The 144,179-nt window shown below is 40.2% G+C and overlaps 2 protein-coding genes across 2 annotated transcripts in view; both read right to left on the bottom strand.

The window, feature by feature from the left end:
* Nucleotides 1–12,243, bottom strand: part of LOC120533304 (zinc finger protein 502-like) — a 20,427-nt gene extending 8,184 nt beyond the window's left edge. The window contains exons 1-2 of the mRNA XM_039760133.1: nt 12,113–12,243; nt 8,676–9,151 (exon numbers count right to left, since the gene is read on the bottom strand). Of these exons, the coding sequence (XP_039616067.1) occupies nt 8,676–9,114 (439 nt within the window). The 5' untranslated portion in view covers nt 9,115–9,151; nt 12,113–12,243. The remainder of the gene's footprint in view (nt 1–8,675; nt 9,152–12,112) is intronic.
* A 26,644-nt stretch (nt 12,244–38,887) lies between these two features.
* On the bottom strand, nt 38,888–125,190 carry LOC120534664 (zinc finger protein 850-like). The gene is made up of 8 exons (XM_039762255.1): nt 124,921–125,190; nt 118,560–118,936; nt 110,237–111,225; nt 81,126–81,552; nt 77,278–77,974; nt 58,904–58,959; nt 53,311–53,676; nt 38,888–41,004 (listed from the first exon to the last, which is right to left on the bottom strand). The coding sequence occupies exons 2-8, from the start codon at nt 118,897–118,899 to the stop codon at nt 39,944–39,946; spliced, it is 3,936 nt and encodes a 1,311-aa protein (XP_039618189.1). The 5' UTR covers nt 118,900–118,936; nt 124,921–125,190; the 3' UTR covers nt 38,888–39,943.
* Nucleotides 125,191–144,179: the final 18,989 nt, after the last annotated feature.

Genomic DNA, 144,179 nt, shown 5'->3' with positions numbered 1-144,179 from the left:
GTCCATGAGGACCTGGAGAAAGCATATGACAGGGTGTCTTGAGAGGAGTTGTGGTATTGTATGAAGAAGTCGGAGTGGCAGAGAAGTATGTAAGTGTTGTACAAAATATGTACAAGGGAAGTGTGACCGTGGTGAGGTCTGCAGTAGGAGTGACGGATGCATTCGATGGTGAGGTGGGATTACATCAGGGATCAGCTCTGAGCCCTTTCTTATTTGCAATGGTGATGGACAGGTTGACAGAGGAGATTAGACAGCAGTCCCCTTGGAGGTCAGTGGAATGGCGAGGATGCAGGGAGCAGAGTTTGCAAAATTGGGTGAGTTTAAATACTTGGGATCAACAATACAGAGTAACAGGGTTTGTGGAAAAGAGGTGAAAAAGAGTGTAGACAGGGGTGAATGGGTGGAGAAGAGTATCACAAGTAATTTGTGACAGACAGGTATCAGCAAGAGTGAAAGGGAAGGTCTACAGGACGGTAGTGAGACCAGCTATGTTATGTGGGTTGGAGACGGTGGCACTGACCAGAAAGCAGGAGACAGAGCTGGAGGTGGAAGAGTTAAAGATGCTAAGATTTGCATTGGGCGTGACGAGGATGAACAGGATTAGAAATTAGGACATTAGAGGATCAGCTCAAGTTGGACGGTTGGGAGACAAAGTCAGAGAGGTGAGATTGCATTGGTTTGGACATGTGCAGAGGAGAGATGCTGAGTATGTTAGGAACAAGATGTTAAAGATAGAGCTGCCAGGCAAGAGGAAAAGAGGAAGGCCTAAGAGGTTTATGGATGTGGCGAGAGAGGACATGTAGGTGATGGGTGTAACAGAACAAGATGCAGAGGACAGGAAGATATGGAAAAAGATGATCCGCTGTGGCAACCCCTAACAGGAGCAGTCGAAATAAGAATTATCATTGTTTATGTTAATATTGTTGCTTATTTTCAGTTGCTGAGCCCTTGGTTTCAACACTTCCTCACACCTGAAAATTCTGCCAGAAGAAAGTCGTCAAGCACCTGTAGCACTTCTGGGTGTCATATAAAAGGAGCCAGCGGCCACTGCTCTGAGAGCCACAGTCGGGTGGAAGAGGATGAAGCATGCTAGGAGGAGTGGAGGCAAAGAGAGAGAAAAAAGAGAAGGAAAAAGAAGGGAATTGTGATTTTGTGCTGTGCTGGAACTGTGCTGTACAGGTGTGAAACTGGGCAAAGAGTTTCCCATTTGGAAAAAATAAAATAAAGAAAGAAAGAAAGAAAGAAAGAAAGAAAGAAAGAAAGAAAGAAAGAAAGAAAGAAAGAAAGAAAGGTGTGTGTGCGCTGAACTTGTGTCCTGTCTCTGTCAAGTTTGGTTGGTGGGAGCGCCCTCTGTAGGCCACAGGTTTCTATGTGTTTATATTGGTTCTGCCATGTTTCTTGTGTTTTGTGGGTAGTTTCACAAGTGGTAGGGCCACCTGTCAATCTCTGTTAAGGGACTGTTCCCAACCCTACAAATGCTAGTTGGTAGTTGCAGTTCCTCTGTGGTATATTGGTTGCACTGGGTGTTAGTGAATGTTCTTGTGCTTTTACTTACTGACTCTTGCTTACTCTTTGAGCTTTCTTTTATTTCAAAAATTGCTCTGTATAATAACTGCTTTATTTATAAAGATTCCTCCTTTGTCCTTTTTGTCTGCTAGCAAAGGGTTTACAGTCATCCCTTCTTTAGTTGGGAATTTGGAATATATTTTAACTTTGATTTAGAAATGCATTTTGGGTCTGTTCTAGGCCAAAGCCAGCCAGTCTTGGCTGATCTCAGTCTGCCTTTGTATGCCCTTTCTGGGCAGGTCGGTGAAAATTCTGGCCGGTTTTCCTCACCATTTTGGTGGACTCACACCACTCTGGCCATTTAGAGTGAGTGGTTCACTACATCTTAGGCCTCAACTTAATTTAGTATCTTTAGTCAGACATGAAGTGTGGGTCTATATTGTTCAATTTTGGAGAGTTTGGGGATGTTATTTATAAAAGTTCTTCTGCCCATCAATTCAAGCACTGTATGTTCACCATGGAGATGATGACATAATATAATATTTAACTCTTGTTTATTATTAACTATAGTGTGTGTATATATGGTGTATATATGGTCCACAGGGGGACTCCAATTAAGCTGCAGAAACATCTCAAGGATGATCAGGGGAAACAGGATGCACCTGAGCTCAATTTCGAGCTTCATGGCAAAGGCTGTGAATACTTATGTACATGTGTTTCTCAGTTTTTTATTTTTAATAAATTTGCAAAAACCTCAAGTAAACTTTTTTCACGTTGTCATTATGGGGTATTGTGTGTAGAATTCTGCGGAAAAAAATTAATTTAATCCATTTTGGAATAAGGCTGTAACATAACAAAATGTGGAAAAACCGATGCGCTGCGAATACTTTCCGGATGCACTATATATTTAATAAAATAAAATCATATGGCCATGGTCCTCTCACCTCTCATTTGTGTGAATGCTATTGTCAGACAGAAACAAATAGATATACCTATAGATAGATAAATACTTTATTAATTGTAGCATCCAAGAAAAATTAATTGCAAAAATGATGCTCGATTAAATATTTTATCACCAAAAGATACTAAACGGTTTTATTTTAAATTGTTGTTACGTGAATTTAAAGGAGCAACTTTGATGTTCTAACTATAGATGCAACTACGTACAGTACTTTTCAAGAAGTGGCACAAGCAGCTGGATTATGTAAATCGGATGATTATATGTTCGAAATGATGTCTGCTGCAGCTTCTGTAATGATGCCTGACAAATTAAGACACTTCTTCATGTACTTAACTCTTTTAGGGCTGATGTTGACTTTTGTCAACAGCTGGGGTTGAGGTTAAATGTTGGCTTTAGTTGACATCCAGGGGCAGAGGGTAATAATCAGCTGGAAACGTCGACAAAACTCACCCTCACGTTACGAGTAGACCCCTTTTGCTAGGAGGGCTGGTAGACTTCATTGACTTGACATCGAATCCCTTTGTGTGTGTGTGTGAGGAGTGTAGAGTAAACAACATCTAGAATGGCATTGACGTCGGGCAAAAGAGCAAAGCGAATATGCAAAGCAAAATACTCTGTGGGCATTATTAATTTTTTTGCTTTTTGCATATTATTGCTGAATCAGACTGTGACTTACCAAACTCCGATTTTGATGCAAGTGATCTGGAAATCAAAAATGAAAGGCAGGTAGTTGTTTCTTTTCCAGACAGTGCCATTCAGAATATAAATGGTTAGACAAACAGGTATGCCGTAAGTATGTAAGCAGTGTGACAGCCAATCTTAGAAAGCTGATCTTTAATTTTTAAATGCATTTAGTGTTTGCTTTGTATACTTTTTAGAAAACTGAAAATCAAAAAAATAATTAGCCCTGAAAGAGTTAATTATGACAGGTTAAGTTGATCCTTTAAAATTATGGGAAGTGTTCAAATGACCATTATCCGAAAAGTCTATTGAACAAACATCTATTTTGATCATCAAAGAACTGATAGAAGCAGAAGATTTTGGAATTCTAGAAGAAATAGACAAATCTGAGGTAAAGAAAGAGATAACAGCAGACGAAGATTTAACTGTGGAAGGTCATGGCAAATTATATTGGGAAATGTACTCAGAATTAAATGATGATCAAATGACACAATTCAAAAATGTATTCTCTTTAAAATTTGTCAGCAGTTATTCTTCATAGATGGACCTGGTGGCACAGGTAAAACATTTTTGTATAAGTGCTTAGCCCATTATTGCAAACACTTATGCAAAAACATTGCATCAATAGCGTAGACAGGTATAGCAGCAGTTCTTCTTCCATACGGTACCACGGCTCACAAAACTTTTAACTTACCTTTAATTATCATGGACAAAAATGTTACATTGAAATGGAAAAAGAAGATGAAACAAGAAATGCAAAAGACCGAAATATTTATTTGGGATGAAGCATCAATGATCCCGCAAAGAGTATTACATGTAACTGACAAAACATTGCAGGACGTTTTTCACTCCAAACAACCGTTTGCGGGTAAAACTTTTATACTGGGAGGAGAATTTCGTCAAGTTCTACCAGTAGTCAAGAAAGGAGACCAAATGCAGATTTACGATGCATGCCTAAAGAGTGAGCCTTTATGGTCTTTGTTCCAACAATACAAATTACAAAACAATATGCGAGCAGATCAAGATTTGGTTGATTTCACTATCTGGCTACTAGACATTGGCAACTTTAAAATTCAAAATCTCCCAATAAAAGAAGACTTATTATCTCCAAATCTTATTGAAGAACTTTATCCCGAAGGGTTATCAACAGAAGAAATGAGTACATGAGCAAACCTAGCAGTGAGAAAGGATGAAGTCAAACGAAATAACGCAAAAATTGTCAATCGGCTAAAGGGCAAATTGGTTAAATGCCTATCAATAGACTATGCTGAAACAGTTGGTGGTGATGGTACGGAAGATGAGAACATCAGCTTACAATATCCCGTAGAATACTGTATTTACAAGAGTTAACACTGCCCGGTCTTTCACTGGCTAAATTACTGTTGAAAGAAGGATGTATCGTAATTTAATTGCGTAATTTATGTATGAGTGATGGGCTATGCAATGGGACAAAATTATTCATACTGAAAATTGGTCGAACAATTTTAACATGTAAAATTTTAACAGGCGACAAAAAAGGTAATGTGGTACATACAGTGGTGTGAAAAACTATTTGCCCCCTTCCTGATTTCTTATTCTTTTGCATGTTTGTCACACAAAATGTTTCTGATCATCAAACACATTTAACCATTAGTCAAATATAACACAAGTAAACACAAAATGCAGTTTTAAATGATGGTTTTTATTATTTAGGGAGAAAAAAAATCCAAACCTACATGGCCCTGTGTGAAAAAGTAATTGCCCCCTTGTTAAAAAATAACCTAACTGTGGTGTATCACACCTGAGTTCAATTTCCGTAGCCCCAGGCCTGATTACTGCCACACCTGTTTCAATCAAAAAATCACTCAAATAGGAGCTGCCTGACACAGAGAAGTAGACCAAAAGCACCTCAAAAGCTAGACATCATGCCAAGATCCAAAGAAATTCAGGAACAAATGAGAACAGAAGTAATTGAGATCTATCAGTCTGGTAAAGGTTATAAAGCCATTTCTAAAGCTTTGGGACTCCAGCGAACCACAATGAGAGCCATTATCCACAAATGGCAAAAACATGGTGTGACGATGTGGGTTCTGGCTCCACGCTCCCATGGCTGTTTGGGAACCCTTGAACCCGACACCGTCGATAATGTAACCGAGTGAGCTAGTCAATGGAGGCAAATTACTGAGCAAGGGGAAGGTAGAAAGTGTAACAGTGTTTTTATTAAAAAACAATCAACAAAAACAAGTGTTCAAATAAATAGTGCAGATCTTCAATAAATAAATAAATAATCCATTAAATGAACACGTGGAGGTTAAAAAATCATTAAATAGAAAAAACAATCCTTTAAAACGTGAGGTTAAATCTTCTTATGGAAGCAGTCTTTAAAACAATAACAAATCTGGTGCTCTTCTGTTAGCGTCTCACCTGCTAATCCCGTTTGGGCATCGCAGCAGGCAAGACGCTCTCTGCAGCTGCCCTCCTGAAACACACGCACGAGACTGGATACCTCCCGATCCCTGGCTTCGGTCTGGCACTCATCCCAGTCCCCGAGACTTGAATTCCCACAACGGCCAGGTCGCTCACGTTGGGGATTCCCACCACCAAGTCTCCCGACTTCCGCTGCCTTTCCATGGCCTTCATGCGGCCAGTCGCCTTCCCTGGTCACTCCGCTACCTGATCGCCAGCGGAGCGACATCAACACCAACACGTGGGTGTCGGCCTAACACCCAGCTTCCATGCAGCTGTCCACGAGCGCTCGATCGCGCTCACCACACTCACGCACCGCCCGCTTGCTCTTCGCGGCTCTCTCTCTCTCACCGACCTGCTTCCTCTCCTGCTCCCAGTAACCTCCGTCCTCTCCTTTCCTTCTTTCTCTCTCCATTTCTTTTTCCCCCCGAACGTTTCTTTCTTCCTCTTAAAACCGACTCGCGCTTCTTTTTAAAATGACGAGGGCCACAGCAGCTGCAGCATTAGCCACGGGACAATCATGAATGTGGGCAGTTCCTCACCTGTGCACTAGGTGAGAAACGCCCACACCCTACGGATCGCCCCGCGGCTCACTATGGCCCAACGTCCCTCGCTAAGCCGCGAGCACAATGATTATTTATTTAAAAATGGCCTTTACTCAACGAGCTGTGGACCCATATCACCACACATGGAACAGTGGTGAACCTTCCCAGGAGTGGCCGCCCGACCAAAATTACCCCAAGAGCGCAGAGACGACTCATCCGAGAGGTCACAAAAGACCCCAGGACAACGTCTAAAGAACTGCAGGCCTCACTTGCCTCAATTAAGGTCAGTGTTCACGACTCCACCATAAGAAAGAGACTGGGCAAAACGGCCTGCATGGCAGATTTCAAGACGCAAAACCACCGTTAAGCAAAAAGAACATTAGGGCTCATCTCAATTTTGCTAAGAAACATCTCAATGATTGCCAAGACTTTTGGGAAAATATCTTGTGGACTGATGAGACAAAAGTTGAACTTTTTGGAAGGCAAATGTCCCGTTACATCTGGCGTAAAAGGAACACAGCATTTCAGAAAAGAACATCATACCAACAGTAAAATATGGTGGTGGTAGTGTGATAGTCTGGGGTTGTTTTGCTGCTTCAGGACCTGGAAGGCTTGCTGTGATAGATGTAACCATGAATTCTACTGTCTACCAAAAAATCCTGAAGGAGAATGTCCGGCCATCTGTTCGTCAACTCAAGCTGAAGCGATCTTGGGTGCTGCAACAGGACAATGACCCAAAACACACCAGCAAATCCACCTCTGAATGGCTGAAGAAAAACAAAATGAAGACTTTGGAGTGGCCTAGTCAAAGTCCTGACCTGAATCCAATTGAGATGCTATGGCATGACCTTAAAAATGCGGTTCATGCTAGAAAACCCTCAAATAAAGCTGAATTACAACAATTCTGCAAAGATGAGTGGGCCAGAATTCCTCCAGAGCGCTGTAAAAGACTCATTGCAAGTTATCGCAAACGCTTGATTGCAGTTATTGCTGCTAAGGGTGGCCCAACCAGTTATTAGGTTCAGGGGGCAATTACTTTTTCACACAGGGCCATGTAGGTTTGGATTTTTTTTCTCCCTAAATAATAAAAACATCATTTAAAAACTACATTTTGTGTTTACTTGTGTTATATTTGACTAATGGTTAAATGTGTTTGATGATCAGAAACATTTTGTGTGACAAACATGCAAAAGAATAAGAAATCAGGAAGGGGGGAAATAGTTTTTCACACCACTGTATTCCATGGATAACACTAGATACCAAAGGAGATCTTGATATGACATTTGTATTAAAACGTTTACAGTTTCCCATTAGAATAGCTTTTTCAAAGACAATTAACAAATCACAGGGACAAATATTCCAAAAAGTCGGCTTGTTTATTAGAGAGAAAGAAATGATCTTCACTCACGGACAGTTACCATGTTGCACTGTCATGATGTAAGTCCAAACACGGAATCAAATTTCAATGCGATATTCAAGAAGTTATTTCCAAATATTTTTTTACTGAAGTTTTTAATTTCAAAACCAAACAGAATAAAAACATATAACTCAACAAATACCTCTAACGCAACATGAAACATAATTTTCTTTCAATTTATTATGTTTTACTATTTTTTACTATGGTTAATTACTCGCTGTAATGTAAAATAGTTCTATTATGTATACGTAACAGTTCCCATGAAAATAACAATTTGTTTAAATTGTACATCCACTCACCCATATGTGAAATGGTGGGCATCGGGGGTTGTTCCTATACAATGATAAGATGCTTTGCCAAAGTCTTATAATCTATCCAGACTTTTTGGTACCTTGCCATCTTTAGGAAACATTAGGTGTTAGATGGATTATGCTATTCTCTTGATTTTGTTTGATACATGTTTTGTGGTTTACAGATATGTTGTGAAAATTATCTTAGACGTAATATGCTAAAACTCTCCCATATGTATTCAACATTTGTCATAACGAACAGAGCTGTTCATACACATGCGGTCTCAGATCTGTTGTAATAAATGATGTTCATTCAAATCATTGCAGTGGTAAACCCAGCTGTTCTTTGAAAGGAAAATTTTCCATCATTGTTTCTCTCTTCTCACTGTATTTGTGGTCTGTTTATGTGCCTTTCACATGAAATAGCAAAAAAGGGCTAGAATGTTCCAGAAAGACTTAGCTTTGACAATAATGAATGCAGATAGCCTTGGAACTGTACTGTATAAACCCGAGCCTAACCTAACATGTCTAGAATTACCCTGGTTGTAGTTATGTTATTCACCCCTGCTGCTCAAAATAAAATCCTGGCTGTGCAACATGCAGAACAGAAAAGTGAAGCCATAGATTCTCCCCAAGAATGCTGACAATTTAAACAAATCAAAATGAATAAGCGAAAACTGTCACAAATGTTTATAGTCTATTGTTATTATTAATAGTAATCTGCTTAATAAAGAAAAAGAACAAAAAAAACAGTTTATCCACTTTTCACCATAAACACTACATTTCAAACACCACTAACCCAAAAACTGACATTTTTATTTTATACTTACTTTCTCCGTACTGATGTGCAGGTGTTGGTTGACTTTCCAGGGATATCCTTGGCATTTCTTCATCATTTTTTATGTTAGTTAAAGATTCACACTTCACATTAACAGAAGGCTCCAAAGATGAGCTCGGAGAAGAGGCTGCTCCCTTTACCTCTCCATCTTGATTCCCATACTGAAAGATAGTTGCGGAGTAAAGGTCCTCTTCCTTGACATTGTCTTTACTTTTATGTTTCTGTATGTCCATATCAATAGACTTCTCCTCAGGCTCTTCTTTAATGACTATTGACATCAGTTCAGAGTCCTCATCCTCATCCTTAACATGAGGACTCTCCTGTTTAATGCAGACAGATACCCAGTCACAGTCTTCCTCCTTCTTAATATCTGCTGTCCTTTCCTCCATGGTATTCATGTCAGCCTGACTTACCTCCTCTGTTACAGCCATTTGTGTGTTACAGAAAATAGCTGGTTTGTCCTTCTGCCTGCAATTAAACAAAAAATAATAATTAGCGACACAGGAACATGTGAAAACATTCAAATTTCCTAAACTCTTCCTCCATTCATTTTCATCATTAGTGTGCACAACAATCATTCACTTTCTTTATTTCAGAGTTGAAGAAGACACTCTTGCTGTTAAAAACCGAGTATTGCATGCCCTTGTAAGATTTTACAATATTTTTTTTTCTTCATATGCTCTCAAAAAACATACAAATTATTAGGTTACACTTTCCTGTAACACTCCCCATAACTGCATTCTCAAAGGTACTGCAGGCTTAAATCACCCAAAAGGATCTGTTGAAAGTCATTTCTTGATTGTCTGTCAACACACCTCACCTATTTGATGCCCCTGTTTCTAAGTTAAATTGATGAACAGGTCTTCTTCCAATTAAATCTCTCAGTTGTTTGGATTCCACCCTTTCAGACAAGTGTATCATGTGCCTTACTACGAATCAGAAGATACTGAAGCAGAAGCTGACTGTCCCTCGCTTTAAGAATACTAAGGAGTGTGACAGAGGAAGAAACATCTACTAGACACAATGTTTGCGGAACAGTAGCCTGAAAAGTATTATTGATTATTATTTTGGAGGACAGTGACAGCAGTAGAGGTGAATCTGATACTGGGTCATTCAATTCCAGGACTAAGGATGTCCTCGATAATGTACTAGATATGCTGTTAGACTAGCATTTTTCTGACCGTGATACAAGAGCCACGATATATATATATATATATATATATATATATATATATATATATATATTTTTTTAACATAGTACAGTTGTCTCTTCCTCCACCCCATGTTGCTTTCTCTAAGAAAATAATAACAAAAGAGGGCATTTGCTTTTTTGTATGGTATGAGTGGGTTTTTGTTTCTCCTTTTTTTATTGTAACAGCAAGGGGGACGGGGGAAATGGGGGTACGTAATTTGTTTTCACCTAGTACATGCGAGTTATTTGTTTTTCTCATTGTTTGAGAGAGGCAAGGTTCTGTTTTGCTTGCAAGTAATTAGCTTTTCAAAGTGGCATAAATCTGGATTTTTTGGCGTAAACTTTGCTTTGTATTGTTTTTTATAATCATATATATTTCCTCCGGGCACTCCGGTTTCCTCCCACAATCCAAAGACATGCAGGTTAGGTGGATTGGCGATTCTAAATTGGCCCTAGTGTGTGCTTGGTGTGTTTGTGTGTGTCCTGCGGTGGGTTGGCACCCTGCCCAGGATTGGTTCCTGCCTTGTGCCCTGTGTTGGCTGGGATTGGCTCCAGCAGACCCCCGTGACCCTGTGTTCGGATTCAGCGGGTTAGAAAATGGATGGATGGATGGATATATATTTCCTAACTATTTTTAAATTTGGATTTTTCAGAGCCAAAATATGTTTATAATTTTTTTTTTGCTGTTCTTGATCAAGTCTAATGTGAATTGTTTACTTTTCCTTCCTGAACTTTTATAATCACATGGGAAATTATAAATTATGCTCAACATGTGGTTTATATTTTACAAAAATACATTATACAATACAGTATAATCCCTTCACCAGATGTATATTTTCTGAAAAAACAGGGTCATGTCTTCACCTAGATGTACAGCATCTTCATGTTATGGTGATTTATTTGAAAGGTCAGTTTTGTTAATTTTAGTTTATGGCGTAAGGCTGGGGCCCTTGCCCGGCCGGGACACCTCTCTACTGGAAGGACTGGGGAAAGAACTTATCTAGGACATTATCTCCCCCGGAACACTGCAGGGCAGCTACCCTGGTTTGCAACGGGGCCAGGGGTTTGGAGCATGGAAGCTCAAACCTTCTTTATTTATTTATTTGAAATTTTGTTTAATAGAGTTTTTTCATTATATTAGGGCAGTCAGCACCGAAAGCTACCTGGCAGACCGGCGTGTTAAATACAGGAGGTACTACAGACTTACTTTGATTTTAGTGCCACTCAAAGATAACTTATCTGATATGACATTGAATTGATCTTCTTACAGAAACATGAAATAAAAAAGAGAGACAGCGTATTTTAACCTTTGCAACCTTTCTCTACCATTGCATAAGCCCCCCAACCCCATGTCAGGATGTGTAACTCAAGAAAACGAACGCCTTTGCTACGTATTGCCATGTGGCGTATCGCTGTGAACGGCGTAATAAAAAATTTTAAACCTTTAAATGAAAAATTTCTTTCTTCAGATTTTTATAAGGATTAAATATAAATACGGTACTGAGTGTGTAATAAATTATTTAGGTGTACAATTAATTTATGTGTATTATTCTTGTATAATGTTAAAAAAAAAAAGTGACATGAAAATACCTCTCTGACCAAAGTACTGCCTGAGGCGCCGGCTTTGGATGCGTTAAACAGGCCACATTAATCGCATGGAGTTTCATTATTCAGAGTTCATGGCCACAACAGTGAGATGTTTATAGCTAACTGTAAATAGTTCCTGTGCAGTTTTCTTCTTTGTTGTTTTATATATGTGGTATTTTTTAATTGCACTGTTAAAAGAAAACTGTTCTTGCAATCACTTCTTTGTCTTGCTATATCTTCCTTCCGATCCTGTTACGAGGAGGTCGCTGCAATATATATAACGCACAGTATAAATAGAATACTTCTAAATATATATTGTATGTAACGGTGTATTTTATTGTCAAGTGTTCCAAGGAGGCATGCCAGAAAGAATGTAATTGTACTGAGTACACCTAATAATACACTTGATTTTGTAATTAATTAATCGCACCGGATAAAGCGCGTTGTAAACGTGCTTTCTGAGAAAGGCGCTAGATAAAATTTTTAAATAATGCCGAGATATGTGGATTCAAAGCTTTCTGCGTGTAGAAACATAACGTAGAAATAAAAGGCATTTGTAGTAGCTGCAAATACACGATTAAATGTAGCCTTGTCTGATCGGAGGGTATGGAAAACCAAAAAGTCATAAACGCAACACGGAATTTACTTACCCTTCTTTTTGTTAGTGATGTACTTCTCTTTAAAATCATTCACACTCCTCAGTCAGTCAACTTAAACAACACCATGCATTGTCATTCCGATCCAAATCGGGTAGTGACAGGCAAGCAAGACCTTCCATCGTCGCTCTGAATGACGTCACAATTTTTTTTTGACAAGGCGCTGTGCGCGCTCCTCGTGTGCTTGATATCATTTATGGGCGCGAGCCCGTTCCCAGTTTGCGCATTAGATAATTTTGAAGTTCATGTTGAATGCTCTGTACTTAAAGACCAGAAAATCGTTTAAATTAATTAGGGCTAGTACAGTAGATCAACCGAAAATGAATACTGTTTATTTGATCTGAAATAAAACTACTGCAAGATGATGTTAAACATACATTGAAATTATTCATTGAAACTATTCTGTTTCTCTTCGCGGTACTCAAATGTGGCACTTGGTGCCACGGAACCACCTGCCAAGTTGTTTTGCTCGCCTAAGGTAATGTCATCTCTGGCGGCACTTCTTGTGTGATTTTGGGCAATACAAAAATAAATTGTATTGTATTGTATTATTACTGAAAAATTAAGAAAATTATATCTTACGTCAATCAAAGGATATAAACAAATGGTCAAATCAGACAACTGGCAATTAAAATGATAAAGATATAGCATAAGATAAATGTAAAGAATATGTTATATATTGCTCCATCTATGTTTTAAAGTGTGTATAGAAAATAAACGTCATTATATATGTAAACATTTTTTTCTCTTTTCCGTGATATATTAACTGCACTTTGTGTGAGTGTGTGTGTGTGTGCGTGGTTGTAATGCAATTTAAAAGATATGTGAACTTGTACAGCTCACTCTTTTGGAGTGATTAACATGAATCTCTTTGAATATCATGTATAATATGATTTATCTCAATTTCTCATTGAACAGAAATTAGAAATACAGTATATGAATATTCAGTTGTGTTTCTGACTTACCATATTTAAGTATGTGAGGCTGAGATATGTTTTAATTCTGTCCTTTAGTGGTTATACTGTATGAAAAAATATCATGCTAACAGATATTTAGTTTGTGATTTTTTATGGCATAATTCATCAGACATTTTATGATTATTGGTGCTGGTAGCCTAATAGATTGTGAAACACAACATCTCTCTTGCACATAAGGTTTATTGGAAACCAACACTCATGTGGATCAAACCCTCTCCAGCAACAGTGATTTCACAGTTCCAACCTGTTTCCTGCCATATCTACTACCTAATCATTGATGGCACTGGCATTGACTCACACCACTCACCTCAGATCAGAGGCTGCATCCAGCACAGCACCAACTGTGTCAGTTCTTGGAATCACACTGTGAAAGGGTCCTTACACTTACAATGCAGCCTCAAAGACACAGTGCTAACAAAATAACCACAACAACAACATAAAGCACTCCCAACAAAATAATAAGTATATATTTAGCTTGTATTAAAGTATCTTTTAGCATACAAATCCACAAACAGGCTCTGTTATGAGATCCAAGATGAAAGTCGACATGAATACAGCGATAAGCTGAGGTGCTCTCAGTTCTTCTCCAGATGTTGTAGGATATTTTAGTAGGGCAACGTTTCTCAACCTTTAAGTAAATTGAGACCCAAGTTTTCATAACAGTTTTAATCGTGCCCCCCAATGTTTTTTTTTTAAAAAAGCCCACTAATATCAATTTCTTATTTTTTAATTAATGATATATCATAGATGCATATTTTATTATACCTACTTAACTTTTATCAACATTTATCTAACTCTGTATTTATTTTTCTAGTATCAGAATGTAGTTTAAGTTAATTTGGTCTGGTTTCAATAGATGTATTTTTCATATTTTTGATTCTTGTTTTCTTTTTTTCACATCCACGTGCCCCCCATTTTGTGGCCCGCCCTACATGTTGAGAACCACTGTAGTAGGGAGGAGAGGTTTAAAGTGTGGAGGGTTGCGGAGGTACACAATTCAAAAATGTCTGGGCTGAGCAGGTCTATAGCTGTGGTGCTCCAGTATGCTATCACTTTTTGTAGCTTTAGGATAAAATTGTTTTAATACAATAAACTAGTCCATTTCTAACTAGAAGTTTAGTACTTCCATTTATTGTTGTTTCTGTAAAACAAAATTTTCTCAGCCTATACGTAGATCTGAAAAAGTATATGAAAAAGTAATATTGCATAGACAGAAAATTTGTAAGAAAAATATTATTAAAATGAATATGTATATATATATATATATATATATATATATGACTTGCTGACCAACCACAAGCGTTACCTGTAGGTAACCACATATATATATATATATATGTGTATGTACAGTATATACAGTGCATCCGGAAAGTATTCACAGCGCATCACTTTTTCCACATTTTGTTATGTTACAGCCTTATTCCAAAATGAATTAAATTAATTTTTTTCCTCAGAATTCTACACACAACACCCCATAATGACAATGTGAAAAAAGATTACTTGAGGTTTTTGCAAATTTATTAAAAATAAAAAAACTGAGAAAGCACATGTACATAAGTATTTACAGCCTTTGCTCAATACTTTGTCGATGCACCTTTGGTAGCAATTCCAGCCTCAAGTCTTTTTGAATATGATGCCACAAGCTTGCCACTCCTATCCTTGCCCAGTTTCGCCCATTCCTCTTTGCAGCACCTCTCAAGCTCCATCAGGTTGGATGGGATGCGTCAGTGCACAGCCATTTTAAGATCTCTCCAGAGATGTTTAATCAAATTTAAGTCGGGGCTCTGGCTGGGCCACTCAAGGACATTCACGGAGTTGTCCTGAAGCCACTCCTTTGATATCTTGGCTGTGTGCTTAGGGTCGTTGTCCTGCTGAAAGATGAACCGTCGTCCCAGTCTGAGGTCAAGAGCGCTCTGGAGCAGGTTTTCATCCAGGATGTCTCCGTACATTGCTGCAGTCATCTTTCCCTTTATCCTGACTAGTCTCCCAGTTCCTGCCACTGAAAAACATCCCCACAGCATGATGCTGCCACCACCATGCTTCACTGTAGGGATGGTATTGGCCTGGTAATGAGCAGTGCCTGGTTTCCTCCAAACGTGATGCCTGGTATTCACATCAAAGAGTTCAATCTTTGTCTCATCTGACCAGAGAATTTTGTTTCTCATGGTCTGAGAGTCCTTCAGGTGCCTTTTGGCAAACTCCAGGCGGACTGCCATGTGTCTTTTACTAAGGAGTGGCTTCCGTCTGGCCACTCTACCATACAGGCCTGATTGGTGGATTGCTGCAGAGACGGTTGTCCTTCTGGAAGGTTCTCCTCTCTCCACAGAGGACCTCTCAGGATCGCTCAGTTTAGATGGCCGGCCAGCTCTAGGAAGAGTCCTGGTGGTTTCAAACTTCTTCCACTTACGGATAATGGAGGCCACTGTGCTCACTGGGACCTTCAATGCAGCAGAAATTTTTCTGTAACCTTTCCCAGATTTGTGCCTTGAGACAATTCCTTTGACTTCATGCTTGGTTTGTGCTCTGACATGAACTGTCAACTGTGGGAACTTATATAGGTGTGTGCCTTTCCAAATCATTTCCAATCAACTGAATTTACCACAGGTGGCCTCCAATTAAGCTGCAGAAACATCTCAAGGATAATCAGGGGAAACAGGATGCACCTGAGCTCAATTTTGAGCTTCATGGCAAAGGCTGTGAATATTTATTTCCATGTGCTTTCTCAGTTTTTTTATTTTTAATAAATTTGCAAAAACCTCAAGTAAACTTTTTTCACGTTGTCATTATGGGGTGTTGTGTGTAGAATTTTGAGGAAAAAAATGAATTTGATCCATTTTGGAATAAGGCTGTAACATAACAAAATGTGGAAAAAGTGATGCGCTGTGAATACTTTCTGGATGCACTGTATATATATATATATATATATATATATATATATATATATATATATATATATATATATATATACATATATACAAACCGGATTCCAAAAAATTTGGGACACTATACACATCGTGAATAAAAACTGAATGCAATGATGTGGAGGTGCCAGCTTCTAATATTTTATTCAGAATAGAACATAAATCACGGAACAAAAGTTTAAACTGAGAAAATGTATCATTTTAAGGGAAAAATATGTTGATTCAGAATTTCATGGTGTCAACAAATCCCAAAAAAGTTGGGACAAGGCCATTTTCACCACTGTGTGGCATCTCCCCTTCTTCTTACAACACTCAACAGACGTCTGGGGACCGAAGAGACCAGTTTCTCAAGTTTAGAAATAGGAATGCTCTCCCATTCTTGTCTAATACAGGCCTCTAACTGTTCAATCGTCTTGGGCCTTCTTTGTCGCACCTTCCTCTTTATGATGCGCCAAATGTTCTCTATAGGTGAAAGATCTGGACTGCAGACTGGCCATTTCAGTACACGGATCCTTCTCCTACGCAGCCATGATGTTGTGATTGATGCAGAATGTGGTCTGGCATTATCTTGTTGAAAAATGCAGGGTCTTCCCTGAAAAAGATGACGTCTGGATGGGAGCACATGTTGTTCTAGAACCTGAATATATTTTTCTGCATTGATGGTGCCTTTCCAGACATACAAGCTGCCCATGCCACACGCACTCATGCAACCCCATACCATCAGAGATGCAGGCTTCTGAACTGAGCATTGATAACAACTTGGGTTGTCCTTGTCCTCTTTGGTCCAGATGACATGGCGTCCCAGATTTCCAAAAAGAACTTCGAATCGTGACTCGTCTGACCACAGAACAGTCTTCCATTTTGCCACACTCCATTTTAAATGATCCCTGGCCCAGTGACAACGCCTGAGCTTGTGGATCTTGCTTAGAAATGGCTTCTTCTTTGCACTGTAGAGTTTCAGCTGGCAACGGCGGATGGCACGGTGGATTGTGTTCACTGACAATGGTTTCTGGAAGTATTCCTGAGCCCATTCTGTGATTTCCTTTACAGTAGCATTCCTGTTTGTGGTGCAGTGCCGTTTAAGGGCCGGAGATCACGGGCATCCAGTATGGTTTTACGGCCTTGACCCTTACGCACAGAGATTGTTCCAGATTCTCTGAATCTTCGGATGATGTTATGCACAGTTGATGATGATAGATGCAAAGTCTTTGCAATTTTTCGCTGGGTAACACCTTTCTGATATTGCTCCACTATCTTTCTGCGCAACATTGTGGGAATTGGTGATCCTCTACCCATCTTGGCTTCTGAGAGACACTGCCACTCTGAGAAGCTCTTTTTATACCCAATCATGTTGCCAATTGACCTAATTAGTGTTTATTGGTCTTCAAGCTCTTCGTTATGCTCAAATTTACTTTTTCCAGCCTCTTATTGCTACTTGTCCCAACTTTTTTGGGAAATTTTGAATCAACATATTTTTCCTTTAAAATGATACATTTACTCGGATTAAACATTTGATCTGTCATCTACTGTACGTTCTATTACAAATAAAATATGGACATTTGCCATCTCCACATCATTGCATTCAGTTTTTATTCACAATTTGTATAGTGTCCCAACTTTTTTGGAATCCGGTTTGTATATATATGCACCATTTCTCCCAGAAAATTGTTGCAATTACAAATGTTTTGGTATATTCATTTTTATTTCCTTTATGTGCATTGGAACAACACAAAAAAAACAGAGAAAAAAAGCCAAATCTGACATCATTTCACACAAAACTCAAAAACCGGGCTGGACAAAATTATTGGCACCCTCAACTTAATATTTGGTTGCACACCCTTTGGAAAAAATAACTGTAATCAAGCGCTTCCTATAACCATCAACAAGCTTGTTACACCTCTTAACTGGAATTTCCGACCACTCTTCTTTTGCAAACTGCTCAAGGTCTCTCAGATTTTAAGGGTGCCTTCTCCCAACAGCAATTTTGAGATCTCTCCATAAGTGTTCAGATTTCGATACGGACTCATTGCTGGCCGCTTTAGAACTCTCCAGCGCTTTGTCTTCAACCATTTCTGGGTGCTTTTAGAGGTATGTTTGGGGTCATTCTCCTGCTGGAACACCCATGACCTCTGACGCAGACCCAGCTTTCTAACACTGGGCCCTACATTGCGCGCCAATATCTTTTGGTAGTCTTCAGATTCCATGATGCCTTGCACACAGTCAAGGCATCCAGTGCCAGAGGCAGGAAAACATCCCCAAAACATCTTAGAACCTCCACCATGTTTGACTGTAGGTACTGTGTTCTTTTCTTTGTAGGCCTCATTCCATTTTCTGTAAATAGTAGAATGATGAGCTTTACCAAAAAGTTCTACCTTGGTCTCTTCTGTCCACAAGACGTTCGCCCAGAAGGATTTTGGCATCCTCAAGTACATTTTGGCAGACTCCAGTCTGGCTTTTTTATGTTTCTGTGTCAGCAGTGGGGTCCTCCTGGCTCTCCTGCCGTAGCGTTTCATTTCATTCAGATGTCGACGGATAGTTCGAGCTGACACTGTTGCACCCTGAGTCTGCAGAACAGCTTGAATATGTTTTGAAGTTGATTGGGGGTGTTTATCCACCATTGAACTATCATTTGTTGCAGTCTTTTATCAATTTTTCTTTTCCATCCACGTCCAGGTAGATTAGCTGCAGTGCCATGTGTTGTGAACTTCTTGATTATGTTGAGCACAGTGGACAAAGGAACATGAAGATCTCTGGAGATGGACTTGTAGCCTTGAGATTGTTGATATTTTTCCACAATTTGTGTTCTCAAGTCCTCAGACAATTCTCTGCTCTTCTCTCTGTTCTCCATGCTTAGTGTGGCACACTCAGACACACAACAGAAAGGCTGAGTTAACTTTTCTCCATTTTAACTGGCTTCAGGTGTGATTGCTATATTGCCAGCACCTGTTTCTTGCCACAGGTGACTTCAAACGAGCATCATATGCTTGAAATAAAACGATTTACCCACAATTTGGAAAAGGGGCCAATAATTTTGTCCAGCCCATTTTTGGAGTTTTGTGTGAAATGATGTCAGATTTGGCTTTTTTTCTCTGTTTTTTTGTGTTGTTCCAACAACAACAACATTTATTTATATAGCACATATTCATACAAAAAAATGTAGCTCAAAGTGCTTTACAAAATGAAGAATAGAAAATAAAAGACACAGTAAAAAATAAAATAAGTCAACATTAATTAACATAGAATAAGTAAGGTCCGATGGCCAGGGTGGACAGAAAAAACAAAACAAAAAAAAAAACAGACGGCTGGAGAAAAAAAAAATAAAATCTGTAGGGATTCCAGACCACGAGACCGCCCGGTCCCCTCTGGGCATTCTACCTAACATAAATGAAACAGTCCTCTTTGTATTTAGGGTTCTCACGGAAGGATTTGATGATGATGGTCACGTAGACTTCTGGCTTTCAGTCCATCACTGTTGGAGCATCATGATGCTTTGTGTAGGTGGTGGTGGCGTAGGCCGCCACCACGAAGAAACTGGAAAAAGAAACAGAAGAGAGAGTAGGGGTTAGTACAGGTTTTAGAGCCACTATGAATAGTTATGATAAATTGAACATGCAGAGTATCCGGATTAAGTTAAAGTGAAGTTAGGAGAAGGCCATGTTAAAGGAATGTGTTTTCAGCAGTGTTTTAAACTGCTCCACTGTATCAGCCTGGCGAATTCCTATTGGCAGGCTATTCCAGATTTTGGGTGCATAACAGCAGAAGGCCGCCTCACCACTTCTTTTAAGTTTAGCTTTTGGAATTCTAAGGAGACACTCATTTGAGGATCTAAGGTTACGATTTGGAATATAGGGTGTCAGACATTCCGATATATAAGATGGAGCAAGATTATTTAAGGCTTTATAAACCATAAGCAGAATTTTAAAGTCAATCCTGAATGACACAGGTAACCAGTGTAGTGACATCAAAACTGGAGAAATGTGTTCGGATTTTCTTTTCCCAGTTAGGATTCTAGCAGCTGCATTCTGCACTCGTTGCAAGTGATTTATGTCTTTTTTGGGCAGTCCTGAGAGGAGTGCGTTACAGTAATCTAGTCGACTGAAAACAAAAGCGTGAATTAATTTCTCAGCATCTTTCAATGATATAAGAGGTCTAACTTTTGCTATGTTTCTTAAGTGAAAAAATGCTACCCTAGTGGTCTGATGAATATGCGATTTAAAATTCAGGTTACAGTCAACAGTTACCCCTAAGTTTTTTACTTCTGTCTTAATTTTTAATCCTAATGCATCAAGTTTATTACTGATAACCTCATTGAATCCATTCTTGCCAATCACTAAAATTTCAGTTTTCTCTTTATTTAACTTGAGAAAGTTACTATTCATCCATTCAGAAATACCAGTAAGACATTGTGTTAGTGAATCGAGAGAGTCAGTGTCGTCAGGCGGTATTGATAAGTACAGCTGAGTGTCATCAGCATAGCTGTGGTAGCTCACGTTGTAACCTGAGATAATCTGACCTAACGGAAGCATGTAGATTGAGAAGAGCAACGGACCCAGGATAGAGCCTTGTGGAACACCATATCGGATATCATGTGTTTTTGAGTTATAATTACCACAACTCACAAAGAATTTTCTCCCTGCCAGGTAGGATTCAAACCAATTTAAGACCCTGCCAGAGAGGCCCACCCATTGACTAAGGCGATTTCTAAGAATATTATGATCAATGGTGTCAAATGCAGCACTCAGATCTAAGAGGATGAGAACAGATAAATGGCCTCTGTCTGCATTTACCCGCAAGTCATTTACTACTTTAACAAGTGCAGTTTCTGTGCTGTGATTTGTTCTAAAACCCGACTGAAATTTATCAAGAATAGCAGGTTTATTGAGGTGGTCATTTAACTGCAAAATGACTGCCTTCTCTAGAATTTTACTTACAAAGGGCAGGTTAGATATGGGTCTAAAATTTTCAAAAGCAGAGGGGTCAAGATTGTTTTTCTTAAGCAGGGGTTTAACTACAGCAGTCTTAAGACAGTCAGGGAAGACCCCCGTATTTAATGACGAATTTACTATGTCAAGAATATTATCAATTAGTATGCCTGGTATTTCCTTGAAAAACCTTGTTGGTATCGGGTCAAGGACGCAGGTGGAGGATTTCATTTGAGAGATTATTCTATGTAAATCAGGTAAATCTATCCTGGTGAAAGGACATTACTTTGTTTATAAAGGAGTACTGGGGCTTAGGAGGTTCCGCAGTGTTGGGGAGATATACTATGTTATTTCTAATATTATTAATTTTTTGATTGAAAAATACAGCAATGTTCTCACAGGTTTCACTGGAGGTATTCTGGGTGCATTCCTTTGTGTTACATGGGTTTAACAGACGATCAATTGTAGAAAATACGACTCTGGGATTACTAGCATTGTTATAATAGCATTGCTCCAATGCACATAAAGGAAATTTTGAGTGTGGCATGGTTGTTGGTGCCAGACGGGCCGGTTTGAGTATTTCACAATTTGCTCAGTTACTGGGATTTTCATGCACAACCATTTCTAGGGTTTACAAAGAATGGTGTGAAGAGGGAAAAACATCCAGTATGCGGCAGTCCTGTGGACGAAAATGCCTTGTTGATGCTAGAGGTCAGAGGAGAATGGGCTGACTGATTCAAGCTGATGGAAGAGCAACTTTGACTGAAATAACCACTCGTTACAACCGAGGTATGCAGCAAAGCATTTGTGAAGCCACAACATGCACAACCTTAAGGTGGATGGGCTACAACAGCAGAAGACCCCACCGGGTACCACTCATCTCCACTACAAATAGGAAAAAGAGGATACAATTTGCACAAGCTCACCAAAATTGGACAGTTGAAGACTGGAAAAATGTTGCCTGGTCAGATGAGTCTCGATTTCTGTTGAGACATTCAAATGGTAGAGTCAGAATATGGCGTAAACAGAATGAGAACATGGATCCATCATGCCTTGTTACCACTGTGCAGGCTGGTGGTGGTGGTGTAATGGTGTGGGGGATGTTTTCTTGGCACACTTTAGGCCCCTTAGTGCCAATTGGGCATCGTTTAAATGCCACAGGCTACCTGAGCATTGTTTCTGACCATGTTTATCCCTTCATGACCACCATGTACCCATCCTCTGATGGCTACTTCCAGCAGGATAATGCACCATGTCACAAAGCTCGAATCATTTCAAATTGGTTTCGTGAACATGACAATGAGTTCACTGTACTAAAATGGCCCCCACAGTCACCAGATCTCAACCCAATAGAGCATCTTTGGGATGTGGTGGAACGGGAGCTTCGTGCCCTGGATGTGCATCCCACAAATCTCCATCAACTGCAAGATGCTATCCTATTAATATGGGCCAACATTTCTAAAGAATGCTTTCAGCACCTTGTTGAATCAATGCCACGTAGAATTAAGGCAGTTCTGAAGGCGAAAGGGGGTCAAACACCGTATTAGTATGGTGTTCCTAATAATCCTTTAGGTGAGTGTATATGTAGTGAATAAGGCGCTATATAGGCACCCGACCCAGCACAGATTCACACTGAGGCACGTGTGCAAATATCAAGACTTTATTTTTCTCTTCAGCCGTGGGGCACGTCTTCCCCGTGTCCCACAGACCCAACACAGTCCAAAAAGCACTTACAGTAACCAAAAACCCTTCTTCAGGCACCACCACTCCTCCCCGGCAACCTCATCCTTTTCCTCCCGATTCTGGCCCTTGAGTAGTGGCTGCAGACTCTTTTTGTAGCCCTCCCGGAAGTGCTCCAGGTGATAATTGGCCTAATTAGGCTGCACTTCGGGTGTAGCTGCATTCCAGCCCACAGAGGCTTGTTAAGCCTTGCAGCTCCTCCGGTTGGTGGCCACAGAGCGCAACAGGTCTAAGTCCTGTCTAATATACCTGTCTAATATACAGGTACTTACTCTGTTGCCTTCACTCCTCGCAAGCTTTGTCCTCCACCTCCAGGCTCTGGCTCATTGCTGTGAGGCTGGTAAGTCCAACCCGGAAATGCTTCTGTTCTTCCGCCCACATGGTCTGTAAGCACTTCCGGGTTAGGCGGAAACCCCTTGTCACATGTCTCCTCCATTTTAACAGCACCCCCTGGCGGCACCCATGGTACCCAACAGGGCTGAGATAAAGAACTCCAAGTCCCATAGTGTCCTGTGGGAATTCGGGGGCATTGCTGCAATCCAGTGGAGCTGCCATCTAGTGTTTTGAGGGAAGCAGTGCCCTAACGAGGCTGCCTTCCCCCATCCTTCCACTTCTTGGGCTGCTGGCTGTCTCTTACTATATATATATTGTGATATATGGCCGGGTATTCATCCTGGCCAATACCCCCACGCCGCCAGGTGGAGCCCTCCCAGTAGCATGGAGGTGCCCCGAATGTCAGCAGGGAATTATGGATATTGGAGTTTTCCTCTACAGCCCTGCTAGAAGGCACTGCAGGGAGGAACAGCGACTATTTGCCCTACACACCGGAAGTACGTCCAAGTCACATGGACAAGAGGAATGTGCTTCCGGGTTGAAGAAGAAGGAATTTTTATCTGACCCGGAAGTGTTCCTAGTCACGTGGACAGAGAGAACAAAACACTTCCGGGTCAAGGACTATAAAGGATTGTAGGAAATCCTCAGACGACGAGCTGAGCTGGGTGGAAGGATGGGAATGCGTCTGGGAAAGGAGGATTGGCTTATTGATTGTATTGTGTTTATTTATGAGTATTGTGGAGAGGAGGGTGCTTTGTGCACTGTTGATTAATAAAAAGTCATTATTTTAGAGTTTTATCTGGTGTCTAACATATTGTCCGAGGGTTCAAGAGGATGAGAGCACCCTCTATCTGTCACTATATATATATATATATATATATATATATATATATATATATATATATATTTATGTGTGTGTGTACGTGTGGAAGTGTGTGTCTGTCCGTCCCAGAAGTGAAAGATGGAGTCGGGGTAAGGGCTCCACCTCCAAGGATACACAAGCGAGGCCAGCACGTCGACAAAACAAAACCTCCAAAGAAACAGATACCCGCTTAGCAGCTAATACAGAAGCGAGGCAAGCACATTGGCAAAACGGTATCCCTTTTACTTTTTCTCCCACCACTAATACACAAGCGAGGCCAACATGTCAGCAAAATGAAACCTCCGAAGAAAGACAGTTGTTTAGCCACTAATGCACAAATGATGCAAGCACGCTGTCAACAGAAAACCTCCCAGGAGAGAGATGCCCAGAGTAGTTCCTTCCAATTACCTGACACCTCTACACTTAATTTTTTTTCTGACGATTTCAATAGTTTCTAGGACCCCATGCTTTTTGCAGCATGGGCTTACACACTATATATATATATATATATATATATATATATATATATATATATATATATATATATATATATATATTGTCACGCACGCAGTAGTAGGAGGTCATGGATTGATTCGATAGCACCTGGGAAACCACTCGCCAGGGAATGGTGGGGTATTAACTTTCTCCCTCTGCTTCCTCATAGAAAGAAAGACCTTCCTGCACCATAGGCCTGGATTGACGCAGTGCGATACTTCCGCCCTTCCTCCGCCATCTTGCCCTGACGCCATCCTTCCCATCCTCCCTTGCGGTCCTTCCCGACATTCCTCCACTTCCGCTCCTCCCCAATAAAATGGCGCGACGCCAGGAGTCGGCGTCGCGCATATGAACTGTTTTGTTTTAATTTTGACCTGTTTTTGTGTGTTTACAATATACGGGCCGGAAAACCCCAACCCTTGCTACTGTCTCCTCGGTCCTTTACAAGTGGCGAGTCGGCAGGATAGAGATCCCGGAATGACGGAGGGACAGGACCTGAACACCGTGCTGCAGGGAATGAACGCCCAGCTCCAGGCCCTGCAGCAAGCGCAAGCCGCTACCACCGGGAGCTGGAGGCCACGAGGCCAGGTTAGTGGAAGCCCAACGGGCGAGACCAGACCCGCCCAGGCAGCCGCCTCCTATGGTACCGATGGGCCCTTCGAGGACGCCGATGCCTACCTGGGCATGTTTGAGAGGACGGCCACCCGGAACGAGTGGCAGCGGTCCAGTGGGCGCCCATCTTGGCGCCATACCTGAAGGACCAGCGCTGGGCCTATTATGACCTCCCTGAGGAGGAGGCCGCTAATTACGACCTCCTCAAGCCCGAAATACTGGCCCGCTACGGCATTAGCCCGGCCAGCAGGCGGCGAATGGCGGAACTGGGTCTTTGACCCGAAAAGCCCGCCGCGCCCAGGCGCTCGAAGTTCTGGGGCAAGATGGGCCGCTGGCTACGGCCAGAGAGCCCGACGGGCGGAAAGTGGTCGAGCGGGTGGCCTGTGAAGGCCTGGTCAATGCGATGCCCAGTTCCCTCGCCCAGCAGGTCCGGGACACGCCTATCAGAACATGTCGGGCCTCCTCGACGCCCTGGAGCGCCAGTTGGCGGTCCTCCGACTTGGGGGTCAGAAAAGCCTGCTCGCGGGAACCGCAGGGACGGGCGGCCACCCCGAAGCCCCTCGACGCTGCAGAAGCGCCAGCCAGAGCCAGAGAGAGGCCGGGTCCGCCGCTGTTTCAAGTGTGGCGAGACCGCCACCTGCTGCCAAACTGCCCCATCACATCGCCCGGAGCCTATGGACTGCAGCTGGACATCATCGGAGAGGTATTGTACCCGCCGCATCCCTTGGCGAGTCGAATACGGGAGTGGTGTTGCTAAATGGGCACGCCGTGGTGGCTTTGTTTGATTCCGCAGCAACATTACCATTGTTGCTCGCCGTTTGTCTTACCGCAACAGTGGTTAAAACAGCATTTGTTGGTTACCTGTGTGCATGGGGGACTAGGTCATATCGTTCCGCCACTGCTATGTTACCTGGAAGGGGAACCAATCCAAATGACGGTCGCTGTGTTACCTGACCCCCTTCCCAGTGATTCTGGGACAAGACTGGTCTAAAAGAATCAGCGGTAAGCCATTCGCGCCCCGGGCCTCGTTGGATCTTGTCATGAGGGGAAAAGGCACCCTCCCGGCCTCCACGCCGTGCACAAGGGCAGGCCCTATGGGCGCTGGTGTCTCGGGGACCTTCGTGGCTACGGACCTTGACCCGAAGATTCCGCCGGAGAAGGGACTAGCCAGGAACTCTTCCCGGCCCAGGCCCCAAGACCCCTCGGCGCCTGGACCATCAATTTCGGTCCACGCCGCCTCCTTTAAGAGGGAGCAGTGGAATGATGACTCCCGCGCTTTGCCCGAATGCGCATCGTTCTGCCTAACAGCTCAACAGCGGACGGATCCACACGCGGGAACCCTTCTTTGTCCTTGAGAATGATCTGTTGTACCGAGTGGCTACCCATGAGGGCGAGGTGCGGAAGTTGTTGCTAATTCAGCGTACCTTCCGGCGGGAGATATGCGAAGTTGGCACATGCTCACCTCCTAGGCCCACCTCGGGCCGAAAAACACTGGAGAGGATTAAGCCCGCTTTTACTGGCCTGGGATCAATGAGGAGGTCCGGCGGTTCTGTCAATCCTGTCCGAGTGCCAGACCCGCCAGATTCCTAGGAGGGACCGTGCTCCTCTAGTCCCTATTCCCTCGTGGACATCCCCTTTGAAAGGATAGGGGTCGATTTGGTGGGACCCTGGAGCCCTCAACCCGTGGCCACAAGTATATCCTAGTCATGGTGGACTATGCCACCCGGTACCCAGAGGCGGTTCCCCTGCGCCCGCTAATACTAAAAGCATCGCGACGGAACTGGTTAATTTGTTTTCACGCGTGGGCATACCCAAGGAGGTCCTCACGGACCAGGGTACGCCCTTCACTTCGGATACGTTCAAGGAGGTAGCCAAATTACTGCAGATAAAGCACCTGAAAGCGTCAGTCTATCACCCGCAAACTGACGGGTTGGTGAACGATTTAATCAGACGCTTAAGCAGATGCTCCGCAAGGTAGTCAGCGCGACGGCAGGAACTGGGACCAGCTCCTCCCGCCGTGCTTTTGCCTACCGGGAGGTACCCCAGGCCTCTACAGGCTTCTCCCCTTTGAATTACTATACGGGCGACAACCCCGGGAATCCTCGACATCCTAAAAGAAGGCTGGGAGGCCGAGGCTCTTCCCTCCTCTAACATTTTGAGTACGTAGCGCAACTGCGCCGACCGACTCACAAAGATCAGGCCCCTCCTAAAAGAGCACGTGACTCGGCGCAAGCAGCGCAGGCCCGGTGTTACAACCGCAACTCCGTCCTCAGGGAGTTCCGCCGGGGACCGAAGTTATGGTGCTCGCCCCGACCTCCCACTCGAAGCTGCTCGCCACTGGCAAGGGCCTTACGAGGTTAAGGAGAGAAAGGACTCGCCGACTATTTGGTGAAACAGCCCAATCGTCGACCGAAAGTGAGAGGATCTATCATGTCAACCTGTTAAAGCCCTGAGAGATAGAGAGGAGCTCCCAGCTCCGTAGGTCACTCTCCCTTTCGCAAGCACAACTGCCCTTAACCTCGGCGAAGAGCTGACCCCAAGCAGCGGCAGGAGTTAGCCCAAACACTCCGAGCCATCCCGAGGTAGTGAGCGAGTCACCCGGCCGGACCGCTGATTGAGCACGATATAGTCACGGAGCCCGGGTAATCGTCCGGAGAGGCCCTACCGACTCCCGGAGGCAAAACGCGCAGAGGTCGAACTGGAGGTGAAACGTATGTTGGACATGGACATAATTGAAGAGAGCCATAGTCCCTGGTCCAGCCCTATTGTCCTCGTCTCCAAGCCAGACGGCTCCTGGAGGTTCTGTAATGACTTTAGACGCCTGAATCAGATCTCCAAGTTCGATGCCTACCCCATGCCCCGCATTGACGACCTCCTTGAGCGGCTGGGTACGGCTCGATATCTGACTACCCTTGACATGACAAAAGGGTATTGGCAAATTCCTTTAACGGCATCCGCAAAGGAGAAAACGGCCTTTAGCACCCCTAGCGGGCACTGGCAGTACAAGGTCCTCCCATTTGGGCTGCACGGGCCCGGCGACCTTCCAACGCCTGGTAGATAGAGTGCTGAAGCCCCACCAGTCCTATAGCGCCGCTTACCTGGATGACGTTGTCATCTATTCCGCACCTGGGAGGAGCATCTACTGCAGGTCGCAGCTGTCCTCCGAACACTGGCTAAAGCCGCCTCCGCATAAACCCCGGAAGTGTTTTTGGATTAAAGGAGGCCAAATATTTAGGCTACCTCGTGGGACAAGGACAGGTGCGGCCACAGAGCTCCAAAGTTAAAGACATCTTAGAATGGCCCCGTCCGAGTACCAAGAAACAGGTGCAGGCTTTCTTGGGGCTTGCGAGTTACTACCGCCGGTTTGTTCCCGTTTCTCGAAGAGCAGCACCCTTGACTGACCTGACAAAAAGGGCGCTCCCTATACGTGGTGTGGACCGACAAAGCAGAACAGCGCTCAGTGACCTAAAGAAGGCCCTAACGCCGGCACCTGTGTTACGGACGCCCGATTTTGGGCTCCGTTTATTCTCCAGACCGACGCCGGACACAGGCCTGGGTGCCGTGCTGAGCCAAAGCGCCGATGGTGTCGAGCACCCTGTGATGTACCTTAGCCGGAAACTGATGGACCGGGAGACCCGCACGCTGCAGTGGAGAGGGAGGCCTTGGCCATTAAGTGGGCAGTGACCCACCTCCGGTACTACCTGCTGGGTCGCGAATTCGCTCTGGTGACTGATCACGCTGCACTTCAGTGGATGTCCCTACACAAAGAGTCGAATCGCGGGTCACCAGGTGGTTCCTGGACTTACAGCCGTATAAGTTCACTGTCACTTATCGGCGGGCACCCTTCAGGCCAATGCCGATGCCCTCTCGTATTCACGACCTCTCGGTTAGGTCCGCCCGACCTGACGGTCCTGGGCTAAGGGGGATCGGTCACGCACGCGCAGTAGGAGGCGCGGATTGATTCGATAGCACCTGGGAAACCACTCGCCAGGGAATGGTGGGGTATTAACTTTCTCCCTCTGCTTCCTCATAGAAAGAAAGACCTTCCTGCACCATAGGCCTGGATTGACCGCAGTGCGATACTTCCGCCCTTCCTCCGCCATCTTGCCCTGACGTCATCCTTCCCATCCTCCCTTGCGGTCCTTCCCGACATTCCTCCACTTCCGGCTCCTCCCCAATAAAATGGCGCGGACGCCAGGAGTCGCGCGCATATGAACTGTTTTGTTTTAATTTTGACCTGTTTTTGTGTGTTTACAATATACGGGGCGGAAAACCCCAACCCTTGCTACTGTCTCCTCGGTCCTTTACAATATATATATATATATATATATATATATATATATATATATTTTTTTTTTTATTGCCACACACATGTGCATGGGAGGAAGCTAGAAGGACCAAAAGAAGGTAATTGTATGTCAAGCCAGGGGGTGGCAGGGTGCAATAACTATTTTTCTTTTATCCCTGTTGACCAAACACAAGAAATTCTGCCTAGGACCGCTGACATCACTTCTGGTTTCTGGGCCTGCTGACATCACTTGACCTGCCTTAAAACCAGGCCAATTTCCTTCTGTGAATCAGTTCTGTTTTGGACTCAATCTGTACACTACTGTACTTCCAATTTTCACTTTTGCAGCCTTTATTCAAGTATACAGGTGGCTACCGCATACCTTTTTTACATGTTAAGGCATATTATTTCACATTGCCATAGTTGGCAGGATGTTTGCCTCCTTTTGGAACCAGAAGCAGAACCAGTAGGAAGCCTTGACACTCAACAGACAAGACCTTCAATCCTTAAGGGACCAGGTGGGAGAGTACCGTTCCTGAGTTGTGGGTTGGAGAAAGGTGCTGTGGGTAAGGGGAACCCAGGGCAAGCTCTGACACAGGGGTTGGATCTAGACCAACGGGCATATGGAAAAATGCCCAACAGACCCAAGCCTGGCTTGGAGGTGAACACAACAGGGACATATTTTGGGCTCTGGAGAAAAGGGATCACTCAAACTGAACCCCAAAAAGGTAAACTCCTTTGATAAAGGAGAGGGTGCCCCGGGTCAGTAGGCGAGGAGAACATACCAATGGGAATTTAACTCAGACTTTCCAGCTTCTCCCGAGGCATTCAGCTTGTGGGCAAAAATCGGGTGCTGGCTACGGCCACATCAAAATAATGCCCAACAGGTGATGGAGCAGATAGTCTGTGCTGTGTTGCTCCACGCCCTCCCTGATGATCTCACCCAGCTGGCCTGGGGATGACCAAATAAGAATATGGTCTCTTTAATAGAGACCATAGAATGACTGCAAGTGGAAACCTATTTGGGAGAAACAGAACAGGACCCGACGTACCTGCGTCCCTACACCTGAGCCCCACTGATACCCTGCAGAGTAATCTCCAGGGACTCCTGAAACGCAGCAGCAGCTTCCTCTGGGTGACAAGGAGGTTTGCAGGGAGACACAAATGAAGGGGTGGTTTGCACTAGCTAATCCTCTGGCCTTCCCACATACAGGAGTGGTAATAGTAAATGGACACAAAGTACCTGCACTTATGGATTCCAGCTGTAACATTTCCATTGTTGCTCGCCGCTTGGCGTTACCACAACAATGGCTTAAGATTAAGACTGATCTAACCTATGTACATGGGGAAGTCCATCAGTATAAGTCCTTCTCAAGCTATATCAGCTACAAGGGGACTATAAAAAAACAATGGTAGCGGTTCTAAAAATACCTTAACTTCGGGCCTAATTTGACCGCCACTCACCAAAGATGAAAGTTAAAATCAGTTATCCTGTCTGTTCCAGAGGAAGTGAGTGAGTGAGAAATCCGGACGAACCTCACTGATTGTTCATAACATAGTGACAGAACCTGGGCTGATAGTCCGAGAATGCCCATTCCGGCTTCCTGAAGCAAAAAGAGCAGAAGTGGAGCTGGAGATCAAGCGGATGCTGGAACTAAGTGTGATAGAGGAGAGTCATAGTCCCTGGTCCAGGCCTATTATCTTGGTCACAAAATCTGACAGGAGTTGAAGGTTTTGCAATGACTTCCGTCAGCTTAATCAAGTCTCCCATTTCATCGCATATCTGATGCTGCGAGTGGACAACCTCCTCGAGCAGCTAGGACAAGCCAAATTCCTGACCATACTCAGTATGACAACGGACTCTGCAAAGACTAAGCACCCCTAGTGGGCAGGGCCGGATTAAGGTGGGTGCTATTGATGCTGCAGAATTAGGCCCATTCCTGAAATAGGCACAGATGAAAACAGACGAGAATTTTCCGGAAGCTGAACAGTTTTCCTTTGCTATATTAACCTCAAAATAGTCCTTAGAATGGAATTTGGAGCCCGACTTTCGGACGCCTAGACATAGCGTTACTTATTATACAGTTACTATTGTTCTTTGCGCTGTGACGTAACTATAACGTTGTTGTGTTTTTTGTTAACCGAAGATTTCAAGTTAATGCTATCAATTTTACGTTAAACAGTTTACTTAGTAATTTAGCTACATTTTTTGCAATATCTTGGGGATTCTTTCCACTTTATTATTGTTCGGTAAGTGCCACGTAGTTAATTTTTCACCTTGAAAGTTAGTTGTACAGTAAAAATCGATGGCTATTTAAATGGTTATCTGTAAAGGTAAAAGTAAAATGTGGGCCCGGCATGGATGTTTAGAATTTTTAAAATCCTCGACAGGATTCTGGTCTATTATGAAATTTAAATCGTGGACAAATTTTTACCCTTAAGAGCCTGAACTGAGTCACTTTGACCCGATATCTCTACAAATTATATTTTTCTTACTCTGTTTCATAAGAGAATTGCGAAATTTTGTGTATTTCATTGTTAGGTTTTCTGCATTAAGTGCACTTTTCAGACAATTGCTATTGAATGTTGATGTTACATAGTTTGATGTAATCTCGAGTTGTTACGATACTACGTCGTTATTATTACTCATGTTCAATAAAGGCTGGCTGGTTGCGTCACAAGCAATTAAGGCTCCTTGGTCAGTCTGAGTGCGCATGTACGGTGAGTGCCAAATGCACATGCACCAATGCCGAGAAAAAATAGGCCTTTTCTGCGTTACAGCATCAGGCCCAATTTTGTCTTAAACCAGCCCTGCTAGTGGGCACTGGTAGTATTGTGTCCTTCCATTTGGGTTACATGGGGCACCCGCGGCTTTTTCCTGCGTCTGGTGGATAAAGTGTTCTGTCCTCATAACTCATATACTGCTGCTTACCTGGATGATGTAATCATCCATTCCAGCACTTGGAAGGAACACCTTCAACAGGTACAAGAAGTATTGCAGACATTGGGGAGGCGGTCTTCGAATTAAACTGAAGAAGTGTTTCTTTGGATAATTGAGACCAAATATTTAGGCAACATTGTGGGCCAGAGTATAGTACGACCACAGTGTTCTAAATTTGATGCCATATTGAAATGACCCTGTCTGAAAACCAAGAGGCAGGTCCATGCCTTTCTCAGATTAGCGGGCTACTATCGCTGGTTTGTATCTCGATTCTCAGAGAGCGGCACCTTTAACTAATCTAACAAAGAAGGGGAGTCTGAATCATGTGGTTTGTGATGCTAACACAGAAGCTGCATTTGGTTACTTGTAACAGGCCCTTGCGTCACCAACAATCTTGAAAGCTGCTAGCTTTTCTTTGCCTTTCATCTTCCAGGTGGAAGCTTCAGACACAGGTCTTAGAGCCATGCTGAATGAAAGCGTTGATAGTGTTGAACATCCCGTCATGTTCCTGAGTTGGAAACTGCTGAACTGGAAATCAGGTATGCGGCCATGGAGCGGGAGGCCTTGTCGATTAAATGGGTGATCACTCAGCTGAGGTACTACTTCTTGGGCCGCGAGTTCACCCTGGTAATGGACCATGCACCGTTGCAGTGGATGGCCTTACACAAGGAGTTGAACCTGCAAGTCACAAGGTGGTTTTTGGACCTGCAGCCATACAAGTTTTTGGTCATTTACTGTCGGCGTGCCCTGCAGGCCAATGCTGATGCCCTCTCTCGGATTCACAGCCTCTCGGTCAGGAACGCCCAGTGGGTCTGGGCTGACAGGGGGACAGTGTCACGCACATGCGCATGGGAGGCAGCTAGAAGGACCAAAAGAAGGTAATTCCACACCAGGCCAGAGGGTGGCAGAGTGCAATAACCCTTTCTCTTAAATCCCTGGAGACCAAACACAAATTCTGCCTAAGACCACTGACATCACTTCTGGTTTCCGGGCCTGCTGACGTCACTTGCAGTTCCGGGCCTGCTGACGTCACTTCCCTTGACCCGCCTTAATACTCAGCCAACTTCCTTCTGTGAATCAGTTCTGTTTTGGACTGAATCTGTACACTACTGTACTTCCAATTTTCACTTTTGCAGCCTTTATTCAAGTATACAGGTGGCTACCCCAAACCTTTTTTTACATATTAAGGCATATTATTTCACATTGCCATAGTTGGCAGGATGTTTACCTGTATCTATAAACCTGTATGTCTGTATATACAGTGCCTACTGATGTAACACCCCAACTTTGTGATTCAATCCTTCCCAAAACTCATCAGTGCCCACCTACTATGACTGCTGAGTTTAATCAGCGGAGAAGTGCTAATAAATGTCAAGTGCCTTTGGAGGTCTCTCTCTCATTTACACAGTCACACATACATCAGATTTCAGCAGGATGATGACCCAAAGCATACAGCCAGCACGACACTGGAGTGGGAAGAGTCTCAGATTGTTCTGGAGTGGTCCAGGCAAAGCCCAGACTTAAAACACCATAGAACATCTGTGGAGAGTCGTGAGGATAGCAGTTTACAGACACTTCCTATCCAATCTAACAGAGCTTGAGAGGATCCACCACAAAGAATGTGATAAACATATCCAGATGTCAAAAGCTTATAGAGATTTACCTCAGAAGACTCAATCCCGTAATTGCTGCCAAGTACTGTACTGAAGTAAGGGTCTGAATACTTAGGTGAATGAGAGATTTCAGTTTTTGACTTTTAGTAAATATGCAAACCTTTTAGAACACGTTTTCTGAAATGCTTTGCCTTTATGAGCATAAAGTGATGGGCAAAAGTTTGAAATAAATCTGTATAAAATTAAGTCTACCACCCAATGCAGTATGCAGAAAGGGAACGTGTCTGTATAACTTTCTGAATCCACTGCGTTTTTTCATTATGTCCTGCAACATTCTTGTAGATCTGTATATCTTTGTTGTTTCTTATCAAAGTTCAAAACTCTGGAATTGTAAGCCATGTTAATTAACAGACATGGCAGGTTCCACTGTGAAATGTATTTCTGTTTTAAATAAGAAAATCAGGGGATGTATATATATATATATATATATATATATATATATATACAGTATAGTAGCAGATGACTGGGGACCTTGCCCCAACAGGACACCTGACGACAGGAAGGACCAGGAGAGGGGCAATATCTCCCCCAGGGTTCAAGAGGGCAGTCCCCCAGATTGCATTGTGGCCACGGATTGAGAGCTTGGAAGCTCAACCTAGTTGGGGTCTGTGGCCACTGTGAGGGGGCGCCTGGATGACCCTGGAGCCCTGGACCCAGGGATGTGAGACGGAAGTGCTGCAGGAAGTTCATCAGGACACATCTGGAGCACATCTGGGGGCAACATAAAAGGGGCCACCTCATTCCATTCGAGACAGAGCTTGCGGAAGAGGAGTGGAGGTGGCAGGAAAGAGGATTGTAAGCATTACTGAGGTGCTTTGTGCTGTAAAAGAAGCAGGAAAATAAACGTGTGTGCTTTTGGACTTCTGTGTGTCCTGTGTCTGTCAGTGATCTGGGTTGATCTTCCACAATATACAGTATGTAATGCAATTTTCTCAGATTCACTTAATGAAGTTCAAAGTCACTTGGAGATAAAGCCAAGACAGTAAACAGCCATAGACAGGGTGCCAGTTCAACATCAGCCCCACTTATGTGCCCGCCTACACTCACGATGGCAATGTAGGAAGAAAACTGGAGTACCTGGAAGAAAAGCTAAGCAAACAGGGAGAATGTGCAAACTCCACAAAGACAATGCCAGCATTATAAACTTGAATGTTCCCAAGAAAAAAGTTCCAAAAATACGCACAAGAGGGAAAAAAACACCAAAACCTGACTCGTAATAAGAGAAAACACAGGATCTTTATAAATAAGGTGATTTATTTTTGCAAAAAAGAATAGTCTAAAGAAATGTAAGCCCTACAAAGCACACAAGGGAAAAAAAACGAATTGCGCAAAATGACAAGACAATCCAGGCGAACAATCCAAATTCACGAGGCAAAGTCATAAAACAGAACATAGGTTCAAAATACCCAGTATGCCTAAAAGCACAGAAAAAGCACAGTAATAACTCGACAAATTCCAAACACATTTGAATGAACTACAATGGACTGTGGGTGGCTCCTGCCTTTGTACAGCCTCTATTGTCGTGGGGACACCCATTTGGTCTGTTCTAGCCTGTGTGAGTGAGTCACTACAAAGAGTACTACAGGAGCGGTGGGTGGGCTGTGCAGGCACCACTTATAGTCACTGCTTAAAGAAGAAGTTTGGTAATTTTAAAGTTATTTCTTCACAAACATGATGTATATGAATTTGCCACATGATAGATAGATAGATAGATAGATAGATAGATAGATAGATAGATAGATAGATAAGATTAAATATAAAAACACACACAAACTGACAAAATGATTTGAACACACACAAGAATGAATAAAAAGAAATATAAAAATGGAGCTTTATGGAGCAGCATATTTCCATTTGTATTAATTGTCTTAACCAGTTGTAGTTTTTTAGCTTCTTTCTTGATGGTTGAATACTTTCTGTAGGTGTTGGGTCATTAGGGTCTATTAGGTAAGCCTGAAATAACAGCTGACTGAATGTCTGAGGGTTACGTTGATTTTTCAAGTGCAGATGTTAAACCCATGACTGAGGTTATTAAGGAGAGTGTTTTGTGAGTTGAATGCTATATACTGTAAGTGCCATGCATATCCTGCCCAGGAGGCGAAAATGGATGGACCAAGCAGGCATGTGTGCTGGGAGTAGTTTGTTCTCCCACTCAGCAGGTGTCAGTGCTCCTCAGATCTGAATCCAATTAGGATGCCCTTAAGGCATGCTGGTAATTGGAGTTCAGAAATGCAGCCCTGTCTGGGTCTTTGGGTGCCCCCAGAGGGCGTTGTCGTGGGGGTAGGGTGGATTTGGGAACAGCCCTAGCTTCTGCACGGAATGTGCATCCTACTGAAAACAGTTCCTGGGCTCAATTCAAAAGCTGACAGGCCTTGCCTTAAGGAACCAGAGGTGGGAAGTGGTGGGTGACACTCACTTGGAGGAAGGAGGGAGGGAGGGAGGAAGAAATTGATTATTTATTGTATTTGAGATTGATCTTTTGTCTAATAATTATTGGAAATGTGTTGTTGACAAATACATTCTTTTATTTGAACCTGGAATCATGTTGGGTGATACTGTGGTTGAGAATTGGGGGTCTGTGGCTCTCTGTTGTGGTTACAATACAAAAAACAATGATGATAACAAGTCTAACAGGAATATTCCTCTTATTTTTACAAGTCCATGTTTGTCTCCAAGCTGAGGTACAATGTGGCGTGTAACACATAAAGTATACTGTCAGCTGTTGATTTTTGTGTTTTACTTCAGACAGTTGTGTATGGAACTTTTACCAGAGTCACCAGACTTCAAAAGATTAAAAAGGCCATGCAAACAGTTCTCTAAGATAATAAAGTTAGAACATCAATATGCACAACATTTTGGAAAAAGGAAAACTGAATTTGTATGGGATTCCTGTCACAACCAGCTCTATACCTGTTGTTATTTATTTTTTTAAATAGTTGATTCACGTCACACTTTTTGCAGCAGTCCGTAATTACTTTATTTAACAATGGCTGGTCTTTTGTGCTTTATGGCCATCTTTTATTTCTACCTTCTGATCTGTTTCCATTATGTTATTTGATTCATGGGATTATAAATTCTACTGGTTTCTAATGCTTTGAAGAGCTTATAAATCATTTGGGGAAAGAGTACAGCTGGGAGAAAATATGGTAATTATTGAATATATTAAACTACGGAATAGTGATACTTGTGCGGTGAACTTTTTTTTTTCTTTTTGATTTTTTTGCTCACTTCCGCTTGCACTATAAAGTTTTCATCCTGCCTGCAGTAACAAAATGACGTCTCCCTTCCTGAAGTATTAAGGCAGGTTGTAGAAGATTCACAGAATTTCCGCTGGGATAAGTAAATGTCAGCCCAGCCCTGTGAAAGATCAGTAAAATACTTTGTAAGAAAAGGTTAACATACAGTCAAAAATACAATCCAAATATTTATTTATTATCTATTATTTTTGTGTTTATTGCAAATATCAGCTTAGTTTGTTCTTTTACAGTACTGCACTGTCAGTTTACTGCATGCAAACATTTAACCTATCAGAGCAATGACACTGCAGCCAATTTCTTCACATATCAACAGCAATTTACACTTACTGCCATATGACTGATTTTACTTTTTATTTTAATGAAGTTAAAATTGTGATTTTGAGAGCCTTTTCAGAGTTACTGGCACTTTGTTTTAGCTGCCTTTGGCAAACTAAACTTCTTGCTAACTCAGCCACAGCTTCCGGCATGTCCTGCTATCCTTTTGCCTGAAGTGTCGACAGAATCGGCCCGTTATAGAGAGCTGTACTTTAAAAGTAATTTCATTTTAAGCATCATGTGTTGGGAAAAATCTAAAAGTGTATGCCTCTATTTGGTATATTCCTCGTTATTTTAAGTACACAATGGGGGTCTGAAAATTGAAAGGACACCTTATGAGAAGGATTTACGAGTCATAGTGGACTCTAAGCTATCAACTTCCAGACAGTGTTGAGAATGTCAGGTTATATAGCGCCTTGATGTGTGGAGTACAAGTCACAGGAGGTTTTGCTCAACCTTTATAACACACTGGTGAGGCCTCATCTGGAGTCCTGTGTGTAGTTTTGGTCTCTGGGCTACAAAAAGGACATAGCAGCGCTAGAAAATGTCCAGAGAAGATCAACTAGGCTGATTCCAGGGAAGAGTTATAAGGAAAGAATAAAAGAGCTGAGCTTTTACAATTTAAGCAAATGGAGATTAAGAGAGACATGAATGAAATGTTTAAAATTATGAAAGGAATTAGTCCAGTGGATAGAGACGGTGACCTTAAAATTAGTTCAGCAAGAACCTGCAGACACAGCAGAAAACGTAAGGGTAAATTTCAATATAAACATTAAGATGTTTCTCTTTACACTGCAAACATTAGAAACATGGAATAAGCGATCAGTAGACAGTAGGACTTTAGAGACTTTCAAAACCTGACTTAATGTTATTTTAGAAGAATTCAGTGGATAGGACTGGCAAGCTTTGTTGGGCTGAATGGCCTGTTCTCGTTCAGATTGTTCTAATGTTCTGATAACCTATATGCCACATGTTGTAAATAATTAGATGTGTGTTCCATGAAATGGCAGATCTGTACAGTACTTCAGTCCAAATGTAAATACAGCCAAGAACTGGCTGACAGAAATGCTAGTGAAACAAATGTACGACCAAAAAAGTGAAGGGAAAATACGTCATATGGGTCATGTTGGCTAACCAGCTAGCAAAATGAGGAGCAAACATGAAAGTGCTATACATTAACTAATTAACAGATATGTTCATTCACATTCTGCCTTATTGGCATGATCAGCCAGCCAGAAAAACAAAGTGGTAACAAAGCACCACAACTTAAAAAGATATACAGTATCTATAATAGAGCAGAATGGTGGCACAATGGTATCTCATGGCGGCTCACAGTAAGGAGACCAGAGTTCGTGTCCCAAGTCCTCCCTGCATGGAGTCTGCATGTTCACCCCACGTTTGTGTGGGCTTCAAAATATTATTCAAACTTAAAATTGATCATCCAAAAATGATTTACTGATATTAATAATACAGGAAAAAAGATATTGTGATAACGTTTTTGGCCACATGACGCAGCCCTGATGGTGAGGCAATTTATGGGATGTTGCTATTTTTTTTTGGTGATTTAGTCTGCTGTGATGTTGAAGGTAGCAATGTCATTCCTGTGGTGAGCCACTACAGCATTATCTGCAGAGGTTTCATTAACAAATTTAACACTCCGCCATATCCTGGTATGGTGGGGTGTTCGATTTAGTTACTTTTTTCCTTTTAGAGTTTGGGTGACTTTCTGCTGATGTTCATATTGAATTTTCTATTTCTTGTCGATCCTCTTCCATCGGGTGCTGTCATTTCTCGTGGCTTTAAGAAGGACATTTGTCATTGCCTTCAACTTGATGAACTTCCGTTCTTTCCATTTTTAACTTCTCTAAAACTTCTCTCTTTGTTGTGTGCATACCATTATTTGAGAATCAGTTCCTTCTGGAAATTCTTTTCCGGAATGAATTCATTCCTACCTGGGTGTTTATATCCTAGTTGCTATTCTTTGTGGGTATTCTAATTACACTTTACTATTTGCTTTCTCTCTTTTTAATTATTCTAATTTGAGGTCTTCGGTTTACACCAGTTATTTAAGTTAGATGCAGGGATTACTTTTCTGGATTCCAATTCTGGGCAAAACCCTTTACTCAGAAATTCTGGATTTGTGGCATAAAAGTAACAGTGCATAATTACCTCTTTATTTTTAACAGACTACTATTGTAGTTAATTTCTTGCTCAAGTTGTGTTTGTTCAGTGCGGTGAGGCAGCAACACTCACCACCTCAGCTGTCACAACATTGGAGGCAGCCTCTTCATCTGAAGATGTTGCTCTATCACTGTATCATCACCTACTCTAATGTCGAGGCAGAGGAGGAGCATCTTTTTATTCTCAGCATGAATTACCTTTTTGTCTCCTTTAAACACTACAAGAGAAGCTTCACCTTGGTGAGACTTGATTTAGATGTTGGATAATAATGCCACTGATGTAGAAGGCACTCATCAAGTCTTAAACAGTTAGGAAGGTTGTATTTCACTCTTTCCTCCACTTAGGACTTCCTTTTTCTCTCTTGTGTGAACCATGGTGTGTCTCTTAAGACTATAAACATACGCAAAACATCTACCACATTCAGAACAGCAATATGGTTTCTCTCCAGTGTGAATTTTTTTGTGGCTCTTAAGATTGCTCATTGTCAAAAATTTTTTACCACATTCAGAACAGCAATAAGGCTTCTCTCCAATGTGAATTTTTTTGTGGCTCTGAAGACTGCTCTTTTGTGAAAACTCTTTGCCACATTCAGAGCAACAATACGGCTTCTCTCCCGTATGAATTCTTTTGTGCTTTTGAAGATGGCTACTTTCTGAAAAGCATTTACCACATTCTGAGCAGCAATAGGGCTTCTCTCCAGTATGAATTTTTCTGTGGCTCCGAAAGCCACTCCTATGTGAAAACTGTTTCCCACATTCAGAACAGCCAAATGGCTTCTCTCCAGTATGAGTTCTTTTGTGTCTCTGAAGCAGGCTCCTTCGCATAAAACATTTACCACATTCAGAACAGTGGTAGGGCTTCACTCCCAAGTGAATTTTTTTGTGGTTCTGAAGACTGCTCCTTTTTAAAAAATTCTTGCCACATTCGGAACAGCAATACTGTTTCTCTCCCATGTGAATTTTTTTGTGCCTCTGAAGATGGCTACTTTGTGAAAACTGTTTGCCACATTCAGAACAACAATATGGCTTTTCTCCTGTATGAATTTTTTTGTGGCTCTGTAGACTAGTGTTTTTTGAAAAGCCTTTGCCACATTCCAAACAGCAGTATGGCTTCTCTCCCGTGTGAATTCTTTTGTGGCTCTGAAGAGTACTCATGTAACGGAATTGTTTGCCACATTCAGAACAGCTATATGGCTTTTCTCCAGTGTGAATTCTAGTGTGTTTCTGAAGAGTACTCTTGTCGCAGAATTCTTTGCCACATTCCAGACAACAAAATGGCCTCTCTCCTGTGTGAATTTTTTCGTGGCTCTGAAGGTGGCTTATTTTCAAAAAAAGCTTGCCACATTGAGAACAGCAGTGAAGTTTCTCTCCTGTATGAAGTTTAAAAGGAAAAATAAAAGGTTATTTTCAATCTTCACATTACATCACAATAATAAATAAATGCCGCTTGAAACTATCAACAACCTTGTTGCATGTAGAAAAACACTCAAATTGCTCATTTTAAATTTTGATTTACAACTACTCATCAAATGAGCAAAATCATTGGAGCCAAGAAGTGAAAATAGTAAACTAAACAGATTGCATGTGATAGACCTAGTTGAAAAGTTACTGGTCACATTTTGCTAACTAAATTATAATACTGCATTATAATTTTGACATCATACCCTTAAAATATTTGAAATTTTATATTGTTCTTAATTTATTCAATTAGATGGGATTGGATCGAGGCCTTGTCGTGGCTGAAGGGCTTGCGCGGTCTAGTGATCCTCTGAGCTATGTTGTCGGGAGCTACATGCTCCTGGTAGGGCTTCCCAAGGCAAACAGGTCTGAGATTAAGATCCAGACTAACTTGATCATGAGACCCCATATGGTGTTAAACAAGGATTGGTGTTTCCCTTGTCCAGGAAAGGGTACCCGGGGCCCCACCCTGGAACCAGGCCTGGGGGAGGGGTTTGTTGGTGAGCACCTGGTGGCTGGACCTTCAACCACGGAGCCCAGCTGGGCTCAGCCCGGAGGAGCAACGTGGTTCCGCTTTCTTGTGGACCCACCACCTGCAAGAAAGGCCATAGGGGTTGGGTGCAATGCAATACGGGTGGTAGCCGAAGGCAGGAACTCTGGCGTTCTGACCCTCGGTTGCCGAAACTGGCTTATGGGACATGGAATGTTACCTCTCTGGCGGGGAAGGAGCCTGAACTGGTGCGAGAGGTTGAGAGGTACCGGCTAGATATAGTTGGGCTTAGGAACCATTCCTCTTGAGAGAGCCTGGACTTTGTTCCACTCTGGAGTTTCTGTGGGTGAGAGGCGTCGGGCGGGGGTGGGCTTGCTTATGGCCCCCCTGGCTCGAGGCCTGCACGTTGGGGTTCTCCCCATTGGACGAGAAGGTTGTTTCCCTACGTCTTCGAGTTGAGGAAAGGACTCCAACTGTTGTTTGCGCTTATGCGCTGAACAGCAGTTTGGAGTACCCAGCCTTCTTGGAGTCCCTGGAAGAGGCGCTCCAAGGCACAGCTCCTGGGGACTCTATTGCCCTGCTGGGAGACTTAAACGCTCACGTCGGCAACGACAGTGAAACCTGGAGAGGTGTGATTGGGAGGAATGGCCACCCTGATCTAAAATTGAGTGGTGTTCAGTTGTTGGACTTCTGTGCTGGCCATGGATTGTCCATAATGAACACCGTGTTCGAGCATAAGGGTGTCCATAAGTGCACTTGGCGCCAGGATGTCCAAGGTCGCAGCTCGATGATTGACTTTGCAATCGTGCCATCGGATCTGCGACCTAATGTCTTGGACACTCGGGTGAAAAGAGGGGCCGAGCTGGCAGAGGCAAAAACTCGGGCATGGGAGGAGTTTGAGGAAGCCATGGAATACGACTTTCAGTCGGCACCGAGAAGGTTCTGGCAAACCATCAGGCGCCTCAGGAGGGGAAAGCGGTGCTCCACTAATCCACTGCGTACAGCAAGGATGGGGCCCTGCTGACTTCAACTGCAGACATTATTGACCGGGCACAGGAATACTTCGAGGATCTTCTCAATCCCACCAGTATGTCTTCCTTTGAAGAAGCAGAGCTGGAGGACTCCAGGGTGAGCCCGTCCATAACAGGAGCCGAGGTCGCCGTGATAGTTAAAAATCTCCGAGGAGGCAGGACCCCTGGGGAGGACGGGGTTCACCATAGGTTCCTCAAGGCTCTGGATGTTGTGGGGCTGTTTTGGTTGACGCGTCTCTGCAACATCGCATGGACATCGGGGGCAGTGCCTCTGGATTGGCAAACCGGGGTGGTGGTCCCCCTTTTTAAGAAGGGTGACTGGAGGAAGTGCTCCAACTACTGGGGGATCACACTCCTCTGTCTCCCCGGTAAGGTCTATTCAGGTGTGCTGGAGGAGAGAGTTCAGTCGATTGTCAAATCTCAGATTCAAGACGAACAATGCAGATTCCGTCCCGGCCGTGGAACAATGGACCAGCTCTACACCCTGGCCAGGATCCTGAAGGGGGTATGGGAGTTTGCCCAACCAGTCCACTTGTGTTTTGTGGATTTCGAGAAGGCATTCGACCGTGTCCCTCAAAGCATCCTGTGGAGTGTGCTCCAAGAGTATGGGGTACAAAGCTCGTTGTTACGAGCCATTCAGTCCCTGTACAGGAGGAGCAGGAGCTTGGTCTGCATTGCTGGTAATAAGACAGACTTGTTTCCTGTTGAGGTTGGACTCCGCCAGGGCTGCCCTTTGTCACCGATTCTGTTCACAAGTTATATGGACAGAATATCTAGGCGCAGCCAAGGAGCAGAGGGGGTCTGGTCTGGTGACCTCAGGATCTCGTCTCTGCTATTTGCGGATGATGTGGTTCTGTTGGCTTCATCGGACAGTGACCTCCAGCTCTCACTATATTGGTTCGCAGCTGAGTGTGAAGCGGAGGGGATGAGAGTCAGCACCTCTAAATCCGAGGCTCTCAGCTGGAAAAGGGTGGAATGCTCTCTCCGGGTTGGGAACACATTACTGTCTCATGTGGAGGAGTCCATGTATCTTGGGGTCTTGTTCACGAGTAAGGGAAGAATGGAGCGGGAGGTTGACAGACGGATTGGTGCTGCATCCGCAGTAATGCGGGCTCTGCACCGGTCCGTCGTGGTGAAGAGAAAGCTGAGCCAAAAGGTGAGGCTGTTGATTTACCAGTCGATCTACGTTCCTACCCTCACCTATGGCCACGAGCTTAGGGTAGTGACCGAAAGCGCAAGATCGCGGATACAAGGGGCTGAAATGAGTTTTCTCCGCAGGGTGGCTGGACTTTCCCTTAAAGATAGGATGAGGAGTTCAGTTATCTGGGAGTAGAGTCGCTGCTCCTCCGCATTAAGAGGAGTCAGTTGAGGTGGTTCAGGCATTTGGTTAGGATGCCCCCTGGACGCCTTCTGGGGGGGTGTTCCAGGCATGCCCCAGTGGGAGAAGGCCATGGGACAGACCCAGGATAGGCTGGAGGGATTATATCTCCCGGGTGGCCTGGGAACACCTCGGGGTTCTCCCAGAGGAGCTGGAAGAGGTGGCCAGGGAGAGGGAGGTCTGGGCTTCCCTGCTTAGGCTGCTGCCCCCACAACCCGACCTCGGGTAAGCGGTGGATATTGGATGGATGGATAATTGGTAAAAAGTGATAACCTTCCATTTTCATTCTAAGAGACAATCCTAGAAAGTTAGTATTAAATTCCTATAAGTATTTGCTAAACTAGAATAATGTTAATTTTACAAAAACTACAGATCTTATAGAGGATAAAACAGAACCTTTTATGGAACATTCTTAAGACTCTGATATAATTCAGATGTAACAAAGAAATAAGCTCAGCTAGAAAGACAGATTGTTTACAAATGAAAAAGGTATACAGTGTCAAAGCATGCATGTCAGAGGGTCACCCATAGTGCCGCTAACTGTCTTATCATCTTCTTCCTCCACAATTCAGAAAACACACTCAGTGAAAGTAACTGACTCCACCCTCTTCTTGTTCCTGGACCATAAAAGCATGACTGTCCAGAAGGAGGCATCACTTCTTACCCCAAAAACCAGAGCAAAGGAGCTCCTCAATCACCTAATGATAGATGAAACAGTCATATTTGTTCTAGTCATGTTATTTTGGTGGCAACGATTTTGTTTCATTTTCACACCATTAAGCATTGGGTTTTGTCTGAACCTTTAAGTAAACGGGGATGACCAGGTTGGCACTCCAAAATGTGTTTTCTGTTGAGCCACTCATTCCCTTGGATGACCACAAGAGGCATATCATTTTCAGACTTTGCTACAATGTGTTTAAAATAAGATACAGTACAAAAGTCTTAGGCACTTGTGAAAAATGTCTTAAAGCGGAAATGCTTTCAAAGCTAATGCCAGTACAGTAAACAGAAAAAAATAACACCAAATTTATTGATTTCACTTAACACATTTTGCCTTGAAAACAGCAGCAATTCTCTTTGGTCCACTGTAGTACAGTTTCTGAAGGTACTCATCTGCTCAGCTATTCCAAGCCTCTTGGAGGACTTGCCACAGTTTCACTGCAGTCTTTGGCTGCTTACTGTATTATCTTCTGTCTTGGACAGTCATCCTAGACTGACTCGATAATATTGAGATTAGGCCTCTGTGGTCAGCCATAACCATCTGTTGTGGGATTCCCTTTTCCTCTTTTAGTTTTGGTACTGCATGATGGATAAGGATCTGCCTGTACTTCTCAGCAGTGGCAGGGAAATCAATTTTGATGAAATTATCAACCCTGTTTGTGGAAATGCATCCCAAAATCCACAGGGAACCTCCACTATGCTTCATCATTGCCTGCAAACATCCATAAACGTACCATCCCCCAGCTGTTCAGTGAATACAATTTCAAATTTTTCACTCCAGCCCATATGCCCCGGTTCATTTTCTAAATTGTAAAATAAAAACAGACCAAAGTAAAACACACATATTAAATATTACAAGTCATATTTAGCATACTGTAAAAGCTTAATTTTCCAACATTACACATGTGGCATACTTTAACCTTTACGGTAGCTGCATAATTTTGGAAACATCACATCTTTTCAGCTACAACATAACCTCACCAAATTGTACAACAGAGAATTTAGACTCTGGTGCTACTAGTTAGAACTATTCATCTTAAAGGATTAAGATATTGAATTACTAATTTAATACCATAATACTGCATCTACTAGGTCATGTGTTACATTGAATGGTAGTGATATGAGAATTTGAACCTGGACTGAATAATATTTACAGTAATCCTGCATTCCACTTCACAGTCATTTTGATTTGATTCAATACAATGTGGGATAAGGGTTTAATGTACAGTAAAATTCACTGGTAAGACCTAATCTGGAGTATTGTACTGTGGTGACCAAAATGCACACAAGAAAAACACAGTATCACTGGAAGCAATGCCAAGGGGAGCAACCAAGTGCATCCCATAACTTAAGGACATATCATACTCTGTCAGACTAAGACAACTTAACTTGTTTAGTTTTGAGCAGATTATCCTGTGTGGGGACCTAATCCAGATATTTAAAATCCTGAAAGGCATTGATAAAGAACATCTAGCAAGATTCTTTCAGCTTAAAGGTAAATCATGTACTTGAGGACATCAATGGAAATTAAGGGGAAGCGCATTTAAAATTGAAGCCAGGAAGAACTTCTTTAGAGACTCTGGAACAAACTACCAAGACATGAACTTCATGCAGAAACCTTTATAAGCTTTAAGAAGAATCGGGATGAGATATTAGGACAGCTTAACTGTTAGCTAAACAGGCATAATGGACAGAGTGATCACCTCAAATTTCTAATATCCCTTAAGATTCTAAAAGGATAGAAAATTTAACATAGCATGTCCATGTAACTTTCATGAAGTTTTAAAAAAATCTTTTTTTTCCTGTGTTGTGTCCCATTAAATTTAGGGAAAGCATTGCGTCATATCATTAATTACCAGGAGACCACGGTTAATAAGCAATCAGTTACTCACCAAACTACAGCAGAACTAGCTGAGTGTTACTTTGACTTAATCCTAAACACCTTTATTTGTTCACTACAACAGCACTCAGATACAGTATGAGGATCATCCCTGGCTGTTCCACTGACAGACTAAAGAGATCGTTCCTCCCCCACACTATGCGACTCTTCAATTCCACCCGGGGGAGTAAATGCGAACATTAATTTTATTTTAATTCTTTTCATTTTTATTACTATTTAATTTAATATTGTTTCTTTGTATCAGTATACTGCTGCTGGATTATGTGAATTTCCCCTTGGGATTAATAAAGTATCTATCTATCTATCTATCTATCTATCTACTCCGTACTGCTGTAGTCTGCTCTTGATATGGTGCTAGTATGATACTATCTCACGTACACAGCCACTGACCTTCAGAATCCGACAACTGTGCTCAAAAAATATTTGAAAACAACAAAAACATTTTAAGAAAAATTCTCACACAAAGGACTTTGCAAAAAGTAAAGGAAAGAACTACAATCACAAAGAAAATAAATTAATAAAAAATAAGTGGGCAATAAAAAACGAAAATGGAAAACGGAATTAAGACTTAAATTACAGGTACTGATACTCAGATTTTAAGTTTCTAGTAATTATAATATTTACCATTCATTTGTATGCTTTATATTTTTTTTTTTACTAAATTATATATTAATACTTACTTCTGGAAAACTCTCTTTGCAATTTAAGACAGGGTCCTCCACCACTGAATGAGGGCAGTGGCTATTCAATTCAGAAGCACAGAATTATTCCAGTTTATATTGTATGCTGTTTTTCGGTAGTATTAATATTTTAGTAACAAATACATGCATTTTGTATATTTTAAGCATATGAATGGATAACAAACATCTGGATTATGCAACACAAGTTACATGAGAATTTTCTTTCTTTTCTCAATGGAGATTTTTCCACATCATTTGCCATTGTTCAACAATGGTCACTATTTCGTCCCATTCAGTTAAAATCTTTGTCATGTACTCTCTCCACGAAAACAGGAATACATTTTTTTTCTTGCCCACCATTACAAACTAGAGTAACATTTTAATTTAGGTACCACAAAAATGCATCCATTACTCATTTACTCTTCTGTAAAACGACCTTAACAAAGGCTTCTTTAAGTCTTCATAATACTTACAAAATATCAGTAGGTTGTTAATTCAGGGCTATGCAGTGTGGTATATTGACGTGACAGTAAAATGACGTGTTAACATGAAGGGTTTACAGGCCTTATACTAAATATGTAATATCAAGAGAAATGTGTCTCAGCTAAGCCACCACAGACCACTCCAAAGTGAAGTGCTGTTAGTCGGTCACATTGCAGAGATGAAAAAATACTTTACTGATGCTTTATAAGTGTTATGAAGACACAGAGAAGTGTTTGTTAACGTCTTGTTACATAGTAGTAAATGAGAAATAGGCACACTTTTGCAGTACCTAAACTAAACCGTTACACAAATGACATGAGATAAAATATAACAAAATGTTTTTGCATGAAGTATTCTTTTAAGAATGAGAGATTCAACATTAGCAAACGAGAAGAGAGAACAGAAAAAAATCTGGGTCTCATGCCGCGTTTGCTTGATGACATGAATTAGTTTGAAGTTGTACTTTTATCGGTTCAAGAGAGGTGAACATCTGCTATGAAATCACATTTAGCGTATTGACATCTAACAGACATTCCAATATTCACAACTAATGATTAAAGTATTTGTAGTCTGCTAAAAATACATATTAGTCTGAATTTTCCATTTCATTATGACATTTATTTTTGGTCATACCGTCTACTCCCACTTCCACACTCACAGAATGCATTCCCACACTGAGGCTTTCAGTCTAAGTTATACTTACCACATGAAGACTGCTCCACAAAGTGCCCACAAAGTGGGCAACCAAAACACATCTATTGTATACTTCTTGTGGCCCGTTTGATCAGCGCATCAATATTCTCACTGTCAATAAGTGACAAAGTCTGGTCAATGTCGCATAGCTAACAATGTCACAGCAGAGGACGAGAGACTCTGCTATTACGGACTTTAAGAAGAAGAAAAGGGGAAGGTGGTGAGTCAGACCCATTGACCAAAAGCAGTGAAGGAAGGGAAGAGTATAATATTCTCATGATTGGAGGATCTACAAGATAAGCTGATGCATTTCAGATGTTTTTGCATGTCTTTATTGCACTTTGATGGTCTGTTAAATCATATTCAGCCCTTCGTTCATCATTCTGACACCCACGTAACCAGCCTCACAATTTTGAATACTCAGCCTCCACATCCACTGCACTGCATAGATAGAAAATTTGCATCTCCAAATCTGATGTCATTTTTGTTGCCTCCCAGTGCAGATGCATCAATTATAAACTAGACTTTAGAGAGAGTAATCAACCAAACTGAGCCCAAAAAGCAGTCAACACAGCCCAAAGAATTTTGTTAAGAACTACTACATGTCTAGTAAACAGCTCTAATAAACAGTAGTGAGTTTTCAGAGAGTACACAAATTAAAACTATGAGTAATGAAAGTCTTCATTAAATTAAAACTTAAATAATATATTGTACTCAGGGTTCGCCCCTGCTCGCTTCGCTTGGATGCCACCAATATTATAAACCAACAGTTAAAAAAGGTGACCGCTAATTAAGATTGGGTCACAAGATAATGGTGCAGCAGATGGGCAGACACTACTCATGTCCATTAGGCAATTATTTATACTTAGCAAGCACAGGAAAATATTGATAGTATTTACAAGCCAGAGGTTTAAGAATGTGACAGGTAACTAAAAGGTGGTCTGATGGCAACATGTCTCTTAGGCTAAGATAATGGTGGCATATAATAGATTACACATGGCAGTTGTACCCATTAGAAAATTATCAATGCCCATTAAGAATTAGAAATTATTGGTGATGTAAGCAGGCACAGAGGAATGTAGAGGTTTGGGTACCAGGAATCAGATCATGATGAAAAACATGCAGAGTGAGGGAACCTTGTAAGAATATACAAAGCGAGTTATTCTACTGATAAGAAAGTATCTATACTAATATAAGGCAAAGCCCTCTCTGACTCACTGACTCATCACTAATTCTCCAACTTCCCGTGTAGGTAAAAGGCTGAAATTTGGCAGGCTCATTCCTTACAGCTTACTTACAAAAGTTGGGCTGGTTTCATTTCGAAATTCTACTCATAATGGTCAACTGGAACCTAATTTTTCATCCATATACTATAATAGACTACTCCTCGATGGCCGTGGGAGGCGGAGTTACGCCTCCCACGTAATTTATTACCTGCCCATATAAGGCCGTCTGTCAACGGCAATCCAATAGAAACACTGCCACTAAATATACACGGGTGAAGGACTGTGCTTATGCAGACGAAGATGAGATGGTCAGGGTGTTGTTTGGCACAAACTCAGCGAAACTGCGAGAGAAACTTTTAAGTACCGGGTCTTAGCTAACATTACATACAGCCGTGGACATCGCACGAGATGGCACCAGCACAGCTGGGAACCTTCGATGCATGTACACCGAGCGGCTCACGTGAACTGACGCAGTGCACAGACAAAAAGCAACAGTTCCAAAGAGCGCTGAACAAAAACGGAATTACACAATTGAGAAGGCAGCAAAAAAATATGAAGCGTCTGACACATACAACCATATTCATAAGTGCAGCTACTGTGGAATCAAAGCACACGGTGGAAAAAGTCAATGTCCCGATAAATGAAGACAGTGTAAAAAAACCCGTGCATGCAGTGTGTCACGTCTCAAATAAAGAGGAAGACGAGCTGTTTATTGATGCAGTAAGAAACGAATCGATGAATGAAACCTGTCATCTTTACAACGATTGACAAACACAGAATGTAACTGGAACACAACACATCCTACAAATACGACCCTGATTGAAAGAAATAATGATAATCAAATCCTTGATGACAGCAACACTCATAACACTCACAAAACAATTATTGTATATTGACAATCATGTTACGTTATTTTTAAAATGTTTCCTTTTCTTTTTCATAATTTCTTTAACACACTACTTCTCCGCTGCGAAGCGCAGGTATATATATATACCCCGATCTACATACTCTCAAAAAGACAAACCACACGCCGTGGCGCAATGGAAGAGGCTTTGCCTCTTGCGCCGACATCCGAGGTTCGATTCCTGAGAGTGGGTGCACTGAGTATGTATGCCTGATGACCCCAAAATTAGGGCGAAACACGTGTTGCGTACTCTTTGCATTATTTCACAGTAAAACTATTTCAATATATTATATATATATATATATATATATATATATATATATATATATATATATATATATATATATATATATATATATATATATATATATATATATATATATATATATATATATATATATATATATATATATATACACACACACATACACAGTGGGATGCAAAAGTTTGGGCAACCTTGTTAATAGTCATTATTTTCCTGTATAAATCGTTGGTTGTTACGATAAAAAATGTCAGTTAAATATATCATATAGGAGACACACACAGTGATATTTGAGAAGTGAAATGAAGTTTATTGGATTTACAGAAAGTGCAATAATTGTTCAAACAAAATCAGGTAGGAACTCAAATTGGCTTGGTAAGCTCAGTGACCCCTGACCTACATACACAGGCGAATCCTATAATGAGAAAGAGTATTTAAGGGAGTCAATTGTAAGTTTCCCTCCTCCTTTAATTTTCTCTGAAGAGAAGCAACATGGGGGTCACAAAACATCTCTCAAATGACCTGAAGACAAAGATTGTTCACCATCATGGTTTAGGGGAAGGATACAGAAAGCTGTCCCAGAGATTTAAGCTGTCTGTTTCCACAGTTAGGAACATATTGAGGAAATGGAAGACCACAGGCTCAGTTAAAGTTAAGGCTCGAAGTGGCAGACCAAGAAAGATTTCAGATAGACAGAAGCGACAAATGGCGAGAAAAGTCAGAGTCAACCCACAGACCAGCTCCAAAGACCTACAACATCATCTTGCAGCAGATGGAGTCACTGTGCATCGTTCAACCATTCGGCGCACTTTACACAAGGAGATGCTGTATGCGAAAGTGATGAAGAGGAAGCCTTTTCTCCGCCCACAGCACAAACAGAGCCGTTTGAGGTCTGCTCAAGCACATTTGGACAAGCCAGCTTCATTTTGGAATAAGGTGCTGTGGACTGATGAAACTAAAATTGAGTTATTTGGGCACAACAAGGGGCATAATGCATGGAGGAAAAAGAACACAGTATTCCAAGAAAAACACCTGCTACCTACAGTAAAATATGGTGGTGGTTCCATCATGCTGTGGGGCTGTGTGGCCAGTGTAGGGACTGGGAATCTTGTCAAAGTTGAGGGACGCATGGATTCCACTCAGTATCAGCAGATTCTGGAGACCAATGTCCAGGAATCAGTGACAAAGCTGAAGCTGCGCCGGGGCTGGATCTTTCAACAAGACAATGACCCGAAACACTGCTCAAAATCCACTAAGGCATTCATGCAGAGGAACAAGTACAACGTTCTGGAATGGCCATCTCAGTCCCCAGACCTGAATATAACTGAAAATCTGTGGTGTGAGTTAAAGAGAGCTGTCCATGCTCGGATGCCATCAAACCTGAATGAACTAGAGATGTTTTGTAAAGAGGAATGGTCCAAAATACCTTCAACCACAATCCAGACTCTCATTGGAACCTACAGGAAGCGTTTAGAGGCTGTAATTTCTACAAAAGGCGGATCTACTAAATATTGATTTCATTTCTTTTTTGTGGTGCCCAAATGTATGCACCTGCCTGATTTTGTTTGAACAATTATTGCACACTTTCTGTAAATCCAATAAACTTCATTTCACTTCTCAAATATCATATGTGTGTGTCTCCTATATGATATATTTAACTGACATTTTTTATCGTAACAACCAACGATTTATACTGGAAATTAATGACTGTTAACAAGGTTGCCCAAACTTTTGCATCCCACTGTATCTAGGACAATCCTCACATACTTCTCTGTTACTCCATTCTCTCTCTCGTGCATCTCCAGACTTCTTGACGTGGTACTCTATTAATAAACATCACATGCAATCCTTTCCATTTTTCTTGATGCTTCTCTGTGTGGTGTCTCAGGTGAAAAAACTGCATCAGTTGCTCCGCTCTCTGGCATAAAAATCAAACTGCTCCTCCCCTATGGTGGTCTCTTTCTTAACCCTTCTCACTATAACCCTTTCCCAAATTTTCATTGTGTGCAACATCAGTTTTATCCCCTACAGTTTCCACAATCCTGAATATCGTCCGTACAATCACAGGATTCCTTCACTCCTCTGGTATTCCCTCCTGTACATAGATCTTCTGTATTAGATACAACAACACTGCTCCTTCTTCTCCTAAACTCTTCCACATCTCTGCTGCCATTTCATCTGATCATGTTGCTATTTTTCACACGAAATCTTTGCAGTTACCTTAATAAATACAAACAAGCTCTTGTACTGCTTAGAATCAACTTATAAAATGTCTATTATTTAGGTAAGTTAGTGAAACAAAACATTTTCACTCTTTTTATTATAAAATATTAAAAGTCACTGCATTTTTAATTTTCACTTAAAAAACAAAACAAAAAAAAACATGAGACCTCCCATTCAGACCCATACACCATGGCCCTAAAACAAACATGTATTTTATTTTACACTTACCTTCTCCAGTCTGATTTGAAGGATGTGGCTGATCTTCCTGAGTTCTAACAGATGACATTTCTTCACTTCTAACTGTGTTAGACTGCAATGATTCAGACTTCACCATGAGGTTGACATACTCTTCACTTTTGTGTTTGTGTGTCTCAATGCTGACAGATGTCTCCTCAGCCTCCTCCTTAATGTTTACAGTCACCATTTTATAATCTTCCTCCTTAATGCAGACACTCTCCTCTTTAGGGTGGACAGGCTGCCATTCACAGTCCTCCTCCTTAACAGTTACAGTTATTACCTCCATGTTATTTATGTCGGCCTCACAAGTTTCCTCTTTCACGTCCATCCTGGTGTTTGGTAGCTGCTTCTTTCTTACTGCTGGGAAAAAAAAGGATTTAATGCCACCAAAACTTCTTAATTAAGATCTAAAAACATTTGAATTTCTTTTTACTGCACCCTCTCAGTTAACACTAGAGCCACCATGCACTTCTTCAGTTGTATAATAACCAAAGCTATGCCAAGCTGTGTCTGAAATATTGTCTTCTCACTAATGGCCCATCAGCTTGAATGCTAAAATAAACATCCCTACTGCCCTAACCACCCAACAACCCTGTGCCATAGTTTGAGACACAGATATTGCTAGGCTTTATTTCTGTTAATCAGTTTCAAGCCACATTGTTTTCCTGTCTGTTTAACAAATATGCATCTTCACGTGTACTAATTATGTAATTAGCAAATTGAAAAGGTTGCATTTGTTTCTTCCTGTGAACTCATCACCTGTGTCTGCACTCATTAAGGAAAGAGTGCTATACAAAAATAAACTGAATTAAATATATATTCACTTAAAATGTTAGTTTTCATTTGAAGAAAACAGAACTTCCCAGGTTCACATCGCTGCTGGAAAATATAAAAAATATTTATTATTACAGAGTTAAGCAGCATAATTCAATCAGATGGTCACATTAAACATGATGTTTTTAAATACATCACAGCCATAACTACAGTACAAATTTCACAGAATAGATATGTAAACAGAAGGCAGCACGATCGGCTGATCATAAAAGTGTTCACATCAGCAACCCTCACCAGTATTTGGAGTCAACTATGAGCAAACAAAAAAGTGGCCCCCTTTTTGTGTGTGTGCTTCCCTCACATCTGGATCTGCACTTTATCAGTGGCTGCCACCTATACCAGCTCTCATGTTGCCTCTCACAGTGGGCTGGCAGCCTGTTTACATAATGGTACAGACTAGGTAAATAACTAATTGCCATTGAAAGTGATGTCTGTGAATGGCCTCAACAAGCCTTATCACCACAACATAGTTGCAGTTTACATTCACTTGCTAATCAAGTGGTATCTTTCTCCAAATAGGAAGTGTTAGTATATATTTAGTATATAATTTAGAATATATTTATTTACAGAACAGCTATCCATAAATTGACAGCAAACTTCCCACATGCACTTCAGAAGAAGTCATCCACCTGAAGCTATGCATGTTCAGGCCCAGCCAGTACTTGGTTGGCAGACCATCTAGGCAAAGCTTGGGTTGTCGCTGGAAGAGATGTTGCATATCCTGTGGTCTGAAGTGGATCCCAATGTCCCAGTGCAGTGATGGGGACACTCTACCGTAAAAACAGCACCGTCCTTCGGATGAGATGTAAAATCAAAGTCCTGACTCTCTGTGGTCATAAAAGATCCCTGGGCATAATTCGTAAAGAGATGGGTGTACCCTGATGTCCAGTCTAAAATGCCCATCAGAGCCTAGTCATTCTGGCCCCTCATTATCCGCTTTCTCTAACTGGTGCTCTCTCTCACCATTCACCACCTAACAGCTCATATGTGATGTGTGTACTGACACGAAAATGGCTGCTGTTGTGTCATCCAGGTGGATGTTACACATTAGTGGTTGCTGCAGTGGCTCCTCACTTAATGAAGTGCTTTGAGTAGTGACAAAAGTGCTATATAAAGAATTATTATTATTGGGTTTCCTTGACTTGTACCAAATAGAGTACTGAAACTTAGTGAAAAAACTGTTCACTGCTTGTTTAATGGAGAGTTGGACACCAACCCTCTAACCATCTTTATATAGGGAACAGTAAACGGAAAGAAGAAATAAATGTAGAAGTCAAAAAATGTCACCAGCACATTTGTTTGACATACAGTACACATTGGATCTTTTGTGAAAAATCATTTTCTAAATTATACCTTACACCAACCTTTCTGTTCCTGAAGAAATACTGGCCAGTTTTGATGAAACTATGTGGAGTATTTCTAGTTTCCATCAACAAATTTGCAGGAATTCATTCCTAGGTGATGAGATGGGGGTCTTTCATTTAGAATTCCAGATACTAAATGGAACACACCAGTTCGAAAAATACCGTGCCCTCCATAATACTTGGGAGAAACACAAATTTTTCTTCATTCCTCTGCTCAACAGTTTAAAATTACAAATCAAACAATTCAGACATGACTAAAGTACATATTGCAGACTTTAATGGAAGGGTATTTGAACAAATTTCCATCACACTATGTAGAAATTACACTTTTTATACTGGGACCTTCCATTTCAGGGCACCGTAATGTTAGGGTCACAGCAATGGCAGGTCTATTAAAGCTGTTGACATATTTAGAACTTTGTTGCATATCCCTTGTATGCAATGACTGCTTGCTCAGGTACTGAGGATCTTCTCTGAAGATGCTCTGGCAAACCTCTATGGCAGCCATCTTCAGCTGCTGCTTCTTTCTGGGGCTTATCCCTTTAAGTTTTCTCCTCAGGATATGGATTTAAATTGGGCGATGGCTTGGACATTCAAGAATGTTCTATTTTTTTAGCTTTGACAAAATCCAGTGTGGCCTCAGCAGTATGTTTTGGATCATTGTCTTGTTGTAGGATGAAATATAATCCAATGAGTTTGGAGGCATTTACTGGAACTTGAGCAGATCAGATGTTTCTACATGCCTCAGAATTCATTGTGCCACTGCCATCAGCAGTTCCATCATCAATGAAGAGAAGTGTGCCAGGACCTGTGGCAGTCCTACATGCCCAAGCCATAACATCCCCACCAGCAAGTTTAACAGATGAGGTGGTCGGCTTTGGATCTTGGGCAGTTCCTTTTCATCTCCACACTTTTCTCTTGCCATCACACTAACACAGGTTCATCTTTGTCTCGTCTGTACACAGGACCTTTTTCCAGAATTCTGCAGGCTCTTTTAACTCCTTTTTCATAACCTGATATCTGGCCATTCTGTTTTTGTGGTGTTCAACTTGCAGTGTCTTTCTGTTCATAAAGTCTTCTGCTGATAGTCGTCTCTGACACACACACAAACACATCAGCCCCCTGAAGACTGTTTCTGATCTGTTGGACAAGCGTTGGGGGCTTTTTCAATACCAAAGTGAGGAATCTTCTGTCATCAACAGTGAAGGTTGTCCTTGGCTTACCAGACCTTATGTGATTACTGAGCCCACCAGTGTGTTCTTTCTTCTTCATGATACTCCAGACTGTTGATTTAGGTCATCCTAAGGTCTAATGGTTTCATTCTTGATTTTCACCCTCATAATGGTTTCTTTGACGTTCATTGGCACAGCTCTTGTTGAACAATGGCAACTACAGACTACAATGGGTGGAGGTATCTTATGAAGTATAAGTTAACACACCTGAGCATTCAAAAACACCTGTCCAAACATTACGGTACCCTGAAGTGGGGGGACAATGTAGAAAAAGTTATTTCTACATGGTGGGACTGAACTATACACAACTACCCTTAAATGAAAATCTGCCATGTGCACTTTAATCCTGTCTGAATTGTTTAAATTGTAGTTTTATATTGTGGAGCAGAGGGATAAATCAAGGAAAAATGTGTCTCTGCCCCAAACATTATGAAGGGCACTGTGCATTCCTCTTTAATTTGTCCATAGTGTACTAAATCTGAACATCATTTGCATGTATCTCTTTGATAACTGTCAAAAATGTGTTCAGGACACGTAGTAAAATATCCAGTGTTACATTGGCACATCCAGTTTTACTGTGTTAAATCTGAAATGTGAACACTTATCATCATGAAGTAATCACTCAGGGTCCTAAACCTCCCTTCTCCATTTTATGTCCTAAAATTTAAATAGGACAGACAGTTGAGAGATGAAGGATTAAGAGATCTAAACTACAATTGAAATTATACGGTCAAACACTATCAGAAAAAAAAATTATTTTAATTAATGTAAATGTACAGTAAATTAACTTGGACACATCATGTAAATAAATTATTGATAATTATAAAAAGTATACTTAGATATTTAGGACTGACATTTGAATATAAACAGTTAATAAAGTTTTTTGTAGGTTTAAACACATTTTTTTCTTATCATAACTTTGCAGCTTTTGGATCAGCTTAAGTCTCTACATTAATACATTTGGCTGTTATTCAAGCACAAGATTTACGATTACACTATGGTGCTGTTAAATATCCACTTATTTCAGCTCTACTTGTTGAAATTGAACAACCGTAATCAAAGCTTTGTTGATTAAAAGGTGCTTTAAATATGCTGGATTAACATGCACCATCCAGTTATTAGTTCATGAAGAGGTTGGTGGGATCATCATGAGTTTTCGGAGGGCCCTGCACATGCTGTATTTATGTGTTTAGAATGCGTGTCAGAGAACACTCTCACAGTCTCTGCTCAGGTATGTAATTACTCACCGTAATGAGGGGGTGCGCTAACACTGTCATCTCCCTGTTTCTCCACAGTATCGAGGAGCAACCCTGCGAGATTAGCTGACCCTGCTCTTTCTGAATCGGCCGCCATATAAACCTGGGCCTCCCGGAAGGGGGCGTCATTACTGGCACGAGCTTCCCACCGGTAGGGACACTGCTATTATAGCGACCTTAGCTAAAAAGCCTCATTTGTTTCATTCTGATACCCCGCATAATGGGAACCACACGCCGAAGAGCGGTCCTGTGTCCATGGACAATAAATGGGACGTCCCGTTGATCGTCCCCAAATTTTCTTGCTTCATGGATGTGTCATTCCTGCACTTAGCCACAGCGTATATTGAATTTTCAGATAAACCCGACCTTGGTATTCTCTGTAACTCCACATTGGATTTCTCCCGTTGTCAGTATTAGATTTTAGGAAATATGACTTAATGAATATTAATAATTCTGGAATGTCTGAAAAACTGATTGTGAATAAAAAATATTCTTCAACACGACTATGGAATATTATCTGTGGACAGGTAGCTTAGCGTTGCTAAATGATTCTTTATGTGCGTTCACCCTGATACGGACCGGCGGTCCGTCCAGGCATTGTTCCTGCCTTACATCCAATAATTCATGAATATTCTATTGCAGCCGCATTCTTACATATTGCTGTCTGATATGGGTATGAGATAAGGTTGCGCGTGATTTGTTTTTTATTTTTTTAACAGTTGTATCACCGTATCATCGTTTGGCAAGTGTGTCTTTGAACTGTGCGTTACTTTTCATATGTTGATCCCTTAAATAAAAAAAAGAAGAAATCCAGATAAACATATTGCTATTTCAGTGTGAAGTTGTCGCCACCCTGTCGACCTTAAAAAGAGTTCCGCGATTCCCAGACGGCACTGACTTGATGTAATATACTGGCTATGAATCGGCGGCGGGGCGTCTAGGCGCTTTAGTGTACTGGAAACGACAACGTAATACGAATTGAGCCGCAGAAATTGGGTCAGAGGACATTATTCAAATACAACACAGCGACTCTAATTGGAGCGAAGGCAAAATGACACATCCATAAAGTGACAAGCCGAAATTCGAGTGACTTACCTTATTTTTCTAGGTGATGTGATACTTTACAAAGCCTGTTCATTCAAAGCTTCAGATTATCGACCATAAGTGAATAGCGAGAGGCGCAAGCAAGCCGATTGCAGTTTTCGTCGCTCTTCATGACGTCAGTCAGCACGACGATTATACTGAAATGCTCGTATACACAAACTCTGTTGAGGAGGTTGTCGCTTTATATTATACGTCAGTGATAACGTCTGGTTACGATATGGTTAAGATTAGAGTTGGGGGCAGGGTTAATCTGTCTCAAATCAAGTAAACCAAGTGACATAAACCTGCAATCCAATTGGCTGCCCGACAGAGCCGCTGAATCGCGGAGCTCTGAAGCCGGATCATCTCTTCTGTCTACGGATTTGGCGCAGGCTCGGCATAGCACATTATATTTTAAGTACACAAGCCGTTCGCTCGCTCTGGTTTCCGTCACCCTGCTATCCACCCCCACTCTTTTCCTTCTGTGTTCAACTTTATAAAGAAGAATGAAAGATGTAGCCTATATGAGCAATTCGTAAAATAGCGTGGATGGTATAAGAGTGTACTCCATGCTAACATTGTATTTTACTTTAAGGCGGAACGCTCACACCTGCTTTGAAAATTTTAAGTGATTCAAGCACCAATAGACGACAGTAAAGGTTTTAGCTTCTAGCGCCTTTCTGTGCTCCACAACGATTTCACTACTGCGTTTTAATGAAGCATTACACCTTCACTCCTTCTTGGCTCTCCGTGATATAGTATTGAAAAGAAAATCTGTTCTACAGCGACCACGGAGACGGCACATGATCACAGAATGTACACTTAAAAGGACTATTGTTTTGTTAAACGCAGGTCTGGTGGCAGGGTGACGCAGTTGGTAGAGCTTTCGACTCACGTATTCAGCACACTACACGCCCGACTGTAATCCGTAAGGAATTCGCACATTCTCAGTGTGTAAGTGGCCACTCCTCACATATCTCCCATGAGGACCGGATTAGTTTAATTAAAAAGCAATTCAATTTGTAAATGCTGGGATTGTATCATCTGTATGGGAAATAAATAAAATAAATAAGAACGCTTAAAATTACACTAAAAATAATAGATCGTTGGGCTAACCTAAAATTCTTTGTTCAGCTATTTCCAAGAAAATGACTCGATTAAATAAAATGTGGTAATCTGGAATAAATTGAACTCAACTGTTTTAGTTGAGTTCCAACGGAAAGTAATCAAGTAACAATTATAATATTTTGTTGGGTTGGGTTTAAGCAAACATCTTATATTTCAAACAACTTATTTTATGTTGAATTTCAGTAAAATACTCGCATTCAAATAGCTTTCTTTTGCTATAGGTTTAAATTAATCAAGTCAGTTGTTTCAAAACACGAACTGCTGTATGCTGCAAGCTCTTAAAGAAAGAACGAGCGCCACCGTGTAAAAAGCAAAACCAAAAAAAAAAAAAATACATAAAAGACACGGATTCCAGTTTCACAGCACCTTTCTCTTCAAACCCCAAACTGAACCGCCAGACTCCATATGGGAGGCACGGCGGTTCAGTGGCAGCGCTGCTGCTTCACAACAAAGAAGTGTTCACGTCTCTGGTCCTCCCACGGCAGGATTAAACACTTAAGCAAAAGAAGCACGTGCTTAGGATATTAAGGGAATTGGGGCACCACAGAAATTTTCCATTCCCGGATTTACCAGGAACCATATGGTGCAAAACTGCAAATGGTGCAGCTGAAGCAGGTTCCACAAATGAAGCTTCCACAATAACTAAATAAAGTACATATACTGTATTTACAATAGTACAAATAATAACAAAATATTAATTATAGAGGCAGGCTGGATGCCTTATCTCTTTCTAAGTATAGAAGCAGCTGTGTTGCGGAAGATTAGTTGTTAGGATCTGATCAAAGACTTTGCAATTAGAAAATTAAGAGAAAATGTTTCAGATAGTGGAAGTATACAATAATAATAATAATAATAATAATAATAATTAATACATTTTATTTATAGGCGCCTTTCAAACACTCAAGGACACCGTACACTTTACACAACACCCAACACACAATACAGTACAGTGTTTACATAGAGAAGGCAAGTTTAAAAAGATGAGTTTTAACTGAAGATTTAAACAGAGAGAATGAATTAATGTTTCTAATCTCAGGAGGCAGTGCATTCCAAAGTCGGGGGGCAGAACGACTGAAAGCTCTGTTCCCCATTGTGGAAAGACGAGCGGAAGGAACAGTCAATTTAATTGAGGAGGATGATCTAAGAGTACGTGAAGGGGTGACGATGTGGAGAAGGTTAGACAGGTATGGGGGGGCTAAATCATGAATAGCTTTAAAGGTTAGCAGAAGGATTTTAAACTCGATGCGGAACTTGACAGGGAGCCAGTGAAGTTGATGCAGAACAGGAGTGATGTGGTGAGTAGATGGAGATCTCGTGATAATACGGGCGGCTGAGTTCTGGACTAATTGAAGTTTGTGAAGAGTTTTTTGAGGGAGACCAAAAAGAAGAGAGTTACAATAGTCAAGGCGAGAGGTGACAAGGCTATGAACAAGAACTGCAGCAGAGTGAGGGGTGAGAGAAACCTAATTGTCCATCTTACTGTGTGTAAGTTTTGTTTCATGTCGAAAACTAAAAATTTTATTTTACAGTTTATTTAGATTTAGCATCAGATGAGGGCACCAAAATCACAGGGTATCTAAAGGTCTTAATCCTGCCCTGGGTCATCCCTATGTGGGGTTTGCATGTTTTCCCTGCGTCCACATGGGTTTCCTCTCACAGTCCAAGTACACACAGGTATTACAATACAGTAGGTCCCAGTGTGTGTGGTGTGTATGCTTACCCTGAGATGCAATGGCACCTTATGCTTGCTGGGATAGGCTCCAGCTTCCCTGCCACACTGCTCAGAACAAAGTGGTTTTAGAAACCCATATGTAACCCATATGATCATTTTATTTCACTTTAAGACAGAAGAACTGCTCATTCTTTCAAGGTTTGTGTTATATGTTCTGCAATTGTATTCTATCAATCTGCTATAACAGTCAATCAAATTTTGACTTTCCTATATGAACAGACGGGTAGCTACTCTCTGCCACCGTCTGTCTGTAATTTCTTGTGCCATCATCGGTTCTTTAGTATTGGATACAACTGTCAAGGCAGGAGTTGCACTGTCCCATCACATACTCGGTCTGCTCACACATCACAAGCTCTTTGTATATTTTTCTCCATCCTGTTATAGCCAGGCATGAATGAGCAGCAGCTTCCTCTCACTTAAAAAAGACATAATGATTTTGGAATAACGATCTTTTCTGCTTTAAAGTCTCATCCAAGTAAGTCCAGTATTCTAAAATATTTTTTGGACATTTTTGTCTCTCCAATAATTCTCTGAAGGCTACCCATCTGCATGCCTTTAGTGTTTTCTACATGGATATCCTACAGCTATGGTCACTCAAAGGTAAGTTGTTATATACAATGTGGACTTGAAGGTCCATTTCTCATTGACACTGCTATCGGGGTCAGCCAGCAACTTCCTGGACACCGATATCTAACCCGTGTCTATGGATAATAAAGCAGAATCATTGGAGTCTGGAAGATGCTGCAGCTACCATCTTTTTGATTATGGACTCTTACGAGTTTATGGTCAGATTCCACATTCACCTGGGAGCCATAAATGTAATGGTGAAAACATCTGCATCCAAAAAGAATTGCACAGAGCTCTTTCTGAATTTATGCAAAGTTGGGTTTTGCTTTACTAAGTGACTGGAAATTGGCTAAACATCTTGTAGAAGAACTTCATCCATGCAGTCCACCTTTCGATTCATCAGCTTGTAAATTTGATTCCATGTGAAGTTTAAAGTACACTAGAATGGGCCCTGGCTCTCAGGGGAAATGATCTTTCATCTTCTGGAATGCCATGTTGGTAAGAAAAAAATTCTCTCACTTTTATTTGTAAAAGTGATCGTCCCTTACTTTACAGTAGAACAGTATTCTGGTGTTGGAAGTTGCATTTATCAAGCATGTAAATTACTAAACAAGTGTAGCGCTTTCTTGATCCTTTACCCATAGGATAGCGCCCTAAGTTCATAAAGTCTATTTCCCTAAACTGATTTATGGAAACCCCTTTAATTTTAAATATGTGTTTTTAGAGGATAAATTAGATTCCCTTAACTAATACCTAGTCCCCAGTAATAAGCTGCCAGCTGTTTTCACAATTAGTAACTTGTAACAGAATTCACAATACAAATATGTTTCCAAAATACTGTATAACAAAATGTATTGACTAAATTTGAAAATATCTAAAAAAAAAAATAAAAATTCCCACAAATCATATAATTACAGAAATTAGAAAACTCAAGCAAATTGCAGTATATTTACCTTCAGTTACTCTAAGGTCTAAGTTTATAACGTGTTTTAATTTCACAAAGACGTTTATCGTGTGGTGATTGGTTATATGCAGAAAGAAAAACCAAGGATTGGAACTGGAAGTTTAGTACGTCAGATAGAGACAGCGCGCATGTAATAAAGAAAGCCCGCTCAGAAGAACATCCATTGAATTCTGCGTTCGTGTCTCCGACCACCAGATCACGAACCCAACATTTACACGATATTCCAGTTAAACCAGTGCGATACCCATTCATATATCCAGTTTTTTGGAGCCTCGTCACACTAAAGTTCACTACACTGAACATACACCTGGGGACCCCTTAATGCAAGGGAGCAGCTCTATAGCCACGCCACCGTGCCCCCCGCCACCCATGTTTAATACCTGCTTTAATGCATTTCATCGTGAAGAAGATATCAAGTATTTCTCTTAGTATTCTGAATGTTCTTAGAGCAGGAACATCATGAAGTCAATGTGCGGCGATCGCTGTCTGCGCCTCTCAGTGCAAGAGGAAGTCAGTTGAAGAAGCGCATTGAGATTAAAAACTGGGTCGGGGAACACTTAATATAAAGCATTTAATGTGCTACATTAATTAATGAAGGGGTTTGAGAAAATCTAATAAATTAAATATTCATTTTAAGATGAAGTTTAGTTTGCAGCATTCTACTGACAAAATAAACTATTAGAATAAAGTGGAAATGTCGACTTTAATCTCGACATAAATGGCGAGAATAAAGTGGAAATGTCGAGAATAAAGTCAACATGTCGACTTTAATCTCGACATTTAGATGTTTTTTTTCTTCACTGTGGCCCTAATACGTTTCCGTAATCTATCTATCTAACCAAAATTAAAAGTCTCTGTAACACGAAAAGCCAGCACTACCTACAAAAGTCAGTAGATGGCAGCAGAGCACAGCAGAGCTATTAAATTTTATTATTTTTTTAGCGTTATCATTTACCACGTCAAATAATTTAACCTGTTTGTATAAAAATTGTGCCAATAACGAGTAGACTCAGATATTTAGGTTGGGTTTTGTTGTAGCTTCCCAATTCACCAATTACTTTAGCCTCTAATAACTTGATGGAACCCTTTCAGTCTGGTTTCAGGGTGCGGCACAGCTGTGAAACTGCTCTGCTATGGGTAACCAATGATTTGCTTATGGCGGCAGACTCTGGACAAACCAGCATATTCATTCTGTTAGTGCTGTCAGTGCAGCATTTGACACTCAGGTCAGACATGACATTCTACTGTCCAGAATGGAGAACATGCTGGGTATCTCTGGCACTGCCCTCCAGTGGTTCAAGTCCAATCTGACTGATAGGCAAGAGTTTGTTAGTCTTGGCAACAGCAGATCCAGCTCGGCGCCAGACACACAAGGAGTTCCTCAGGGCTCTGTCCTCGGCCCTCTGCTCTTCTGTATTTATATGCTTCCCCTTGGCCATATTATTGGTAGCTGTGAACTGGGCTATCATTTTTATGCAGATGACACTCAACTCTACTTCAATGTTAAAAGTGAAACTTCATCAGAGCTTTCTCAGCTCACAACTTGCCTCAGTGAAATTAAAACCTGGATGGAGCAGAACTCTTTAAAATTAAATTGCAACAAAACGGAACTCCTGCAAATTGGGACTAAAATGCAAATTAATAAAATGAGCTCCTTCCCAGTCCATCTTGGAGGTGATCTCATCAGACCTGCCTCTACTGCAAAGAATCCTGGTGTCATTTTTGATTCCTCCCTTTCTTATTCCGCCCACATAAATCACATTAAGAAACTTTCTTACTTTCACCTCCGTAACATATCCCATGTTCGCTCTTTCCTCTCCTTTTCTAATGCTGAGAAACTTGTCCCTGCTTTCATCACATCCCACATCGATTATTATAATTCTCTGCTGGCAGGTGCCCCTTCTAATCTTATATCACAGCTCCAGCTTATTCAAAACTCAGCTGCAAGAGTCCTCACTCGAACCAGCAGCAGCGAGCACATCACACCCATCCTGCTCCGTCTTCACTGACTCCTTGTGTCTTACAAAATCGAATATAAAATCCTCCTAATAACCTACATAGCCTTAAATAACCTCGCGCCAAACTACATCAGTGACCTTCTCCATCACTATGTGCCTGTCTGCCCACTAAGGTCCTCTGATTCTGGTAATCTTGTTGTGTCCCACACTAATCTACACTCCATGGGTGACAGCAGGGCCTTCAGCTATATAGCGAGTGCCCAGACTCTGGAATGACCTACCAAAATTAATCAGATCAGCTGACTCCATGAATTCTTTTAAAAAACGACTTAAAACTCATCTGTTCAGGAAGGCTTTTAGCTTTACTTGACTTCATTCCCCTTCTCTCAGTTTACCTCTCTGCCAAGATGCTCATGAAACCTGTGTTGTGTGTGCAAGACCATCAATTCTGTTGTCTGTTGGGCTTTCTCTGAATTTACTGTCTTAATCTTCTTTATTTATCTGGTTTAGTACAATGCTATATACTGTATACCCTGCCGCTCTTTCTTAAATTCTGTGAAGTGCCTTGAGCATGGAAAAGGCACTATATAAATAAAATGTATTATTATTATTGGGGGCTTGATGAACCACAAAAAAATAACTGCACATTTTTTAGAGTCACAACCTTACAGCTACATATTTACATCATATGCTAAGTCACATATCATAAATTGTTGGTAATATAAAGTTATATTATAACCAAAACCTCTGGAATCCTGAAAAAGTACACAGGTTTTAATAATGAAATTGCAATAACAGCATTTTTTGGCTGCTCTTTGTACATGTGGCAAAATAAACAGGTCCTTATTTTTCTAAACATGTTAGAAAATGTACAGTAAGTTTGGAGTGATGTGCTCTAGAATTGGGTTAAGTGTTCAAAAGCCAGCAGGTCAGGTTGATTGGAAATGCTAAATTGGCCCTAGTGTATGTGTGCGTGTTCACCCTGAGATGGTGGGCATTCAGTCTGGGCATTGTTCCTGCCTTGTGCTTGATGAGCTTCCCTGTGTCCATTCTCTGGATAAGGGGTTTTAGAGAATGGATGGACTGATTGAAAGTTAAAGCATTTTTATTTTTTATGTACTTCAACAAAAATACATTTATTTTATGAAATATTTTGCAATTAAATGTGTATGAGCCATCACTGAGGTTTGCTCAGGAGTGCCACACTGCTGTTTGTACAGATGGTGAGTTCAAGCATAAGAAATAGGCACATGGATACATGCGCACAACTTTGTGGTCGTTTAAATATCTGCTTGAGAATCTATTTTGCAAACAGGAGCAGCTAGCTGTAAATGTAGAAAATAGTGTCATGGCCAAAAGTTTTGAGAATGACACAAATATTAACTTTCACAAAGTTTGCTGCCTCAGTTTTTATGATGGCAATTTGCGCCTACTCCAGAATGTTCTGAAGAGTGATCAGATGAATTGCAGTTTATTTGCAAAGTCCTTCTTTGCCATGAAAATTAACTTAATCCCAAAAAAAAACACATTTCCATTGCACGTCAGCCCTGCCACAAAAGGACCTGCTGACGTCACATGGGGGAGGCTGTCGATGAGGACAAGGCTGGCGATCACCCTGTCATGCTGATTGAGTTACAATAGAGAGGTTCAATTGTTGTGAGGAAGGCTTCAAGGCACCCAAGACAGTCCAGCAAGTGCTAGGACCCTCTCCTAAAGTCGATTCATGGCTCGGGATCAGGACACCACTTGTACAGAGCTTATTCAGGAATGGCAGCAGGCAGGTGGGAGTGAGGCAAAGACTTTTGGAGGATGGCCTGGTGGGAGTCAAGAAGAGCAGCAAAGAAGCCAAGAAAAACATCAGGGACAGACTGCTATTCTGCAAAAGGTCCAGGGATTGGACTGCTGAAGACTGCTGGGGGAAAATCATTTTCTCTGCTGAATCCCCATTCTGATTGTTTGGGGCATCTGGAAAAAAGAAAAGGTGAGCGGCGCTACCATCAGTCCTGGGTCAAGCCTACAGTAAAGCATCCTGAGACCATTCATGGGTGGGGTTGCTTCTCAGCCAATGCAGTTGGCCCTCTCACAATTTGGCCTAAGAACACAGCCATGAATAAAGAATGGGACGAAAACAACCTCTGAGAGCAACTTCTCCCAACCATCCAAGAACAGTTTGGTGACCAATAATACCTTTTCCAGCATGATGAATCACTGGGCCATAAGGCAAAAGTGAGAACTAAGTGCCACGGGGAACAAAACATCGACATTTTTGGATCCACAGCCAGAAAACCCCCCACTGAGAACTTGTGGTCAATCCTCAAGAGGCGGGTGAACCAACAAAATCCCACCAATTCTGACAAACTCCAAGCATTGATTATGCAAGAATGGGCTGCCATCAGTCAGGAGTTGATTGACGGCATGTAACCTTCTTGAAAATGTAGGACTAACACTGCAAATTTTGACTCTGCATACATTTAATGTAATCTATACTAATAAAAGGCAAAGCCCTCACTCACTCACTGACTCATCACTAATTCTCCAACTTGCCGTGTAGGTAGAAGGCTGAAATTTGGCAGGCTTATTCCTTACAGCTTACTTACAAAAGTTGGGCAGGTTTCATTTCGAAATTCTACGCATAACGGTCATAACTGGAACCTACTTACATACATATATACGACCATAGCCTGCAGCTCGGTCGCCGTGGGAGGCGGAGTTGCGTCCCTCATCGTCACGCCTCCCACGTAGTGCCTGCCCATATAAGGCCGTCCGTCAGCAGCAATCCAATAGACACGCTGCCACTAAATATTCGCTGGTGAAGAACTGTGCTTATGCAAATGAAGATGAGATGGTCAGGGATAGACTAGTGTTTGGCACAAACTCAGCGAAAGTGCGAGAGAAACTTTTAAGTGCCGGGTCTGAGCTAACATTAAATAAAGCCGTGGACATCGCAAGATCGCAAGAAATAGCACAAGCACAGCTGAGAACCTTCGATGCATGTACTCCGAGCAGCTCACGTGAACTGACTGTGAACGCAGTACACAGAGAACAAGCAAAAACTCCAAAGAGCGCTGAACAAAAAATGCATTACACAATTGAGACGGCAGCAATAGAATATGAAGTGTCTGATACATACACGCATATTCATAAGTTCACCTACTGCGGAAACAAAGCACACGGTGGAAAAAGTCAATGTCCCGCTAAAGGAAGACAGTGTAAAAAATGTGGTAAATTGAACCACTTCACTAAAGTTTGCAGGACTGGGAAAGGTAAACCCGTGCATGCAGTGTGTGATGACTCAGATAAAGAGGAAGGCGAGCTGTTTATTGATGCAGTAAAAAAGAAACAACCCTCTGAATCTGAACAAGCCTTTGTAGACATATCAATAGGAAAGCAAGGTGTAAAGCTGAAGTTTAAATTTAGTTCATAGACACGCTGCCGGTAAATATTCGCTGGCAAATCCACAACTTAATACCGGGAGTGCCTGTTAAACATCTTAGAATCACGAGTACCGATTTGGGTAGTGAACACTTCGATGAATGAAACCTGTTATCTTTACAACGGTTGACAAACATGGAATGTAACTTGAACACAACACATCCTCCAAATACGAACCCGATTGAAAGAAATAATGATAATCAAATCCTTGATGACAGCAACACTCATAACAGTCACAAAACAATTACATTGACAATCATGTTACGTTATTTTTAAAATGTTTCCTTTTCTTTTTCATAACTTCTTTAACACACTACTTCTCCGCTGCGAAGCCCGGGTGTACATATATACCCCGATCTACATACTCTCAAATAGACAAACCACACGCCGTGGCGCAATGGAAGAGGCTTTGACTCTAGCGCCGACGTCCGAGGTTCGATTCCCGAGAGTGGCGAAGCGCGAGTATTTTGCTAGTTGTCAATAAAAGCCTTTGAAACTTATGAAATGCTTGTAACTATACTTCAGTATACCATAAAAACATCTGACAAAAAGATCTAAAAACATTTAAGGAGCAATACTTGTGTCATTCTCAAACCTTCTGGCCAAGACTGTACTTCTTATGAAATGTATAAGGAGAAGTAGCCTCTTTCATGTTAAATTTGAAACAGTAAATTAACCTGTAACTTGTGTAGTACAGAATGCTTCTTGGTTTGTTTTAAGAACAGACGACGTGCATGCGAGAGCCGCTTAGGTAGAATGGATTTAATTACCTTATTCATTGATTATCAACATATTTAAATTAGATGCAACCTTAAAAAAAGCAAACATTTGAGGAAAAACAACCCTTTTATTGGGGATTTTAAAAATATAGTGCATCCATTGAGGGGCCAATGCCCACCTTTCCCTTTAAACTCTGCCTGTGATGCCAATCATTGTTAAATATCCTCCAAAGTAGTGCAAAAACCTGCTATTCTTGTGCAAGCAGTATACAGAAACACATACTAGTAAGAACATTTTTCTCTCACTTTTATTTGTAAAAGTGACCGTCCCTTTCTTTACAGTAGAACAGTATTCTGGTGTTGGAAGTTGCACTTATCAAGCATGTAAATTATTAAACTATCCATCCATCCATTTTCTAACCCGCTGAATCCAAATAGGGTCACGGGGGTCTGCCGGAGCCAATCCCAGCCAACACAGGGCACAAGGCAGGAACCAATCCTGGGCAGGGTGCCAACCCACCGCAGGACACACACAAACACACCCACACACCAATCACACACTAGGGCCAATTTAGAATCGCCAATCCACCTAACCTGCATGTCTTTGGATTGTGGGAGGAAACCGAGCCCGGAGGAAACCCACGCAGACACGGGGAGAACATGCAAACTCCACGCAGGGAGGACCCGGGAAGCGAACCCAGGTCTTCTAACTGCGAGGCTTAAACTAGCATAAGAGATTTAATTTTTCAGAATAAAAGGAACCAGCTTGATGATGGGGGAGAATCTTGAGTACAGGAACTGGGACCTGTTCTGCTGGGACAGCTTACATCTGAACCTGTGGGGCGCCAATGTGTCGAGGAGGCATATGAGTAGGCTAGTCGAGGATTGTTTAAACTAGGGAATGGGGGAGATTAAAAGGCTGTTAGAGAGGAATATAGCAGATAAGGTTAAAAAAAACACCCTAAGAGACTCTTTTAGTATTTTAGTAGTAAAAGAGCAGTCAAGAAGGAGGTGAAGTGCATCTGGAGTACTAAAGGGTACTTTAAAAATACAGACAGCAGCAGATGCTCTAAATAAGCATTGTCCTGAGGTCTCAAGTGCGGAAGTACATAATGTTGTAGTGGTAAATGGGACTACTAAGGAGGTACTGAGTAAATTGAACATTGTAGAGAGAAGCGCTGCTCAGATGAAATAGGCTGAAATCAAACAAATCACCAGGACCAGATAATATTTACCCTGGAGTTCTTAAGGAGGTTAGTGAATAGATATAAACCACTGACACATATTTTTAGGAAGTCACTGCACGCGGGGGAAATTCTGAAGGACTGGAAAAAGGTAAATATTATGCCATTATATAAAAAAGGTGACCATTTGCATTGCAGAAATATTATTGGAAGGAATTATTAAGAATAAGATTGAGCAGCACATCGCTAGTGCAGGCGGTTTACTGAACAGTCAGAATGGGCTCAGAAGAGGGAGGTCGTGTTTTTTACGAACATGGTGGAATTCTATGAAGAAGTAACAAAAGGTGTGTTCATAGTGGAACATATGATATTATTTATCTGGACTTTAATAAAGCACTTGATAAGGTGCCACAAAAGACGCTGGGTATCAAACTAAAGGAAGTGGGAGTTCAGGGTGATGTTTTTAGTTGGGTGCAGAATTGGCACAGACACAGGATGCAGAGGGTGATGGTGCGAGGAACCTCATCAGAATTGGCCGATGTTAAGAGTGGTGTCCATATGGGCAGTGTTAGAGCAACTTCTACTTTTAATATACAGTATATAAATGATTTGGATAGGAATATTAAGTAATAAGCCTGTTAAGTATGCAGATGATACCAAGATAGGTGGATCAGCAGATAACTGGGAATCTGTTCAATTATTACAGAGGGACTTGGACAGCATACAGGCTTGGGCAGATGAAATGTAATGTCAGTAAATGTAAATAAGAAGTAAAAATGTTAGGCTTGAATACACAATGGGAGGTGTGCAAATCGAGAGTACACCTTATGAGAAGGAGTTAGGAGTCGTAGTGGACTCTAAGCTATCGACTGCCAGACATGTCGAGAAGCCATTAAGAAGGCTAACAGAATGTCAGGTTATATAGCGCCTTGATAAGTGGAGTACAAGTCACAGGAGGTTCTGCTCAAGCCACACTGGTGAGGCCTCATCTGGAGTCCTGTGTGCAGTTTTGCTCTCCAGGCTATAAAAAGGACATAGCAGCACTGGAAAATGTTCAGAGAAGAGCGACTAGGCTGATTCCAGGGCTACAGGGAATGAATTATGCAGAAAGATTAAAAGAGCTGAGCCTTTACAGTTTAAACAGAAGAAGAATAAGAGGTGACATGACTGAAGTTTATAAAAGTAGGAAGAGAATTAGTTACTTTAAAACTAGTTCATCAGGAATAAGGGGACAGAGTTGAAAACTTGTTAAGAGAAAATCTTGCACAAACATTAGGAAGTTTTTCTTTACACAGATAACCATAGACAATTGGAATAAGCTACCAAGTAGTGTGGTAGAGAAGTAGGATTTTAGGGGTTTTCAAAACCCGACTTAATGTTTTTGTAGAAAAATTAAGTGGACAGGACTGATGAGTATTATTCAACTTAATGGCCTGTTCTCATTTAGATTGTTTGAGTGTTCTAATATGCAGATTATTCAGGCATGCACTTGTTTTTGGTGTAATACTGAGCAGCACATTAATTCAATGTGCATATACTGTATAACATCTTACAGAGCTTCTTCCATTTTATATCCACTTCTAGATTAATCTAAGTGACATTTTGTTTTCTTTGTTCACATTTTTTAACTAAAAAACTAATTAACCTGGTATGAAGTGAATTGGTGCTGCAGAGATTCAGAGAGACCACCGATTCATTGTAAATTCACTGATGCACACCCAACCCTGCAGGGGATGAAGATCATCACTGGCTGCAGCTCGAAGTGGGGTGCCACCATCAAGAGAGATGAGGAGAGAGCAAACCTAATGAACAACTTATTTAACAGGGTTGACCACCCTAACCCACTCTCACCTTGGAGTACTGCACCCTCCATCCATCCTTCTGCTGATACCAGCATAGGAGAGACATCCCCAGCCACAATTACAGCAGCTCAGGTAAGCAGAGAGCCGAGGAGACTTCGTGCCAGAAAAGCAGTGGTTCCAGATGGAGCATCGCCATGACTGCTGAAGGCCTGTGCGTTGGAGCTGGGGAGTCCTCTCCAGTGCATCTTCAACCTGAGCTTGGAACAGGGGAGAATCCCAAGGCTTTGGAAAACATCTTGTATCACCCCAGTCCCAAAGGTATCACGTCCTAGTGAGTTGAATGACTTCAGGTCTGTCGCACTGACATCACGTGTGATGAAGACCACGGAGCGGCTGCTGCTTCACCACATGAGGCCACAGGTCCGCCACGCCCTCAACCCTCTGTAATTTGCATACTAGGAGAAAGTGGGAGCGAAGGCGGCCATCATCTACACCAATCCCTCTCCCACTTGGACAGAGGCAGTGGTGCAGTAAGAATTATGTTTTTGGACTTCTCTAGCACCTTCAACACCATCCAACCTCTGCTCCATAGGGACAAGCTGACAGAGATGGGAGCAGATTCATGCCTGGTGACATGGATCGTGAACTATCTTACAGACAGACCACAGTACGTACGTCTCGGGAACTGCAAGTCTGACATTGTGGTCAGTGGCACAGGAGTGCCGCAGGGGACTGTACTTTCTCCGGTCCTGTTCAGCCTATATACATCAGACTTCCAATACAACTCGGTGTCCTGCCACGTGCACGTACTGCTATCGTGGGCTGCATCAGGAGGAGTATAGGAACCTAATCAAGGACTTTGTAAAATGGTGCGACTCAAACCACCTACAACTGAACACCAGCAAAACCAAGGAGCTGGTGGTGGATTTTAAGAGGCCCAGGCCCCTCAAGGACCCCGTGATTATCAGAGGTGACTGTGTGCAGAGAGTGCAGGCCTATAAACACCTGGGAGTGCAGCTGGATGATAAATTGGACTGGACTGCCAACACTGATGCTCTGTACAAGAGAGGACAGAGCCGACTATACTTCCTTAGAAGGCTGGCATCCTTCAACATCTGCAATAAGATGCTGCAGATGTTCTATCAGGCAGATGTGGCGAGTGCCCTCTTCTACACGGTGGTGTGCTGGGGAGGCAGCATAAAGAAGAGGGTTGCCTCACGCCTGGACAAACTGGTGAGGAAGGCAGGCTCTACTGTAGGCACGGAGCTGGACAGTTATGACATATGTGGCGGAGCGACGGGCGCTGTGCAGGCTCCTGTCAATCATGGAGAATACACTGCATCCACTGAACAGGAACATCTCCAGACAGAGGAGCAGCTTCAGCGACAGACTGCTGTCACTGTCCTGCTCCACTGACAGACTGAGGAGATCGTTCCTTCTCCACACCGACTCTTCAATTCCACCCGGGGGGTAAACGTTAACACTACACAAGATTATAGACTGTTATACCTGCCTCGCACTCTCCACCTTGCATTTTTTAACTTACACTGCTTTTTTATTGCTCTTTAGTTAATATTGTTTGTATCAGTATGCTGGTGCTGGAGCATGCAAATTTCCCCTTGGGGATTAATAAAGTCTCTCTCTCTCATTCGCTGCTGGCTTTTCAGTATTTTGGATTGCTGGATCTGCTTTGCCTCAGTAGCAGCTACATGATTAGTAAAAGGGAAAAATACAAACCGGATTCCAAAAAAGTTGGGACACTATACAAATCGTGAATAAATTTCTGAATGCAATGATGTGGAGATGCCAACTTCTAATATTTTATTCAGAATAGAACATAAATCACGGAACAAAAGTTTAAACTGAGAAAATGTATCATTTTAAGGGAAAAATATGTTGATTCAGAATTTCATGATGTCAACAAATCTTAAAAAGTTGGGACAAGGCCATTTTCACCACTGTGTGGCATCTCCCCTTCTTCTTACAACACTCAACAGACGTCTGGGGACCGAGGAGACCAGTTTCTCAAGTTTAGAAATAGGAATGCTCTCCCATTCTTGTCTAATACAGGCCTCTAACTGTTCAATCGTCTTGGGCCTTCTTTGTCGCACCTTCCTCTTTATGATGCGCCAAATGTTCTCTATAGGTGAAAGATCTGGACTGCAGACTGGCCATTTCAGTACCCGGATCCTTCTCCTACGCAGCCATGATGTTGTGATTGATGCAGAATGTGGTCTGGCATTATCTTGTTGAAAAATGCAGGGTCTTCCCTGAAAGAGATGACGCCTGGATGGGAGCATATATTGTTCTAGAACCTGAATATATTTTTCTGCATTGATGGTGCCTTTCCAGACATGCAAGCTGCCCATGCCACACGCACTCATGCAACCCCATACCATCAGAGATGCAGGCTGAACTGAGCGCTGATAACAACTTGGGTTGTCCTTGTCCTCTTTGGTCCGGATGACATGGCGTCCCAGATTTCCAAAAGAACTTGAATCGTGACTCGCCTGACCACAGAACAGTCTTCCATTTTGCCACACTCCATTTTAAATGATCCCTGGCCCAGTGACAACGCCTGAGCTTGTGGATCTTGCTTAGAAATGGCTTCTTCTTTGCACTGTAGAGTTTCAGCTGGCAACGCGGATGGCACGGTGGATTGTGTTCACTGACAATGGTTTCTGGAAGTATTCCTGAGCCCATTCTGTGATTTCCTTTACAGTAGCATTCCTGTTTGTGGTGCAGTGTCGTTTAAGGGCCCGGAGATCACGGGCATCCAGTATGGTTTTACGGCCTTGACCCTTACGCACAGAGATTGTTCCAGATTCTCTGAATCTTCGGATGATGTTATGCACAGTTGATGATGATAGATGCAAAGTCTTTGCTGGGTAACACCTTTCTGATATTGCTCCACTATCTTTCTGCGCAACATTGTGGGAATTGGTGATCCTCTACCCATCTTGGCTTCTGAGAGACACTGCCACTCTGAGAAGCTCTTTTTATACCCAATCATGTTGCCAATTGACCTAATTAGTGTTTATTGGTCTTCCAGCTCTTCGTTATGCTCAAATTTACTTTTTCCAGCCTCTTATTGCTACTTGTCCCAACTTTTTTGGGATTTGTTGACACTGTGAAATTTTGAATCAACATATTTTTCCTTTAAAATGATACATTTACTCGGATTAAACGTTTGATCTGTCATCTACGTTCTATTACAAATAAAATATTGACATTTGCCATCTCCACATCATTGCATTCAGTTTTTATTCACAATTTGTTTAGTGTCCCAACTTTTTTGGAATCCGGTTTGTACACAAATTACACAGTACAAGTTGAAATAATCTCCCTCAAGGTAAATTTGAAACAGTAAATTAATCAGTAATTGAAACTGCATAGAACATTTCTGTTTTTAGAAAGTTAACTTCAAAAAAAATCACCACTATTTTCTAAATGGGAGTTTAGGAAATTCTGAACATTTGAACAGAGTTCACTACTTGAGATATCTTAATACAAAGTGAAATTTCTTTCATGAATAAGTGAACCAACTTTCAACCAAACACACCCACTTGCTGAGACATTTTATTTATTTTAACGTGGAGAGACAGACTGACCTGACAACAAAAGTATGTGCAACAACCCTTGTAAGACACTTTGAAGAGAAATAAGAAAAACTGGTTTAAGATTACATGACTCAAATTATTTCCCACTGTATCTATGGTCAGTTGTCTTTTCTTTTTTCTTGGTGCAATGTTTTTTAAACTCGCTTCTGTTGTCTACAAAGTTGCACTTGCCATCAACACACAAGGCTGGGAAGTGTCTGGCTTGTCTTCACTTTTGCAGAAAAATCGCTTAAGCTTAATAACTGTTTTTGTTTTTTTTTTTAATTTCACTGTTGAATACATTCTGTTCATGCCGGATCTTTTGAGTGCATCAGGTCAGCCTGAAATCCAATGATCATTTATCCATAAATGGTAGCTGATTTTAATCAGTCCCATACCTTGTTCAGATCTTGAGATGTAAAGTTTTTGATCGCAGGGATTCTTATATATTTTCATTTGAGAATAAGTTCCTTCTGAGGACATTCCACTTTTGGTTGTGTGAGTCCATTCGTATATATTTTCTTATGTCCGTTTCCTCTTTTTCACTTATGTACATTTTGGCATAAAATGCAACCCTTTATGAGGTGCCTCATTTTCTCTTCTAACCAGATCTTTGCCCATTCTACTCTCATTGGTTCTTGATCGCAACCTTTTTCTGAGCATTATTTGTTATTACTGCAAGTACTGTAATCACTATTGACATATTTGCTTTCTTTCTTTAATTATTCCAAATAGAGAATTAAAGTTTGCATCAGTTATCTTACCTAATCTGGATGTAAGAATTGCTTTACAGGACTTAAATTTTGAGCAACCCCTCCTGGCATATCTTTTAGTTGGTAATTCTGCATTTGTTACATAATTATAGCAGCACATGATCTCCTCTTCAGCTTCATTTAACCACTCTGTTGAGCCTTGTTGCTTTGATTAGTTTCACTGTGGCCAATTGACTGGACTGTCACAACAGGGGTGATGGTACTGTGCTATCATTATTATCATTACTTAACCAAGGGCCTTCCAATGAAGGTACTTATCAAGACCTGCACAGATAGGAGGGATACTTTTCACTTCTTCCTCCATTTCTTCTTTCTTCACCTGCCAACTTACTCCTTCAGGACTTCTTCCTTCTCTTCTGTGTGAACTGTATTGTGTCTCTTAAGACTGCTCATATGCACAAATTGTTTGCCACATTCAGAACAAGAATAGGGCTTTTCTCCTGTGTGAATTCTTTTGTGGCTCTGAAGATTGCTTCTCCGAGAAAACCCTTTGCCACATTCAGAACAGGAATACGGCTTCTCTCCTGTATGAACCCTATTGTGTCTCTGAAGCGTACTCTTGTCAGAGAACTGTTTACCACATTGTGAACAGCAATAAGGCTTTTCTCCCGTATGAATTTTTTTGTGGCTTCGAAGTCCGCTCCTATGCGTAAACTGTTTCCCACATTCAGAGCAGCAATATGGCTTCTCTCCAGTGTGAATTCTAGCATGTTTCTGAAGAGTACTCCTCTCAAAAAATTGTTTGCCACATTCCATACAGCAATATGGTTTCTCTCCTGTGTGAATTCTTTCGTGACTCTGAAGAGTGCTCCTGTTACCAAATTGTTTGCCACACTGAGAACAGAAATATGGCTTTTCTCCTGTGTGGATTCTAGTGTGGTTCTGAAGAGTACTTCTCTGACAGAATTGTTTGCCACAGTAACTACAGCAATATGGCTTCTCTCCAGTGTGAATTCTCTGGTGTCTGCAAAGATTACTCCTGCGAAAGAACTGTTTGCCACATTCAGAACAGCTGTGAGGTTTGTCTCCTGTATTAAGTTTAAAAGAAAAAAAATACAAGCTTATTTTCAATCCACTGCACTATTAAGATATTAAGTCACAACGTTAAATAAATGCTGGATGAAATTATGATCAACCTCTTGTAAGCATAAGCAATTTGAAAACATAGGTTGCATATGGTAAGATATTCAACTTGTTAATTTTGCCTTCTGTATTTCAGCTTCTCACCACATTAACACAATCAATGTAACCAAGAAATAGCAAACTATAAACTTTTAAAGGTTTCAGTATGTTTTATACACACAATACAACTAATAGAGTTCAAGCGCAAAACCGACATGTTACCCACATGAAACCAGTATAAGATGTGCATGAAATCAATATAGTACATACACAAATCCATTGTTAGACATGCACAGAACACAAGCCAATACAGTTCATATGCAAACCGATAACATGTGCGTGTAAACCAGTGCATTTCACTCAAAAACTAATACATTTTCTGGAGCCAGTGATGTACACACGAAAATTTAGTTCATATACAAACCAATGATATGCATTTACAAATGGATATACTGTAGTTCTAGCACAAACCGATAATATACAGACACAAACCAATATAGTTCATATGAATGAAACCAGTATTGTACGCACGCAAACCAATTAAGTGTGCATGCAATCTGATAGTAAATATTCATTAACCAATACCACATGTAAACCAATGGTTTCTGCACAAAAAATATATGATTAATGGCCTGTTTGTCCCCTCATAATATAGAGCTTTCTAGTACTATTGCGTTATTGTAAGCACAAGCAATGGACCTTCCTCTTCTAGCCTGTTGAATGACTTAATGTCTTGTGCTTACAAACTTCATAAATAAAATTATTCAACAAAAATTCAAAGATAGCAAACAGTCAAATGATTATTAGAATCATTTGGACAGAATTAGCTGTTAAATCAATTAATTGATAAAACAGTTGGCAGATTAGTCATATACATTGTTATTAGCAGCTCCAATGCATTTGTATATACTTTCTAGGCTGGAATACTTTTAATGAAATAAAACATGTATTAATGATTAATTAGACATAATATCAATACATGATGATCTATTTTACAAATATACACAAATCCTCATTACAATATCTATCACCGCACATTCATGACATCAAAACATAAAAACCACAACATCAGCACATAAGACTTAAAAATGAAATAATTAGGAATGAAAGCAGTAATTACAAAATTTTTGTCAAACATGTGATTAATGCTGCATGAGGTTCAGAAGATGAGCAATCACATCTTGTACACAAGTAAAATCTTCTGTCCTGCCATTATACCCACTACACATATTGATTAATGGGGCATCTTATTTCTCACTCATTCATGCCACTGCTGCTGACAAAACACAGTTCCTGTACTCTCTTAGGAACATATGAACAGTGTAAACCCTCTTTCTGACATGGAGTGCTTTAAGCCAATGAATTATTCAGCAGAACTGTGCCAAAAAATGCTGCTTGGGACTCATTTATAGTTCTACAATAGCAAAGTTAAAATAAATAGACTAACTGCAGCCTTTTATTTCATACCTTTCATGTACAGACAAGTTGAAAACAAAACAATTGTAGGTCATGAGACAGATACATTTCTTTGACATTGAATTTGCTGAGAAATTTCGAGATTTTTTTTAATATGTTTTGCATGAAAGATAAATGCAAAACAATACTCTGTTATATTGCTCATCATCTAATAATCATAATTTAAATTCCATCCATCTTACTACATTTCAAAGTTTCTTATAAAATTCAGCCCTATTTCCCGTAACCCTTAGGGCAGATTTATACTTCACGTTCAGAACGCGTGCGCGCCCGCATCATGACTGCCACGCGTTCCCAGCGTTCATTTCACACTTCCTCTGAGCAGGTCCTCAGAAATTAACGCAATGCGTGCGTGAGTTGCAGTACCAGCAATAAGTCAGGGGGCGCAGTGTGCTAAAAGTCGGAACATGACGTCAGAGTCTCTGTTTACTATCTACATGTGACAGAAAGCCTCTATGCAGATCCTACGGGGATCGATGTGCGCGCTTTGCTGTTTGATGAATGGTTCAAAGTGGTGAAGCAAAATGCCGACATACAGATGCATTCGTGGTGCTTTTATATTCAAGCGTCACATATTCCCGATCGTAATGACATTTTGCAAGTCTCACATACCATCTTTTGTGTCGTCTTTTTTATTTTTGCAACTTAACAACAGTAACATAATGTATAGCGTTATATTTGAACCACTAAGAAAAAAATAAAGGACACGGTGAAAACGTGTATTTTGTGATTAAAGTGGACATTTCGGCTTTAATCTCGAAATGTCCACTTTAACCTCGTAGTTTACTTTATCATTAAAGCAGACCGTTGTAAACGTCATCCCAGTTTTTAATCGCTACGAGCTTCTTGGACCTGACAGCAGCGGAAAGCAGCAATAGATCGCCACACAGAACAAATTAAATGTATGATATTCCAACTCTCTGCACATTTAGAATCTTTAGATTCATACTTGATATCACTTTCATGATGAAATGCATTAAAGTATGTATGTTACATTTTACATATAATTTTGTTTAAATAATGAATACTGTTAATTACACACATGGGGGTGACACGGTGGCGGAGCGGTAGCACTGCTGTCTCGCAGGGAGTTATGTTGCTGGTATTTCCTGCTTGTATTCCACACTGTGCTCCGGTTTCCTTCCAAAGATATGCAGATTTGGGGATTTGGTGCCGCTAAAATGACTCTCGTGTATGTGTGTGCTTGTATTCACCTTGCGATTAGCTGTGGCCTCGTCAAGGGACTGATTGTCACTCGTGCCCAATGCTTGCTGGAATGGACACATCCCTGGATTGATGGATTTAATCAATAAACATCCTTTTCAGACATATTGCGGTAAGGTGTCATCAGAATTTAATAGGTATTCTAGGCAATTCACAACACAGAGAAGCCGAACATGTTCTCACCGTGATAATATCTCGCACTGCCACCTGGTGGATTCCTCCAGATTTACGTAAAGTATGTGCGCAAGTATGAACACTACAATGCTTGCGTAGCAGGAGCGTCCGCTGCAGCATGCGTCGCGTGAAGTATAACTCCGGCCTAAAACTTTCAAATAGCTGTATATAGCTTATACTTACTTTCTCCAGACTTATTTTTATTTGGTAGGTGATTTTCCCGAGTTCTGACAGATGAAATGTCCTCACTTTTCTTTGTGTCACACTGTAATAATTCAGACTTCACCTTGACAGAAGGCTCCAGAGATGAACAGCACTTGCTTTCAGAAGACACTGACCCAGTCACCACTCCATCTTGACATTCATATTGAAAGTTGTCTTCCTCGACACTCTTCACACTTGTCTGGTTGGGAGTCTCAATGCTGACTGACTTATCTTCTGCCTCTGCTTTAATACTCACTGACCTCAGTTTGCAGTCACCATCCTTAATGCAGCGACTCTCCTGGTTAGGGTGGGATGACTCCCATTCACAGTTCTCCTCCTTAATAGTTACAGTCATTATCGCCATGGTATTTATATCAGTCTCACATGTCTCCTCTTTCACATCCATCTACACGTTACAGTAAATGGAACCTTTTAGTCCTCTGTGGGGGAAAAAAAAATGTATGGTCATTCCATGGAAAGTGAACAAAACAACAGGTTTCAGTTGTGCTAATACAAGTACAAAGGCTTCTCTAATAACCAATTAGTGGGGCGAATGGCTGGGACGTCCTGGTTATGGAAGGATAGGGGGAGAGAGTACTTCCAGGACAATTTCTACCCAAGAACAAGAGAGGACAGCCCCCTTGGTTTCCAGTGGGGCCATGGATCATGAGCATGGGAGCTCAATCGTGTTGGGGCCCGTGACCACATCCAGGGGGCGAATGGATGTTTTCAGGGCCCTATTTGGCTGCACTTCTGCCACAACTGGAAGTACAGCTAGAAGAAGCTCATTGGGCACCTGGAGTCCTTCTGGGTGCCCTATAAAAAGAGGCCAGTCACCAGAAGTCAGCAGCCAGAGTTGGAAGGAAGAGGACAAAGCCTCTGGAGAAGTGGAGCCGGAAGGACTGGCGGCAAGAATGGACTGTGTCATGCTCTGTGGTTTGTGTGCTGTGGACAGACAACACTCTGTAAATAAACCGTGTGCTGTGTGGCAATTGGTGTCCTGCCTGTTTGTGTTGGGGTTATGGTAGCTGTACGCACCCTGGGCATCACACCACTTATGCACAGTTTTTTTTTTTTCTTTTCTTTTGCATTATCGCGCCTAAATTACATACCAAAAAATAAACAGTTATTACTCTGTTTTATGTTATAAAAGGAGCTGCAAATAGCTGAAGAGTAATGAGTACAACACTTCACTTTTTTAAATGAAAGTAATATGATTAAAAACCTTTCTTTACACCAATATTAAATATATACAACACAAAAAAAACTTTGCACTTTAGGGATTTCTTTTCAAAATAATGGGAATTTACAGTACATAAAGACATTTTATGATGCACATCCCTGGAATAAAGTTTCTTTTGTGCTCCAATCTGTACTAGGGTTAGATGTCACATCCAAGAGTATTGCAAAACTATACTGTTTTGCACAAGGTGTCCCCTTTTTTCAAAATCTTTCAAAACAATTACTGCAGTTGCAGCCATATTTTTGTTTATAAAAAAAAAAAAGTCTATATTAGCCTACAGTATATACACAGACACAGACACACTCTATATATCACTCTTAACTAACAAGTAAACAGTTTGTAACTATTCTGTACTCATCCAAACTTTTATTTTCAAAATTATTTTTCATGACATTCTTAAAACACTTTCTGTTTACCACTAGAAGTTTAATGTTTTCATTTATTTATTTTTGCTGTTGTTGCTTTGTTCTGGCATTTCATGTGTGAAATAGATTAAGTACTGTGGCGGATGGCTGGGGCCCTTGCCTGTCCAGGACGCCTCGATGATGGAAGGACTGGGAGAGAGACAATACCTCTCCCAGGACATGACATGGTAGCCCTACCTGGGGACACCTAGACAGTTTTGGAACCCTGGACTGCAGCACTTCTGCCACACGTGGCCAGAACAGAATCCGGGTGCATCTGGAGTGCTTCTGGGTGCCCATACAGCATTTCCGCCATACCAGAAAGTGCTGCCGGATGATTGTCAGGAAGCACCTGGAGCTCTTCTGGGTGCAGTATAAAGGAGGCCGCCTCACTCCATTCAGGGAGCCAGAGTCGGGAGTAAGGAGACAAAGCTTGCAGAGAGGAGTAGAGGCGGCAGAAAAAAAAAAGAGAGAGAGAAAGAAAAGAGACAAAGGGACTGAGCAATAGTATTGTTAATGATGTGTGTGCTGTGCTGTAAAGGCAAGGAAGAAAATAAAAGTGAGTGTGCTTGGACTTGTGTCACTGTGCTCGCCTGTGTCGGGGTTGACTTCCACAGTACATACATACATTTTCATACCAGTTTCTTCCAGTGCTGGATTATTGAGTAGGGACAAACCCTTTGCTGGCAGCACTGGGCAGGAAACACCCATGGACAGGTCACCCCAGAGCTAATCACACATACACCGTGTTTCTCAGCCACTTTTGGGTCACAGTTGGAGGTCGGTGTGTCACGAGCACATGAGACTTGTTCACGGTATTGCGCTCATATTCTGGATACGGTGAGCACGATTAGAAATGGGATAAAAAAAAAAAAATAAATACTATGCGGTGCTGTTCATCCTTTTAATGGATGAGGCATGGATTAAATTATACCATGAACAGGGCACAAGATGAAACTGCCCTTTTTCCCCTCATGTGCTCAAGACAAAAACGCATACTGTGTCTGTAACTGACAAGTCAGATGTTTCTTTCTATTTTTTTTTCTTTTTAGTCATTCTGGTGTGTGTTCAGACCATTGTGTGTATTTATTTGCTTGTTAAGTGAGCTTCTGAAAAAAAGTCCAATTTCCCACTTGTGAATGACAAAATGTTATCTATCTAATTAAACTGTATGACCCATTTCCCTTTAATTGAATTAGGTTGCTCTAATTTAAACCAAATATGTATATCTAATGTAATAATAACAGCACTTAAAATACATTTCGCAGCAGAAGGATTCTGTACAAAACATAAAAAGATAATAAAAGTAGATTATAGAAATGACTAAGCAAATAGTTAAGTTTTAAATCTATTTTGAAAAATGGTCAGTAACCTGACTTCTTTGAGCTACTGAAAAAGAGCAATTGACATGGTTAGAGGTGAGACACAGATGGCTCTCTCACCCAAGGTTCTCTGCCTAGTTTTAGGAATGGTAAGCTTCAGATGATCGGAGTTGGCAGGCTGGAATAGGGGTGCGCGATCTGACGATTTTAGATTATGATATAATTTTCAAGCAATCGTACAGATAGTGATGTTTTATATTCTTCTAATACAGTAGACCCCCGCGAAGTCGCGATTTAGAGTTCGCGGCCTCAGTCATTCGCGAATTTTTCCTTAGAACCTATCTAATAATTGTCAGTGTAAACCGCAAATATCCTCCGCAATTTTTATGGCTTTTTTCGTGGCAATACTGTACTGTAGAGAGAACAGGAAGCAACTGTAGAGGAAAATGAGGGCTTGGGATGGTGAAAGTAGCCAATAGAATTTGAAACTGCAACTCCCAGCAGTGGCTCTGATTGATCTTCTGCTGAGGATGCTGGATTTAAGCATGGATTTTAAAAAGGGGGCCGGTGACCAAAAGAAAAATAAAAAGTTCACATTTTTAAAAGTTTTGGAATTTGTGTTTCAAGTTTCTATCTGTCTGCCTTCTGTTGGGTTATCTGTACTTATTCATTTTGTCCTGGATCATTTCATGGTTGGGGTCTGGATTGTCTGCCTGTGTACATGAGGACTGTAAGTGGATTCATGGCCATCCTGCAAAGAAAGGAGCGCTCCTGAACCTGTCCACCTGTCTTCACTATTTCAAGAACTAGCGGTAGGACTATCTTAACATTCTCATTTAATGTACAGATCCCAGGACTATCTTCATCGTTACATTTCATCCGTTGCCATTTTTCATGATTTACTGTGTGTGTTTTGTTTGTGCTTTGTTGTATTTAATGTGTAATCGGTGTAAGAGGAACAGGGGTGGTATCGTTGTTTTCATTACATTCTGTATTTGCCGTTTGATTACTGTTTTGCTTTGTTTTTGTCTCTGTTTTTTGAGTGCGTGCAGCTCAGGCCAAGGCTGGGTGCGTCCCTGGAATCTCCACCATAAAAATAAGCAAATCGCCGTCTTCTCGATGATGTGAATCTTTGCGGCACTGGACCACTACAGTGTTATTTATTTCTCTTCCTGCTGATTGACTGTGAAGCATCTCCAGCTGAGTGTTCTTATGTTTTCCGTTTTGTTCCTCTTAACCCTTAAACCGCCACAACCGGCTATAATCATTTCCCAGTGCCATTTACGAGCAGGCAGGAGCTGATCAGTCAGTGACATACATTCGTTCAGCAGCCAGCTCATGACCACTGGCAGCCTCTTGTGAGCAGGGGGGCTGAATGCACCCCTAGAAGACACGAACGCTCCACAAAAAAAACCCTTTTAAAAAACACTGATAGACTACATTCACATTGCTCCCTTACTTGTGGCTGCTCTGTCGTGTGATATGCTTCTCGCACGACACAACGCTTACTTAAAAGCCTGAATAGCACCTGTCCTTTTTGGCGGATTGCTTTGTTTACCTCTCCTCCCCCAAACATCCTCTGCTTCTGTTGGGGGTCCCGCTAATGTTGTGCTCCCCTATGATATTTGTCTATTCTTAAATCGAGAACTAACTGTATAATGAGCTTGTTTAACTTCTGAAAGAGACATTTTGCTTGAAGTGTTTAAATAAAGTTTCTGTCTCTACAATCTCTTGTGTTTCTGTGCAATTCTGTGACCCAAGCATGACACCCTGCAGCCTGTCCCTGGGATTGAACCACTGCACTAGACTAGCCTGCAAGCATCAGCGCTTACCTCTGTGTGCTCGCATGCAGCCAGTTCAAGCGCAGTTGGCTCAGTGATTTACTGAATTTCATCCAACGGCTCAAGTTGCACCTTGTACATATTGTTCCAGTAGTTTTTTTAAATAGTCTTTACAATTCAATAGCAATGTGTAAAATGATCAGTGTTGTAGTTACTGTGATGCTCTTTCCATGAAAAAAAAATGTGTTCCATTAAAATTTCACTTTTTCTTTGTTAATTGGGACGTTTACTTATAAAGTGCAGCAAAAAAGTATTTGGTGTCCAGGGATGGATTAACCCCAAGTATGTGGCAGTTTAAGGGTTAAAACCCCAAGATGCCACCGAAATGCCCCGTACCTTCTAAGGCTTCTGGAAATGAAAACACACTTGCATGAATTACAGTACATATAGCGGTAACATCGGTATTTTACATTCTAGCACTGCGGGTGACATATTAGTATGGTACTGTACAGTATACGGGTTTACCTTTACATTCTTTATTTTTAGGTAATGTATTAAGTGGAGTTTGACATTAAATTAAAGTGTTTTGGGGGCATACTTAGGGTTTAAACTATAAAAACAGGCATTTTTTTAACCACATCCAAAATTTGCGGTTTTTCACAATTCGCGGGTGCTCTAGGAACGTAACCCCCGCAGACTGTGGGGGTGTATTGTACTCAACACTGATGGATCCATGCCAAGTCCACAAACGAACAGAATAATTTCCCATCATGACTGGTCAAATTATATCATGTGTCCCCACCACGGCTTTCTTTCCTTTCAACTGAAGGAACATGCCAGTCCGGTCAGTACAACCCCACTCATCTGTATCTCGCGTGGTCGCAAAGCATAAACATTTGTCGTTGACCGATGCATTAGAGCAGTCGAAAAAATATGATAAAAGAAGCAAACTATGGAAAGAGTTGGCTGAGAAGCTCACATTCTACCTAGCTAACGATATGGTACCACTCCAAGCTGTAGACAATGTGGGTTTTAAGAAACTGATGCACACTTTAGAAGCACGATATGATCTTCCAAGTCACAAATATTTTTCTGATATGGGCATTCCCCATATGTATAGTGATTTCCAACAGAGGGTGGCGAAGCAATTAAAGAATGGCACATTTTTTGCAATGACAAGTGACTTATGGTCCAGTCGAACATCTGAGTCGTACCCGAGTCCGAATGCCTGGCAAAAAAGTATCTTTGTATCCTAGCAACCAGTGCACCATCAAAAAGAGTGTTTAGCACGGGTGGCAGTATCATCACAAGTAAAAGGGCTACTCTGAAACCCCATATAGTGGATCAATTGATTTTCCTTGCCAAAAACCTGTGATTGTGTAAGCAGAAAATCATTACATCTGATGTAAACTGAATGTCAACTTAATTTTTCATGTTAAAAATATGTAACTAAACTGCCTGGAGTTCAATTAGCTAGTTTAATAGCATAGTGAAGTTGTTAGTACCTGAATTTAAAATAAAAGGTACTGGATATTTGATTCTTCACCTGCTTCTACCTCAAAATCTACTTTTCTACCTCTAATTTTAGCTGTTTGTTACTCTGTTTTGGTTTACTATGTTAATTGTATTACCTATAATGATTGTGAAACAGTCTTCTGGCAGTTATAATGTTTACATTTAAATACATTTTTTTAATCTGTTTTATGGTTATGTGGCTGTTGATTCCAACTTTAAACTGAAAATGTAAAACATTTTTTCATTTTGTGTGAAACTGCCAGAATTTTAAAAGTGCACTTGTTGATATGGGTTATATTTATGTTATCTGTTAGCTGCTGATTATGATTTCAGAATTTGAAAATTGCCTTTGATTACATTTTATCATTTCTAGAATTATTTTCGTATGTAATCTATTCACTTAACTTAGGTCTTAATGAGTCCAGATATTCTCTTAAGTTTATGCCACACTGAAAAGAGAGATCACAATTCGGATCATGATTTTGTGTTAAAAGGATTGTGATAAGATGTTTCGGAAAGATCGCCCACCCCTAGGCTGGCACATACATGTGTAAAAGATTAGAGAGATAAGATGTATCTTGGTCATTTAAGGTTTTGCAGGTTAACAGAAGTATTTTAAAGTGAATACGAGACTCCTTCCTTCAAAGTTGTTCTAATATCTTCCCAGGGCTGTGTGTAAGTAAAAACTCCAGAGGCAGCGTCCTGAACATACTGCAGATTGTTTAGAGCAGACTTTGGAAGACAATACAATACCACATTACAGTTATACAGCCTACATGTAATAAAATCATGGAGTAAGTTTTAATTTTCTAGATGATAAAAGAAAATGTTCACTAATTTGTTGTGCATGTGGAACAAATAACAGGTAAGAATCAAATGCAACACCCAGACAGCTGAAGACTGAAAAGAAATCCCATCATTAATGTGAAATGACCCATCTTTGTCAACTAAAACTTACTTGCAATTAACAGTATTTTTGTTTTTTCTCAGTTTAATTTCAATATATTAGTTATTGATGTCATGCAAGCAGGCAGTAATAGCAGGATGTGGAAGGAATTTAAATTTTGCTACATACAGCATATCTGGGTTTAACCAGTATAATAGTGGCATTCCAGGTCATGGGTATGAATAATATGACGGAAAGGGAGAAAATAGATATTAAACAGTAAAGGCTCCAGATCTGAGCCTTGTGGCATATGCCGACTTACGAGTACTGCAGGAAAGTTATAAGGTCTCAGTACAACAAACTGCTGACCATTTGATAACAAAAAAGACTTGAACCAATCTAGAACAATGCATATGGAGTGACTGCAAATTGTCATGTGATTCTACTTGAACAAGTGTATCATCCACAGCACCTCTCAGAACTTTGGAAAGAAGGGAAAGTTGAAAAATGGGCTTGTAATTAGCTAAGCAATCGGAATTTGGTATTAGGCAGACTTCCTTTAAAATATGTGTAACAGCAGCCATTTTTAAAATAAAAGGTCCAAATCCCAAGGAAAGAGAACTAGAAGAGGACAAAACAACATTCTTGTATGTGATATAGCCATGTGGCTCACAGGAGATTAATATTTTTAAATCATCTTTATCACTTTGCTATATATATATATATATATATATATATATATATATATATATATATATATATATATATATATATATATATATATAAGTTGAATCAATAGTGTGAAAAAAAGAGAAACAAGTAACTTGCTTACTAAAATACAAGGAAGTCTGAGAGAATGATTTATGAACATCAGGTCTGATAGTATTAACACAGTTTGCCTTATTTAATTCAAAATTAAGAGCCACATTTCTGTCCATAATAATATCTAAACATTTTGAACTAAGTCCAGGACTGAAGAAAACAGCAGAATTATGATGAGCTCGGGTACATTTTTATAAAGATAGAGTTTGTATTACCAGATGCAATTATTTCTGAAATGAAGGATTTTCTTTCAGAGGCAAGTGCCTCCCTGTATGCTTGTTGAAGTGCTCAGAGTGCCTTACAAAGCACCTCCTGTGCATGTCTCTGGCCTTTCAAGGAAAGCTCTTCCTCAGAAGAGGGATGAGCAAATTTAACAATATGTGATTTAATAGGAGCTACAGTGTTTAGGGTGGAAGATAATACAGCATTATAGTCTGTAATTAGATCAGAGGTTGAAAGAGTAGAGAACACCAGGATATGCACACTAGAAAAATTCAACCATAGCATCATATGGATTTAGTGATTTGATACTTCTAAATTAAACAGTACCTTAAATTTAACCAAGGGCAGAGATTATATTTTTAACTACTCTGAGGCACAGACTTAATATAAAATATGACCTTGAATGTGAGTCGGAAATTAACAAACTGTAAGAGGTCAAAACACTGTACCAAACATAAAAAATGAGCCCTAACAGTACAATTATAAGAATCAATATAACAGAAAACCTTATAATAACAACAACATATACGTATTTATATAGCTTATGTTCACACAAATGGTGTAGCTCAAAGTGCTTTACAAGACGAAGAAAGAAAGGTTTATATAAAACAAAAATAAGATTAGGCAATACTAAGTAACAAAGAATAAAGCAAGTTCAGATGGGCCGGAGGGGGGGCTTAGGAATCTGCAGGGTCTCCAAGGCCAAGAGACTGCCAGCCCCCACTGGGCATTCTACCTAAAATAAATTATCTAAATCAGTCCTCATGGTTTTCAGCCTTCATGTACAAGAATTTGATGATGATGATGGTCATGTGGATATCTGATAGTACCTTCAGTCCATCAATGTAGGGACTGCATGGTGCCTTGATTAGCTGATGGTGGCACAGAACGTCACCACAGAAAAACGGAAAAAGAACGGAGAAGAGTAAAGGTTAGCACGGACTGCGGAGCCTTGAGGAAAATGACGTTTCAATGCACACATAGCTTAACAGAGATATACTAAAATGTAGCTATGGGTAAGCCATGTTATAAAACAAATAGCTGCAAGTAACTTGTATAAATCAAATTAATAAAAAGGAGCAGAGTTTAGGAGGGCAATATAATAAAAACAAAAATAACAAGAGATGTACTACACAACTTAAAAGACAAATATTCAAATGATTTAAAACCAAGACAGAGAAGCCCCTTGATTAAAAGTGTGTTGTGAAATATAACAGTTAAATCACCAGCATGCCCAGAAGCGTGTGGCTTACCTATAGTCAAATAATCATTTGGTGTAGTCTGGTTAAGTTTGAAGTCTTGGTAAAGTCCATCATGGTCATGGAATTGTCAATGATAAAGTCATTGATAAATTAGGCATTATTGTTTAACAGAAATTAAGCACTGCCATTTTAATTTGACTGAAATTATGAAGGGGCAAAGGTAGATTAAACATTTCAGCAGATGCCATTACAGATAGTAATACCACATTATTTATTTCATAGTTACAGTAGAGGTGCACTTTATAAAAATTCTGATGGCTTGAAAAGATGACCAGAATAGAACCGGGCTACACTGACTGACTGAAATCCAACCCAAGCTGCATTTGAGACATATAACAATTCTGAAATCCCAATGCTGATGTTGAACTAGAGGATAAAAAATATCATTTTGTCCTCCAACAGAGAAGATCCTTGGAGTAGCATATTAGCGCACACTAAGAGAGGAAGTTAAAAGTACCCGCCGAACTTGGGTATACTCCTGTGGCAGTGCAGTGAAGATTGTTCATGCATGCAGGAAGCACCACCAATTAAAACACTGGTAGATAATAAAAGTAGTAATCATAGAAGTACAAAATCCTAATAAAACACTAAATATTTTCCAAGCAGCAAAGTGATAGCCAAAATTCCCACAGTATACTTTCAGCTCCAGAACTGGGACTGCAAATCACTTTCTATGTGCATTAAATGATTAAAAAGTAAATAAAAACTTACTTCATCTTTTTATCATTTTTATTTCTTTGTAAAGGGATGTTTTCAGACGGGGTCAAAAATTCACTATTGAGTTAAGTTTAGATTCTGATTCTATGTTTAAAATATTAAAAATAGTTGATTTTTGTGTGTGTCATATGTATATGTGTCTTTGGAAAATTAAAATTAATTTTAATATCTTAAATTTACAAATTTCAATGGAAATATGATGCTGTTTGCATTGTGTAGAGCTCCTGGAGGACTACATTTTCATAAAGATACAAAAATTAGGAACATATAGTTACGAGATATCCACTCAGAACACCAAGATCTATGTGCTACAATGACTTCCCACAAATTTGGCCTATCCTTTTCAAATAAGTTGAATTGTATTTGTCTTGTTATTAATAATAACACAATTTATTAATAACATGTTTGTTAACCTGAGGGAGGGCAGAATAAAAAAATATAAACTAAGTAGCAAATGAAAAATGAAATGAGAAATGAAAATCAATGTAACATACAATAAAACATACATACAGGCATATGAAAAAGTTTGTGAACCCCTCTCAGCCTGCATAATAATTGACTCTCCTTTCAACAAAAAATATAACAGTGGTATGTCTTTCATTTCCTAGGAACATCTAAGTACTGGGACGTTTTCCGAACAAAGATTTTCAGTAAAGAAGTATTTAGTTGTATGAAATTAAATCAAATGTGAAAAACTGGCTGTGCACAAATGTAGGTCCCCTTGTCATTTTGCTGATTTGAATGCACGTAACTGCTCAATGCTGATTACTTGCAACACCAAATTGGTTGGATTAGCTTGTTAAGCCTTGAACTTCATAGACAGGTGTGTCCAATCATCAGAAAAGGTGTTTAAGGTGGTCAATTGCAAGTTGTGCTTCCCTTTGACTCTCCTCTGAAGAGTGACAGACACCATGGGATCCTCAAAGCAACTCTCAAAAGATCTGAAAACAAAGATTGTTCAGTATCATGGTGTAGGGGAAGGCTACAAAAAGCTATCTCAGAAGTTTAAAATGTCAGTTTCAACTGTAAGGAATGTAATCAGGAAATGGAAGGCCACAGGCATAGTTGCTGGTAAACCCAGCAGGTCTGGTAGACCAAGAAAAATGCAGGAGTGGCATATGTGCAGGACTGTGAGAATGGTTACAGACAACCCAGAGATCGCCTCCAAAGACCTGAAAAACATCTTGCTGCAGATGGTATATCTGTACATCGTTCTACAATTCAGCGCAATCTGCACAAAGAAAATCTGTATGGCAGGGTGATGAGAAAGAAGCCCTTTCTGCACTCACGCCACAAACAGAGTCACTTGTTGTATGCAAATGCTCATTTAGACAAGCCAGATTCATTTTGGAACAAAGTGCTTTGGACTGATGAGACAAAAATTGAGTTATTTGGATATAACAAAAAGAGCTTTGCATGGTGGAAGAAGAACACCGCATTCCAAGAAAAACACCTGCTACCTACTGTCAAATTTGGCGGAGGTTCCATCATGCTGTGGGGCTGTGTGACTAGTTCAGGGACTGGGGCCCTTGTTAAAGTCGAGGGTCGGATGAATTCAACCCGATATCAACAAATTCTTCAGGATAACGTTCAGGCATCAGTCACAAAGTTGAAGTTACGCAGGGGTTGGATATTCCAACAAGACAATGACACAAAACACAGTTCGAAATCTACAAAGGCATTCATGCAGAGGGAGAAGTACAATGTTCTGGAATGGATGTCACAGTCCCCTGACTTGAATATCATTGAAAATCTATGGGATGATTTGAAGCAGGTTGTCCATGCCCAGCAGCCATGAAATTGAACTGAACTGGAGAGATTTTGTATAGAAGAAAGGTCAAAAATACCTCCATCCAGAATCCAGACACTCATCAAAGGCTATAGGAGGCGTCTAGAGGCTGTTATATTTGCAAAAGGAGGCTCAACTAAGTATTGATGTAATATCTCTGTTGCGGTGCCCAAATTTATGCACCTGCCTAATTTTGTTATGATGCATATTGCATATTTTCTGTTAATCCAATAAAATTAATGTCACTGCTGAAATACTACTGTTTCCATAAGGCATGTCATATATTAAAAGAAAGTTACTACTTGGAAAGCTCAACCAATAATAAACAAAAATCCAAACAATTAAGAGGGGTTCCCAAACATTTTCATATGACTGTACATACAAACAAAGCAGAAGAAAACACAACATAAGGGGATTCAAATCAAATACAAGTAAAAGAAAACTAACCCAAAAAAGTAAGGGTAGATGTGAGAGTACAGGATCTGTGGCAGAAATGGACCAAGTCATGCAATATTATGAAGATGAAAAAGTACATTTGGTAATGGTTTTAATTTTTTCCACAAATGTGCAGTGATGGGTGTCACTGGTAGGTGATACCTGAATACTATCAACAGGTAGACAACTATGATAATTGTGTACTGTAAAGATAAGGATTACCTCTTAAAATAATCATAGCCTAGTTGAAGGAAATTGTGTTGCATCTATGACTGTATTTCTTGAAGACAGGTAAAGCAATTAGAGGTTGAAATACATGTAGATTTTACAGCAATTTAGATTCGAGTTTCATCTGCATAACAATGACAACCCAAACCATTTTTCATTATGATTTGCCCTTAGAGAAACACATAGATGCTGAACAAAATAGGCAGTAGAACTGAACTCTGTGCGATGCCAAAGTGTACTTGGCTAGAGTGAGGTTTCTAGGGTCCTATGATTTCAGCGATATGGAAAACACGGACTGAATCACGGCATCAATGCATAAAAATGGATTTTAGCTTTAAAAACAGAAATGTGCGGAATTTAGAAACTGAAGGGGTGACTGTTACAAAACTTTACAATAAATTAAACGACTGAATAATCTGTACTTCTATCATTTGGATACTATTTTCTAGTTTGCTGTTTATCAAGCGAATGCAATTCTTCATAGAAAATAAGTTGTGCCTCTATCTGTTTTTGCGCGTTTCCCATATGTTTTCTCATTAAAGACATACAAATTAGCAAGCTGCATGAAACAGAAATGTCGAAGCGAGCTGTATCAGATACCTAACTACTTTAAAAAACTTAGAAACACAAGCTTAACTGCAAAATTGGGGGCAAAACAATATCCCGGCGACTTTTATAAATCTGGTCAACGACCTTTCTACAAGTTTTTCCAGCATTCCACAGACTGGACATGAAAAGGTACTTGTAATGACCACATAAAAAATAAAACCCATCTCAAGAACAAAAAGTGTTCCCCTTCAGGTTACAAAAGAGGAAACAACAAAATCGTCAGATGCAAGTGTGAGTCAGACAAACCGCTTGAAAAAATGACGAAGATGTGTCCTTTCTTTATTAAGCATTGTAAACAAGGAGGCGCGCTGCCAGAAAATAAGAGCAGTCTTTGTGTCTTTGAACAACATATGGGACGCCATTCTTCAAAAGATCTGTGGCAAGAAAATTTATGTTATAGTTGATGGAAACATTTGGCTGTTTGGTGATTCTTTTATGTAGACAGTTCTAATTGTACAATGTACTTACTGTAAATCATTTAACTGATTAAGTTATATTGAACTGGTATTAACAGTCTTTCCCATAGAAAAATGTTATCAGTGAACAGCACTGGTTGTTAATGGGTTCCCTTTTAAAAATGAACAACGATGTTTCGAGATTTAATAAATGTTTTGCTTTGCGGTGACGAGTCACACAAGGTCCACATTTGACTCTTCCAATAAAAACTCAGCCCTACAAACCTGGGCAGAAGAGCAGGCATCTCCTCAGATACAACGAGCTGTTAAAAGTGGGTGTCTTTCTTTTTTTCTGTTTAATTCCCAGATTTAATGTCTTGCAGATTAGTTTGCTTTTGCTTTGTAATGAATTATTTTAAGATATGCGACAGATGAAGCTACAGATGTGATGATGCACATTTTCAATCTGTAAACATTTAAGGTTTAAGAATCATTGGAAATAATCTACATAATTGCAGGTACTGAAGAGCAGCACTTTTTGGCAGATGTTATCTTTATGGAGAGCAGTAACATTTCCACCTTCTCACAGGCAGCAGCACTTCAGTCCCTTCACAACAACCAGTTGAATCTTACTGACATTTTAGCAGTGGTTTCCCACAATGCATCATAATGTCTGAAAGCAGACTAGGAAGTTTTAAAAGGGGTTCAGCCTAATCGTGTACATTCAACCTGCCTGTGTCATGTCATCAGTGTGGTGGGAGAGACCTGGCAGCACTAGAAATACTTCAGTGAAGCCGCATCACTAGTGACATGTGAAAAGTCTGCCTTCTTTAGGAAGCCTGCCAGGAAAAGGAGATGGGCAACATTCTTGTCACTGAAAGAGATTGGTTTTAACTAATAATGACAGCTTGAAGGAGAATTTATTCTCCTTTCATTGGGTAATATTGATAGTGGCTTTATGCTAGTATTACTCTTTTGGTTTTCACATTTATTTTTCTTTTGGTAATTTCACTTTTATTTCAATAAAAGTTGGCAGTTAGTGGGTAATTTACTGGTGTAGTATCGTTACTAAGGTCAAGATAGACTAGACTGTATTATAATGGTGTATTAAAAGCAGCAAATGGTTTCATTTAAAAGAAAAAATATATAACATGTATGCAGGTCAAAACTCAACTTGCATCAAGAAATGCTTTATAATTGCTTTGAATTGGGTGGTGCCAGACCGCCCTCACTAATAATTATTCTACAAAGGTGACAAACAATAGTAGGCCAAAAAAAAAACATGGATAACAACTCAAATGTTTAATGCAGAAAGTTCAGATTCATGCAAAAATTACATAAGCAAAGAGGAAGCCTGTAAAAGTACTTGTTACTGCAACAAGGCTTGCAAATTAGGAAGAAAGAATGCGGCAAGCTCAGTTATATGGAATTTATGCTTATGTTGGTTATTACAAATGCTGGTCTGTGAAATGAGTACACATCATAAATTCGAAAAGTTAACACCTATGTCCAAAATGGGTCTGTGAAGTTTGACATGGACTGAGGGAGTAAGCCACTCCTGTGTCAATCCACCTATGCAACATGTTTACTTAACTTCAGTTATTTAATTGATTTGATTTCCTGTTCATTTTACTCGAAATTTATTTAGGAACATAAGCTAATGCACTTGATCATATAGGAACTTATATTGTACTCTAAAATTTTCTATTGCGTGATTTTCCATTTATCAAGTGTAATTTTTTCCACTCATATAATAATATTCTCCATCTCAAAAAAGGTCACTCTAAGATCTCCTTTGTCTGGACATTTGTGCTCCCTAATGACCAGCTTGCTATGGGAGGGGACAGACAGAACAATCCATTACTGATCCTCATAAATATTCTAATTAAATCAGTGAGTCTTGCCTATATGAGAGATGTGAGGGCTGACAGTGGCGTTTACCGAAGAGGGCCTGGGTGCACACAGGAGGTGACCCACAATGCCTTTTTTGTTTCAGCACGATAACGTTACATGTAGCTGCCACCACACAGAACTCCGCTTACACTTCGCCATCATGGTCCATCACAAAACAAATACTAACAGATGTTACTGGGATATGGGAAGAAAATCAGAATACCTGTAAAGTAACATTAACCTCGAAACGCTCATTAACATCCATTAATGGTTTGAGTTTTACCACTAAAACAAAGGTTTTTGCCACCTCTGATACAAATTAAAGGGACACAAAATCCATATACATTTTCCTACCAAATAACATATATAAATGTATACTATCTAGATTGGATTGAACAGGTTACATAAGCTGTGCCATATTAATTTATAAATGAACACATTCTAATATTAATGCCCAAACTTTATCAGTTAAGCTTCAGTTTAAATGTATAACTTAACCGAAGAATAGCAGTGCGTCCACTACTATTTTCTCCTACTATGTATATTTCTAGTTGCTCTCAAGCTCGTATCTTCTTGACTCGTATTCACACTCACAGGCTCCAGTCGGTACTTCGCTCTTTTTACATAAAGCCCGACTCGTCACTGCTCCATATCCAACTCCGCAATTATCTTTGAACTGGACACCACGGACTGAATTAATAAAGGAAGGTAAAAATCAATGATCAGTGTGAGCGGCATCTTTCCTCGTCTTGTTAAAAATTCGATAAGGACACGACCGATAGAAAATAAGGAAAGGAACGAATGTGAGGAGACGACGGCGTTGTCTATGACAGCACTGAAGTAGAAATGGCAGTCCATAAAGTGAAGTGAACAGGGTATCTAATCAGCAATGAACAGAAAAAATCACGTGGACCAGAAATGAATTCACCCGAACAAAGTCCGGTGGTGGCCTGATAGACGCGAACGCGCTGCTCGCCTGTAATTCAAGCCGCATGCGATAACTTTGAGTGAAGTGAATAAAAACTCCCACATCCATAAGGTGGAGACCTCAGATACGGAGGGCTTACCTTATGTCTGCCCGTGATGCGATTGTTTCTAACCTCTTTCGTACACCTGGATCATTACTAAACACTCTACAGTAGCCGTTCTTCTCGTGTAATGACAACACCAAGTACGAAGCGTCAGCGTGCATTCAGTTTCCGTCGCCCTGAATGACGTCAGGCAGCACGCCCTCAGGCACACGTGATGGTTTGAATGATTAGCGACTGCAAACAGAATTAAGAAAAACATTTGAAAAGTCGGATATGACCATGAAAATAGAGATTAGAAAAATAGTGCCTTTGGAGGGATCGAAACTTTTCTTTTTTTCTGAAAAAGAAACAAATCTTTCGATAGGTTCGGTACATTGCATTAACATTGTACTCAATAAAATCCACACATCTGGCAGACGGAGAATAACTCTGCATATAAAGGTACAAGAATGGAGTTTGTTATAAAACCACAGACGGTGTTGTGGAAAACCAAATGGAAACAACCGTTTTTAACAATAAGTTGAGAGATTTGTTGACGGCGTATTTTGTTAAGACTGTGATTTATTCGCTACTTCAATTTTATAAGGGGAACACATCGGAACCCTTTCATGTGCATCATATTGTAGCGACCTCCGCACAAGGCTCGAAAAAAAGACGAAGTAAAGTCTCTCAAAGTTTTTCTTGAACAGTCAAAAAGAAAACGCCGATCTCGAAAACCCCCAAAACACAACCTTCTAGCGCCCTCTCCAACCCTTCCTCTCGTCGTCCTGGGTCGGGTTACCGCATCAATCAATACCCCGCTGTCAGTCTTCCGTGCTGTACTCCGCCTCCCTGAGTCGGACCTAACAGTCACACACAGAAAAAAAGAAAAGGCTTCAACCTGGCTGGGACGTTACGATATTATATTCTGTTTGCACACCTTATCAAGGCTTTACAGTCAAAACGTTGAGTCTTTAACTTTCCCTTTTCAGCGTGGAAGAAAAACCTTCAATATTTTTCAGAGTAGTGATTAGCAGTGGAAATGAGAACACCGCAGCTTCTTCATTGACCATTTAAAATAAAAATAGAGAACAGGGCCTGAGAGTTATACGAGTTATATTTAGAAAACAATTTAGCAATAACTATTACTATTACTGACTGCTACATCTCAATTGCTGTTGCCACGGAGAACTTAGGACTACTGTTCGCCAGCTACCCATTCGGATGTTCCGTTCCACCTTCAAATCAGGGATTGACTTACCCATTTGGCAAGTGCCTTGGACCCCAAAATAGCTAAGGAACCCACAATAAAATGCGTTTATGAGCTTTTTTTTTTTTTTTTTACTTCAAAACATATTAAACTTGCGATTACAGCTGTTATTTTCAATGGACATCTGTCAACGTGTGGCTCCTCGTTCAGTCCAGACTACAATTGATTATTCCATGTTACTGCCATACCACTGTTCAGTTGGAGGAGTAGCTTGAAAGAGTAAAATTACAACATGGCTAATTAAAGAGGCTTGTAATGTAGCAGGGTCAATCACCCAGCAGTATGTTCTACAGAAAACAAGTTAATGACTAAAAAATGAAAGTTACCCAAGTGGAGCAGAAAAATGAAAATAAGGAAGAAAGTAAAAAAAAAAGCTCCCTATGGTAGTTCTTTTTTTTTCTTGAAATAACCTGCAGCTTAATTATTATTGCAGGAATTATTACTCTGGATTCTTTTGTGTGTCCCCTCGAACATGGTGCTAGTGGAAATATAGCAAACCGACACACCAGATTCTACTGTATTGCAATGGACTTTTTTTGTATGCCATCCCAGAACACTGACATTGGGATATGAAAATATATGTGTCCCACAGCATAGCTACAGAATTACAAGAAATTCTACTTTGGAGTTTTTAATTTCCGGCCTTCTGAAAATGGCACTTCTGAACATATGACCAACTGACACATTCTTCTATATTCTTTTGTACATTGTCTCACAATGCTGACACTGGAGTCTGAAAACATATCTACCTCACTACATATGTGCTGAATTACATTAAATGAACTGACATTCTACATTCTTTTATATTGGAAGGGACTAATCTTTTGTTCTGTACACTATCTCACAATAATGACACAGGAATGTGATACTACATGTACTCTACTAATATATATAATGATTTACAAGAAATTTTACTGTGGAATTTTTCATTGTGGCCCTCTGAACATAGCACTTGTGAACTTATGGCCAACAGACAATCCTCATTCTTCTATATTAAAAGTGACTTATCTTTTCTTGACATTGGAATCTGAAAAAAGTGTCCCACTACATATGTGCTAAATTATAGGAGTTTTAACTTTGAAAGTGTAGGTGCTGACCCATTGACTACTCTGTAGGCAAGCGTCAAGGATTTGAACTTAATATGTGCCACTACAGAGAGCGAGTGTAATGATGTGAAGAGAGAAGTAAGATGTGCCCGCCTCAGCTAGTTGGACATTAGACATGCCATTGTATATTGAATCAACTGTAGTGTCTTGGTGACACATCCAAAGCTCCTACCAGCAGAGAGGTGTAGTGGTCAAGAAGTGACAAGACCAAAGCCTGGACCTGGAGCTGTGCTGCTTACTCTGTTAGATTCAGTCTTGTCCTGCAGATGCTGTGCCAAGTGAATCTGCAACACTGAGAGACATTTGCGACATGGTCAGCAAAGGACAGTTTGTCATTGATCGCCACTCCAAGGTTGTGTGTAGGTTTGACGGGTCTGCTGAATACAGAAAAGAACTGGGATAACAAGGAGGTCTATCTCTACCAGACTCAGCTGATGTCCCTTCATCCAGGTTGAAATATCAGTGAGACATGCAGCGATTCTAGGTGATACTGTGCTGTCCTCTGGCAAGAACAGTATCTTCAGCATGGCTCTAATAAGATAAACTATGGGGTAGGATGATAAGGCTTAGTGAGGAGATATATAGAGAGAAAAGGATAAAGCTCAGCACCAATCCTTAGGGCAACCCAGTGGTTCCCTGGGGTACCCTTAACATCTCTCCATGCCATGACACATGGTAGGATCTGCTTTAACCACCTGTGGTCAGGGTCAGTGATGCCAAGGTCAGAGAGGATGGCAAGGAGGATTTGGTGGTTGACCATGTCAAAGGCAGAGGAGAAATCTAGCAGGATGAGGACAGATGACATGTTGGTACTCTAGCCAGCCATAACATGTCTACAATGATAAGAACAGCCATCTCTGTGAAATGTCCCTTCTTGATGCCTGACTGTTAAGGATCATGCAGTCTCTTGTTAACATTAGTAGTAGCCAAAAAATTGCAAATATTATGTCTAACAATCTCTGTTTTAGGACTCTAGAAGATAGAAGGTTAGCAGTCATTTGAGAGATGCAAATACTGTACTTCAATTTAAGACTTTGAGATGAGTTCAGCAATCTGCAGTTCAATGAGATATGTGTCAGATGATTGTACTTAGTCTTAGTTTATGGCAGTTTAACATGAAACACAGCTCAATAGGCAAGAAACGATCATAGTCCAGGGGTCCTGATTGCCGACTGTTCAATCACGTCATGTCATTTTCTAACCTGCTTAATCCAGACCAGGGGCTGGAGCCTATCACGGGAGAGGTGCTATATAAATAAAATTTATTATTATTATCAAAGCTAGAACAGGGCAAAAGGCACAAACAAACTCTGGACAGGGTGTCAGTCCATCACAGGGTAACCACACACACACACACAAATGAGCCAGAGTTTAGTGTCATTAATCAACCTAATCTGCATATCTTTGAACAGTGGGAGGAAACCGAAGCTCCCGAAGACAGAGGGTGTGAACATGCAAACTCCATGCAGGGAGGAATTGGGACATAAAATCTGGTCCCCTTACTGCGAGGCAGCAGCACTACTGCTGTGCCACCTGTTTATCCAGTGGGTAGTTTTCTGGCATTCCATATAAGAGTTAAAATTTGCAGTTCAGATTTGTATTTGTATTAAATATTTGCATTTTGACTTCCTATTGTTTAATTCATAGTTCATTTTGGTGATTGTGAACATTTATTAAAAGTGGTCATTATGTTTTCTACATGAAAGACTTATTCAAGAATACTAAAAACACCACAAACCCAGACATCCACTTCCCTCTGCAGATCAACTTCCCCTGTATATTTTGACTTTTCCATTAATCTATGGACCTGTCCTCAGTTTTTGCCTGCTTCAATATCTCCACCGTCATCCCACTACCTAAAAACTGAAAAGCCAGGGGCCTTAATGACAACAAACCAGTGAAGCTGAGATGACGAATGTGACAGAAGATGTCTTTGACCATTTTCAGTCTGCTTGTTCACCCAATTGGTGTGAAGTTAGGTCTGAACAATGTGATTGGCCTGGACATACAAAAGAGTGTTGTTTGAAGATTTCTACTCGGCCTTTAACACTATTGGACTATTATAGTACAGACTCACCAGCTTTATTGGGCCAGGTCATTTGGTCAGTGCATCACAGACTTTGTGACAACAGAAGAAAGTACAAGCAGCTGTATAAACAGAAGACTGGTCCCCTGACCTTCAAGCACTGGTGCACTTCAGGACTATGTGTCCTCTACCATTTCTTCTTTATGCATACCTTTAGGTTCCTGGCCACAGTGCGGACACGGAACCTCAAATGGGATGATAATATTGAAATATTTTAATGAAAATATCCATGAAAAATAGATGACCACATTTCAACAAAATCAATCGATTCGGCGCAGTTGTTTCATGTGAATACACAAACTGGCCAACATGGAAAACACAGTAGGTGTTTTTCACATTATATATGATCAAACCTTAAAAAAGAATAATCAATTTGCCTGACCAAAACAATCATCTACTGCTGATAAAGTGTTGTGCATTTTCAATATCTCCCAGCAGGTTGTTTTGTGCCTTCATTAATTTTCTCAAATCACTTTAACTGAATGAGCAGCTCAAGGAGTTAGGCAGGACCTGGCAATGGACTCCAGTGGTCAGCAGTCACAGAGTTGCTTCACACTCACACTGACTGCAGGAGGTGTGACAAAGAGTCTCTCGGACGACCACTGTGGCCAGTGTCACTAGACTTTGAAAAAGACAAGTCCATTTAGAGCTAGTTGACCAGTTTTATTAGAAATGAAAAGAAGGAATAAGATAACTGAACTCAACATCCCCATTGAGGACTTCAGTGCACTGAAGTCAGCTGGTCAATTGCACTTGTCAGTATGTGAGGTCTGAATGGCTGAGAACAGAAATGTCATATGTCAGTCTTGTCCTCCCTGTCCGGTATTTCATTGATACCAATGACAGGTCCAGTCTTTTTCCTTAGTTGGGTCATAATAAACCAGACAATGTGTCCTTGTCATATGATTAGTTTGACATCAGGGGAGTCCATCATGACAAACACTTGATTACCGAGGTCTCCGAAATTAAACAGCGACCAGCATGTTAACAGGAAACTTTGGGTGGCATCCTGTAAATCAGTTCCAGAGACAGTAATCTGAATTTGTCACTCTGGTATCATCACCTTTGATAAATCCCTTTGGACACTGCAGTGGAGGATGAAACTGTGATAATGTGCTTATCCAGTGTTAATGTCCACATGTCAGTTTGGGTGACTTCTTACTAGTCAGGCAGTGTGGTGCAGTGGTTAAGGCTGTTGATCTCAAACCATGGGTTCATATCCCACCACTGACACTGTGTGACCCTGCGCAAGTCACTTTACCTGTCTTTGCTCCAGTTCGTAAAACAAAACAAATGAAACCAATTGTATCTCAAATGTTGTAAGTAGCTTTGGATAAAAGCGCCGGCCAAATAAATAGATGTTAAGTTTGTATGGTAAGAAGGCAGAAGACACTGTCAGGTATATTGGGCCTGGCAGTGGTCTCAAGTTCAAACTGAAGTTTAGTGAACAGTCAAAACAGAACAGTAATTGAACCTTTGTCCTCTGTGTCCTGTCTGTCTGTGTGATTCTCCTTATGTCCTCACTTCATTTACTTTATCTCAACAGTATACCGTGTTGTGGCCTCACCTTCAGAAGTTCCTCAGCTCTCTCTTCTGCACATTCATAAAAGGTTATTAATTTACACCTTGATAGATCAACTGTTCATATGATACCACGTGGCCTGACTGAAGGAAGCATAGATAGTTAGTTGGGCAAGAAGGACAAGGAGCAGTGGATAAGGGATGATGGACAGAGGTGATAGGCAAGGAAATATAACAAAGACAATGAGAAACAAAAGAAGGGGATGAACAAGAAGAAGAGAAACAGAGGAGTGTGAGATGAACAGGTGAAAGGAACAAGAGAAAAGGTGGACATTTGCTGTTCAAATTACAGAGGGACAAGAACAAAGGCAGGAGATATGACAGGATTAGGACAGCAGTTGTTGTGGACAGGAGGAGAGATGGGTGAGATGATAAGGGGTTAAGAACACTTGGAACAAACAGCAACTAAAACAGCCAATGCCAGTAGACAAGGTGGTCAGGGGGAGGAACAGAACAAAATGAGAAACACAACAAAACGACAAGAAGAAGAGAGAATGAGAGGATAGTTGAGAGTGGGAAAGACAAGTATGGACAAATTGAGCAGAAATTAATAGAGAATAGGACCAAGTGAGCTCAGAATAATGTAAGGAGGGAGGTGAATAAGCCCAACAAAGCATCAACAAAGACATTGGGGGGAAAAGGGAGTGGAATTAGGATGGAAGTGCCACCCAAAAATAAGAACCGGTGAAAATATTAACCAGTGTTGGCCTGGAGAACAGAACTAGAGACCCTAGCTTGAAGGTGGCTTCTTCAGAACAGCTGGACAAGGAACAGAGTGTGAACAGATGGATTAAGAGTTTGAGAGAGTAGAAAAGACAGAGGGAGAGATGAAGGTACAAAGAGAAGAACTACAATGAAAAGGTGGTCAGAGAGATGGAACAAGGACAGAACAAGAGAGTCAAGATGGCAATAGGAGGGACATGATGAATGAATATGAAGAAGTTATATTAGAACAGGGGAGACTTTAGTGTGAATATGACATTACAGCCATCTTGACCCTTACTGCCTGCCTGGCACTTTAATAGTTCTCAGAAAAGATATTGCCAGCTTTGGTGAAATCAAATGTGTGAAGGATGTGAGAGTGAAGATGAAAAGGACAAAAAAAGTCCTCAAATGTTTGATGAATAGGAGGATATGGGGGTGGAGAATTGAACAGCTGAGATTAAATATGACAGACAAGGAGGGTAATTCAAGGATGAGGGAGTGATGGACTGGCAGCATTCATTTGTCACTGCTGCCTACATAACAACTGATGAGAATGAGGGCAGGACTGGGCTGCCTTAATGACAGAGGATGTAAGCTAAAACTTCCCTGCCAAAGATGATGCTGAACAACTCAAAAATAAATGATATCTAAAGACACATCACAGCTTATGCTCTCTGTAAATTAAGGATGAGCAGAACCAAGGCAGGTTCATATGATAATGTGTGATTACTGAACACAGTGACCAGTAAAGGCACTACACTGGAAATCTGGAACCAGATAAATGTGGAGCAGCCTCATTGTGATTTGATGCCTGTCATTACACAATTCCTGGGTATCAAAATCTAAGCAAGTTTTTGACAAGAAGAAGAAATTCTACCCAACACAGCTGGTCAATGCCAATTCACTTAAGCTTTTGAAAACATATCATTAAGTTGAGATCTGGACTTCTCCAACATAAGACTGTCTACCACACTACTTAGGAATTTACTCCATGTATGTATGGGTCATAGTCACTTCTGTCGACTGTCTGAATGTAGACATTGACCAGCCCACTGTAACTCCCAAGTCCTTTTTATAAAGTGGACTTTCAAGTATCAAACCTCCAAATTTGTATTTAAACCTCACACCTTTATGTCCTACAAGTACATGCAGTTCCCTACATTTACTTACATGATCATCCACAAATCTGCCCTCACCTGCATTCTGCTCAAGTCCCTCTGGAATGATTTGATACACCGATATTTGGTAATGGTTAGTGATTATGACTTTTAAGCTTGCAGTTATACATGCTGTTTATCTTCATTTCAGAATGCTTACATATTTGACTATGAGTATAGCAGCTACTCATTTTATAATGACTTATTGTTATATATTTGTAGGATTTTTGAAAAGACTTTGCAGGGCACAATCTTTAGTATATTTAAAAAGCAGCACAGCGAGATGCCCATTTAGGAAAAATGGGCACAATGGTAACTATGACGGTTTCAGATCTCAATAGGAAAAAAATCCTTCAGGCTATCTCTACTGATATGGACTGGGTAATGTGTTAGGAACAAAAGGATGCCACATTGTTTGATGGGAATGAAAATTATCAACCTACAGAGGGCAGAATACTCTTGCCAAATGAGGCCAGGCATTGTCGTGCACCAGGAGGAACACAGGACCCACTGCACCAGCATAGGGTCTGACAATGGGTCCAAGGATTTCATCCCGATGCCTAATGGCAGTTAAGGTGCCATTGTCTAGCCTGTAGAAGTCTGTGTGTCCCTCCATGGATATGCCTCCCCAGATATACCATCACTGACCCACCACCAAACCGGTCATGCTAAACGATGTTACAGGCAGCATAACGTTCGCCACAGCTTCTCCAGACCCTTCCACGTCTGTCACATGTGCTCAGGGTGAACCTGCTCTCATCTGTGAAAAGCACAGGGTGCCAGTGGTGGACCTGCCAATTCTGGTACTCTATGGCAAATGGCAATCGAGCTCCACGGTGCTGGACAGTGAGCACAGGGCCCACTAGAGGACGTCGGGCCCTCAGGCCACCCTCATGTCCGTTTCTGATTGTTTGGTCAAAGACATTCAGACCTGTGGCCTGCTGGTGGTCATTTTGTAGGGCTCTGGCAGTGCTCATTCTGTTTCTCCTTGCCCAAAGGAGCAGACACTAGTGGGTCCTGCTGATGGGTTAAGGGCCTTCTACGAGGGGCCTTGTCCAGCTTTCCTAGACTAACTGCCTGTCTCCTGGAATCTCCTCCATACCCTTGAGACTGTGTTGGGAGACGCAGCAAACCTTCTGGCAATGGCACGTATTGATGTGCCATCCTGGAGAAGTTGGACTACCTGTGCAGCCAAACTCTGTAGGGTCCAGGTATCGCCTCATGTTACCAGTAGTGACACTGACTGTAACCAAATGCAAAACTACTGAAAAAACAGTCAGAAAACATGAGGAGGGAATATGAATATATCTATATTTTTAAAGTAACACAGGTATTTTTACTTCAAGAAAAAAAATATTGCATTGTGTTATTTATTTTTTTAAAAGATGATCTCACTACTTAACATGTTACTTTTAACACATTACCCCCAACACTACTCCCAATATACTTCTGCCACATCTCTGCCCAAATAGCACCTGGAATACCGACTACTGCCCTCTGGTGGCACACTGTTATTGACAAAGCATTTAGAATTTGTATTAAACAAGCTAGCTGTCTTCTAGCATTCGGGTGTTGTGCTTTCTCATGGGTCTCGCTTAGTTTGATTTTTTCTTGTATTGCTTCTTTTTCTCTTTTTTTCAAAATGTAACTTTTCTACTCTTTCCTCACCGGCCCCTTTACTTAGTTTTTTTTTTAATTGCTGTCCTGCCTAGAAAGAACCAGGAGACAAATGGGAATGTATGAGACCAGAAGAGGAAATTTAGCCAAAAACGAAGGCAAAATTCTAAACCCCAGATCTGTCCCATTTTTCAACTAAACTCAAACATAAACCAAAAGATCAAAGCCCAAGTTCAGTAAGTACACCAAAAGTTAAACAAAGAACCACAATTAGTTGCTCTCAGGTTTTATCGGACCATGGGAAGGATGTTATGGTTGCAATTTTTTTTTATATATTATGCCCTTTTGTCTTCATTTTGTATATCTGGATATTTTTTAATGCTTATTTTATTCATATTATTGGGCCAGCATTTTTTATATTTTTGCAGTCTCCGTGACCACTGACAGAATCACTTGACATGTTTTGTCATCACTCCCTATCCACATACAATAGTAGAATGCCTACACTCAGCATCTAAGCAGATTTTTTTTATGTATTTCAAAGTGTTTAGAGAAATGGGCCAGGATTAAGTTTCAAAATTCACTACGGAAAGATTATTCTATTTACAATATGTCTGCAAAGAAATAATGGCGACAACAAGAAAAAAAAATTCACAACAAATAATTTTATACTTAGTTTGTATTAAATAATCATTCAGCATACAACTTGTGTCAGGCTCTGCCAAGAAGCTCTGGTGAACATTTGCAGCATGAACACAGAGAGCAGAAGTTGAAAGGATGGAAGGTTATGGAGGGCAGCTAATCAGTCCCTGGGTTGAGTAGGTGAGCGTTTGTGGTGCTCCAAAATGTCCAAAGTCCATGGGATTGTGGGATTTTAAAGTGCAAGGGTCTGGTAACACATTTTGTAATTTTAAGATAATATTGTTTTCGTACAATAAACCAATCAGTGTCTAAGTAGGAGTTTCCATAAAACAAAGAACTTCTCATTGTATCCCCTGGCAGAGCCCAAAACTGCTTTGGCACAGACTGATACAGCATAACAGTCAAAGCAAAAAATCAAGACTGTTCAATAAAAACAAATGCAAGCAATATAACATGATTATAATAATCAAAAATACTGAATAATGATTGACCTTTATGGCTGCCTCCAATACCATATCTGGACCTGATATATTCCCGGGATCAAACCAGAGTCATTTGCCGACATTCTGTGGCCGGCTTGTGCATACTGCTTTTCTAACATTTCTTGAAAAAAAGTTGGTTATGTCTGATGGTGCAGCCGTCTCAAGGTTGCCTCCATATCTTTTTTTTATTCTTTGGTGAGTTTTCTCTATAAATGTGCTCTGTATCATCTACATCTTGACTCTGTGTATTTGTGATAATATCTTGCTTACATCAGGGTTTCTTTTTCAATTTGAGATCTGCCTGCAAGTTCCTTGAGATAAATTCTGTTACTCCAAGAACGAAAACTGGATGACCTCAGATGCCATTTTTATAGTATTTTGGTATTTTTTGTCTCCTTTACAAAAAATGGAGTTCAGCTGTTATCAACTACCCAGGCTCTATCCAAGTGTTTTACTTTGATGACCAGATTTGTTTTGATTCAGACTTGCCGAAACCAAAAAAAATGTAATATGTCCAAAAAAGTCCAGAAGTCTATTCCATACAAAGAAGACCTAAAATGGGTGAATGGAACCACAGAACCCATGGACCATAAATAATAAAGCTTTGACTTAAAGATTGCACTTTAATTTATTAAAAAAAAAAATCCAAAGTACAAAATTCTAACTTGTTTGTTCCATTTTGATGCAGCCAGTAACAAGGTCCATCTGGGCTGACATCACACTTCTGCGAGGAATTGGATAACACATTTTGGAATGTTTTCTGTTTTTAATCTAATTTTGCATTTTCAGTTCATGAGACTTTGAAAGCAATTTTCAAACTCTATTTTCATGTATGTGTTTTCATTTTATTTGCTTGCTTAAGAAAGATTTTATTTTTAGTTTTCCATTTAATTTTTAAGTGTCCCACCACTAATTTTTTGAATCGGAAGGCTGAGAATGGGTTTCTAAGAAGACTTGCTTGGATGCTAAGGATCTGCTCCCAAGACTGAAATCTGATTCACATCACGAAGAACATAAATTCCAAAACAGCACCAGTAATCCTTTGTCCGAAATTAACAATTTAATTACAGAACAAGTGTTGTTCAGTGATTTAAATTCTGGTGAGCTTGTTTACATTTCAAAGCTCGATTTTCTGTTGTTTTGGCTGCCATTGAATTACAGTGTTCTAGTAAATGACTCCTTGGAATTCTTGTCCAACTACATTAACAGTTTAGCCATCTGATTTTCATAAAAAAATCAGTCTCTTAAAAATCTGTTTTGTTATTAGTTTTCTTGACAAAAGACACACACATCTTAGGTCTGTTGCTAATTAAATCTTTGGAGTGGCTGTCTCTCTTTTGGTCAGCAGACTTATCGAAAGAGGGATTGGCTAGAGATAACAGGAAGGTGGTTAGCCTCTGTGCTATATTCATGTCAAGTTGCTTACAATTTTCTTAACCTGCATGACAAAATCAGTCTCTTTGTTTGAGGTTTTTGATCACGGTTATCATCTCCTGCCCTAGTCCGAAGGCAGTGGGTGAGCACTTTTTCATCTTGGGAGATGTGTGGCCAGTTTGATGGATTCTTTAAATACTAAGCATTTTCACCTTGATGAGATTGGTCTCTTTCTTTCCTTCATTATCCTTCAACTTACTTCTTTAGGGCTTCTCTTGATAGTAAATTTTAGTATGGCTATGAAGAGCCACTTCCCAAGTGACTAATACCTTTTCATTTTATGTTTTTCAGTCTGGAGTTTAGTTATATTGCATCTGTGGTACTGGCAAGTTGTATTTTTTGCATATTTTCTGGTGAAGTAATCTGGCAACTTTATGTTTCTGTGTGTATTAACCTGCCATCAGCATCTCACAACAGACAAACCAATGATTAACCATTACCATCTCTGTTTGGCAGAATTGGCACTTATCTTTTTTACGGACTTTTTCTATTATTGACTTGAACAACCTTGTGCGCAGGCCGCTGTTCAATACGGCTAGGATTAGTGTGAATTTTTTTATGTCTGTGAAGATGGCTGTTGTCATAGAATTGTTTTCCACATTCAGAACAAGAATATGGCTTCTCTCCAGTATGAATTCTTATGTGGGTCTTAAGATTGACCATTCGTGAAAATCGTTTGCCACACTCTGAACAGCAATGTGGTTTCTCTCCAGTATGAATTCGTTTGTGTGTCTGAAGATGGCTGTTGTCATAGAATTGTTTTCCACATTCAGAACAAGAAAATGGCTTTTCCCCAGTGTGTCTTCTTTTGTGTATTTGAAGATAACTGTTGCTAGAGAATTGCTTTCCACATTCAGAACAAGAATAAGGTTTGTCTCCTACATGAATTCTTGAGTGAGTTAAAAGACTACGCCTGTAAGAAAACTGTTTGTCACATTCAGAACAGGAATATGGCTTCTTTTCAGTGTGAATCTGTATGTGGGTCTGAAGGCTGATCATATGTTTGAACTGTCTGCCACAATCATTGCAGCAATATGGCTTTTCCCCAGTGTGAACTTTTGTATGACTCTGAAGATCACTTAATTGTGAAAATTGCTTTCCACATTCAGAACAACAATATGGCTTCTCTCCTGTATGAGTTTTTGTATGTGTTTGAAGGTGAGTGATTCGCGAAAATCTTTTGCCACATTCTGAACAGCAATACGGCTTCTCTCCAGTGTGAATTCTTGTGTGCGTCTGGAGATGGGCGATTCTTGAGAATTGTTTGCCACATTCTGAACAGCGATATGGCTTCTCTCCAGTGTGAATTCTTGTGTGTCTCTGAAGATGGGCAATTTGTGAAAATCGTTTCCCACATTCAGTACAGCAGTATGGCTTCTCTCCAGTGTGTATTCGTGTGTGACTCCGAAGATTGCTTAAATGGGAAAATTGTTTGCCACATTCAGAACAGCAGTGAAGTTTGTCTCCTGTATGAAGATTAAGGGGAAAAAATAAAAGCTTATTTTCAATGCACCGTCCTTTACTTCATTTTAAGTTTCAACAATAAATAAATGCTGGCTAAAATTATAAAAAGCAGTTGTAAAAATTAACTTACACATGGAAAGACACTCAACTTGATCATTTTGCCTTCTGCATTACAAGTACTCACCACATTAACATAATCACTGGAACCAAAAAGTTTAGGTGTTAAATAAACAGGAACTTTACAATTAGATCATGTGCAATAGACCCAATTGATAAGATCATTGGTCATATTTTGTTAATTGTTTTACAGTTTTATTTTGACATCATGAACTTAACATTGAATAAAATATGAATCGTGTGTAATTTTGCATAATCAATGGTTATAAAGAAAAATACTGCTCCTCCACATTGTAATAAAGCTGAGTACAGGCGACGCACCTACGGCAAGGTTCGCGTGGGAGGATACCCAGACATTGATCCATGGGAGCCAAACAGGCTACCAGGCATCACAAGATGGCATGGCTTGCTGTTGGACTCGACAGATTACCAGCCTCTGGACTAATTCAGGCTGTTCTTTTCTGAAGCTGCTTTTCAGCTACTGTCAGACGAGACAAACAGGTATTCAGAGCAATTTTTTGAATTGCGGGCTGCGCTTGCACTGCATTCTCGTTTTTCAAAGTAGAAATTCACAACAAAAGACAAGATGAAGGGCTTTGTGGCATTACAAATAGAGATGGGACAAGACTGTTGATATAACTTCAGGGAGCATTGGTCCAAATGTGCTTTGTCCACTGGTGGCTTTGGACTGGTTATGCCGCGTGATGATAGGTACGTGCTCCTGCAAAATGATTGTCAGCAGTTGAGCTTCATAAATTCTGACACTAGCGAGGAAGAGTGCTTGAACCTTAAAGTCTCTCCTTATTTGTTAATGACAGTGATGATGGTTCTTATTACTGCTGTTGACTTTACATTGTTGAAATATTATTCTGCTAAATTTTATTAAATATATTAGTACACCATTTGGTTCAGAATATTTTTTTTCTTGTTTTCCTCCTCTAAACCTAGGTGCGTCTAATGGTCAGGTGCGTCTCAAGGTGCGAAAAATATGCAAAAGATAACTTTGATCATACCATTTAATGTACTGTTTCTGAGCTTTTTAATAAGATGTAGCTAAGCCGTTTAGCTTCGATAGGAAAAAGTTACATCCCACACTAACACTCCATAACCGGTGTGACGCTTCACACTGGTGTACCACGGTGCAATGTGTCCAAGAGAAGGAAAAGCACAAAGTTTATGGCAGGTATGTGTATCATATTTATACCAAAGGATGACACTCATTAACTCAGCATGTGTGAGATTCATGCAAGCATGAACGTAATCCCTCCATTGCCTTGCATGCAAGGCGAGGTGGTGGGGAATTAGAAACAATTGTGCTTATGAGAACTCATTTGGCCAGTGATCACAGCTTTTATTGGATGTGTTGCTGCAGAGACTATTTAATTGATTATTTTTTACTTTCTCGTAAATGAAGTATAGGGAAAGTACTGTAATTGTCCAAATATTTTGATGAATCTTGATGTTTTAGACCTCCCAGTGTACAAAAATACAATTTTTGGAATTATGTCTGTGTGTGCGTATAAACACAATAACTTGAGTACACTTTCACTTAGGTCAACCAAATTTTGCATACAAGTATAAGGTACAAAACTTTCTGTCAGTCTTTTGGTTATTTCAATTAACCGGAAGTGATACTTTACCTTTTCTTTATGTAGCTGCAGAGTCTGATTATTCAACTTTACTTTTATAATAATTGTTCAATATATTAATAATCTGATTTGATATTGATGGTTTTTTAATGTACATAATATAAAAACAGAATCATTGTCTTGTCATTTACTCCTCAAATAACCATCCTCATATGGAGTATATGAGAAAGTCGAGGGGACACCACTCCTGATATTTTCTTATAGGAATGTTCTTTTCTGTTAAAAGTATACATTATTTCATTTATATGTATTTTATACCAATTTAAATATGGACATATGATGAGCCCAGTACGAGCAGTACTGTTTATAAAAATAAAAAAGAGAGATTGTGAAGAAGCAGTAAAATGAAAAATACATTCAATATAGATTTTTGTGGTGTTTTAAAGAAGCGACGTTGAAACCAGAGTGTGTAATTTGCAGAGAACAACTTTCTAACAAAGCAATGGTGCCAAGTAAACTGATTTGCCATCTAAACATTCCAGTTGCGCCAACAAGGACAAATAATATTTTCACTGGATTTTAAATCAAAATCTAAAGCAGAGGCAATTTATGAGATTGCCCATCACAGATTCTGAAAAAGCATTAGAAGCTGGTCCCCATGCAGCAAAATTAATTGCATGTCAGAAGAAGAAAAAAAAAAAAACACTTATTAATCCCATATTCATGGAAATCATTCAATTAATGCTTGGGCATAATGAAGCTAAGAAAGTGAGCAAAATTTCATCGTCAGTTGATACTGTGAAAAGACATATTGGCAATAATGTCGAGTGATATTCTAGAAACACTGATTAAAAGTTGAAAATGGCTGAGAAAATTTCACTTCAAATTGACGAATCAACAGCAAGAACAAATAATAAATACTGTACATTTGTTGATGAGGACTCCATAAAACAATATTTAATTTGCAAAGAGCTCCTAGAACGGACTACCAATGAGAAAATGTTACGAGCAACAGATTATTCTTATAAAAAAACAAAAAAAAACAAACTTATGACATTCAATGTATTAATTGCATTAGCGTTTGCAATGGATGGTGCTGTGACGGTGGTGAGTAATAAAAAGGGGTGTGCTCTGTGTGGAATACAACAAAATCTAACAGTACAAATTACACATTGGTACATATATCAGGAAGCACTGATAATCAAAAACGTGCAAGAGGAACGATTGCAAACAATGAATGAATGAATGTGTCAAAACTATAACTCTGCACAGAATTAGAACATTAATCCTTATTGTTTTACACTGAAATATGTTGGCTGTCCCGAGGCAAAGTTCTGGCAAGATTATGCAAGCTTCACAACAAGGTTAGTCAATTTCTATCAAATTAAAACATGCCCAAATTACACCAGATCCTCGAAGATAATCACTGGATGGCCAAACTTCCATACATAGCTGACATATCTGAGCACCTGAATGAACTCAATAAAAAAAATTAAAGATCGGAATAAAATTAATTAGTATGTTCTGACAAATAAAATAGGTTCAACCAGAAACTCAGAACCTTACAATGAGGATCACTAGAAATGTACCAAACGACCGACCAAACTATGATTGAAAACAAGCAGATCATATTGGATTTGGCTCAAAACATTTAACATTGCTACAACAGAAATTTGAACAATACTTTTACACAGTTAAAACAGAGGAATACAATTGGATTTGAAATCCTTTTGCAACAAATGCTGAAAATTCTACAGAAGCACTTTCACTTCAGATTCGAGAGGAATTTCTTGAATTGACAAATGATGGAAAGCTATAATTAAAATTAACCGAAGAGCCATTGGACGTTTTCTGGATTGTGGTTCAGAAAGAATATCCTTGGATTTCCAACAAGGCTATAGCAGTTCTGTTTCCATTTTCTACAAGTATCTATGCAAACAAAGTTTTCCGGTTTGCCACCACATTTTGTTCTCGTTTTAATTACACACTTACTGAAGAATGAAGTTCTTTATAATGATGTCTCATTCATTAAGGTAACAATAACACACAATTTAGACTTTGGGCCAAGTGGTAAAAACTACTAAACAGGGTAATATTTTTTTTTTTTTAATTAATTTTATTGCAATCCATACAAAGCAATCAAGTTTTTACAAAAAGAAAAATTAAGAACAGATCGATCCCCATCCCTGAGAGAGAGAGCAAGCCAACCGGCGTTAAATTTAAGGCTTGTAAACATACCTAAATTAATACATTCTCTGTGCTTCATGACCTTATTTTAAAATGTTACTGATTAGCTCCTGCCATGTTTTGAAAAAAGTCTGTACGGATCCTCTAACTGAGTATTTGATTTTTCAAATTTCAAATAGTATAACACATCGGTTTCCCACTGACTTAAAAGAGGAGAGTTTGGGTTCTTCCAGTTTATCAGAATAAGTCTGCATGCCAACAGTGTAGTGAATGCAATCACAATTTGTTTGTCCTTCTCCACTTTAAGCCCCTCTGGAAGAACCCCAAACACAGCTGTTAATGGGTTAGGAGGGATTGTGAGTCCAAGGCTGTCTGAAAGGTAATTAAAAATTTTTGTCCAGAATAATGTTAATTTGGTGCAGGCCCAGAACATGTGACCCAGTGAGGCTGGAACTTGGTTGCAACGCTCGCAGGTTGGATCATGCCCTGGAAACATTTTGGAGAGTTTTAGTCGAGACAGATGTGCTCGATATATAATTTTGAGTTGTATAATTGTATGCTTTGCGCATATGGAGCTCGAGTGAATTCTCTGCATTGCTACTTTCCACTCCTTTTCTGATATATTAGAGATCTTTTTCACAGTGTCCTCTTGCATCTTTGAAAGGGAGGGATTGTAAAATGATTTTATATATTGTAGAGATGGAGTCTAAATCCTTGAGATTGAGCAATATTTTTTCCAGCATGGAGGAGGGTGCAAGATGAGGAAAATCTGGAAGGTTATGTTTAACAAAGTTCCTGATTTAAAGATAGTGAAAGAAATGTGTAGCTGGAATGTTAAATTTGGAATGTACTTGTTCACAGGTTAACATTCGAATACAGTAATAAACTAGAGGGTAAGAGGATTGGGGTCAACAGCCCAGTGAGAAAGCCAGTCCTGCATAATTTTAGTAAGTTATAGCATTATGTCCTCTTATGTTTACTGTTCTATTTTATTCTTGTGCAATTGCCACTTTAAGGAAGAGCACTTTGCCACCTTGCAGTGTTTTCACATGTAAGATATTTCAAACATTGTGTGTGTTAATGATTAAATGTAATTATATAGAGAGTTAAAAGGAAACAATCAGTTCAAAAAGAGTAGTTAAATGTCCACAAATTTTTTTTTAGCATGTTTGGCTTTAGTTATATATTATCTTTCCAGTAAAAGTTTGTGGTATTGTTTGGGATATGTTGCTTCTTCATACTTCATTAGCATTGCATATAGTTGATAAAGCAAATTATTTTACTTTAGGTCTTGTTAATTGTTAGATTTATTTTATACTCCTTGTCTCTAACTTTTTCTAAACTGGTTTAACTTGAGCTGTCAAAAGCAATGTAAAGATATTATATTTTACTTGCTATTCTGCGTAATTGAACCGTTTTGTTTCATTATATTAGACCACACACATAGATAAATTCCATCAGTTTGCACAACAGGAGTTATTTATATCTAGAAGATTAGCAAAAAAGAATTGGATATCCTATCACCCTCTGTATTCTATTTATGTCTCTTTAACTCTTGTCTCCAAGGACAATCAAACTACCACCTCTATTACAAACACCCATATCAAGTAAGAGTAGGTTTTATTTCACCATTGTGTTTGCAGCTGGCTTGAAGTGGGATGTGGCTGGAGAGATTTGCGGGTGGGAACTTGTTATCTGGGAATACCGGAAGTGAGGAGAGATTTATTAAGGAAAATCTACATATATAATTCACCAAGGCAAGACACCCATTGAAAGCACGCCGGAAGGGGCGTGGATTCACTAAGCTGCCGACAAGTAAGACACCTATGGCGCACGCAGGAAGGAGCCACGCCCACCAACTCCAAGACCATTGGATACGACGACAACTCGCAGAGCCACGCCCATCATCACGGACACGACAACACGGAAAAAAGTCATCATTTATATTCGTCTGTCGTAGAGGCCACATGCACCTCCGAGCCACGTTGACTGTTCATAGAGGCATGTTTCTCGCAGAGGTGAATCGCCATATGCAGCGTGTAAAACGGTTTGCGAGGGGTATCCCATGGGATCCTTAAAACGGTCCGTCAGTTTTCAGTCACGGACGATTGTGTGTTGGTTCGTTCCGTCCATTGTTACAATGTTGCTTTTCTTGCTGAATGATTACATTACTGATTTTTCAAATGTTAATTTTCTCCCTGTGCTTAAAAATCTTTAAAAAACCGGCCCGATTATGCGGCGTATGGTACGCCGCGGGTCGGCTAGTACTTCATAAAATAATTAAAAGTTGTGAGTCATCATTACAAATTAATCCAAAGATGTAAGTCCTTTATTTACACCAGACTGGTGGAGCCATCATGTGCTTCTGTTCAGTGCAACATAACAGACTGACTAAGATGACAAACCAATGGTCTAAAGTACTGACGATTCTTTTACGTATCAAATGCCTATTATTAGGGTTAACCTAAACGGCACACAGATAAATGGAATGTTCTAGTAATAGCCCTAATATCTTAATATTACCTTTTGGTTTTCAAATTAGTCAAACATTTAAAAAGTCAGGTAAATATCTGGTTTATAAACTAAGATTTCTTGCACTTGTACATTATTACCAGGGAACAGAAGTAAAAACGTAAAATGTTAAATTATCTCAACTGTAACCTAATGTACTGGTACAAGTGAAGTCAGGGTGACCTAGTTGAAGAGTTTCAAATACTTTACAAGTTCATACAGTAAGATTTTTCCCTTAGAGCTTCAAAAATCAGTCAATGCAAATAGGAAGAGAGGACATGAAAAAAAAACGTGTCTTGTGCTGTGTTTACTTGGTGGCACAAGTGAGTGAGAAGGCAAACGTTTATCGGTTCAGGAGAGGTGAACACCTGCTATTGAGTCCTACTGTACATTGTTGGAAAAGAGACATGCCAATATACACAATTAATCATTAATATATTTGCCATTTGCTAAAAACATGTCAGCTTAAAAATATATACAAATAATATTACATCAGTAGCTGCTGAAACCAGTAGAATTCTTAATTTTACTGAGATATTTTTGCTCATACTACCCACTCTTTATCCTATGATCAAAGAATGCATTTCTCTAGTTATCCAATGCATTCATTCCTCTTGCACACAACTTGTCTGAATTAAAACCTCACAAAGTACAATCAATTAAACTGAGGGGAACTAATCAAAAACAGTAAACTCTGAGGCCTACTGCATGCCTATTAAGTAGTATTAATGAAAGTTTTGCTTTTACGGAGTTAACGTACGTTTTTTAATTAATTTAAGTATTTTCATGTGTTCTAATGATGGAAAATGACTGTGATATCCCATACAAGTCTATCAATTACATCTAATCAGATTTTCATCACAATTAGTAACTATTCAGCTTCATTCAAGTAATTTGTATACAATGCTCTTCTTAGAGCACAGAGAACTTACTTTCTCCAGACTGACTTGAAGGTAGTGAATGATCCTCCCAAGTTCTAACAGATGAAATCTCCTCAATCCTCTTTGTGTCAGACTGTAATGACTCAGACCTGACCTTGAGATCGAGATGCTCCACACTTTTATGGTGGTGTGTGTCAATGATAACAGGTGTGTCCTCGACCTCTGCTTTAATGCCCACAGTCACCAGCTCATAATCCTCATCCTTAAGGCAAAGGCCCTTCTGTTCATGAGGGACAGAATCCCATTCACAGTGCTCCTCCTCCTTAATATTTACAGTCATTATCTCCAAGGTGTTTATGTCAGCTTCACATTTCTCTTCTTTCACATTCATCGTGGCGTTACAGTAAATGACAGCTGCTTCTTTCTTACTGTTAAAAGAACAGAAAGTGAATTCCATCAAAATGTCTCCATTAAGATTTGAAAACATTTCAACTTCCTTTCATTTAATCCTCTTAGTTAATAATACAGTCTCCATAGATTTGTTAAATATTATAATGGCAAGTGGAATTTGAATCCTTTGTTCTCACTAATGGCCCTTAGAATCCTAAAAGTGCTTCCCTAATTCCCTTTCTCCAAAAGCAGTACAATATCATAAAAGCAGTTGAGTGAAATTTTAAATAAATAAATAAAAAAATTCTTAGTACATGACTTCTTGTTTGCAAATTTTTTCATTTAAAATTTTGGCAAAAGCGGTGACACTGACACCCTAATGCGGGTTTGGTGGTGTTCTCCATATGATAGGCTGCCACCCTGTCCTGGATTTGTCCCTGCCTTGCACCCTATGCTTGCTGGGATAGGCTACTGTTTCTATATAACTATGCTTAGAATAAAGTATTGATAGAAAATAGATGGGTGGATGTTGGCGTAAGTTTTCTAATTGTGCTCAGCAGAAAACTGCTTCAAAATGTAGTAGTAGGAAATAAAACAAATCAAGTAATTTTGTTTTTATGGAAATAGTTTAAATTTTACAATCATACTCACATATATCTTTAGATATGTAAACATTTTCAAGTGGCACGTAGGCATATTACAACAGTCCACAATAGCAGCCATCACAGATTCTAAACATCTAAGTGTGAGCAGCACCCACACAAAAAATGGTGACACTTTACACAGATTTCTTTAGTTTTACTATGTGTTTGTTTTCAAACCTGCAACTATGTCTTTCTGCCAGAAGAAAAAGTGATCTAAGGGGATGCCATGAAAATCTGCTTGTGTCAAACTCATTCTGCTAACATAAAATCACTTTAGTGTCGCACTGTAAAAAGCAAAATAACACTTTTTAATCAACTGGGAATATAAAATAACATTTTTCTATATACACTACCAGTCAATGTTTTAGAACATCTCTGTTTTTTCAGTCTTTCTTCAAATTGCCAGTTTACTGCTCACGTTTTCAACTGATTCAGAGGTTTAAAGTTAAAGTTCAAGGTTGGAAAAAATGAAAGTAAATTTCAGAATATTGCAAATGGGCCTTCTTCGGGGAACAACTAATAGGTCACAACCTACAGATGTTCTGCAGCAATTTAAGTAAATGAAATCTTGCAAGTTGAGGAAAACAATTTGCACAGGTGTCCCAACTTCTGTTGATTACTTTAAAATCTGTCTGTCTTAGAGCAGAGTTTGAACAGACTGTGTTACTACACCCTCTGAAGTACTACTTGGAAAATATTTCAGTGATAATGGCAAGAAACGGCAATTAACAAATGAAATGAGACAGAACATGATTACCCTTAGAAGTGCAGGCCTTTCATTTAGAGAAACCACAAAAAAAAAAAAAAAATCAATGTGTCAGTGGTATCCTACACAATCCAAAGACGTTTGGAAACTGGAATAAACTCTGATAGGAAGAGATCTGGCAAAGTCAAAGTTCCATCTCATCAGAAGACATGTTTCTGAGGATCACCAGCTTGTGTGATAGGCACATCACAGCACAACACCTTCAAGCACAGCTTTACAGTGGTCAAAAAAAGCAAGTCTTAATTTCTATTGTAAAAAGGAGACTTTATGCTGCAGGTTTGACGGGGCAAGTGGCAGTAAGAAAGCCATTCCTTAAAAGACAAAATAATGCCTTGAAATACCGGCTGTGGATTACTGCAGATTGGAAAAAAAGTCTTATGGACTGATTAATCCAAATCTGAAATCTTTGGTTCGTCACGCAGGGTGTTTGTATGCCGTTGAGTTGGTGACAGGATGGTTCATCAGTGTGTGACACCAACTGTCAAGCATGAAGGAGGAAGTGTGATGGTCTGGGGTTCTTTTACTGGAGGAAGAGTTGGTGACTTGCACAAAGCGACTGGCATTCTGAAATAGAGCATTTTGCAGCACCTCACAAAACCTTCTGGTCTGCATCTAGTAGGTCAGGGGTTCATCCTAAGGCAAAACAATGACCCAAAACATACCTACAGGCTAAGACAGAAGTACATTAAAAGAAAAGAATAAGAAAGTACACTTCAAAACATGGACTGGCCAGCATAGTCTCCAGACTTAAACCCCATTAAGCAAGTTTGGGAAGAACTGAACAAGAAGGGTGAAAGGAAAGCCACCTACAAGTGCAACACATCTGTGGGAACTTCTGCAACAGTGTTGGGATGATTTTTCTTACTCATACATAATTTCCCTTAAGAAAGAATGCCACATGTGTTATATCAGCAAAAGGTGGCTACTTTGATGAATTAAAAGTTTGAATAACATTTTGTGCACTTAATGATTGCTTGACTTTTCTTTTTTACTTGCCATTATTTATTCTATGCCTTGATTTCATGATATATTAAGACATTCAACTAGGTGCATTTTCATAAAAACAAACTGTTCTAAAACCTTTGTTAGTGTAAATACTTTAAACATATTACAGTCATGCTTACAGATTTCACAGAATATGTATACAAACGAAAAGCAACATAATTAAATGATCATAAAACAGTCCACATCAGCAGTCTGCATGGGTTTTTGGAGTCTACTGTGGGCACGCAAACAGGTGACACTTCATTTCATTTTGGTTTTGCTGTGTATGCATCTTCCCACCTGCCTGTGCTCTTTATCAGTGGCTGCCACCTTGCCCATCTCTTCCGTGTTGCCTTCCACAGTGGGCTGGCAGCTTTCATCGTATTTGTTTGCAGTGCAGTATGCAGCAAGGTTTTTTTTTTTAAAAAAAAAAGCAGCTTATTAGCACTGATAGTGATGTTGAAACATTGTCAGAGGCGACAAGTCTCACATTACCGGTGAAAGGCTGAACGAGACACATTCCCACAGTCGCAGACTGTCTTTCCCGGGTAATCATGTAGGATATTTCTGCAAATTGGAACCAGCACTTACATGCTACACTTATTTGGTATACTTGACTTTTATTGAGAGAAAGATCATCATCATTTCATCTAACAGCTGTAATAGCATCATTAGTGTAAAATCGAACTTCTCAATAGCTGGGACAGCTATTTTTGTTTCTCCATTTTATGTATTTAAAAAGAGAAGTCTTTCCAATTATTTATCAGTATATGCAACAGATATGATGGCTGCCATTTTGGATTGAGGAACTTTGCCCAAATAGTGTAGTTATTTCTTCCGATTCTTTTCAGTTCTACAATATATTAAAACAGTTCATTCTTTATCGATATACGATTTATTGATAACAATAATTATTTACAATTATATAGTGCTTTTCATACTGAGTGGGGAGCCACTTCAACCATAACTAATATGTAGCTTCTACCTGGATGATGCACTGGCAGCCATTATTGCGTCAGTATGCTCACCACACATTAGCTATTAGGTGATGAAGTGGTGAGAGAGATAGTCAATTAGAGACAGGGAATGATTAGGGGGGCAGAATGACTAGGCCATGGAGGGCAATTTAGTCTTGACATTGGGATACACCCTACTTTTTACAAAGGATGACCAGAGATCTTTTATGACCACAGAGACTCAGGAGCTCAGATTTTCTCATCTGAAGGACAGTGCAAATTTTACAGCACAGTGTCCCTGTCACTGTGCTGGGGCATTAGGATCAACATTCAGATCACAGGGTAAGCACCCCCCTACTGGGTCCACCAACATCTCTTCCAGCAGCAACCCAAGCATTTCCTGGGTTGTCTCCCATTCAAGTACTGGCTGGGCCCAAACATGCTTAGCTTCAGGTTGATGACCTCTTCTGAAGTGCAGGTGGTATGGCTGCTGATGGAAGTGAATTAGATATGTTATAATGTACTGACCTATTTGTTTTTGTGGGTTCCACTTTATTATGGAGTAAAGTGGAATGAGAAAAATACTAAACACCCTAAAGCGGATTTACATTATTGTACATATAGTAAATCAGAAATCAAGAGTTTAAGATGAAGAACTGCTGTGTTGTAAAAAAAAATGTGTGGTATTCTTGAAGTAAAGGGAGACATCTTTATAAATTTTTTGGAATTTTTTTTTTAATCCCCTTTCCCCATAGACCTAATGAAAAGAAAGAAATTATATTAACAATCCTTAGAATTTGACTTAACTATGTTAAATTACATGTTGTTTCTGGAGGAGACACATCATTCAGGATTTTATAGATTGTGTAATCATTATGAGACAGCTGGGCATAAGTTGCAGGCTTTTTAGAAAAGAAAACTGATTAATTGGTTAAACTTAATAAAAATTAAGTTACATAGAAATGTTTAGACTAATTCACAGAGCTGTTGTGAATTATTTGCAATCTATAAAGGTAGAGGGATTGTTTAAATGAATAAATGGGAGTTGGTTTGCCACCAGTTATTAAAAAGGTGAAAAAGATGGAACCCTATCGGCTCTAAGGTCGAGGAGTTCAATGTTAGCAAAACATCTGACTCAAGAGGTTGCGGCATCTTGGCCAAACTCTTTGGGAGAGGATATAAAACATAAGAGAGTGATATGACGCTGGTGTCTGGTGTCACTACATGATACGTTTTGGGAGTGCTCTAAACTGTTGACCATTTTAACAGAACATTTTTATGCTTCATTTAACTTAAAAGCAATATCTGGATAAATAACAGATAACCTTGTAACTGTAATCTATTGATATGATGCTCAAACACTGGCAGATGGGGTTTCAAATGTTTTATATTTGGAGGCCTTTTTAAAATGATTGCTCATGTTTTCTCTCAATATACCCAAGTTTGTGGGTTCAAATCCCACTACCAAAACTGTTAAAGCAGGTAGGGCCATCTTAATTTTCCTAGTTTTGACAAAACACCCCATTAACCCTTTACACTGGCCATTAAACATTACAGTAAATCCCATTCACTACATATAAAATTATGCCAACTTTGCCAGTCCATCTGACCCAGGTATTTTCGTTGGGCCAGACAAAATTGACCTGCAAATTCACAGAGACATGTTTCTTTTCTTGAAATTGTTAAAATCAATGTGCCTCAATGGCATCTAACTTTTCCCAGTGCCCATCAAACTTCACAGTAAATCCCATTCATTAGATATAAAAGTAGCCCAACTTGCCAGTCCATTTAACTTATAAACCAGGGTTGGGCCGGACAAAAACCAACTGCAGTTAAACAGAGTACATCTGATTCATTACCAACAGTGGGCAGGGCAAAACTCAACTGTTGTTTGTCAAGAAGGTATGTGAATAAGAAGCTGGATGGAAGCGAAAAATCAGACAACTTCAGCCTCGTCTTACTTTCGCCACCCCAGAGGACGCGTTGTCTAGGAGATGAACCCTCATCTTACTAAATTAGAGGATTTGAATACAAATTCACTTCTCATAACTTAAAAGAAATATATTTTCTTAAAACTGAAGAAGAAAAAAAAAAAAAAACTGGTATCGAGTCGATGAGGGACCGCGTATACTTTTAGAACTTGGCAAGAATGTATTGCACAATACAACAATTAATTACAGTAGCTTTTCCATATTGCTGCTTTTAATCTATGGGTAAGAAAAGGAGACTGTGAACGTTTTTTATTTATAGATGTATCGCCATACGTTTTTCGCAAGGCTGTTTTAATCTGATATTTAACTCTTATTGTATGTGTTTCAATTTCTTAATTAAAAAAGTAAAACAAAAACATCGTTTTCCAGTTTGAAATCGTCCCCTGATCGACGTCTGACGATCCTATGAGGACACTTGACTGAAAAATAAATATACTGCAATGAATGCAAATTAATCAGCGGCGGCAGTGTTTCTGGGTGTTGAGAAACAGAAATTGGAATCGACAACATAACATAAAGTGAGTCGGGGACAAAGGCCAAGTCGAGAAGAATCCTTAAGACTGAATGACGCAAAGGCGCCGCTTGCCTATAATTCAAATCGGGTGCTGTAATTCTGACCGAAGAAAATAAAAAGAAAATCTCACTTCCATAAAGTGACTGCCCCAAACTCGAAAAACGTACCTTTTTTTGCCTGTAGATGATATGACACTTCAAAAAACCTGCACAACTCGTTTCACGGCTTCTGATTACTGTGTGCCCACAAGTGAGGAGCGCGACGGGAACGCCTGCTTCAATTTTCGTCGCTCGCAATGACGTCATACGACACCCCATTACAAGATTCTCCTCCACGAGTCATCCGGAAGTTCAAAGCATAGAATATGGCAACAAGATACACACATGCTTTGAACATCTAAAACAGAAAAAAAGCGCAAGAGTGTCTGACTTTAGCCACTGTAAGGCGTGGAGCTCCACGACAGACAGGAAAAAACGTGACCTCAATGCCGGCGCAGTTATTTGCCTGTTCTCGATTCCTAGAGCTGCACGAGCCTCGCAGATTTAACAATCGTTATTCAAGTTTTTTTTTTTTCTTTTCTTCTCCGAAGCTATGGTAAGTCACGTGAAGCGTTTCCCGATAAATATGTTGCATAGCTAGCTGTTATATTCTTTGTTGGCGTTTACTAAATTTCATCCGAAAACTTCCATTATCTTCTTTACATTTGGTTCTTCGCGTATGCCGCTGTCTTGTTTACCATATTTAAACGGTTAAATATACTGAATATGTAGCCTTTTGCGGATTAATACATATATACTGCGTTGGATTTAACGTATTCTAGTAAGGACATTATTGGGAGCATTGATTTGGAGCGCTGGATAAATTGTTATATATTAGAGCAGACTGAACAACTTGACTGTAATACTAGTCCGAAGTAGCCAGTGTTGTGTTGTACGCTGTGGTCACCTGGGGCAGCAATTCGAGTTCAAAAGATGTATAATGCCTGAACAAAAGTATCAGGAAAGACCGCTCCATCACAGACACGCTGGACGGAAGAAAAAATGGTGGCAAAATCAGACAATAATATTCTCTAATTGTATCCAACGGCAGAGCCATAGAATGCTATCATGAAAAATCCCCTCCATCCCCTGCCGGAGGTGCACTCTTGGATCGCTCTTATCCACATGCTCATTCCACCGCGGTGTGCCAAGAAGCGCCTCCGGGGGTCTTTTCTGCCCGCTGCTATAAGGAAATTCAGTGCTTTCTCTCGACTCATCAGACGAAATGCTTATACTCTTTTTAAGTTGATTTTGCTGTTTATAATATACATTCATTTGTTTATCTATCTATTGGTTGAGTATATTTGTCCTGTGATTCCATCACTATTTCTGCTGCTGTATGCATCTAAATTGTAGACCGTGTGGTGTAATGGTGAAGGACGTAGACTTGAAACACCGATGCTGTTTGTTCAAATCTTACTACTGACACTGTGTGACCCTGAGCAAGTCACTTGACCTGGCTTGTTCTCCAATTGAAAAACCAAAAAGAAATGTAAACAATTGTGTCAGAAATGTTGTAAGTCCTGTTGGATAAAGATGTCAGCCAAATAAGTAAATGTGAATTGCCCCTTGGGATGAATGAAGTTCATCAGATCTTAATGTCAAACATCAATGGGTTTAATTTAAAAAAAAAAAAAAAATCACAGATTTATTGTATTTAGATTTTTTTTTAACTTAATCTGTCTCTTTGTAAAAACAAATTTCTCTCTTCAGGCTAGTACCTTTATCCAATTCCAAATTGAATTTTCTTACCTAGACCAGTGTCTTGCTCTGCCTTCCTTCAAACGTTTAAAGTTTGTACATCTCAACAGAAAAAAATAGTATTAACACTATTCGCTTCTCTGTTCTGTGTAAGACATAATACACCTTTGAACATCCATTTCAACTGAAGCCGATGTCACATTAGGTGGCTCCTGGTTATGGGGCATATCATATTTGCCATCTGTAGTTGCTGATCTCACTAGATCATGTTAATATACATGGCTGAAAATCGCTTGCTATGTCACGTTTAGTAATTGCTGACCTTCTAGCACAGTCCTGCTGGCTCCTTTTTCTGACAGCCAATAGCATGCTTCCTGACGGAGTTGGTGCTGTACGAAAAGTTAATGGCTGCAGTGAGTTCAGCAGTAATCTTGGCCCTTTTTTTTAATGTTTTCATACTGTCAATGTTGCAGGAATGTTGTGGATGCACAATGAGGGTCCTATGATGGCAAAAGGCTTTTTTTTAACCAAATCCCACCCTCGCTGAATGACACAACAGAATATCTGCAAACTGAAATGATTAAAGGGTATCTGCCTTCTTGATGAAACATTGGAGTATCTGCTAGTCAAAATTAGCTAGGACGACAATTGGGGCGATGAAGCAGTCGAGTCTTGTGCTGAAATCAAGAGTGAGAAATACCGCATTGTAGTGCTGGGCGGTATGACAAAAATTCTAGGTGACGGTATTTTTCAAAATTATACTGGTTTCAAGGTATTCAACAGTATTTTATTCCCCATGCATGAGTGGATGTTAACCACATTTTCCATTGTAATTACTGCAGTAGACTGGCTAAGAATAACCTATTCCACTGTCATAAGCATTGTACAAAAAAACATTTTAATGTGCACACAAGTATTAATAACACAGGTTTGCATGGCCACATAAAGTGACAGTTTTCAAGGGGGTGGCACTAATGAAGAGAAGGAATCACATTGCATGACAGTTGCACTCAAAATACAGAACCTTTTTATTGAACAAATTTTGCAAACAACTTGAACTATAATTTTGACAACATATTTTCAATCATGCAAAAGAGACATTTAGACTTGGTAAAATATCCAGAGGTGCTTGTCAAAAGTTGTATTGCACTGAACATGTCTTAGAAAAGGTATAAATAGTAAATATTTTCTGTAAACCAACTACACTTTCTGTTAATGTTAACAATCTCTGTCCACTAACATGTTAGCTATATGGATTGTAATGGCACTAGTTATCTCAATCCACCACTTGTTTTTTTTTGTCGTAAGCGGTACCTCTACAAGTGACGTCTGACTCGAGAGTCTTCTAGCTTTTTCAGTTTTACCTGAGGGCGTGGAGGGTGCCAATCTTAATTCCATACATTCGTGGTACTCCAAAGCATGTTTGCGGCTAAAGTGGTGCAGCAGATTCCTCATGATGCCGCCTCTGGTGACAACTTTAGCTTGACAGCATTTGCAGTAAATAGTTGTTTGGTCCACATCCGACCTTTTAAAACCAAAATATCTCCAGACAACTGACGCGGCTCCTTTTTTGGCAAAAGTTCTTCTGTGTCATCATGTTCAACTTTATCGTCTGCTACAGCTTCAGTTTCGGAATGTTCTCTGTCCATTTTCACCGCTTAATACTTCCACTAAAGCATGTACTGTACTCTGCTGTACGTGTTTAGCGGTGTAGCAATGAAAAAGGTCCCCCCTTAAACTGTTTCCCGCTGCACCGCTTTCCGAACATTGTTTAGGCTATTTAAACCGGTATTGTGGTATAAGAAAAATCCATATCATAACAAAAATAAAAAACAGTTTTCGGTATGAAATTGTATACCTCCCAGCACTACCGCATTGTGTTTAAAGACTCGGTGTTTGGGTGCTGTATTGTTAAAGGTATGATCTTAAAAGAGTGGGGTCTTAATTCAGCCTTGCAGAATAGGTAAAAAAAAAAAAAAAATCAGATAGTGAGGTGCAAAGGCCCCTTGCTTGTAGGTATATATCTTTGCAGCCCAGAGCCTCCTCCCTGGAGCTCCAAGTAGGTGGAGTTAACTTGAAATTGTGCCAATAGAGTCCAACTGCAGTTCTCCAGAGCTCCATACTGTCCCACTATGGTTAAGATTAGGGTTGGGGGATTAGGGAAGATTATCTGACTCATGAGATAATAATGGCTGTCTATTAAGTCAACTCCACGTACTTCGAACTGCAGTGTGAAGGCTCTGGGGTGCAGTGGTACCAGTCAGATCTGTCACTGTATGAGGGGTTAGTTAACAGGTTAAAAGGTATGGCAAGTTCAGCTGCAGTCTCTGTCCTTTGGTTTCCCCCATTTTGTTCTAGTATGTAAAACATGATACAGTAGAAAGACAATCCTGTCTTCTGTTTCAGAGTTTCAAAACACACATGTTCTTTATTCCTCATTGCTGCATTCATTGGTTGTCAGCTGTCATGATCACTGAGGCCACTTTTACAAATAAAGTCAAAATCAAACCTGTTTGGTTTTATATGAGTAAGTCGCAGAGTATGTCACATTAGGTGACCGGCTTAACAGGAGCACACCACTGACTGCCTCCGACTCTCTAAGATAATTTAACTCAAGGCTATGACTGAAAATCACCAAAAACATCATCAATTGCGACATAAACTTTAATCTTTTTTTGAGTGTCTTTTCTCATCTTTTGTAACGCTTAACATTTTGAAGAACACGAAACAAAGCAATATCAAAATGCCAGCTTAAATGTTTACATGGTGTTCATCTACTCTTTACTCTCTATTTTAGATGCACATATCAATCTGTGACGCCAGCACACAGCTAGCACTGGAGGAATGCAACACCTGTTGCAAAGAATTGAAGGTCTTTGTCCCACCTTCAGCCCAACTGTCAGGGCAAAGATTGAGATGCATATGGATCTCCACATAAAAAAATGCTTTGCATTTCAAAGGTATGTTGCCATTAAACCTACATGCCAGTTCATTTTCAGTTTACAGCAAGGTTTGCTCATTCTTTTTGGGCATCACATTTTTTCTTGTCTAAATATTATACCCTGCACTTAAACTGTATTTGCAAATTGTGACATCTCCTTTGTTATGGAGGAATATTTCGGACAAAATTAAATAAATAAATAAATGCGTAAATAAATAAAAGTACTGTGAAATGTGAGCATAAATAAATAAATGTGTCATGAAATGACAGCCTTAATAAATAAATATGTCATGAAATGAGAGCATAAATAAATAAATGTGTCACGAAATATGTTTTTCGTTGCTTATTTATTTATTTCATTTTGTCCGTAACATTCCTGAAAACCGTCATGAAATACGGCTTGAAATAAAACTGTCACTTTCACTCGTCAAAGTTGAGAGGGTGGGCTCTAACACGCCCTCTAGTTACTGATTGGTGAATCGATAGCACAAGAATTAATTAGAAAAATGCTTACTACTGCCGATTAAATGGATTCTGCCGAAGATATTACGTATTTCAGAGAGAATTGAAGATTTATCGGAAGAAATTACAATGTTGGCGGCCCTTTTAGAACTGAGTATTTGACCCTTGTTTTACGAGTAGAAAGTCAGTTGCATATTAGCAGCTACTTTTTCAAACAACTGTACAGCTCTGATCAGTGGTAAAGTTGTTCAGTTCAAAATATTAGGTGGAGCTGCTTTGGGCATTCCATGTCAAAGTACCTAAACTAATACAGCCGTTGCAGCTTACCGTATATCAAACTGGCTCATTCGTCTTGTGATCTTCTTCTCTGATACATCATACAGATCTGCAATCTGTTGTACTTTTAAACCGCATAACAGAAGGTGTTCTATTGACTCAGCTGGAATGTCAAAGGATGGACGTCCAGAGCAGGGTACTGCATCACCTGAACTGCAGTGTAGTAGAGTCTGTTCCACAAGTTCTTCGATAATTTCAAAAACAGTTTCATCTATATCGGAGTCTAAAAGGGCCGCCAACATTGTAATTTCTTCCGATAAATCTTCAGTTCTCTTTCTGAAATACGTAATATCTTCGGCAGAATCCATTTCATCGGCAGTAGTAAGTATTTTTCTAATTAATTCTTGTGCTATCGATTCACCAATCAGTAACTAGAGGGCGTGTTAGAGCCCACCCTCTCAACTTTGACGAGTGAAAGTGTCAGTTTTATTTTAAGCCGTATTTCATGACGGTTTTCAGGAATGTTACGGACAAAATGAAATAAATAAATAAGCAACGAAAAACATATTTCGTGACACATTTATTTATTTATGCTCTCATTTCATGACATATTTATTTATTAAGGCTGTCATTTCATGACACATTTATTTATTTATGCTCACATTTCACAGTACTTTTATTTATTTACGCATTTATTTATTTATTTCATTTTGTCCGAAATATTCCTCCATACTTTGTTGCCTTGGAAGTTACCGTTCACATTGAATAATTTAAGGCTTTCAAAGAAACTGTTTTCTTGAAATACGAGGTGTGGCAGAAAAGTAATGAGACTGATTTTTTATTTACCAAAGTTTTTATTTTTTTCAAACATCAATGTTATCCCCTTCAAAGTAGTTCCCTTGGGCAGCTACACACCGATGGAGATGTCGTTCCCACTGTTGGTAGCAGCGCTGGAAGTCTTCAACCGGTATGGTCTTCAGCATGTCCGTTACACTCTTTTGGATGTTTTCTAAAGTCCCGAAATGATGTCCTTTGAGGACACGAACTGAGGTCAGGTGAATAAGGGGGCTGGGGAACCACAGGAATGCCTTTTGAGGTTAAAAATTCTGTTATGGAGAGGGCAGTGTGACATGAGGCGTTGTCATGATGGAGCATCCATTTGTCTGCAATGTCTGGTCTCACGCGAATGACCCTTTTTCTGAGCCTTTCAAGGATGTCTTTATAAAAATTCTTCAAGCTTAACACAAAATTTAATGGCACAACGTTGCTCCAAATTCCGCTGTTCCATTTTGCGTGACGCACAACCTAAACACAACTTCGCTAATAGCAGTCACAAAAATCACGTAGTTAACGGAAGGAGTTGAAACTCGCACTGAGCTATGGGAGGGTACTGATACACGTGCTCTATCAAGGACAACAGCGCAGCGTTGCCAGATCGCTTGCAGTGCTGCCAGTCTCATTACTTTTCTGCCACACCTCGTACATGCAGCATCAGCGTAACATTAAGTTGTAAGATTTGTTTTTGATAAAACATCTCCTTTTGTTAACAGTTTACCACATTGCTTGATGACTTTTATTTGCATCTTTATTTGTTTTTAATCCCTATCCATGGGTTTACATTTTATTGTAGGAGATCGTAAGGTAGTTATTTTAATTAAGTCACTTTTAACATGTACACTGAGAATGTTGTTTACATTGGTTATATTTATATAATTGCATTTAATTAATACAGATGTTTTCCTCTTACAGACAAAATTATATGCCGGTGCCAGCTACCTTGCAGGGCTGAGGGACATTATCACTGCCCTTTCTTTAACAGAACAGTTATATGACGGTTAGATATGAAAAGACATTTAGTGTTGTGTTAAGTTTCTGCACTGCCGAGTCCGCCACCTACTGTACCCTCTTCAGCGTTGAGCCTGCCACCCACTGCACCCCATCCAGTGCCACGGTCATTCATTTTTAAGTTACAGCAAGGTTTGTTAAATCTTTTTGAACATCATATATTTTTCTTGTTATACCCTGCCTTTCATTTTCAAAATCTGTCATCTTCTTTGTAACCTTAGATTGGGGTGGGCAAAGTCAGTCCCGGAGGGCTGTGGTGGCTGCAAGTTTTTGTTTCAAACCAGTTGCTTGATTAGAAAATAATCCCTGCCAATAATTTAACTTCATAGCTTGCTAGTGCTTTAACTCTGCCACGACAGGTCATTTTCATATCCTAGATTTTTTGTCCCTTTCTAAGGATATCATCCAAATGATTTGAAGTCTAAAACAGATGAGTAATTCTTAGCCCTTCACTTTTTTTCTCTTTACTTTCCTTCCAAGCATTTAATTAAACCAAATAGTGCACAATAATTACATACAGGTGTCCTTGGAAACTAGCTAAATGGAGAAATGCTGGTTTCTTTTGTCATTTGCATCTTATTGCTAATAAACAGCAGTTTTCTTGTTTTTTAATTGCTCCTTAAGACTACAATAAGCAATAAGGGTTTAAAATCTTAATGAGCGAGACCACTAAAATGAAGCAAAAGTGTCACTTGAGCAATATGTGGTATAGCAGGTCCTAATTTTAAATAAATCCAGATAGCCCTGCCAGTCTCCATGGGTGCGTCTCGGGGAGGTAATGGGGTAATTGGGGTGAGATCATTCTCAATTGCTTCATCGGTTTCCTGCAATGTGTGATTAAGGCAGTGCGCCCACAAAGCCGGATAAGTACGGGCCTGCACAGGAGCAAAGGAAAAAGGAGGGATTGGGAATTGAGGTTAGACGACTGAAGAAGCAGTCTCGGGAGGACGATCTGGCCACCTGGAATGGGAAGGCAACACGAGCTGGGGCCCTGCGAAGGCGTGTAGGCTGTGGTGCTCTAGGGGCTGGTTTGCCCCACTGAATAATAGTGTCCAGTGGGGGGAGCAGGGTGGATGACCTCTCTATGTATCTGAGGTATGACTGTGGGAGCATGAAGGAAGATGGGATTAGAGCTGACCTTGGATGGTCTGGCTACACATTATGGAGGCAGCTAAGATAGGGGTCAGATGAAAGGAGTTCGTGGCTGCTGAGTCTCCGCCGGCTACGCGAGAGTTGGGTGAGCTGAGGAGACAAAGAAAGAGGTGGGCTGAGATTGTGAGGACTTAATGGCTGCTTTTTAACCTCTGCTTTTATGTGATTTATTTATTATGGAATTTTATCCCCACTTTTCATTTAGTTTTTATGGATTTATTTATGTACTGTTAGAGCAGTGTTACCCAACCTCAGTTTTTGTTCCAACCAGATTCATAATCAGTGACAACACCTGCTAGTACTAATCTCATTTAATTAGCTGGTATTTTTTCCTGGTATTCTACATTCAGACAAGCACAGCAGCATGATTTTTACATTTATAAGACATTTATAAATATTTCTGCTTTTGCTATAAATTTAATGCTTAACTTTCTTTGGTTGATTTCATTATATTTTGCTGTTTCTCTGTGCAGTTTTTCCCCTTTGTATTTTATTAATGACAATTAAAAATGAGCAGAGGAGACACGCTGGCAAACACTGAATAATGAAAGGCTGCAACTACTTTAGCATCAGACACACTAATTAGTAAATAATGGATTAATTAAACAATTAGAACTCCTAGAAAAGTCAAGATGAAAATATTGTTAAAAAGGAAAAAAATACATTATTCCCACATAACTGCTTGGTAAATTTATTTATATATATATATATATATATATATATATATATATATATATATATATATATCTATCCCATTTTTTTTTCTAATTTCTTATTGTTCCCAAAAAACAGAACTTTGGAAATAACACATCATTTAATTAGCCCAGGAGTCTAATTAAAAACAGAAGCGGGTTAGAACAAAAACCTGTAGCCACAGTGTGCCTCCAGAACCAAGGTTGGGAAACACTGTGTTGGAGAACAAAGCACAGTAGTGGACACTTTTTGGTTTGGTTTTGACTGTTTATAATAAAAACACCTGAGCATTTTCCATCATCCCCTTGCCCCATGTGAGATTTGTTAGCTCAGATTGCTCATAACTATCAACAGTTTTGGGTTCGAGAGGCTCCCATATATGAAGGAGGAGTCTGGAGGGGACACACACCGTCCCACTATAAGTGCTTCCAAATAAGCAATTGGGTTGGAACAAAAACCTGCAGCTACTGCAGCCCTCTAGGAACAACTTTGCCCACCCTTGCCTTAGATATTACAATTTTCATTGAATAATTCAATGCTTTTGACAGCAAGAAATACTTTCTTGAAATACATGCAGCACCAGCATGTAATTCAGTCATAAGCCCTGTTTTTAATAAAGATCTCTTTTTGTTAAATAGTTTACCATATTGCTTGAAGACTTTTGTCTTTGTATATGTTTTGGTTATGTTATGTTTGATGGGGTGCTGCACGTTTAGCGACCAGCAGCCAGATTGTGTGTCTCTCTGTTTTGTTTTGTTAAATATTTTGTTACAAGTCTACCTACCTATGAGTGATCATTTTGTTAATGGGGCTAGTAAGGTGGTAGTTTCAATTAAATCTCTTTACATATGTGAATATTTTTACATATACACTGGGACTGTTGGATAAATTTATTATATATATATATATATATATATATATATATATATATATATATATATATATATATAAACTGCTCAAAAATTAAAGGAACACTTTGAAAACACATCAGATCTCAATGGGAAAAAGAAATCCTCCTGGATATCTATACTGATATAGACTGGGTAATGTGTTAGGAGCGAAAGGATGCCACATGGTTTGATGGAAATGAAAATGATCAACCTACAGAGCCCTGAATTCAAAGGCGCTCCAAAAATCAGAGTGAAAAATTATGTGGCAGGCTAGTCCATTTTGCCAAAATTTAATTGCAGCAACTCAAAATTATGCAGCACTTTGTATGGCCCTGTGTTCTTGTATACATGCCTGACAACATCGGTGCATGCTTCTAATGAGATGACAGATGGTGTTGTGGGGATCTCCTCCCAGATCTGGACCAGGGCATCACTGAGCTCCTGGACAGTCTGAGGTGCAACCTGGTGGCATTGGATGGACCAAAACATAATGTCCCAGAGGTGTTCTATTGGATTTAGGTCAGGAAAGTGTGGTGGCCAGTCAATGGTATCAATTCCTTCATCCTCCAGGAACTGCCTGCATACTCTCACCACATGAGGCCAGGAATTGTCATGCACCAGGAGCCACTGTACCAGCATAGGGTCTGACAATGGGTCCAAGGATTTCATCCTGATACCTAATGGCAGCCAAGGTGCCTTTGTCAAGCCTGTAGCGGTCTGTATGACTCTCCATGGATATGCCTCCCCAGACAATCATTAACCCACCACCAAACTGCTCATGCTGAATGATGTTACAGGCAGCATAATGTTCTCCATGGCTTCTCCAGACCCTTTCACTTCTGTCACGTGCTCAGGGTGAACCTGCTCTCATCTGTAAAAAGCACAGGGCACCAGGGGGGCATCTGCCAATTCTGGTATTCTATGGCGAATGCCAATCGAGCTGCATGCTGCTGGGCAGTGAGCTCAGGGCCCATTAGAGGACATGGGGCCCTTGGGTTACCCTCATGAAGTCTTTCTGGTTGTTTGGTCAGAGACATTCACACCAGTGGCCTGCTGGAGGTCATTTTGTAGGGCTCTGGCAGTGCTCATCCTGTTCCTCCTTGCCCAAAGGAGCAGATGCTGGTCCTGCTGATGGGTTATGGACCTTCTATGGCCCTCTCCAGCTCTCCTAGAGTAACTGCTTGTCTCCTAGAATCTCCTCCATGCCCTTGAGACTGTGCAGGGGAGACACAGCAAACCTTCTGGCAATGACACGTATTGATGTGCCATCCTGGAGAAGTTGGACTACCTGTGCAACCTCTGTATGGTCCAGGTATCGCCTCATGCTACCAGTAGTGACACTGACTGTAGCCAAATGCAAAACTAGTGAAGAAACAGTCAGAAAAGATGAGGAGGAAAAATGTCAGTGGCCTCCACCTGTTAAACCATTCCTGTTTTGGGGGTCATCTCATTGTTGCCCCTCTAGTGCATCTGTTGTTAATTTCATTAACACCACAGCAGCTGAAACTGATTAACAACCCCCTCTGCTACTTCACTGACCAGATTAATATCCCATAAGTTTCATTGACTTTATGCTATACTCTGATTAAAAGTGTTCCTTTAATTCTTTTGAGCAATATATATATATATATATATATATATATATATATATATATATAATTTAAAAGGCAGAGTTGACCGATCCATTCTTTCACTCAATCATGCATCAACAAAAATACTATTTCCTATCTTAGCTAAAAATTTGAAATTTGCCAGGATGATACATCAAGGCCTGTAGGTATCCACTAAGAGAGAACATTGTGATATATCAGTACTTGGGAGTAAACCCCCACATGATATAAAAACTAAGTACCCCAAAAACTCAATAATGCTTTGATGGATTTGAGATGAGATGAAATTTGAGAACCTACATGCTCTGCGTTCAGAGCATCCTTTATGCAAATAAAAGATAGAGAAAAAGATTTTCACAGGCCACTCAAATAGGGAGGATGGACAACTGAAGACGGGGTGGTGTCCTGGACAAGGAAAAAGAGGCATGTTCACCTAATGAACTCAAGAAAGATGCAAAGCTCAGTGGTTAGCAAGTACTGTTTTTTGCTGTTTCACTTCCAACACTCTTAGATGCTTATCGGCTCTTATCTTGGTTATTCATGCCATTCCTTTGATCTCCAGCTCCTGGGAATCAATCCCCATAGCTGGTCGATCATGGCGCTTAAATCACGTAATACTAGAGTGTCAGTCTAAGAAAGTGGCATGTTCATTTCTAATGTGGAAGCCCACAGAAATTGTCGCATTGCTCAAAAGCAACTTCTCCACAATTACTGCTCTTTATGGTAACACCCAAGGTAAAGGTAGTTATGTATATTCACTTCAAGCACTGATTTGCAAGTTTACATATACACTTGTGTCTGCATGGGGACTTTAAAGGGGGACTTCATCAAATAGATGAAAACCATAAAAAGAAACAGTGTACTTGAGTGAACAATATAAACAAATGAAAATCATAAACATTGAATGATGATAATATATACTCACATTTCATATTATTTCTATTGAATACCCATTTCATCTGAAAAGTAAAAACTTATCCTGTAAAACTGTGTTTTGCAATGACCAGCAGTAAAAGCAAAGTCACTAGGAAAAGCAGGAATTGATTTATGGTGAGAATGTTTTACTCGGAGGCAATTGTGTACATGTTCAAAAGTAAGCCGCTTCAGTGACCTAATGATGTTAATACTACTTATTATTTGACTGATGCCTTTACCCAAAGTGATTCATAACATTTAAGATATAACAGGTTACATTTCACTTGTTTTTCCAATTGGAGCACAGGCAGGTAAAATTACCACTACACCCACTTTATTTGCCTTTGTGTGTGTGTGTTTTTTAAACTGTTCAGAAAAACAGTAACATTGTGCTTTTGGTACATCTGACTAACTGATGGCTATTGCCTTACAAAATTGTTTGGACAAAGCCTGGTAGTATTTTATATAAATGCATTTAATTACTATATCATTTTTTTTTTCTCTGAATGTTTTCTTAAAATACATATATACAGCATCAGCCTAACTAAAATGTAAGACATCTCCTTGTCTTAACAGTTTACCTCATTGCTTCATGACTTTTGTTTGTGTCTATAAATGTTATGATCCCTACTTATGGATTTACAATTTATCATAGGGAATAGTAAGGTAGTTATCTCCCTATTATATAAGAAAATCCTGGGACAAGATAATTTTAGGTCCCGTGAGACAAGATTTTTTGCCAAGAGATTCTGCCAAGTCCCGCACTCCTCTCAAACACTGACATGAATGAGAAGTGTGTGGACCGTGGGTGTGGTTGTCAGAGACAGTTCCTGCAATTTCATTTCCAAGCAGGATTGGAAATAAAAGACAAAGAGTAGAAGACAAAGTAGAACATCGTAAAGAGATTCAAAAACGTTGCCGCACTACACATGCAGAGCAGGTTAGAGATAATGAAAGTACTAAAATTCGAAAGTCTCAAAGACTGATGGTAAAGATCACATTAGCGCTAACAGATGGAAATTATTACTCGGTGAAATAACAGAACAGTGAAAAGAGATTGAATATGTGGACATAGGTGATATGACAGAATTATGTGGATATTTTTCGGCTTTAAACTTTTAAGTCTGAGACTTGTAGATTGTCTAATTAGAACATTAGAACACTCTAGATGAGAACAGGCCATCCGCCCAACAAAGCTCGCCAGTCCTATCCATGTATTTCTTTCAAAAAAACATCGAGTTGAGTGTTGAAAGTCCCTAACATCTTTTTGTCTACCACACTACTTGGTAGTTTATTCCAAGTGTCTATCGTTCTTTGTGTAAAGAAAAACTTCCTAATGTTTGTGAAATTTACCCTTAACAAGTTTCCAACTGTGTCCCGTGTTCTTGATGAGCTCATTTTAAAATACAAGTCTCGATCCACTGTACTAATTCCCTTCATAATTTTAAACACTTCAATCATGTCACCTCTTAATCTTCTTTTGCTTAAACTGTAAAGGCTCAGCTCTTTTAATCTTTCCTCATAATTCAACCCCTGTAGACCTGGAATCAGCCTAGTCACTCTTCTCTGGACCTTTTCTTGCGCTGCTATGTCCTTTTGTAGCCTGGAGACCAAAACTGCACACAGTACTCAAGATGAGGCCTCACCAGTGCATTATAAAGGTTGAGCATAACCTCCTTGGACTTGTACTCCACAGATCGTGCTATATAACCTAACATTCTGTTAGCCTTCTTAATGGCTTCTGAACACTGTTTGGGAAGTTGATAGCTTGGAGTCCACTATGACTCCTAAATCCTTCTCATAAGGTGTATTCTCGATTTTCCGACCGCCCATTGTGTATTCAAACCTAATATTTTTACTTCCTATGTGTAATACTTTACATTTACTGACATTAAATTTCATCTGCCACAAATCTGCCCAAGCCTGTATGCTATCCAAGTCCTTCTGTAATGATATAACGGATTCCAAATTATCTGCTAATCCACCTATCTTGGTATCATCTGCAAACTTAACCAGCTTGTTACTTATATTCCTATCTAAATCATTTATATATATTAAAATAGCAGCGGCCCTAGCACTGACCCCTGTGGAACACCACTCTTAACATCGCCAGTTCTGATGAGGTTCCTCGCACCATCACCCTCTGCTTCCTGTGTCTGAGCCAATTCTGCACCCATCTAAAAACATCACCCTGAATTCCCACTTCTTTTAACTTGATGCCCAACCTCTCATGTGGCACCTTATCAAATGCTTTCTGAAAGTCCAGATAAATAATATCATAAGCTCCACTTTGATCGTATCCTTTTGTTGCCTCCTCATAGAATTCCAACATGTTAGTAAAACACGACCTCCCTCTTCTGAACCCATGCTGACTGTTCAGAATAACTCCTGTCCTTGTCATGTGTTGCTCAATCTTATCCTTAATAATTCCTTCCATTAATTTTCCTGTGATGCTTGTTAAGCTTACTGGCCTATAGTTGCTTGGATCTGCCCTGTCACCCTTTTTATATAATGGGATGATATTTGCCATTTTCCAGTCCTTTGGAATCTCTCCAGTGCACAGTGACTTCCTAAAAATATGTGTCAAGGGTTTATATATGTACTCACTAGCCTCCTTAAGAACACGAGGATAAATATTATCTGGGCCTGGTGATTTGTTTGATTTCATCTTATTTAATCTGAGCAGCACTTCTCCCTCTACAATTTCCAAATCCCTCAGTACCTCCTTAGTAGTTGTGTTTACCTCTGGCAGGTTATCCACTTGCTCACTTGTAAACACCTCAGAAAAATGTAAGTTTAGGGCATCTGCTATTTCATTGTCTGTATCTTTTAATTCCCTTTACTATTCCTGATGAACTTGACCTCCTCCTTAACTGTTCTTTTACTACTAAAATACTGAAAGAATCTCTTGGGGTCTTCTTTGCCTTATCTGCTATATTCCTCTCCAACTGTCTTTTAGCCTCTCTGATATCCTTCTTAATGGTTGCCCTCATGTTCTCATATGCTCTACGGTTCTCTTTGCAGTCATTAGTCTTATATGCCTTATACAGCAGTTTTTTCCTTTGCAACTTCTTTTTAAATCTTTATTAATCCATCTGGAGTTTTTTAGTTTCCTATTACTTCCAAATTTAGGTATGTATCTGTCCTGCATTACATGTAAAACATTTTAAACCTGTTCCACTGCTCCTCGACTGTCTCCACATTTAAAAGCTTATCCCAGTCTATCCTACTTAGACTTTGTGCATCTGCTCAAAATTAGCCCTACTAAAGTTCAACTTAACAATTTTAGTCTTTGCATCTGTACTCTTACAAAATACTGAGAATTGTATTACATTATGGTCACTTGACCCTAGTGGTTCAATCACCTCTACACCCTCAATTCTATCCTGATTATTACAGAATACTAAATCCAGATAGGCTTCACCCCTTGTTGGTGCTTTAACATGCTGTGTTAAAAACAGTCGCTGATTACTTCTAAAACTCCTGCTCTTGTGCTCCTCCATCTGTAAGGTTATCCCAGTTAATATTTGGATAATTAAAGTCCCCATGACTATAATATCCCCTGTAAACTTGCCTTTTGATATTACTAAAAGATGTGTGTTGAAATTACTGTCTGAATTGGGTGGTCTATAACACACTCCTAAAATGAGACCTTTTCCCTAATATTTTCCAGGCGAAGCCACATGTCCTCACTAAGATGGGGCTCATCATCCAACTGAAGATGACTTACATTTAATTCCTGTTTGGCATAAACAGCAACCCCACCTCCTTTTCTGTTCTGTCTATCCTTCCTAAAAATGTGTATCCCTCTATGTTACACTCATCCCCATCTTTGTTATTTAGCCAGGTTTCCGTTATTGCTATAATATCATAATTATGCTCTGCTACATACAACTCCAACTCACTTACCTTATTTTTGATACTTCTAGCATTAAGGCAAGCTATTTTTAATGTGTTAATCCTTCTATCTTTACGTGTTTGCTTAAAATTTACATTACTATGCATTTTTATTTCTACACCATTGTTTGTTCTTCCATGTATAGATCTAAATCTGGCCTGTCCTAAACTCCCTGCCCCCATTCCCTAGTTTAAACAATCCTCGACTAGCCTACACATACGCCTCCCCAATACATTGGTGCCCCTCCGTTCAGATGTAACCCGTCACGGCGAACAGGTCCCATCTGTTCCAAAAGGAGTCCCAATGCCCCATAAACCTATACCCTTCTACCCTGCACCAAGATTTGAGCCACGTTAAGCCTTCTAATCTCCTCAATCTTACCTGGACTGGCGTGGCACAGGCAGAACTTCAGAAGACTACCTTGTCAGTTCTGCTCCTCAGCTTGGTACCTAACTCTTTGAATTTGGATCGCAGAACTGACAGACTACCCTTATGTATGTCATTTGTTCCAACGTGGACAATGACAACTGGATCCACCCCCGCTGGCCAAGAGCCTATCCACCCTTCCAGGAGGTCTCCCACCTGTGCTCCCGGAAGGCAACACACCGTCGAGACTCTCTCTCTCTGGAGCACACCTGCGCTTCAATCCCCCTAATGATTGAGTCCCCAACTATCACTACCTCTCTCTTTTTGGGAACTGGTTTTGAGGTGGCCCGTTGGGGCTCCTCAACCCTGCCTACCACCTCAGAATTATCAGAGTCACCGTCCAGCTCCGCCAGGACATGATAGGTTAGACACTTCTAATTCTGGGGTTGATGCCCCGGACAGTGTGCACCCTTTACCTTACGCCTTGTGACCGTGACCCACCTATTCCTACCTGTCTGGTCTGGAATCTCCTCCCGCCACCTTGGGGGTGCACACTATCTCTCTAAAGGACACCTGGGCCAAGTCCGCCAATTCTCTATTACAAGCAGGTCAGCCAACTCCTCCTCCAGTTCAGCGACCCTGAGCTCGAGGTGCTGGATCAGCTGGCATCTCTTGCAGATGTAGCCCTCATAGACAACTGGCTCTTCCAAACCATCATCTAAAAGTCCAACATCCAACAGGACTTGCATTGCACTGGCCTCATTATTAAAATTTGATTTGGGATTACTAAGCTGCCTTAACTATATATTTTTTTTCTTAAAATTAAATTTCTTCTTCTTTCAGCTGCTCCTTAACTTAAATGGTAACACTAAGATCTGCTACAGATATTTTACACCTTTTCCCCTTAAGCTCCTGTACTGTTCTCCCTCTCAGCTGCCTGCTATTGCCTTTCTATGAGGTTAACTTTACTTTTCTCTGTCTCTTCTAACTTTGCGCTCTTCTTACTTATAAGCTCTTCACTCGCACTGTTTGTATTCCCCCGTATTAATGAACCAATACGCTGTCGCCCACTTAACTGTTCTGCCTCTGGACCGCTAAGGACTGTTTAATCTAAAATAAACAAATAAATAAAACTTTACTACCTTATTTGCTCCTACTGCTCCTTGTGCCTGATCTGCGTCTTAACACTGGCCGCTTACCTGCACTACTGAGTTTCCACCTTTTACTGCTTTGAAGTCAGCCGTGGCCTTTTTTCTTTTCCTTTAAACTAAGGAATCGCTGTTACGACGACGCGGTTATTTATTTACAAATGCCGATATCAGTTACTGCTGCTTTCTACCCTGCCTCCTCGCTAATTCAAATACAGATAACAAGAACAGGTACAAGTAACTTTTCCAAGCGCACCTCCAAACACCCAGCTACTTTTGCTCTTGTGCGGGCAAAAAAAAAAACCCTTCTAAAGGGAAAAAAGCTTTAAAAATTCCAAAATGGTTCCTTAGCGGCAACCAAAACCCAAGTTTCTAAGAGCAAAATGTATTTTTTTTTATTTAAAATCTCACACCACAAAACAGACCAAAAACTCTCAACAGCCTCTAGCGTTTGCAAAGCACACGTCAACACAAAGGAATTCTTTTTGCTATAAGGGAAAAGCAGTGTTTCTTCCCAATGAAGAGGCGTATCAGCAAGAATGAAAAGTTTTGTTGTTTGGTGAAACTGAAAGCCACATATGCGAGCAGGAGAGACACGAAGTGGCTGGTGCACCCACGGTCCACTCACTTCTCATTCGTTTGAATGCTATTGTCAGACACAGTTCCTGCACTCTCAGATCTAAGCGGGGTTGGAAATAAAAGACAGAGTAGAAGACAAAGTAGAACATCGTAAAGAGGTTCAAAAACATTGGCACTATACACATGCAGAGCAGGTTAGAGATTATGAAAGTACTAAAATTAGAAAGTCTCAAAAAACTGATAGTAAAGATCACATTAGTGCTAACATACGGAAATTATTACTCAGTGAAATAACAGAACAGCGAAAAGGAATCGGATATAGAGACATGGGTGATATGACAGAAGAATGTAAATATTGTTTGACTTCAAACTTTAAGTTGGAGACATGTGGATCGTCTAATTCGTGTTGCCATCAGGGAGAAGTAGTGTTTCTTCCCAATGAAGAGGTGTATCCACGAGAAATAAAAGATTTGTTGTTTGGTGAAAGTGAAATCCACATACATGAGGAGCAAAGATGAGATGTGGCTGGCACATAGCGCAGGACTGGGGGTTGGCGAAGGAGTAAGCAGGGGCGAAGCCCCCTAGTTTTAATTAGATCACTTTTTAACACGTAAGCTGAGAAAGTTGAATACGTTGGTTATATTTATATAATTGCACTTAATTAATACAGAATTTTTTTTCCCCTCTTACAGACAAAATTGTATGCCGGTGCAGGGTACCGTGCAGGGCTGAGGGACATTATCACTGCCCTTTCTGTAAAAGAACTGTTATACGGCGGATTGATATGGAAAGGCATTTAGTGTTGTGCCAAGGCCACCACCCGTAACACCTTCTTCAATGCTTAGACCGTTCATGTTCAAGTTACAGCATGGTTTGTTCTGTCTTTTTGAACTTTCTTGTGTAGATGTTATA

Source organism: Polypterus senegalus, chromosome 8 (genome assembly GCF_016835505.1).
Source record: "Polypterus senegalus isolate Bchr_013 chromosome 8, ASM1683550v1, whole genome shotgun sequence".
Taxonomy (NCBI): Eukaryota; Metazoa; Chordata; class Cladistia; order Polypteriformes; family Polypteridae; genus Polypterus; species Polypterus senegalus.
The sequence above is the reverse complement of the archived record's forward strand: the minus strand, read 5'-3'. Positions and strand labels throughout refer to the sequence as shown.

Excerpts from the sequence above, each read along its gene's own strand:
- LOC120534664 (XM_039762255.1), bottom strand. The coding sequence starts at position 118,899 with ATGAATGTGAAAGAAGAGAAATGTGAAGCTGACATAAACACCTTGGAG. Across the intron at positions 77,975-81,125 it reads TAAAAATAAGTCTGGAGAAA|GAGACAAACCTCACAGCTGT; the intron begins GTAAGTATAAGC and ends AACTTAATACAG. Across the intron at positions 53,677-58,903 it reads TAGCCAGTATATTACATCAA|TAAGAAAGAAGCAGCTACCA; the intron begins GTCAGTGCCGTC and ends TTTTCCCAGCAG.